The 144,179-nt window shown below is 46.7% G+C and overlaps 1 protein-coding gene and 1 non-coding gene across 2 annotated transcripts; both read right to left on the reverse strand.

Moving 5' to 3' along the window:
* Positions 1-3,244: 3,244 nt before the first annotated feature.
* LOC122431444 (translation initiation factor IF-2-like) lies at positions 3,245-93,657 on the reverse strand. Its single transcript, XM_043452748.1, has 9 exons — positions 93,518-93,657; positions 92,902-93,415; positions 91,752-91,837; positions 91,487-91,566; positions 45,053-45,131; positions 10,087-10,172; positions 8,964-9,091; positions 3,579-3,708; positions 3,245-3,399 (listed from the first exon to the last, which is right to left on the reverse strand). Exons 1-9 carry the CDS (start codon positions 93,655-93,657, stop codon positions 3,245-3,247), a joined length of 1,398 nt encoding a protein of 465 aa, XP_043308683.1.
* On the reverse strand, positions 12,960-13,031 carry TRNAC-GCA. The gene has a single exon. It is a non-coding gene; the product is annotated as a tRNA-Cys (tRNA).
* Positions 93,658-144,179: the final 50,522 nt, after the last annotated feature.

Genomic DNA, 144,179 nt, shown 5'->3' on the forward strand with positions numbered 1-144,179 from the left:
GTTTTGTTGTTGTTTAGTCGCTAAGTCGTGTCTGACTCTTTTGTGACCCCAAGGACTGTAGCCCATCAGGCTCCTCTGTCCACGGGATTTCCCAAGAGAGAATACTGAAGTGAGTTGTCGTTTCCTTCTTTAAGAGATCTTCCCAATCCAGGGATTGAACCCAAGTCTCCTGCATTGGGAGGCAGGTCTAACTGCTGAGCCCCAAAGGCCCTTATAGGAGAATGAAAAAAGTTACCACCAGGAGAAAATATTTGCAAACCTCATATCCAGAGAAGAACTAGCATCTGGAATGTGTACAAATGTCTCAAAACTCAACAGAAAAATAGGTTAAAAAATAAACAATCCAATTAGAATATGAGGAAAAGATATAAAGACACATTCACTGAAGGGAATATACAGGTTGCAAATAAACATATAAAAAGATGTTCAACATGATTGGTCATTAGGGAAATGCAAATTAAAATCACAATAAGATATCACTACAGATCTATCAGAATAGGTAAAGTTTTAAAACAGCGATGACACAAAATGCTGGCAAGAACACACAGAAATTGGATCACATTGCTGGTAGCAATGTAAAGTGGTACTGCAACTCTGGAAAACAGTTTGGCAGCCACCATATGATCCAGCGATTGCACTCCTCGGTGTTTATCCCAGAGAAGGACTTATGTTCACATACAAAAAGCTATACATGAATGTTCATAGCAGCCTTATCCATAACAGCCCCAAACTGGAAACAACACAATGTCCTTCAACACGTGAATAATTTAAAATGTGGAAGTGGTTGCAGGGTACATCTATATCGTGAAATAACCACTCAGCAATTAAAAAATGAGCAAACAATTGATTCAAATACAACCTAGAGGTCACTCCAAAGAATTATGCTGAGCAGAAAAGTTAACCACAAATGGGTACATTTTTGCTATATAAAAAAATAACAAATACATGTGACAAGATCATAGAAATGGAGATCTGGTGAGTGGTTACTGTGGGACAGTGCGGGGAGTGAGGGCAAGAGGGAAGTGGGCGTCGCTAAAAAGGGGAGCAGAGCATCCTCTGGTCTCTGTTCTGTGTCTGGACCATGCCAATGTCGGTATCCCAGCTGAGCTAGGTCCTAGTTCTACGGGTTTGAAGAAGTCAATCCTGGGGAGAATGAGGTAGAGGGAACACAGGATCGCTCTGCATTACCCCTCACAACTGCATTTGAATCTGACATAATCTCAAAATAAAAGGCTTAATTTTTTAAAAGTAGCTATTCTTAGCTCTCCATCTGTTCAAAAACAGGTGGTAGGCTGAAATTGGCCCACAGGCTGTAGTAGTTTATAGAGCTTAATGCAAACAACAAGAAACACTATACGTTCATTCAGTGGAGTCTTAGATGTTAAAACTGTAGAGAGATCTGGCCACAATTAGAGGTCTTAAAATGTGCCTTCATTGCTTTTCTAGATGGCAAGTGTCCATTCCCAAAGCTAACCTGAAGGGGATAGGAGCAGCAGATATGTAACCCCTCTGGTTTTAGAATCTTCAAAATCCTCTTTCTCTTATCATTGTTCTCATATCAGTATCACAAGCTCACTTTCCCCAGGTATATGCTGCCCCCATTTTCCTACCTCCTGGATTTTCACTGCATCATGGACACAAGTGTGTGTTTTATTCAACTCTGGTGTGGGTCATGTAAATATGATCATTCTTTGAACAGGAGTTTTGTTTGAATTGCATAGACTGGTGTTCACTTTCTCAGTCTTTCCATTTCAATCTCAGTTTTGTCCACTATGCAGCACACACACACAATTAACACCATAAAGCATCTGTGAGGGCTTCCCAGGTAGCTCAGTGGTAAAGAATCGGCCTGCCAATGCAGGAGACACAAGTTTGATCCCTGGGTTGGGAAGATCCCCTAGAGGAGGAAATGACAACCCACTCCAGCAGGGTTCCTGGGAAAATTCCATAGAAAGAGGAGCCTGGCAGGCTACAGTCCATGGGGTTCCAAAGAGTCAGATGCCACTGAGCATGCATGCATGCACAAAGTATCTATATTCACATTCATATTAGAAAATCTTTGCTCCAATAATCATTATTCATTCACTGTGGCCTGTTTCCTTTCTATTGCATTGTAATTATTTATGTTGGCCTCTCTTTTAAAAAATTGTATTGTGGGGAATTCCCTGACAGTCCAGTGGTTGGGACTTGGTGCTTTCACCGCAGTGGCCTGGGTTCAATCCCTGGTCAGGGAGTTAAGACTTCCTCAAGTCATGAGGCACAGCTGAAAAAAAAAAAAATGCATTGTGATCCTTAGCTGATTTCATTTAAGGGTAGGGCACTAGAAAGCTGTGTGCTCACCGGCGAGGCTTCATGGAGCTTACCGACCAAGGGCTCTACTGAAGGTTGATCCCAAGTAGATCACTCTTTGACAACATTTGTGTCCTTAGGTCTTTTCTCCTGGGTCTATTAAATTACCTGGAGAAGATGCTTTACTTTCCATCTTAAGGTTATGATCTTCCTTATACATTCTGGGTGCTAGATATGGGGGGTGGGGAAGCTGCTCACTTTGTCTTCATCCTGGGATGAAGTTCTTTTTTTCCTTCACTGTTGTCTTATCATCAGGAAAGAGCATGTATTTGACTCACCATCACTAACTAGAAGTCTTCATTTAAATCATCATAATCTGAGCCAACACATGAGGAATGAAAATGGCAGGAAGGGTTTAACATGACATCTGGGTTTGTCATCATTCTTTGTGTGTGTGGGTGTGTGTTTTAATTTCTGTTTTGGTTTGTCATATTTCTTGGCCCCCAGCCCCATAGTTACGTCAAGCACATGGACTCAAATGATCATTCTGGATATAGCTGAGATTAGTTCTCTTCACTGGAGATGGTTAGGCTAGTAGGCAGGAAGTCAAATCCCAAACCTAACTTGAAGGAGGAAGTATTTGGATGTGGCATCTTCTTCAAAATCCTTTTTCTCCTGCTTTTTGTTTTATCAATATTATACCAGGATTGGGGGCCCATCCTCCCCAGCTGTACGCTCTCCTAATCATAGATAGTTCATCAGAATGGATCAGGGTGTTCCAGGAGGAGGCAGGAGACTGAACCAGTAATTTCTATAGATGGGTCTTTTGGCTCTAAGTTTCTGAAGTTCAAGTAGTGTTTTGTGGGGTGGTCTGGAAATCTAACCATCAAATATGATAAGCTTTGTGAAAATGTGCTCCGAGTTTCATGTAGCAACCTGACTTGTCAGTAACAGGTTAAATGCCAGCTTGGGGACACACTCCCTTGGGGCAGAGCTGCAGACTCGACGTGCTAGGTGACGGCAGCTCAGCAGGGAGTTCCTGGGGGCTCTTCAGAAATGGGTGGTCCCCAGCAGTGGGCCTGGGCTTTCCCCAGCAGGCAAGGAATCCACCTGCAATGCAGGAGACACAGGAGACTCAGGTTCAGTCCCAGGGTCGCGAAGATCCCCTGCAGTGGGAAATGGCAACCTACTCCAGGATCCTTGCCTGGAGAATTCCACGGACAGAGGAGCTGGGCAGGCTGCAGCCCACGGGGTCACAGAGAGCCAGACACGACAGCGGCTGAGCATACGCGTGCAGCTGTGAGCCTCAGGGGACACGCCGTCCTGCCCGGGGCCCCTGATGAAGGAAAGGGCAGTGAGCGCAGGCCCTAAGGCAGCCAGCACGTTTCCACAGGGGCAGGGCTCACCCTGGATGCTTGCCTGAGAGGATCAGGAACGGGGAAGAACTGTCCGTGTTATCTGTTCTGCTTGACATTTCACAGAGTTGAGGCAGTACCTGGGTGTGCGTTTATATATACAAAGCAAGGATTTAGAGCGTGCTATTTTTTGTGTTTTGCCAATTTGACAGGTAAAGCGGTATTCTTTTATTATTTGGACAGGAATACCTCTGTTTATAAAGACGTGCCTCCCCCCTTGTGGCCTTGTTGACCATTTATATCTTTCCCTCTTGTGCTCTCTGTTCAGAACTGTTTGCTGGTCACCGTCTCATCTCAGGGCTCATCATTTAGAGGAAGTAGACAAACACATACATTTTGTATGTGTTTCTGGAATGTTTCTGGAACTTGAAAAGAGAGCCTCTGTTTTTAGACACAGAATTTGATATAAGTCAGATTTATTGATATTTTATTATGTGGTTTGGGTCTTCTAAATCCTTATTTTTTATTTACTTGCCCTGTCATGAGCTGAAAATGGTGAACTAAAGTCTCTACTTATTAATACTAATAGGCTTCTACCACCGTTTGTAGTCCCTGTAATTTTTGATGAGAAAAATGTGATTTTATACATATCTATAATTTTTGCATCTTCATTGTGAATTATATACTTCATCATCATGCGTCCTTTCTCTTAGGTTTTTGCTACCATTCACCTGTAACAGTGAGGTTGTAAACACTGCCTCCCTTGAGTTTCTCTGAAAATGTCATTTTTTCCTGATTACAGATATAAGTATTTAAAGCTGTAAATGTTCCTTTCAGCACTCCTTGAATGGCATTATTTCCACATGTATCACTGACATATCATACTCTTTGCCTATCAGCTGTTCTGAATCACTTCAAGGTGTATCTTTTTCACATAGCGTATACTTGGATTTTCCTTATAATCCAGTTTGAGTCCTTTTCTTTAAGTGTATCTGGACCATTTACATTTACAGACATGACAGGTGTTTGGTCTTGTTTTTTCCCAACATAGTTTACATGACACATGGTCTTTCCACTGATGTTTTAAAATAACTTCCTACATATGACTGTTTCCTTTGTTTCTGCATGTGCTCTGATCATTCAAAAACTTTATACTCTTACCTTTTGATGGTTACCTTATTCACAAGTCTGACTTTAAGATGCCTAAGTGTGGTCTTCTTGAAACTGTTATACATTCTTGAATCTCTGAGTTTATCTTTTTCATCAAATTTGAAAAATTTTAAGCTAATTTTTATTTCTGTCCCATGTGTGAGCTTAAAAACTGTTTGTTCTCTCTTGAATGAAAAAAATCTATATTTATCTATTAGATCAAGTTTGTTAACATTGTAATTCAAATCTGTATCTTTGTTTTTTTCAGCTTTTGATCTACCCACTTAAAATCTCCAACTAAAACTGTTGATCTCTTTCTAGTCGATTGTAGTCACTTGCTTTACATATTTTGATGCTATATTGGCAGCAACATACATATCCATGATCATAACATCATTTGTTACTAATAATATATGACACCCTTTGCCCCTTACGGCATATTCATCTTGTAACTGTTTTGCTAATGTTAAAATTACCGCCATGGCTTTTGTTCAATCTGTTGACATGTATTTTTTCCATCTTTTTACTTGTCAGTCTTTAATATACTTTGGCTTTAAATATGTCTTTTGTGGATATTACTACATCTTTGAAAACCCAGCCTGGCAGGGAATTTCAATGTCTCTGGAGAATCTAGGTGAAGGAACTAGATGGAAAGACTTTCAAGGAAGCTGTAACACAGTTAGAGGCAGAAGTAACTCCAGGTGGAGGGCCTTGCAGAAGGAGTTCATCCTGGACTTCTGAATTTGTTCCAGTCCAAAGAAGGTGATGCCTTGGGAGTTGGGCCTAAACCCAAAAAGCTCACTGTGCTGTCTGCAACAGCGGCTGTGATCCATGTGGCTAGCTGCGCTTTGTTCCAATCAGAAAGGGAACAGTTCCAGGCTGGAGAAGTTTCCTTCCTGGGAGGGTTCAAAGACAGCCTTCTGTACGACGGGGAAGTGAACAAAGGAAGCATAGACCTTAACCACTGCATCATTGAGCACCCAAAGTTCCCTCTGGTCTACCTTCCTGAAGTTATTACTCAACAGCTCAAGAGATTAAAAGCTTTTTGAAAAGACTGGCTCCTTTCCACAGACCTGGCAGGTGGTGAGATAATATGGATGACCCAGCTGGAATACACTGAAGTCAGAAACATTTGCCTTGTAGAATAATGAGCAAATATTCAGAACAACAGAGGACAGCCTGGCTATTGCAAGACACAAAGATGCCTAATAGAGTGGGTGAGGCAGGACACAGGTTCACAACTGTGCTTCCCTGGTCTTTGAAGCACGGGGCAGGTGGGACAGAACTTCAGAGTATGTGCAAGCACCTACACAATCCTAGTACAGATATTCTGGAAGGATCGGGAGGAAGCTACTCATCTATTTCCTTGATCCAAAGATTCTGTATCTCATTTTTAATGTTTAAGCAAGTCTGTGGCAAATACTGTAGAGAACACAGAATTAAACTTGGTTCCAAAAAAAAAAAAAGTATTCAAAGTAAAGCGATAGGCACTTCCCTGGAGGCCCAGAGGTTGTGACTCTGCCTTCCAGTGTGGGGGAGGGTTTGATCCCTGGTCGGGGAGCTGAGACCCCACAGGCCTCACAGCCAAAATGCCAAAAACACAAAAAACAGAAGTAATATTGTAAAAAATTCAATACAGACTTTCAAAATGGTCTGCATCAAGAAAAATCTAAGAAAAAAAAAGAAGCAAAAGAGACATCTTCAGGTGACGGAGCATTGGGGGTATTTTTAATATAGAGCTATAAAAGATAAACATACTCATGTACACACACATACACATACATCCACACACGTGTATGTGATGGCAGACTTCCAAAATGAAATCTAAGAGCCATAATTTCAAGAGATGTCCTTCTTTCTCTGCCTCTAGCAAGTAAATAATGATGTTAAGATCCTTTGCGGGAAAGGAGGACGACAATCATCTCTTTCACAGTCCTAAACAACCCTGAAGCAGGTGTTAAACACCATCTCCATCTTACAGATGAGTCTGGCCTCCTGTTTCCTTCCTGGTGGCTCATGAAGGATGCAGGAGGGAAGACGGCGTGTGATGCTCCATCTTTGAACCAGCTGGGCAGGAATTAAAGGGGCGACTTTAGAACCAGCAGACACACAGACACATCTCGGTACAACTTTCTTAAAACACATCAAGTAACACCTTTCAAACCAACAATGGTTTTTTGGGGTTTATTTTGGCTACACCACACAGCATACGGGATCTTAGTTCCCCGAAAAGGGATCAAATCCACGGCCCCTGCACTGGAAGCAAGGAGTCTTAACCACTGGACCACCAGGAAAGACCCTAATAATGGCCTCTATTCCTGTTTCTAACCTGATTCCTCTTTTGGAATTTGCTCTTCAAGAAACCTTAGACTCAGAAATGAGGATTCCAAAAACCAAGAGCCCCAGATCCTGCTGAAGAACCACAGCACGACTTTCTGTGACACTCCTAATAAACCATTCGGCTTGGCTTTGAAGCTGTTTGAACTGGGCATAATTTAGAAGCTGTGTATCAAATCATGACCCAGTGCCTCCACAGGAGAGTACCGTTTACCCTGAGAACTGTTCAGTTCCACCCAGCAAGTCCCGAGTAAATTGGCATCTCGTTCCTGCCAGGAGGGGGCTCACATCAAAGCTGTGTTCACTTCCAGGAGTCCATTCTCAGCCCGCTTTCACCAAGCCTGCCTGGTAAGTGCCTTCACTGAGAACCCAGGACAAGTCCACCAGGCCTCCGGGCGGACAGTGAAGAGGGAAGCAGTGGGTGAACACAAGAGCCAGAAGCACCTGAGGCTCTGCTGCCAGGGCAACATGTGGTGCCCAGGAGGCCGGCCTCCAGGCATGCCCTGGGGGTTTGAGCACATTGACAAGGAGGAAGGAAAGGGCTGTTTACTGAGCATCTAGCGTCCGAGGCCCAGGGCCAGGCCCCTGTCTGTTCCCATGCATCCCGTCAACATCCTCTGCATCAGTAGTAACATGACCCTGCCTGATGCAGCGGGCAGCTGCAGCTCACGTCGTGGACGACCAAGGTCACCTGGCTCGCAAGGGGGCGGGGGAGGACTCGGTCCTTGCTTCTCAAGCCTCACACTCTTCTCACATTACCCCCACAATGTCCTAAGCATGAGCACTAAGATGCTTTCACGAGGAGCCTGTGGAACAGGCTTTTCTCTTCTATCACCATGAGGGTGAGAGATTGAGCAGGTGTCAGACACTCGGTGGATAAAGCTGAATCACAACAGCCTGCTGGTCCAAAGATGGCGTCTAAGACTGTCCACACATTTTGGGCAAGAAACTTGCTTCAGGCTGGGAGAGTGGAGAGGAGGAAATTAGCTTTCATTAAGAAGTAATAGATCTTCACAGAGCTCCCTAGGTGATGCAGTAGTAAAGAATCCACCTGCCAATGCGAGAGACTCAAGACGTGGGTTCAATCCTTGAATCGGGAAGGTCCCCGGGAGGAGGAAATGGCAACCCACTCCAGTGTTCTTGCCTGGAGAATCCCCATGGACAGAGGAGCTGGTGGGCTGCAGTCCATGGGGTTGCAGAGTTGAACACAACTAAGCGACTAAGCGTGCACACACACAATAGATCTTCACAATGAAGAGGATAGACTTTGGAGCCAGATTGCCTGGACTTTTTCGCTTTTTTTTTTATGTGGACCATTTTTGTCTTCACTGAGTTTGTTACAATATTGATTGTTTTATGTTTTTTTTTTTTTTTTTTGGCCCCAAGGCATATGTGAGCTTAGTTCCCCAACCAGAGATCAAACCAGCACCTCAGTTTCCTCATCTGTAAAATCAATCACTAACAGTACCTACCTACTAGTGCTGTATGAGAAATCAATGAATACATGGAAAGTAACATGTGTACACATATATGACCCATATTACACATACACATGTCAAATGCTATCAATTACTACAAGTAACTACTGGGTCCCAGGCGTTAAGACTTGGTATCATAAATACACTATTTCAACTGATTCCTCCCTCAGCAATCCTATGAGGCTAGATGAGCTCCACTTTTACAGGAGGAAGTGGACTCAGAGCATGCCTTCACAGTCAGGGAGCGAGTCACACAGCCCGTGAGACTAAACAAATGCTCCTCTCCCCACAAACCTCCCCTAGTCAGCAGTGACCAGGGAACAGACACCCTTGGAACAGCTGCCGTGCATCTGACTTTACAAAGGGGCCCGCTGCATCCAGCAGGCAGGACGGCGGACGATGCCCGCGGAATACAATGAAGCAGCCTGTCCAGCACGGCCAGCCTGCGCCCAGAACTCAGCTGGACTGTCCCCAGTGGCCCCTCTGCAGGACCAGAACAAAGCCTGACCTGACCCTCCAAGTCCAGGTCTGTGGTGCTGTTTGCTCACCGGTGTCTAAAGTGCTTGTGGACAACTCTTAGTTTGCTGTAACAGACCGATTAATGCCTCCTCTCTGGCCCTCTCAAGATTCTCTCAATCTTAAAATGAGCCAGTCAAATAGCATGACTTTATTGGAAGTGATTCACAGTAGGGAGTGAAGGGCAAGGTGGACAAAGCCCAGGGGACTGAAGGCCAGAGGGACACTGCCCACCCAGGGGACGACCCCCACAGACAGATACCACCTTCTTGTGGTCCCCGGAGAGCAAAGACCACCTCCTGGCAAAATAAGACAAATGTCCAGTTTAAGGCTATTATCTCCTTTATTCAAAAAATAAATATTTCACTTTTGAGTCGACATATATTTCAAATCACATGAAGCACAGAGAAGAATTACAGTCCCTTCGGAAATCGTGAACACGTGTAGGAAAGAGTCATGTTCAAAGCAACAAGGATGGGCTAAGAAGCACTGATCCCAACTGATCCGTGACCCAGAAATTCCTCCTCTCATCAGGTGAAGCTGTCGACATATCGATTGGAGAGAAACACAGACACACACACACATACACACGCGCACGCGCAGCTTTGAAGTCTGAAAGGCACATGAAGTGGACCATAAGGTGTATGGCACATTCACTGATAAAACGTTCCCTATTCCCTTCCCGAGAAAAGTGGAGAAACTTTAATCAAGTCACAGACCAGAGAAGACAGGGGGCCCTGCTCAGAGCTCAGGAAACCCTGCGCACGGAAGCCACCCATCTGCGCCCTCACTCGGCGCTGGCGGGGCGCGTGGCCACGTACACGAAGACCACGATGAGCAGCACCACCACGGCCAGCGTGGGCAGCACCACCGTGGTGATCTGCCGCCGCGCCTCCTGCATGGCCTGCTTCCGCTCCTTCTTGTCCCGGGACGTCTCCTTCTTGGGCTTCCCCTTGAGCTGCCGCATCTTCCCGGGCTGCTAGGAGGGCGCGTCTGGAGCCGGTTCCGATGGGAGGGCCACGCCCCTCGGGTCAAGGCGCCGGATCTCCTGCGAGAGAACCACGGTCAAGAACCAACGGAGGGAAAGGGAAAATGAACCCAGAGTGAAAGGCAAACGCTAAACCAGGAGGAGGATCTGCGAGTCGAGGCCCAGGGGGGAAGGACAGAAGAGGCCTAGCCATGCCTCCGGGCGGTGGGCAGCGGGGACACTAGGCACTGAGACAGGGCTTCTCAGCCCCACGGTGGCCGACCAGGCCTGGGCACACATGGACACCAGTGCTTTCATGGTATGAAGAGAGCGCCCACTGCCGCCTCCACTCAGCGGCTGGGGCACCCTTCTCCCGCCCAAGGCTCCGCGTACTCACCTCATTCTAAACCCACCATCTCCCCAGCCAGGCCCAGCGCCGGACCGCCCACAGCTCCCCCGACCTGGGGCCTGATCACAGGCCGGGCCGCCTCAGTGGGGCTGCAGAGAGCCCGGGCTCCGCCGCCTCTGCCTCTCGGTGGCTTCCCTCGCCCACCCACCCACACCTCCCGCATGCCAGGCTCTGCTCGCGGGGCTGAGGAAGGCGTGGCACCCGCGGTCTGTGCTCTGGGGGTGCACCCTGGGCTGCAGGTAGAGTGGAGAGCTGGCGCAGGCAGACGATAACGGGGGACTGGCTGAACCCAGGGCCCTGCCGCCCACTCATCCCATGTCTGTAAATATGTGCCCCAGGGAGGCGCTCCAGGGCTGCAGCGGTGCTGCCGGGGGGCCGGGGAAGGAAGGAAACCTGGGGGGTAACTCCGTGAAAGTCCCATACCGAGTTTAAAGCAACAGAAACAGGCCGCGGCCGACTTAAGTTGAGAAGGAGTTTAGGCCCTGGCCTTGGGCACAGCACAGGATCAAGGAAACAATGTGACAAGGGGCTTCCCTGGTGGCTCAGGGGTAAAGAACCCACCCGCAGTGCAGGAGACGCAGGTTCGATCCCTGGGTGGGGACGATTCCCCGGAGGAGGGCAGGGCAACCCACTCCAGTATTCTTGCCTGGGGAATCCCATGGACTGAGAAGCCTGGTGGGCTGCAGAGTCGGACACGACTGAGCACTCCGGAGCCAGCGGCCATCCCCAGAGGTCACTGACACCTCAGGTCTGGAGGCAGCCTCCGGCTGGAGCGCTGCCTGGCCGCTGCCTCTGGGGCCGGGTGGTGGGGGTGGGGGGATGGGGGCGAGGAGGGGTGAGGGACCAGACAGGCCGCTGTCACTGCTCTGGAGGATCCCCCAGGGCCCAGCTTTCCTGCGTCACCACGTGCACACGACCAGACAGGCGGAGGCCCAGCACGCCCGCAGCCCAGCCGTCCAACCTCCACAAGCCAGGCGAGCGTTTTCTGAGCACAGTGAAGGAGCAGAGGGTGAACAACGCCCATCTTAACACATGGAGAAGGAAATGGCACCCCACTCCAGTGTTCTTGCCTGGAGAATCCCAGGGACAGAGGAGCCTGGCGGGCTGCCATCTACGGGGTCACACAGAGCCGGACACGACTGAAGTCGCCCAGCAGCGGCATCGTCACCTGCCGGGCCCTGGTATGAGCCGGGCCCTTCCAGAGGCAGAGGAGCAGCGGGCGCCCGTATTCCTCCAACAGAGACTTTTGCACCACAGTACTGTGCTCTCAGTTTTCGCCCAGGGCAGCCGGGGGCCTGTCCCCATGCTGGTGAGGAAGATGACATCTACACCTAAAGGAACGTGTGAAGTGGCAGGACATGGAATGTGAGTTCCCAGCTGGGAAAGGATGCCTTTCTTTTAAGAAAGGAATAATGGCTATTTTCCAAAGCCTGATGGAAATCATATGTCTGCCTAAATGGGGCTGCCCGGAACATTTACTATTTGCTATTGGCTGGCATCATGTCATCCCGCTGCAGTAACATCAGCCCTCTTGCCCTTCGAGAAACTCTGCCTGACTGTGGATAATACAAAAAAGATACTGGGGTCTGTCTGGGATGAGAGGAATGGTAAGAGACTAGGAGCCCTCTACCACCAACAGGCCACTACTTTTTAGGACCTGACAGGTGTAGGAGCCCCTGGCTTTACAAACCCTCCTTTTACAAACCCTCCTTTTCAAATCTTTCAGAGAACTGGCAGGCCAACCTGGGTTTAAACTCAGGATGGATCACTTGCTGGTTGAAGAGTCTGGGGCTTCACAAAGCCTCAGTGTCAGAAGTTCCCAGAGGCTTAAAAAAGCCTCATTCCTGGGGACAGTGCAGGTCTGGCCAGGACTTAGAGGACAAACACAGGCTCAGTGGTGGCCTCCCTGCTCTCAGCCACCTGTGCTGTGGGCCTGAAACACGGCCCCAAGCGCGTCTTCGGCCAATGAGGGGGTGGTGGGCAGAGGGAAATGCCTCTGAGCTGACAGCCAGGGAGAAGAGAGGGCGAAGCCTGGAGAAGGGCAGCAGACAGAGGGAGTGGACAGAGCCCGAGAGTGGCGGGAGGGGACGTGGAGCTGGCACCGAGGCCAGGCCACCCAGGGGCTGCTGGACCACGGCTAGGGGTCAGGCTGCTCAGAGCAGCGTAAGGGCTGCACACGGGGAGGCGCAAGCTCTAAAAAGCTCTCCAGGCCGGTCCGTGGAGACCTGGGTACGGGGGATGGGAAGGAAGGTGCTCAGAGCTGGCCAGGGAGGGACAAGGGTGGCTCAGACCTGGTGGGGACGACCGGTGGTGATAAACACGAGGGTAAAAGTGAAAGTTGCTCAGAAGTGTCCAGCTCTTTGCAACCCCATGGACTGTAGCCCACCAGGCTCCTCTGTCCATGGAATTCTCCAGGCAAAAATACTGGAGTGGGTTGCCATTCCCGTCTCCAGGGGATCTTCCCAACCCAGGGATCGAACCTGGGTCTCCTGCATTGCAGGCAGGTTCTTTACCATCTGAGCCAGCAGGGAAGCCAGTGGGCTTTAATTCAGGGGGTACAACGAACAAGACCTAATGACAGATTAGACATGGCACGAGAGGGAAAGAAAGTCATGGGGAAGACCTCGGGTTTGGAGCTTGAGCATCTGGGTGGACGGCGATCACGCTCGTGAGGTAAAGGGGAGTCACAGGAAGTGGGGCTGGATTTGAGAAAGGCCATCAGTGCTCTGCGTGCGCCTACCCACACGTGAGGAGGCCTGTCAGACATCAGCATGAAGACACTCAGCAAGTGGGGAGGACATGAGTCCAGAGCTTGGTCTGGGCTGAAGGCCTGCACTGGAAGTCACCGGCGATTGAGGACGTGAGCTCAGCAAGGACAAGGCAGATGCAGAAGAGGGCCCAGCCCAGGCATCCGACAGTTAGCACAGGGAGCATGTGTGTGTGTGTGTCTGTGGGAGCAGGGGGTTTGGGGGGCGGGGGAGCCTATGGAGAAGAGGCGCGTGAAGAAGAGAAAAGACTGTGGAGCCCTGGGGACCAAGAGTCGAGAAGAGCATGCTTCAAATGCCACCGGCACAAAGGGAAGGTGAAGCAGGAGCCTGCGGGCCTGGTGACCGGGCAGCTGCCGTGAGGAGCTTCATTTTGGGGCGGGAGGGGAGCGCCCAAGCTGGGGTTATCACAGGAGAGGCCACACACTGTCCCTGAGCAGACAGAAGCTGTGCCAGACTGTAAATGGCACACTGCCTCCTTCATTGAGAAAGTTCCGCCGTGAAAAAATGTCAGCGGAACTAAAGTGCTTGCAGTGCACAGCTGATCAACATCCCATCACAAACGTCTCAGTCCTGTGATGACTCATGACCAGAGACTCACACCCCAGCACTCTGCCTGGTCCTTGGACAGACAGCTGGTCTGAGGCTCCGCTGGAAGCCCCTGGGGGGCCCAGAGAGAAATGCAAGTACGTATGAGGGTTCCCACAGAAGGGAGAAAACCTCAAGGCTGAAGAAAAGAGGGGGGAAATCTTCAAGAGAAAGCTGGGAGCACAAAAGGACAGCTCTGCCTCTGAGAGAAGCAAAGGCAGGAGTTGGAATCCAGCGGGAGGCAAGACAAAGAAGTTCAGGAGGGGCAGGTCTGAGCGGCCTGGCAGGGATGAGAGGCTTTCCCCTTCTCCGTGAAAGAGCGGAGGGCTTCCGGGCAAACCTAGGGAGCTGGGAGGCAGGCTCGAGGGAAGAGGAGGCAGGAATAACCCTGATGGAGACGGAGAAGTCAAGCCGAGCAGGGAAACACCAGCCCACGTGGCTGACCCCCCTGTGTCCTCTGTGCCCACGGCCCCCCTCTGGCAGGCTGAGGACCGGCTCACCCACTCTGGCCGCAGCCGCCTGGACCGCGTGGCCAGCCAGCCCAGGGATGGGTCCTCCAGGCCTGCCAGGACCTTTGAAATGTGTGGCTTTGCCTGGAAAGGAAATCGGGCCAATCCACCTCTATTTCAGAAATCTAAACCAGGAAACCTGAATGGACACTGAAGCTGGAAAATCCTGCAGAGGCAGGCACCGGGGAAGCAACCTGAGGCCACGTGCAGCAGACGGCAGAGAAGGCCGCGCTGCGGACAGAAGCTGGGGTTCAGGGGCTCCTGAGAGCTGGGGAGCAGTCCGCCCCTGTCTCTCCAGCACAGCCTGCAAGGGCCTGCTCAGTACAGGCTCCTGAGCAGACCTGTGTACACATGCTTCTGAATCTTGGGATATCTCTGAATCTCTTTGAACTGGAGTTATTTCCAGTGGGTCACTGTGGCTTCTAATGAAGGAGCCCTGGCTAAAATGATTGCTCCAGTTTTACAAACAAGGAGACCAAAATGAGGGAGTGGCAGAGTCCTAGGTCAAACCCACAGCAGTCTGACCCTGAAGCCTGACTCCTCACCATCCTTCCCCATGGACCTTCCCAGCCCATTACCCCATTACCCCATTGCGGCCACATCACTGCTCACCAGCCTCCGTTGGAAAGTCGAAGATGAAGCTCACGAGGCGCAGTCTGGCTCTTTCCCAGCAAGCAGCCCAGGCCGGATCAAGGCCACTAGCTGAGTTCTAGCTTTACAGCCCAACTGTGACTGCCCCCTGGCCACCCCACTGTCTTGAGCTCCCCTACCAAGGAAATGGAAGACTTCACAAACACTGCAGTTCCACCAATGACCCTCCCCCGCAACAGGCCCATAGCAACCGGTCAGCACTGGAACATTCCAACTGGTCCCCAGTGCATGGTTAGAAGGGAGGTGGGTAGAGAAGAGGAGGAAACATATCCTTTAGTTTTGACTCATTTTATGGGCTTTTGCTAAGATTTCCAGTCTTTTTGCTATATTTTTGTTCGGTCACTAAGACTGAAGTTGTGTCTAAGCTGTGTCTGACTCTGCAACTCCATGGACTGCAGCACAGTAGGCTTCCCTGTCCTTCACCATCTCCCAGAGTTTGCTCAAACTCATGTCCATTGAGTTGGCAATGCCATCCAACCATCTCACCCCCTTCTCCTCCTGCCCTCAGTCTTTCCCAGCATCAGGGTATTTTCCAATGAGTCAGCTCTTTGAATCAGGTGGCCAAAGTATTGGAGCTTCAGGATCAGTCCTTCCAATGAATATTCAGGGTTGATTTCCTTTATGATTGACTGGTTTGATCTTGTTGTCCAAGGGACTCTCAAGAGTCAAAAGCATCAATTCTTTGGCTTCAACCTCCTTTACAGTCCAATTTTCACATCGGTACATGACTACCAGAAAAACCATAGCCTTTTCTATATATATGTGTGTGTGTGTGTGTATACATGTGTGCATACACATGCTTATTAAAATCTTTATGTATATTCATGAACATGCCTTCCCCATGCACATAAGCACCAGGCTCAGCCTCCTGAGAAGCTCCCACATCGCGACCTTAACTCACAATGGCGAGGACTTCAGACCCCTCACAGCCCAGCCCCAGTGGGTCTCTTCAGCCTCCTCACACCTCATGAGACCCACAGCTACCAACACACCTGAGCGTGCACCCCACACACTCACACCCCACCTCCGTGTTCACATGCACGCCAGAGCTCTGTCACGCGCCCTCCCCCTGTGTAATTCTCACGCCCTTCCCCATGCACTGGCATCCTCTCTGTGCGCTCATCTGTGGTCATGCCCCACGCCCAGCCTTCAGCGCTCCCTCCTCGGCACCAGCGCAGCCCTCAGCTTATGCCTACTGCGGCGCTGACCAGGGGCCACCACTCAGCAGCCGGGCCCCCGATGTTGCCACAGGACCAGGCACCCCCCCCCCAGGCTGGCAGGATGCCTCCCACATAACAGGGGCTCAGACAAGCATCTCCGGATTGAACATCAAAGGTGGAAGAGTTTAATACAAGCAGTCATCTTACGCACTGACCACACAGTTACAGCAGAAAATGGCTCAGTAAAGGAGAAGAAGCTATAGCAGAAAATAACGAAGCAGCTAGCTCCCACTTGGAAATGCTCATCTCATTCTCAACACAGGGTTGGTATCCTCACTCCCACTTTTTATGAAGAAACTGAGATTCAGAAAGTATGATGATTTGCCCACATCAAAGACTAACCAACATGGTCTCAATTCCAGTGTAAATCCCATAATGTGTGTGTGTGTGTGTGTGTGTGTTCAGTCACTAAGTTATGTCTGACTCTTTGCGACCCCATAGACTGCAGCACACGCCAGGCTTTCCTGTCCTTCACCATCCCCAGAGTTTGCCCAAACTCATGTCCATTAAGTCGGTGATGTCATCCAACCATCTCAACCTCTATTTTCCCCTTCTCCTCCTGCCCGCAATGGTTCCCAGCATCAGGGTCTTTTCCAGTAAGTCGGCTCTTTGAATCAGGTGGCTGAAGTAGTGGAGCTTCAGCTTCAGGATCAGTCTTTCCAATCAATATTCAAGGTTGATTTCCTTTAGGGACTGAGCAGTTTGATCTCCTTGAAGTCCAAGGGACTCTCAAGAGTCTTCTCTAGGACCACAACTCGAAAAGCATTATCACTTGTTAAACACTGAATGAATGAATGGACTGAGGATTTGAACTTGGACTTAATTCCAAGTCCATGCATCCTCTCTGCATGACCCCACAATGCCTCTCAGTCACCCCACAATTAAGAACGTCACCTATCACATCCTGAAGACTCACTTCCTGTTGCACTACTGCACTAAATCCCTCTACATGTATGTGTGCTCAGTTGCTAAGTCGTGTCCGACTTTGCGACCCCGTGGACTGCAGCCCGCCAGGCTCCTCTGTCCATGGGATTCTCCAGGCAAGAATACTGGAGCGGGTTGCCATTTCCTTCTCCAGGGGATTTTCCTTACTCAGGGACTGAACCCGGATCTCCTGCACTGCAGGCAGATTCTTTACCACTGAGCCACCTGGGAGGTCCCACTAAACCCCTCTACAAATACACAAACCTATTTCCCACTTTGCAGACAAGGGAACTGCGGCTCAGAGAAGAGCCAGGTCAGAGTGCATCTGGGCTTCTGCCCCAACTCTGTCTGCTCCAGTCCCACAGCTGCCTCCAGGCGGCCAGGCCATCCCTTGGAAGCATGTGGAGTGACGGGGCACAGGGTCAAGGGTCCACACGGGCTCCTGCCTGTCAGCTCCCAAGGGAGGCTGTGCGGGGCGGGCAGGGTGAGCAGGAGCCAGGCCATCCGTGGCCTGCCCCACTTGGCAGCAGGTAAAGCCTGTTCTCGACTCACCCTGAGTCCTGGAAGGTATCCTGCATGCCCACCCCGGCTGGGCCGCTATCCCGGGTTTAAAGACACACTGCTTGCTGCTTGGACTCACCATGGGTTAGGCCACCGGAAAGGCCCCCGGGATGTCCCCGGCCATTCGAGGGGCTTTTCCCGCTAAGAGCAGCGTGTCCCGGTAACCATGTGGAGGGGCTGTGAGCTGTGGGCTACAGCCTCCCAACGCAGGCGACGGGAGGACAGAAACCAGGCCCGGGTGGCAGCCCCGGGGAGACCACTCTGCCGCCCACCTCTGTGCTGTCCACTTGTTCAAAGCCCCCAGACCTCCCGTCTCCAGAAAAGGCAGTGAGCGTGAGGTGCTTGTGAAGAAAACGCTGCAGTCTTCTCCTACTTCTAAATCAGGAAAGCAAACAAACAAACAGCACAGAAGAAGGGTGCGGGATTCCCTGGCGGCTCCGTGGTAAAGAATCCGCCTGCAATGCAGGAGACCCCAGGTCGATCCCTGGGTCAGGAAGGCCCCCTGGAGAAGGAAATGACAGCCCACTTCAGTAACTCTTGCCTGGAGAATCCCATGGACAGAGGAGCCAAGGGTCAGATACAACTGAGCGACTAACCCACCACCACCAAGAAGGGTGTGTGTGCAGGTGGCGCGGGACCTCACCAGCTCTTCTCCTGGCTGCGTCATTGAAACGGTACAGCATCAGAAGGCCGACCTGCTCTGCGCTCCCGGCCACGAGCCCAGGGGAGCCGCCCTGAGTGCAGGGAAACGTACGCGACTCATCAGGGAGCCTGCTTCACTTTCTGTCCTCAGATGTAGCCACAAGGGGCCAGTGATGACCCCACTCCCCTCTGCCAGGGGGCCAGCAGGTCGCCGGGAGAACTGAGCAGGCTAGGAGTCCCGACACTCGCCTGCACGTGCGGCTGACATCAGTGCCTCCCAGGGTGCAGACGCTGGCGCACAGAGACATCTCCCCAGGCTACAGCGCCCCACTGCCCACGGCCTCGGGCTGGGAGCTCGAGGGCCCACGGGAAGAGCAGACAGACAGACGCTGACAGACGCCAACCCGCGCGCATGCTTCTCTCAAGAGGCTGGAAGAAGAAAATAGGTAATTGGGTGGTGGCCGGGTCCGCTACTCCTAAATAAAAATCCGGGAACACTAAAAGAACCTTGGGTGGGCTGCTGAATAACACAGACGTAAAGAGCTGGGGTTATATCGATAAGCGGGATGAGGAGCCTTCCAGCCAAGTGCTTTCTGTACAGAGTCTGTTTCCTCTGCATCTTATCTACTACTGCCCTTTTTAACAAGAAAGAGGAGCGTACAGAGCAACTTCATGTCTGCGCTTTAACTCCCATCCTGGCACTTGTAGGGTCTGGGCAAGGAACCTTTAATCTCTTAGACCTTAAATGACTGTCTCTAAAACAGGGATAAAAATTCCTAGAAATGAATGAAAATGAAAACACAACAACCCAAAACCTATGGGACACTGTAAAAGCAGTGCTAAGGGGAAGGTTCATAGCATTACAGGCCTACCTCAAGAAACAAGAAAAAAGTCAAATTAGATAACCTAACTCTACACCTAAAGCAATTAGAGAAGGAAGAAATGAAGAACCCCAGGGTTAGCAGAAGGAAAGAAATCTTAAAAAATCAGGGCAGAAATAAATGCAAAAGAAACTAAACAGACCATAGCAAAAATCGACAAAGCTAAAAGCTGGTTTTTTGAAAAAATAAACAAAATTGACAAACCATTAGCAAGACTCACTAAGAAACAAAGGGAGAAGAACCAAATTAACAAAATTAGAAACGAAAATGGAGAGATCACAACAGAAAACACTGAAATACAAAGGATCAAAAGAGACTACTACCAGCAGCTCTATGCCAATAAAATGGACAACTTGGAAGAAATGGACAAGTTCTTAGAAAAGTATAACTTTCCAAAACTGAACCAGGAAGAAGTAGAAGATCTTAACAGACCCATCACAAGCACGGAAATCGAAACTGTAATCAGAAATCTTCCAGCAGACAAAAGCCCAGGACCAGATGGCTTGACAGCTGAATTCTACCAAAGATTTAGAGAAGAGCTAACACCTATCTTACTCAAACTCTTCCAGAAAATTGCAGAAGAAGGTAAACTTCCAAACTCATTCTATGAGGCCACCATCACCCTAATTCCAAAACCAGACAAAGATGCCACAAAAAAAAAACAACTACAGGCCAATATCACTGATGAACATAGATGCAAAAATTCTTAACAAAATTCTAGCAAACAGAATCCAACAACATATTAAAAAAATCATACACCATGACCAAGTGGGCTTTATCCCAGGAATGCAAGGATTCTTTAATATCCACAAATCAATCAATGTAATACACCACATTAACAAATTGAAAGATAAAAACCATATGATTATCTCAATAGATGCAGAGAAAGCCTTTGACAAAATCCAACATCCATTTATGATTAAAACTCTTCAAAAAGCAGGAATAGAAGGAACATACCTCAACATAATAAAAGCTATATATGAAAAACCCACAGCAAGCATCACCCTCAATGGTGAAAACTTGAAAGCATTTCCCCTAAAATCAGGAACAAGACAAGGGTGCCCACTCTCACCACTACTATTCAACATAGTTTTGGAAGTGTTGGTGACAGCAACCAGAGCAGAAAAAGAAATAAAAGGAATCCATATAGGAAAAGAAGAAGTGAAACTCTCTGTTTGCAGATGACATGATCCTCTACATAGAAAACCCTAAAGACTCTACCAGAAAATTACTAGAGCTAATCAATGAATATAGTAAAGTTGCAGGATATAAAATTAACACACAGAAATCCCTTGCATTCCTATACACGAACAATGAGAAAACAGAGAAATTAAGAAAACAATACCATTCACCATTGCAACAAAAAGAATAAATACTTAGGAGTATATCTTCCTAAAGAAACAAAAGACCTATACATAGAAAACTATAAAACACTGATGAAAGAAATCAAAGAGGACACAAACAGATGGAGAAATATACCATGTTCATGGATTGGAAGAATCAATATTGTCAAAATGGCTATCCTACCCAAAGCAATTGATACATTCAATGCAATCCCTATCAAGCTACCAACGGTATTCTTCACAGAACTAGACCAAAGAATTTAACAATTTGTATGGAAATACAAAAAACCTCGAATAGCCAAAGTAATCTTGAGAAAGAAGAATGGAACTGGAGGAATCAACCTGCCTGACTTCAGACTCTACTACAAAGCCACAGTCATCAAGACAGTATGGTACTGGCACAAAGACAGAAATAGAGATCAATGGAACAGAATAGAAAGCCCAGAGATGAATCCACAAACCTATGGACACCTTATCTTCGACAAAGGAGGCAAGAATATACAATGGAAAAAAGACAACCTCTTTAACAAGTGGTGCTGGGAAAGCTGGTCAACCACTTGTAAAAGAATGAAACTAGAACACTTTCTAACACCATACACAAAAATAAACTCAAAATGGATAAAAGATCTAAATGTAAGACCAGAAACTATAAAACTCCTAGAGGAGAACATAGGCAAAACACTCTCTGACATAAATCACAGCAGGATCGTCTATGACCCACATCCCAGAATATTAGAAACAAAAGCAAAAATAAACAAATGGGACCTAATGAAACTTAAAAGCTTTTGCAAAACAAAGGAAACTATAAGCAAGGTGAAAAGACAGCCTTCAGATTGGGAGAAAATAATAGCAAACGAAGCAAGAGACAATGGATTAATCTCAAAAATATACAAGCAACTCCTGCACCTCAATTCCAGAAAAATAAATGACCCAATCAAAAAATGGGCCAAAGAACTAAACAGACATTTCTCCAAAGAAGACATACAGATGGCTAACAAACACATGAAAAGATGCTCAGCCTCACTCATTATCAGAGAAATGCAAATCAAAACCACAATGAGGTACCATTACACGCCAGTCAGGATGGTTGCTATCCAAAAGTCTCCAAGCAATAAATGCTGGAGAGGGTGTGGAGAAAAGGGAACCCTCTTACACTGTTGGTAGGAATGCAAACTAGTACAGCTGTTATGGAAAACAGTGTGGAGATTTCTTAAAAAACTGGAAATAGAACTGCCATATGACCCAGCAATCCCACTTCTGGGCATACACACCAAGGAAACCAGATCTGAAAGAGACACGTGCACCCCAATGTTCATTGCAGCACTGTTTATAATAGCCAGGACATGGAAGCAACCTAGATGCCCATCAGCAGATGAATGGATAAGGAAGCTGTGGTACATATATACCATGGAATATTACTCAGCCATTAAAAAGAATTCATTTGAATCAGTTCTAATGAGATGGATGAAACTGGAGCCCATTATACAGAGTGAAGTAAGCCTGAAAGATAAAGACCATTACAGTATACTAACACATATATATGTAATTTAGAAAGATGGTAACAATAACCCTATACGCAAAACAGAAAGAGAGACACAGATGTACAGAACAGACTTTTGGACTCTGTGGGAGAAGGCGAGGGTGGGATGTTTCAAGAGAACAGCATCGAAACATGTATATTATCTAGGGTGAAACAGATCACCAGCCCAGGTGGGATGCATGAGACAAGTGCTCGGGCCTGGTGCACTGGGAAGACCCAGAGGGAGCGGGTAGAGAGGGAGGTGGGAGGGAGGATTGGGATGGGGAATACATGTAAATCCATGGCCGATTTATGTCAATGTATGACAAAAACCACTACAATATAAAAAAAAAAAAAATTCCTAGCATTCAAATATTTTTTGAGCATCTATATCAGGAGACATGGTGGGTAGTTACAGGAACATGGGGGATGGGCAACCCACAAATGAATAGACTATGTGTCAGATGATGCTACATGCTTTAGAGAAAATAAAAATGAGGGAAACAGAGGCTGCAAATTTAGAGAAATCAATCAAAGAAGCTTCCTGAGAAAGTGACACTGGACCAGAGACTCCAGGAGGCGAGAAAGTGACCAAGGCAAGACTGGAGTCCCCGGGGGCTCTGCCTATGTTGAGAAGAGCAATGCTGGACCGCTGGCTGTGGGGGGCCAGGGCCGAGGCCAGGAAAGGGATGCAGATGCCAGTGAATCACTCAGGAGGGACGTGGTGGCTTGGTCCCGTTAGGGGCAGGTGTCGTGAAAAGCAGCCGGGCACTGAGAGCTTTCTGAAGGGAATGCCAACACGACTTACAGCAGACTGGTAATGGAGTGTGAAACAATACAACGACTCAAGGTTCTGTGGCCCAAGCAAGTACAGAATGCAGGCACCACACAGGGGCAGGGGAAAGATGGGGGGTCATGAGGCAGGCAAAGCGACGGATGCCCAGCCGCTGATGGTCTCACCACTGAGCCCCGACGGCCCACTGCCCTCCTTCGAAAACAAGTCAGAGTTAAATTTATAGTGATCGGCAATGTCAAGCACAGCAATTTGTTTTAACTAGTTGACCTAAAGCAAACTCAACCGCGCAAAGGGCAAAGGAGACGACTAAGCAGAAGCAAAGGAATGTGAAAGTCTTGTAAGAGTGTCCAAAACAGTAACTTTTGAAATTGTTAAGATGCCCAGAGAGAAATACAATTAACAGCAGCACACACCACACAAATTAAAACCAAAGTTTTACGGATGATATTGGACACGACTTAGTGACTAAACACCAATGCAAGCTTATTATGGGCAGCATGCTCTGATATTTCATATTTTGTTCCATTAGGGAAAATGCCACTTCAATCCATGGAAAATGACTTGCAGTAAAAAAAAAAAAAAAAAACACTGGATGGAGACCAGGAAGGGCTGGTAAATGTTTCAATCTCATTCCCAGAAGAAGTCACAGAAACAGCCTGACAGCCTTTTCCACCTTGATGAATAACACGCTCTTAGGAGAATGAAATGGAAGAAACACATATGAAGTTACAAGCTCTTCTAGGTATTGTCAATCCTTAAGTGGCAATTCTTGATTCAGACCTGCAGGTTCCCTGAACCTCATCTGCTAGTCAATTAGGTACTTTTAGATAGTAGGTACTGAAAGTAAGCATCACTAATTTATCACTTTGGTAATGAGAGCTCAACTCTGTGACAGGTGAAAACTCAGACAAGGTTGCAGGAAAATTCTGAAGATAATCATACCAGCCAATTACATGCACTGCCCTGGATGTCTATTTTTTTAAGGCAATGTTTCTCTAACTTTTCCATCTCAAACATGGCAGAGAGGAGTGGAGAATCATTCCTGGAGGCAAAGCCAACACAGAACTAAAATTTCTCCTCTTTTGTTTTAAAATGTCAAGCAATCATATATGACATCAGCCACTGCTGTTCACTTGGGACTTGCATGGCACTGTGCTAAAGCGGCTCTCAGTGTCCCAGGCTCTCACCTTACAGGCAAGGAATGTTTTTGTTTCTTTTTTAATTTGGCTGTGCCGGGTCTTAGTTGTGGCATACGGGTTCTTCGATCTTTGATGTGGCATGCAGGATGCTTAGTTGCGGCATGTGAACTTAGCTGTAGCATGTGAACTCTTAGTTGGGATGTGTAGGATCTAATTTCTGGACCAGGGATCAAATCTGGATCATTGGGAACCTGAGCATTGGGAGCTCAGTCATAGCCACTGGACCGCCAGGGATGTCCTGAGAAATGAGGTCTTGAGAGTCAATGTAACTTGCCCAGGACCATGAAGCAAGGAAGTGGTGGGACAGATTCAAATGCACCCAGTCCAGCTTCAGAACCCCACTGTAACCACTAAGCTATTTGAATTCTCCTCCAACAAAGAGCCATATTTGTTTTCAGTTCAGTTCAGTTGCTCAGTCATGCCCAACTCTTTGCAACCCCACAGACTGCAGCAGGCCAAGCTTTCCCGTCCACCACCAACTCCAGGAGCGTGCTCAAACTCATGTCCATTGAATCGGTGATGTCATTCAACCATCTCATCCTCTCGTCCCCTTCTCCTCCCACCTTCAATCTTTCCCAGCATCAGGGTCTTTTCCAAGGAGTCCATTCTTTTCATCAAGTGGCCAAAGTACTGGAGCTTCAGCTTCAGAATCAGTCCCTCCAATGAATATCCAGGACTCGTTTTCTTTAGGATGGACTGATTTGATCTCCTTGCAGTCCAAGGGACTCTCAAGAGTCTTCTCCAACACCACAGTTCAAGAGCATCAATTCTTCAGTGCTCAGCATTTTTGCAGTCCAACTCTCACATCCATACATGACTACTGGAAAAACCAGAGCTTTGACTGGACCAACCTTTGTCTGCAAGGTAATGTCTCTGATTTTTAATATGCTGTCTAGGTTGATCATAGTTTCTCTACCAAGGAGCAAGAATCTTTTAATTTCATGGCTGCAGTCACCATCTGCAGTGATTTTGGAGCCCACAAAAATAAAGTCTGTCACTGGTTCCATTGTTTCCCCATCTATTTGCCATGAAGTGATGGGACCAGATGCCATGATCTTAGTTATCTGAATGTTGAGTTTTAAGCCAACTTTTTCACTCTCCTCTTTCACTTTCATCAAGAGGCTCTTTAGTTCTTCGCTTTCTGCCATAAGGGCAGGGTCATCTGCATATCTGAGGTTATTGATATTTCTCCCAGCAGTCTTGATTCCAGCTTGTGCTTCATCCAGCCAGATATTTCACATGATGTACTCTGCATATAACTTAAATAAGCAGGGTGACAATAAACAGCCTTGACATACTCCTTTACCGATATGGAACCAGTCAATTGTTGCATGTCCAGTTCTAACTGTTGCTTCTTGACCTGCATACAGATTTCTCAGGAGGCAGGTAAGGTGGTCTGGTATTCCCATCACTTCAAGAATTTTCTACAGTTTGTTGTGATCCACATAGTCAAAGACTTTGGCATAGTCAATAAAGCAGATTTTTTTTGGAACTCTCTTGCTTTTTCTATAATCCAATGGATGTTGGCAATTTGAACTCTGATTCCTCTGCTTGACCATCTGGAAATTCATTGTTCACATACTACTGAAGCCTGGCTTAGAGGATTTTGAGCATTACTTTGCTAGCGTGTGAGATGAGTGCAACTGTGTGGTAGTTTGAGCATTCTTTGGCATTGCCATTCTTTGGGATTGGAATGAAAACTGACCTGTAACAGTCCTGTAGCCACTGCTGAGTTTTCCAAATTTGCTGACATGTTGAGTGCAGCACTTTCACAGCATCATCTTTTAGGATTTGAAATAGGTCAACTGGAATTCCACACTGCCACTAGCTTTGTTTGTAGTGATGCTTTCTAAGGCCCACTTGACTTCACATTCCAGGATGTCTGGCTCTAGGTGAGTGATCATACCATCATGATTATTTGGGTCATGAAGATCTTTTTTGGATTGTTCTTTTGTGTATTCTTGCCACCTCTTCTTAATATCTTCTGCTTCTGTTAGGTCCATACCATTTCTGTCCTTTATTGTACCCATCTTTGCATGAAATGTTCCCTTGGTATCACTAATTTTCTTGAAGCAATCTCTAGTCTTTCCCATTCTATTGCTTTCCTCTATTTCTTTGCATTGATCACTGAGGAAGGCTTTCTTATCTCTCCTTGCTATTCTTTCGAACTCTGCATTCAGATGGGTATATCTTTCCTTTTCTCCTTTGCTTTTCTCTTCTCTTCTTTTCACAGCTATTTGTAAGGCCTCCTCAGTCAACCATTTTGCCTTTTTGCATTACTTTCTCTTGGGGATAGTCTTGATCTCTGATTCCTGTACAATGTCACGAACCTCCGTCCATAGTTCTTCAGGCATTCTATCTATCAGATCTAATCCCTTGAATCTGTTTGTCACTTCCACTGTATAATCGTAAGGGATTTGATTTAGGTCATAGCTGAATGGTCTAATGGTTTTCCCTACTTTCTTCAATTTGAGTCTGAATTTGGCAATAAGGAGTTCATGATCTGAGCCACAGTTGGCTCCCAGTCTTGTTTTTGCTGACTGTATAGAGCTTCTCCATCTTTGGCTGCAAAGAATATAATCAATCTGATTTCAATGTTGACCATCTGGTGATGTCCATGTGTAGTCTTCTCTTGTATTGTTGGAAGAGGGTGTTGGCTATGACCAGTATGTTCTTTTGGCAAAACTGTTAGCCTTTGCCCTGCTTCATTTTGTACTCTAAGGCCAAATTTGCTTGTTATTCCAGATATCTGTTGACTTTCTACTTTTGCATTCCAGTCCCCTATAATGAAAAGGACATCTTTTTTGGGTGTGAGTTCTAGAAGGTCTTGTAGGTCTTCATAGAACCGTTCAACTTCAGCTTCTTCATCGTTACTGGTTGGGGCATAGACTTGGATTACTGTAATACTGAATGGTTTGCCTTGGAAATGAACAGAGATCATTCTCTTGTTTTTGAGATTGCATCCAAGTACTGCATTTCGGACTCCTGTTAACTATGAGGGCAACTCCATTTCTTCTAAGGGATTCTTGCCCACAGTAGTAGATATAATGGTCATCTGAGTTAAATTCACCCATTCCAGTCAATTTTAGTTCACTGATTCCTAAAATGTCGATGTTCACTCGTCATCTCCTGTTTGACCACTTCAAATTTACCTTTATTCATGGACCTAACATTCCAGGTTCCTATGCAATATTGCTCTTTACAGCATCAGAATTTACATCCATCACCAGTCACATCAACTGGTTGTTGTTTTTGCTTTGGCTCCATCTCTTCATTCTTTCTGGAGTTATTTCTCCACTGATCTGCAGTAGCATATTGGGCACCTCCTGACCTGGGGAGCTCATCTTTCAGTGTCATATCTTTTTGTCTTTTCATACTGTTCTTGGGGTTCACAAGGCAGGAGTGCTGAAATGGTTTTCCATTCCCTTCTCCAGTGGACCATGTTTTGACAGAACTCTCCACCATGACCTGTCTTGGGTGGCCCTACACAGCATGGCTCATGGTTTCATTGAATTAGACAAGGCTGCAGTCCATGTGATCAGTTTGATTAGTTTTCTGTGATTGTGGTTTTCATTCTGCCTGCCCTCTGATGGATAAGAATAAGAGGCTTATGGAAGCTTCCTGATGGGAGAGACTGACTGGGGAAAACCGGGTCTTGTTCTGATAGGTGGAGCCATGCTCAGTAAATCTTTAATCCAATTTTCTGCTGATGGATGGGGCTGTGTTCCTTCCCTGTTGTTTGACCCGAGGCCAAACTGTGGTGGAGAAAATGAAGATAACGATCTACTTCAAAAGGTCCTGTACATGCACTGCTGCACTCAGCGCCCCCGACCCTGCACCGGGCCACCGCCGGCCCACGCCTCCACCAGAGACTGCTGGACACTCACGGGCAAGTCTGGCTCAGTCTCTCGTGGGGTCACTGCCCCGTTCTCCTGGGTCCTGGTGCGCACAAGGTTCTGTGTGTGCCCGCCACGAGTCTGCTTCCCCAGGCCTGTGTACGTTCAGGCTGCTCTGTGGTGGGGTTAATGGTGACCTCCTCCTGAGGGCTTATGCCACAGGCTGTGTGACCCAGTTCTGCTGCACCCAGAGCCCCCGCGGCAGGCCACTGCTGACCCGCACCTCCACAGGAGACACGCACACACGGTTCTGGCTCAGTCTCTGTGGGTCTCTGGGTCCTGGTGCACAAGGTTCTGTTTGTGCCCGCCACGAGTCTGCTTCCCCAGTCCTGAGCAATATTCTTAAACGTTGTTTCCCCCAAACCTTTGGGTAAAACAGGACCCACACTCAACCCAAGGCTCTGCCCACACGCTGGGAAGCACCTTGGGCGTGTGGAACCCTAAGTCTGCCAGAACTCCTCTGGCTTCCTCACACTCTGTGGCCAGGCGTGGGCTAATAGCCCTTCTCTCCTAGACACGGGACACCATCCTCATGTTCTCTTAGGCATGAACTTCATTAACAACCAATGTATCACAAGCGCTAGTTTTTTGTGGCATCTTTAAAATAAAAAATGCATCTCTATGCTAAATTATGGCAAGTTAATTACAGCACCTGGCTGATGGCAGACATCCTGAGAGAGAGTGAGGCACTGACTGAAACATCAGATGCAAAGAGCAACGGCAACCACATGCACCGAGACTGCAGGCCTGGGCCCTTCTCAAGCGCAGACACTGGGGCTGGCCCCAGAGGGCCAGCCTCACAGAGACGGGCAAGCTCTCTGGACCACTCATCTTTTCAGCAGACACTCGCTGGGCACCTAAGTGCTGGGGACTAGCCAGTGACACACACAGTCACTCACTCACCAGGTCATTCCATCAAGCACTTAGCAGGCACCTACTGCAAGCCAGGCCCTGCTCGTCTGCACATACAGACAGATGAACTGACCGGTCCATCTCGTCAGTCACTGATTCACCTGGATGCGTGAGGCACTGTCCTGGCAGTGGAGATGGAATCACGAACAACACAAAGTTCCAGCTCTGATGGAACACACATTCCAGGAAAGGCAGATGGACAAGAGACAAATCAATACATAGCGTGTCAAGGAGTGAAGTGCTGTGAAGAGAGACAAAGCAGCGTAAGGTGACAGCAGAGGGCACGCTGTAACACCAACAGCCTTACAGGGCCTGAACCTGATTAGACCGCAGAGGGCACACTGTAAAACCAACAGCCTCACAGGGGCCTGCATCTGATTAGACCGCAGAGGGCACGCTGTAAAACCAACAGCCTTACAGGGCCTGCATCTGAGTAGACCGCAGAGGGCACGCTGTAACACCAACAGCCTTACAGGGCCTGAACCTGATTAGACCGCAGAGGGCACGCTGTAACACCAACAGCCTTACACGGCCTGAACCTGATTAGACAGCAGAGGCCTCCAGGAGAGGCGGGAGTGAGGCTTGAGTGGAACCAGGGAAGGAGGGCCTGAACAGACGGCACCTTTGCAGCACCACAGTGAGGGCCCACAGGCGCCTGATGGCCGGTGAGTGAAGGAGGAGCAGAGAAGGCGAGAAGATCACACCAAAGCGGACCCTACAGACCCACAGCGAGGTCTCAAAGCCCGTTGTTTGTGCTTCACCACAAGCCTTGACCGCTGACGAAGTCCAAATATCCTGCAAAAGGCGTCAGCACGCCAGGCTGCTGTGCAGAGCCTCCCCAGTGCAGCACTGCCTGGTCCCCCGTGAGGCATCCAGCAGCCGCACCCCTGGCCCCTGCACGTGGCGACACCAAGAGCCCACATGCCCTCATGCCCACGGCTTCTCACCTCGGCCGGCTTTGCTCACACACAGATGAGAAAGCCTGTCTGAGCCCCTTAGTCAAAATCAGGTGCCCTTTTGCCTACGTCTACACCTTTAAAACAGCCCGTCTTTGCTCCACTCTTCTTTCTTTTTAAAGAGTTCATCATTTTTGTCCACCTCCCCCACCAGAAGAAGTTCAGTAAGCATTTACTGAATGGTCTAAACCTGTTCCTCTTACTAATGTCACCCAAGGCAGAAGTTTGGGGGTTTTTTGGATGCCTCCCCTTCCCCCAATTCCTTGTATCAAATTATCCCCCAAGACCTGTGTTAAGGAAATTAAAATAGAGGAAGTCTTGTTCAGGCTTCAAAGCAGGAGAGCAGGCCTCTGACCTGCCTGGACACTGCCCAGATTCCCTGCCTGCCTGTAAACACAGCAAGTCAGGCAACACTTCAGATAAGAAAGGGAGTGGGTCTTGGAATTTTTGAGTCCCTGGAGGTCTGGCCAGTCCCCCCAGGGTCTAACGAAATCCTATGACTCACAAACTGAAATGAACATCGTAAAATGGTTACAGTGTAAAACCAGACCTGCATTTTTGCATGCAAACTGATGACAATACCAGTTTGCGGCCTGGAATTACAAGCAGGAGCCCACAAAACTACAATTTGAAACATCACCCATGGATGACACACCACCTGGGAACCCTGTCCCAGTTGGGACCCCAGATTGCTGTTAATGAGGGCTTTCCAGCACTGCTGAAGTCTGGATGTAGGTGGGCCCAATTTGGTGATGTTTACACTGCTATTTCTATTGTTTCTATTTCTTTTCTTTTAATGAATGCATATTGGAATTAAGTCAAATAATCTTCTACAAAAAACGGAAATTGTTTATATATTTAACAAGTGGTTTCTTTTGTTAATGAATCCTTTGAACCCAAAAGGAAAGTAAAACTTTTGGCAAAACAGACCTACTAACCCCTTTTCCTAAACATCTCTCAATACATTCTCCTGCTCCATTCCTTGTCTGGTTCATGCAGATTTTTGCAACAGCCTAACCTGTGTTTCCCTGCCTTGCCTTGCTGCTTTCTCAAGCCCTAAGTAGTACATTACTAAATCTCTCTAAAATCACTGCCCATGGATGGGTGTGGACCCACTCCACACACTTTCCCCTTCTGAGCAAAACATATGCAGTAGTAGTTGTGAAGAATCACTGTAGAAGCAAATGCAGGAGATGTACACATTTAAGGTATGGATGACTCATTCCCTGGTGGCTCAGACAGTAAAGAATCTGCCTGCAAGGCACATGACCCAGTTTGATCCCTTGGTTGGGAAGATCTCCTGGAGAAGGGAATGGCTATCCACTCCAGTATTCTTGCCTTGAGAATTCCATAGACAGAGGAGCCCGGCAGGCTACAGGGCATGGAATCGCAAAAAGTTGGACAGGGCTGAGCAACTAACACTTTCAGTTTTTCACATGGATGACTCGTTTAAGTTGCATACATGTTTTAAAGTCTATGGCATCACTGACTCAACGGGCATGAGTTTGTGTAAACTCCAGGAGTTGGTGATGGACAGGGAGGCCTGGCGTGCTACAGTCCATGGGGTCGCAAAGAGTCAGACACGATTGAGCAACTGAACTGAACTGAACTGTTGGAAAGTCATAAGCCAAAACACATTCCTGGTGTAAATGGGCACCACTTCACACTTTAAGGTAAACAATCAACCAACTAATAATGAGAAAGCCAAGCTATCAGGGATTGATAATTAAACAAGTAGATTCCTAGCAATTAAAAACTGTCACAGATTCAAGATGCTGGTAATAGTATATTCTATTACAGTGCTGTAACATCTACAGGAAATTCTATGGCCTGTGTAAGTCCATGCTCTATGGGAACCTGAAACCCATGACTGCTCACATGGTGAGGAACTAGACTCCAACTGAAGGACAAGACAGACTCATCTAGAAACTCCAGCAGGCAGGACAGTCATCCCTCAGGATCTGCAGGGGGTTGGTTCCAGGACCCCCGTCTTCAACGTGCACCCAAGTCCCTGATGTAAGATGGCACAGTATTTGCATGTAAACTATGGCACAGCCTCCCATATACTTTAAATCATCTCCAGATTCCTTGTAATACCTAACATAATGTAAATGATATGTAATTAGTTGCTATATATGGCAACTTCAACTTTTGCTTTTTGGAACTTTCTGGAATTTTTCTTTTTCTCAAATATTTTCCATCCAAGGCTGATTAGAGCCACCAATGGGGAACTCAAGGACACGGAGGTCAGACCACAACTTAACATCAATCACGTTTTGGCAGCTTTTAATGACATCCTTGTGATCACAAGTAGATAGCCTGCAGTCACACCTTCAACTTGAACGTCCGTGGAATTTTGAGACCCACACACTTAGGAACCGCTGAAAGAAACTGCGTGTCTGAATCAGATCACTGCCATCCAGGAGAAGCCTTGTAAGTAGAGACCCAGACTATAGAATCCCTACTGTAAAATCAAACCTCCAGGATCTCCCTTGTGTAAAGTCCCATGGGGGCATTCTACAGAATGACCTAACCCCTGCCCAGTCCATGCCTCTAACTACAGTGGCTATGCAGCCTCCTTGAGCCCTCTGGGTGTGCCACCCCCTTCTGACCTCCCAGGCCTCCACTTATGCAGTTATCTGAAATGCCCTCATACACCTCTTTTCTCCCAGCCACCCTTCCACTTGGCAAATTCCTCCTTCAATACCCATCTCAAGGGTCACACACTCCTGAAAGCATTTCACGACTTCCTGGTCCCTGACGAGAGTGAGGGGCTCATCTGTGTGCACAACACATCTGTGCATCTCTCCCACAACATCTGGGGACAAACTGCACCCCAGCACTCACCACACTGCACAGAGAGCCCTCGTCTGCTATTCCCATTATGTTATAATATTTGCTTGCAGGTCATCACAGCGATTCATCCAACTGGTACTAGAAAAAATTCCAAACTCAAGGCCACAGAAAAGTTGCCTTAACTTGAAGCCAAAGTGCACCAAAAATAAAGCTGGAATTTCAGTATTCCCATTACCTTGATTGAAAGGCTCGAGGAGAATGGAGAGTGTCACTGGACTCAGACAGAACCCACTTTTCACGGGCTGTTTGTGTGTGCATGGCTACACACACACACACACACACACACACACACAAGCAAAGTTCAAGGTAAAAGGGAAAAAAGCAGGAAGGCATCATAATAGGAGAAATGTGTATAAAAAGAAAAGCTGTGTACTGGTATTTTGTCTGTCTCTTTTTTCCCTTATAAAATGTCAGTCTTTTCTTCTACTGGCCTGGAACCAAGTTTCATTCATGATTTCCTAAGCTAAAACGTTGTGCACATTTTTATGTCAAAATACTTAGGGGAGGGGCACTTAGAGACTAGCAGTATTAGGTTTTAGAATTTTTGTTAACTACATATTGATTATTTACTCATCAAGGCTTCAGATGAAACGGTGGCCCACCTCTGTGTTCTAAGCATTGGTGGGTTGATACTCTGGGTCGTGAGGAACAAAGCGGCCCACCTCTGTTCTAAGCATCGATAGGTTGGTACTCTGGAGTTTGAGGAACAAAGTAGTCCCTGCACCATTTCCCAGAGCCCTGTACCCACCCTAAGTGTATCTTTTATTGCATTAGGAAAATCAGAGTCGCCGCGATCTGCCCAGGAAGTCAAAAGTGAAACGGCAAAGCATCTCACGACCTACTTCAATGAGAGGGCAACAATGCTGTGGGATCTCTAGCTGGGCCCGGGGCCCAGACTTCACAGTCCCCTCCATGGGCCCTGCTGGGTGCATGGGTTCCATCCCAGTGCAGGAGGAGGTCACAGAAGCTTTCAGAAAGAAGTGAATGATGAGACAAGCATTGCTAAAGATCCCCTGCCTCCAACATGGTGAGCAAAATGGAGGAAAAGCAGAAGCAGTGCAACCAGTTCAAGGGACTTTGTAGTGACCCAGGCAAACAACGTCACCAGACCTGGGAGACACATGAGGAAAGGTGGCAGAAGCACCACTAGGACTTGACAATTTGGAGGAAGAGAAAGGTAAGGGATAACAGATGACTCCCCAGTTTCTGGGCAGAAAAAGTGAACTAACAGTTGTGTTCCTTAATGAGATGGGGGGAAGGGAAGGCTAGAACGGGGCTGTGGTAGAAGGAGACCAAGAGTTAAAATTGGGACCCATTAAGCTTGAGGGCCCCATGAGACAGCCCAGTTCACTAACTCCTATCAAAGATATAAACAGAGGCGAGAACAAGACAGTGGAGGAGTAGGTGACGTGGAGTACATCTCTCTCCATGGATACATCAGGAACACACCTTCAGACACAGAAGTGCATGCAGAACACCAGCTGAGACAGGCAGGAGGACGTGACCAGTGGAAAAGACTGTATAGAACCACACAAAACTCTGGGGACGAAGGAACTAGGGGGAGAAACCAGGAGTGTTAGTAGGACTGGACCTGCCCTCAGTGGGTGAGGGAACTGAAGCCAGGGTCCTATCCCCACAGCGGGGCGATTGTCTGAGTCAGAGGAGAAACATGTTAGGCCAAGAGTGAAACAGCTGATCTGTGGCAGCATAAATGGAATCAGAATCAGACAGTCCTTGCCGCAGCCATGCATACCCCAGACAGGGACTCTGGTCTCCTGGAAGGCACAGTGGCTGGGAGCTGGAGTTTAGGGACTGTGAAGCAACCCCAGGGCCAGGGCGGCTGTTGACTGTGGAGAGATGGATCCAGGGGATGTGAGGGAGGAGATCATGGTGGGAAATGCCTGTGGAGGAAAGCCAGGCACCGTGGAAGCAAGGTGATACTGCTGAGTCCCGTGTAGGGGGTGGAGCATCACCATGGCCTCTCTCCCCACAGCCAGCATCTGCAGGGGAACAATAGAGAGGCTGGCCCATCAAACGCCTGATGCGCCCATCTACAGAGTAGGACCCCGCCCCGGGGGCCCCTTTATGTGCCTGATGCACCAAACAGCTGAGAAAGACCCCAGGCAAGGGAGCCCTCTAAGTGCCTGAACGGGCAGAGCTACAGAGAAAGACTGGCCAAAGAGGCCTTCTGATTGCCAGCTACGAAAGGCTGGAAAAAAGACTCTGATAGAGCCATAACTCCTGCAGCGGAGGCAATCCGTGTCCCTGCACACTTGGCGTCGCCAGGGTCCCCGCAAGCCAAGCAGCTGCACCACCTTCATGCTCAATCCTCACAGGGGCAGAGCTGCCACAGGCAAAAGAAGTCTTTTGTGCATGCATGCAGGGTCGCATCAGTCCTGTCCAATGCTTCACAGCCCTGTGGGCTGTGGCCTGCCAGGCTTCTCTGTCAGGGGGCTCTCCAGGCAAGAACACTGGAGCGTACTGTCCAATACTGGCTGCCATACCCTCTGGAGCACTCTATTTCCTGCTGCCCTCACTGCCACCAACCCCCTGAGTACCGGGTGCTGCCAGAACCCCTCTCTGTGTCGATGGAACATATAAAGGCCACTGACAGCTCCCACAAAAGTAAATGCACTAGCTCTGATAGCTGTGGACACTGGAGGCAAGAACACACAGGAGAAGGACCCGATTAGACTCTGAGCTGCCCCCACAGCAGGTCCAGAGACCAGCACAGTGTTGGAGGGCGTCCTAGGGAGGTGAGGTGGACTGTGACTCCCAGCGAGGGAAAGGACTCTGACAGCCGTAACTCAGAAAAGCATTTATTATTCTTATGTTTTGACATGTTCTATAGATTCTTTTGGATTTTTTTTTTCTCTTTTTTCCCTCCTCTGTTGTAGTTGTCAATTTTATTGGCACTGTGAAATCTAATTAAGCTTTTGAGCTTTTTTTTCTAAGTCATATTTTTTATTGTTGGTATAAACCTCTGCCTCTACATTGGGCTTTTACAGTTCTGTGGATTTATCCTTTTTTTTTTTTTCAATCTTCTTCCTTTTTTTCCCCTTTTTTTAATTTTAATTTTTTAAACCTATTTTATTTTTTCTACATTTATTCCTTTGTTTGCTTTTCCTACTGTTCTTTACCCCTTGGAGTTAATCTTTAATGTATATAAGTCTTATTTATCTACCTCTGTTTAACTTTGCATATCTATTCTTTTTTTCTTTTCTTTCTTTCCTTTCCTCTCAACAAATTTGTTAGTTTTGTTTTTATCACTTTATTTCCCACATGGCACCTTGCTTCAGTTTTGTTTTCCAGTTTGTGCTTTAGTTAGTTTTTTTCTTAACTGGTAAATATAATTTTTGATTTCCTTTGTTCACCAAGTCAATCTATTGTACTTTACTTTTGTTAGACTGTTTTGATTTGTTGATAGGTTTATATGTATATGCATATATTCCATTATTTTAATTATTGTTCCCTGATTTTGTAACTGCCATTTGCCTGGGGTTCACCTTTAGTTTCTTGTTTTAGGTTATTTGTTTTACTCTCACTTAATGCCATAACAAACCACTTGTGGAATCTTGTTCCTGACCAGAGATCAAGCCCTGAGCCCTTGGAGTGGGAGCACTGACTCCAAGATCCTAAACTACCAGAGAACTAACCCCAGGGAGTATCAAATAGTGAGAACCCACACAAAGGAAACCACTTGAATACAAGACCGGGCATCACCCAACCACCAGTAGCACCCTATGCAGGACGCCTCATCTAAACAACAAACAAAACAAAAATACAAACCCAATCATCAGCAGACAGGAGTACCACCTCACTCAGCCTTGCCAATCAGAGGAAAAACAAACAAAACCTCAGCACAAATCTCACCCTATACGGAGCTTACACAAACCACCGGACCAACCTTAGGAGGGCAGAAACCAAAAGGAAGAAAGAATTCAACCTTGAAGCCTGGGAAAAGGAGACCTCAAACACAGTAAGTTAAAAAAAAAAGAGATGAATAAACAATTAAAAGGCAAAGAAATACTACACAGATGAAGGAACAAACTGGAAACACAGACGTCCAAACAAATGAAGAGGAAACAGGCAAGCTACCCGAAAAAGAATCCAGAGTGATGATAGCAAAGATGATCAAAAACCTGGAAAACAAAATGGAGAAAATGCAACAACCAATTAACAAAGACACAGAAGAATTACAGAATAAGCATACAGAGACAAACAACACAATTACTGACATTAAAAATACTCTAGAAGGACTCAACAGCAGAATATCTGAAGCAGAAGAATGAATCAGTGAGCTGGAAGATAAAATGGTGGAAATAACTTCTGAAGAGCAGAATAAAGTAAAAAGAATGAAAAGAACTGAGGATAGTCTCTGAGACCCCTGAGACAATATCAAACAAACCAACATTCAAATTATAGGAGTCCCAGAAGAAGAAGAGAAAAAGAAAGGGTATGAGAAAATTTTTGAAGCGATTATAGTTGAAAATTTCCCCAACATGGAAAAGGAAATAGTCAATCAAGTCCAAGAGGCGCAGAGTCCCATACAGGATAAACCCAAGGAGAAACATGCCAAGACACATACTAATCAAACTAACAGACTAAACACAAAGGAAGAATACTAAAAGCAGCAAGGAAGAAGCAACAAGTAACATACAAGGGAAACCCCATACAATTAACAGCTGATCTTTCAGCAGAAACTCTGCAGGCCAGAAGGGAATGGTAGTATATATTTAAAGTGATGAAAGGGGAAAATCTACAACCAAGATTACTGTACCCAGCAAGGATCTCATTCAAAATTGAGGGAGAAATAGAAAGCTTTTCAGACAAGCAGAAGTTAAGAGAATTCAGTACCACCAAACCAGCTTTACAACAAATGTTAAAGAGACTTATATAGTCAAGAAACACAAGAGAAGAAAGAAGATCTACAAAATCAATGCCAAACAATTAAGAAAATGGCAAGAGGAAAAAAAAATTATATGTATGTATATATCAATAATTACTTTAAATGTAAATGGATTCAATTCTCCAACCAAAAGACACAGACTGGCTGAAGGGATACAAAAACAAGACCCATATATATGCTGTCTACAAGAAACCCACTTCAGACCTCAAGACACATATAGACTGTAAGTGAGAGGATGGAAAAATATATTCCATGCAAATAGGAAGTAAAAGAAAGCTTGAGTAGCAATCCTCATATCAGAAAAAATAGACCTTAAAATAAAGAATATTACAAGAAATAAGGAAGGACACTCATAACGATCAAGGGATCAATCCAAGAGGAACACAAAACACTTGTAAATATCTATGCACACAACATAGGAGCACCTCAATACATAAGACAAATACTAACAGACATAAAAGGAGAAATTGACAGTAACAAAAAAAAAGTAGGAGACTTTGGTAGGAGACACCATGAGACACCACTCACACCAATGGACAGATCATCAAAACAGAAAATTAATAAGGAAACACAAGTCTTAAATGATACATTAGATGAGGTGGATCTCACTGATATCTTTAGGACATTCCATCAAAATGCAGAATACACCTTCTCAAGTGCACATGGAACATTCTTCAGGATAGACCACATTTTGGATCACAAATCAAACCTCAGTAAGCTGAAGAAAACTGAAATTGCATCAGGCATCTCTCCAACCACACTGAGACTAGACATCAACTACAAGAAAAAACTGTGAGAAACAGAAACACGTGGAGTTTAAACAGCACATTTCTCAATAACCAACAACAGGTTACTGAAGAAATCAAAAGGGAAATAAAAAAACTTCTAGAAACAAATGACAATGAAAGCATGGCAACTCAAAACCTATAGGATGCAGCAAAAGCTGTTCTAAGAGGGAAGTTTATAGCAATACAGTCCTACCTCAAGAAACAAGAAAAACATGGAACAGAAAACCTAACTTTATACCTAAAACAACTGGAAAAAGAAGAAGAAAAGCCCCCAAAATTAGTAGAAGGAAAGAAATCATAAAGATCCAAGCAGAAAGAAATGAAAAAGAAATGAAAGGAACAATACTAAAGATTAATAAATAAACAAAATTGACAAGCCTTTAGTCAGACTCATCAAGAAAAAGAGAAGAACCAATTCAACAAAATTAGAAACGGAGAGGTTACAACAGACAATGCCAAAATAAAAAGATAATAGACTATTATGAATCACTATATGGAAATAAAATGGATAACCTGGAAGAAATGGACAGATTCTTAGAAAAGTTCAATCTTCCAAGACTGAACCAGGAAGAAATAGAAATTATGAAAAACCCAATTATAAGCACTGAAATTAAAGCTGTGATCAAAAATCTCCCAAAAAACAAAAGCCCAGGACCAAATAGCTTCACAGGACAATTCTATCAAACACTTAGAGAAGAGCTAATGCCTATCCTTCTAAAACTCTTTCAAAAAATTGCAGGTAAAGGAACTTCCAAACTCATTCTATGAGGCCACATCACCCTGATACCAAAACCATACAGAAACAACACAAAAAAAGAAAATTACAGGCCAATATCACTGATGAACATAGATGCAAAAATCCTCAAGAAAATTTTAGCAAACAGAATTCAGCAACACATCAAAAAGCTGATACACCATGATCAAGTTGGGTTTATTCCAGGCATGCAAGGATTCTTCAATAAATGGAAATCAATCAATTTGATATACCATATTAACAAACTGAAAGATAAAAACCATATGATCATCTCAATAGATGCAAAAAAGCCTCTGACAAAATTCAGCACCCATTTATGATTAAAACTCTTCAAAAAATGGGCATAGAAGGAAACTACCTCAACATAGTAAAGGTCATATATAATAAGCCTACAGCAAAGATTATTCTCAATGGTGAAAAACTGAAAGCATTCCCCCTAAGATCAGGAACAAGACAAGGGTGTCCACTTTCACCACTATTATTCAACATAGTTCTGGAATTCCTAGCTAAAGCAATCAGAGAAGAAAAAGATAGAAAAGGAATCCAGATCAGAAAAGAACTAAAGCTCTCACTGTTTGCAGATGACATGATACTGTACATAGAAAACCCTAAAGATACTATCAGAAAATTACTAGAACTAATCAGTGAATTTAGCAAAGTTGCAGGATACAAAATCAATACACAGAAATCACTTGCATTTCTGTATACTAACAATGAAAAATCAGAAAGAGAAATTAAGTAATCAATCCCATTCACCATTGCAACAAAAATAATTAAATATCTAGGAATAAACTTACCTAAGGAGACAAAAGAACTGTACCCAAAAAATTATAAGATACTAATGAAAGAAATCAAAGATGACATAAACAAATGGAGAGATATTCCATGTTCCTGGGTAGGAAGAAACAATATTGTGAAAATGATTATACTACCAAATGCAATCTACAGATTCAGTGTGATCCCTATGAAATTACCAATGGCATTTTTCACAGAATTAGAACAAACAATTTCACAATTCATATGGAAACACAAAAGACCCTGAATAGCCAAAGCCATCTTGAGAAAGAAGAATGGAGTTGGAGGAATCAACCTTCCTGACTTCAGATTATACTACAAAGCTACAGTCATCAAGACAGTATAGTACTGGCACAAAAACAGAAATACAGACCAACGGAGCAAGATAGAAAGCTCAGAAATAAACCCATGCACCTCTGGGTACCTTATTTTTGACAAAGGAGGCAAGAATATACAATGGGGCAAAGATAGCCTCTTCAAGAAATGGTGCTGGGAAAACTGGACAGCTACATGTAAAAGAATGAAATTAGAACACTTCCTAACACCATACACAAAGATAAACTCAAAATGGATTAAAGATCTAAATGTAAGACCAGAAACTATAAAACTCTTAGAAGAAAACATAGGCAGAACACTTGATGAGATAAATCAAAGCAAGATCCTCTATGACCCACCTCCTAGAGTAACAGAAATAAAAACAAAAGTAAACAAGTGGGAACTGATTAAACCTAAAAGCTTTTGCACAGCAAAGGACACTATAGGCAAGGGGAAAAGACAACCCTCAGAATGGGAGAAAATAATAGCAAATGAAGCAACTGACAAAGGATTAATTTTCAAAATACACAAGCAGCTCATACACCTCCATACCAGAAAAACAAACAACCCAATCAAAAAATGGGTAAAAAAACCTAAACAGACATTTCTTCAAAGATGACATACAGATGACTAACAAACACATGAAAAGATGCTCAATATCACTCATTATTAGAGAAATGCAAATCAAAACTACAATGAGATATCACCTCACACCACACAAAAAACGTACATCTGGTCAAAGCTATGATTTTTCCAGTAGTCATGTATGGATATGAGAGCTGGACTATAAAGAAAGCTGAGCACCAAAGAATTGATGCTTTTGAACTGTGGTGTTGGAGAAGACTCTTGAGAGTCCCTTGGACTGCAAGGCAATCAAACCAGTCAATAGTAAAGGAAATCAGAACTGCATATTCATTGGAAGGACTGATCCTGAAGCTGAAACTCCAATACTTTGGCCACCTGATGTATAGAACTAACTCATTTGAAAAGACCCTGATGCTGGGTCTTTTCCCAGCATTGATTGAAGTCAGAAGGTAAAGGGGAAGACTGGGGATGAGATGGTTGGATGGCATCACCGACATGATGGACATGAGTTTGAGTAAATTCCGAGGGTTGGTGATGGACAAGGAGGCCTGGCGTGCTGCAGTCCATGGGGTGACAAAGAGTCAGACACGACTGAGCGACTGAACTGAACTGATCACCTGACACTGGTCAGAATGGCCTTCATCAAAAAGTCTACAAACAACAAATGCTGGAGAGGGTGTGGAGGAAAGGGAATGCTACTGCACTGTTGGTGGGAATGTCAATTGATACAGCCACTATGGAAGACAGTATGGAGATTCCTTAAAAAAACTAGGAATAACACCATCATATGACCCAGCAATCCCACTCCTAGCCATATACCCTGAGGAAACCAAAATTGAAAAAGAAACATGTATCCTATTGTTCATTGCAGCACTGTTTACAATAGCTAGAACATGGAAGCAACCTAGATGTCCATCGACAGATGAATGGATAAAGAAGTGTGGTACACATACACAATGGAACATTACTCAGCCATAAAAAGGAACGCATTTGAGTCTGTTCTGGTGAGGTGGATGAACCTAGAACTGATTATACAGAGTGAAATGAGTCAGAAAGAAAAGAAAGAAATATCGTATTGTAACGCATATATATGGAATCTAGAAAAATGGTACTGAAGAATTTATTTGCAGGGTAGGAAAGGAGAAACAGACATAGAGAATAGAATTATGGACATGGCTCCCAGGGGAGGAGAGGGTGAGATGTATGGAAAGAGTAACATGGAAACTTACATTACCATATGTAAAATAGATAGCCAACGGGAATTTGCTGTGTATCTCAGGAAACTCAAACAGGGGCTCTGTATCAGCCTAGAGGGGTGGGATGGGGAGGGATATGGGAGGGGGGTTCAAAAGGGAGGGGATATATGTATACCTGTGGCTGATTCATGTTGAGGTTTGACAGAAAACAGCAAAATTCTGTAAAGCAATTATTCTTCAATTAAAAAATAAACAAAAATTTTAAAAAAAGATACAAAAAGAGCCGTGAAGCACACAGGATGGAGTAATGGAAGCCTGGGGCAGATCTCACAAATGATCATTCCCGCCCTTCTCTCCGGGTGCTCATATGTCCACCTCTGTGCCAGCTCAAGGTGTGATGCACCTCACGGGGAGCTCATGTGGCCAAACTCAGCCAGGACATGTGCAAGCTGCTTCTAAGATGACCTTAAGTAAAGCAGACACCAGCTTTGGGGCTAAGAAAACAGTTCTGTTAACAATTAAATGCAATTTGCATCATAGCGCAATGAGAAGTAAAACATGTGTGTGTGCTAAGTCACTTCAGTCATGTCCAACTCTTTGTGACTCTATGAACTGTAGCTCGCCAGATTCTTCTGTCCATGGGATTCTCCAAGCAAGAATACTGGAGTGGGTTGCCATGCCCTCTTCCAGGGGATTTTCCTGACACAGGGATCAAACCCAGGTCTCTCACATTGCAGGCAAACTCTTCACCATCTGACCCTCCAGGGAAGCCCAAAATGAAGTATACAGCCTGGTATTTTTTTCAATTACAATTATTGTAACAGGTGTGCTGATTTCCTGACACTGATGTTTTCAAGGAATCCAGGCAGAAGGGTCTCAGTATCTCGCCCTGTGTCCTGACAGTTACATTGCTGGGGGTACTGCCCTGTTTGGGGGATCCCAAATAGAACCTCCCCAGGGAAACGTCAATCTAGGTGGTACAGACGCAGAAGAAGGTCTCACAAGAAAAAGCCCAGAGTAGATGGCCTGTTTTTGGGAGACAATGACTCTGAATTTGGCCTGTCTTAAGGAAACAATGACTCTGAGCTTGCATCCTGCTCTGAAGTTAATATGTCTTCTTCGGGACCAGCACCTGGTTTCCTATCAGGATGGATCTATTCTTCCAGTTTTGCCACCAAGGGACAAATCAAAATGCCATTCGACATTCTGCTTTCCAATTAAAAGTTGAGCCATTTCTTTAAAAAAAAAAACACACATTTAACTAAATAATCGCACACGGCAATAAAGCACTGTGCTCTCCCACCTTGATGCACAGTCCCATTTGCAGTTATTTAGAGTGGAGGCAGGAAGATTGTTACAGACAGCCAGATTAAGCTGCCCCAATCCCTGCTAGCGTCTTTCTGTGCTCCGAGAGTAAGACAGTGCAGCATTCATGTAAACTAACTCAGTATCCTGTGTTTAAATAAGCCCAAACAAAAAATAAAACTCACAAGACTGGAAGCTCTCGGGAAGAAGAGATCTACTTTTTTAAGAAAGTGGCCTGGCTGGGGGTAGAGGAAACACCAGACACATCTCTGGTCAACAGGTCAAGGCTCCCACCCGAGAGGACACTGGAGTGAGTGAAAAGGGCCCCCAGCTTTGTGACAGAAGCGGCTTCCAAGGAGAACGAGCAAGATGGTGCCAGGGAGAGAAAAACCAGACGCTGTTCACACTGGCAATGGGCCTCACATGGAATATCTAGTACTCTGAGTCTCCAGGAATGGGAAGTTACTATTTGCCCCTGCCTATTTCCTAGGATTGGTGGGAGAAGGAACTCTGGTGGTGAGTATAGAAGCACTTTCTGAAAGGGGAAGAACTCATCAAATGTAGCAGAAAACTGCTGGTTACTGGCAGGTGACTGGAATGAGTCCTCTTAAGAGGATGGTGACCACCAAAACAGATAAAATAAGTAAGGAACATATTTGGGATATTCAGCAGGTTCAGTAAAAGCAGGTGAGAAAAGGAATCTACTGACAATAATTTAAAGCAAAAAAAAAAAAAAAGGTTTGGAGCAGGGAGGTGGGCTCAGATGCAACTCTCTGTTGATTGAGGCAGTCTGGAGGATCATATGGATGAATAGATGGGTGGGTGGGTGGAGGAGGGGTCTGCCATCCAGCAGACAAGAGGGCCACAGACAGAGCATGACCAAACCCCACCTCGTGCAATCCCATTCAACACCACCTACAGAGAGGCGGATTCGGGTGGGGAGCCATGCTTCCAAGGTCACTGGTTCCCGGACCTGCCTGTCACCTCGCTTCCCCTCAAGCTTCTGGATCACAGCTCTTAATGTGGAACCAAACTGCCCATGAAAAATAAAAACTAGATATGAAAGCTTTGCTTCATTTCCCCAACAGCCAAAACACAAAAAGCAACTAGAGATTAAAAATCTCTGATGAGTGCTCAAAGAATAAAATCAATTTGAGAAGGATTTGTAGTAGAGGCCCTATAAGGGTGGAACGGTGGAGGTATTAGTGAGTCTACACATGAGGTGAGCACTGCTCATTCGATAAATGTTCATGGAGGCAGCTTCTATGTCTGAGGCTCAGTTCAGATACATCGTAAGGAAGTGACTGGGGGAAACACGCAAACAGGTAACTATAATCAGCATGGAAGTGCTACGACGGGGTGAGGGTCACAGAAAGCAGCCCCCACATTCCACACGGCTGCGGGAGGACAGAGAGGAGGGCCACAGAGTGGCCCCCGGGATACAGGTCAGTAAGGAGAACGTGGTACAGTGGGGGTTCAAAGGCAGGAGAAACCACACCAGCCAGAGAGGAAAGCCCTCGTTTCCGAGGCAGGAGCCACTGGTGAAGGCAAACTAGGGCGTGGCCAGGCAGAGGAAGGTAAAATATTACACATAGAGCTGGGTATGTCTAAGAAGCAACAGGGACCCTCCAAACATGGGTTTCCCTCTTAAGAGGACTTTAGCAGACACAAATTTGCTTCTATTTACCTTTTCTTCAACTTCCAAGAACTGCTGCTTTCAGTAGTTTCAGCAAACTGACTTCCCGGAAAGGTGCCTTGGATTATTCCTGTTGAGAAATCAGAAGAGGTGTAATAGGTTTGGTGGGATTGCTTTCTGCAGACCTCCTGTGACTCCTCCACCAAGTCCCTGCTGAGAGGGCGGTCAGGTGGCTCCCCTCCCCCTGCTGCTCCTCACCAGCCCTCACCCGGCCCACCCCTCCCTCCAGCACACCAGGCAGGATCCCAGGCCCCAGCCGGAGGAGCCTGCCTCCCCAGCCCCCAGCACGGTGGTCAGGCTGTTCCCTGCATTCCTGAGGTTCCTGCAACAGACCCTCTGCTGACTTAAGCTGGAAGGAGAGCATTTCTTTTCCTTGCAACCAAAAGTTACTTATTTAAAACAATGAGATCCAGGGTTGGGACTAAAAAAAAGAACACAAGTAGAGGGTGATGAGATAGACTTCTGAAACAAAGCCTCAGGAAAAATAAAAGATAGAGACAGTGACCTGGGCCTCTCAACTACTGTCCCATAATATCTAAGAGGAGAGGAAGACAGAGAGGTGTGAAACCCAGAGAGGAGACCCAGCAAATAAGTCATAAAATCTCGGCGGTATTCAATACTAAGACGGAGACCCAGACACTGGGGAAAGAGGGCTCCTGATATGGGTATTACCCATAACAAAACAAAAAAGAATTTCAGTAAAAATACAAAGGTGAGAGATTCTGAAAGTGTCTACAGCACATGAAGAATAATTGAGTAACCATACAATGCCTATCAATGCTACAATGAGAAGTGAAATAATTTAAAGATAAGTTTTGATGTACTGTGCTGTCCTATTTTGGTCTTAATAAACATTTTATTTACTCATGGTTGGTGGGTCAACAATTAGTGCTGGGCTCAGTGGGGTGGTTTTTCTTCTGGTCTTGCCTTGTTTACCCATGTGGCTGCAGGCATCTGTGGCTCAGCTGAGCCAGATGGTAGACCAGCTGACTCAGTTCACATACTAGTGACTGGTACTAGTTATTCATGCTGTCTTTAGAGTCTATTTTAGTAAATGCAAACATTTTTCTCCCCTAAGATCTTGAAAGATTTATGCCGACCATCCCCTTGACCTGATTTTCCAATGGTTTCTCAGTGGGTCAACCATGAAATCACCTACTGTAGGGCTTCAGGACTCTAATCCCTTCTAATCCCTCTTCTAGGGAGTAAGATTTCCATGAAATTTAAAGATAAGGGCTATGAAAGGGAGGGCTGGGAGGCAGGACTAGAAAGTAGATGGTTTTTCAGGGGGTCTGAACGCCAAGTTAAATTGCATGCATGCTCACTCAGTCATGTCTGACTCTTTGCAACCCCATGAACTGTAACCCACCAAGCTCATCTGTCCATGGGATTTCCCAGGCAAGAACACTGGAGTGGGTTGCCAATTCTTACTCCAGGGGATCTGCCTAACCCAAGGATTGAACCAGCATCTCCTGCAGTGGCAGGCACATTCTTTACCACAGTACCACTTGGGAAGCCCCAAGTTAAGTTGGATGGACTTTATTCAAGCAGCTTAAGAGTTAAGATGACTGTAGGCTGATCCAATATTGTCTGAGAGATAATTACCACTCTGAAAATGTAGAATGTTAAAATTGGGCTACGGAGGGAAAATACGACCCAAAGCACAAAGACGAAAGCAGTCAGCTGGAAATTAAGTCAACAGTAGCCATGATCTTTACCCTTGACTGGGTACTTTGCCTGCTGTTGTTGGCTCATTAGCTGCAGCAAGGGCTTCATGAGCATCTCCTGGCTTCGGGCCTTCTAGGCAGCTTGGTGCTCCAGGGGTTCACTGGAGCATCAGCATTCACCCTGTGGGGTACAGAACAGCAACAGGGACACCAGCTGGCCTGCAAAGCAGGCTGAAGGGCAGCGATCCTGTCTGCTCACCCCAGACCTGGCCCCCAGGAAGCCAGCATCCATCCCCATCTGTCCGTTCCAAGCAGCAGAGGCACCTGCTCTAATCTCAGCCCTACCTTCTCGTCTCTAGGCTTGTTTCCTTATCCACAAAACCGGAGAGGGAGACAGGACTCATGACCCTCAGAGGGCGGTCTGCAGACCAGACCTCTCTGCTGCTGGTTCACAACAAGCCAAGTACAGAAATTAAGAGCAGTTCAAAAGCTTTTAGTGCTTATGACACTGCTACACAGCCAAGCACATGATCAGGGAGACTGTCTTGCTGAACAGAGCACAGACTTTTGTATGAGTTTCCTGCAAATGCCATAAAAAAAAATCACCACAAACTGAGCAGCATAGCACAACAGAAATTTATCCTCTCACAGTTCTGGGGGCCAGAAGCTGAAATCAAGGTGTTGGCGAGGCCACATGCCCTCTAGACTCTAGGGGAGAGCCCGTTCCTGGCCTCTTTCAGCTGCTGGTGACTGCTGGCATTCCTTGGCTTGTGGCCGCACCAGTCTTTTCTTTCAGTGCCTTCTCATGTGTACACGTGTGTGTGTGTGCGTCTGTGTGCACGTGTGTAAAATCACTCTCTTCCTTTCTAAGGACACTTGTGGTCACATTTAGGACCCACCTAGATATAACCCAATATTCCCAGGTGTTGCAGTGGTAAAGAATCCATCTGCCAAAGCAGGAGACACAAGAGACACAGGTTTAATTCCTAGGTCAGGAAGATCCTCTAGAAAAGGAAATGGCAACCCACTCCAGTACTCTTGCCTGGAAAATTCCACCAACAGAGGAAGCCTGGTGGGCTACAGTTCATGGGGTCGCAAAGAATCAGACATGACTGAGCACACAGTCACACACCCAGATAACCCAAGATGTGTGTGTGTGTGTGTGTGTGTGTATTAGTTGCTCAGTTATGTCTAACTCTGCAACCCCATGAACTGCAGTCCACCAGCCTCCTCTGTCCACGGAATTCTCCAGGCAACAAGACTGGAGTGGGTTGCCATTCCCTTCTCCAGGGGATCTTCCCGACCCAGGGATCAAACCTGGGTCTCCTGCACTGGCAGGCAGATTCTTTACCATCTGAGCCACCAGGAAAGCCTCAACCCAAGATGACCTCATCTCCAATCCTTATCTGAATTACATCTACAAAGATTTTTTTTCCAAATAAGGTCAGATGACCCAGACACATCTTTGGGGCCACCACACAGCCCACGCACCTCAATTGGTTCAGATACTGTGGAATTCGTGTGTGACCAGTTGTTACATGGTGTGCACTGTACACTCATACTAGTTCACAACTGGAAGAGAAAACCACTGCCCTGACTTTTGCTCTGCTGGGACCCTGGCTCCTCCGCTACAGCCCAGGAGCCCGGGTGAGATCAGCCTGGAACCACCAGGAAAGGAAAGGAGGCTGACAGGAGGTCGGGGCGTGGGGGCAGGCCCCCTCACCAGCAGGCAGTGCAGGGGCCACTCTTCTCTACCCCCCTCCTGTCCTCAAACGGCTTTAGCCGTGAAGGGATTAAATTCATCATCTGTTGCTGTTGCTGTTGTTCAAGGGTGCCTCCCTCATCCCATCCATGCTCAGAATTTTCAATGTCCGAGTTTGAGAACAGAAACAAAACTGTTTGATTAGAATCCTTGTGTCCATAGCACTGTCCTACTAGTAACATTTGCTCCCCAGCAACATCCTGCCCTATAACTTTAAAAACACTCAGATCCAGGCTTCATAACAGGATGGAAGAGGCACCTGGAAATCTGACAAAGCAAGGATTTCATTTCTCATTAGAAGCTTGCTTGCCTTGCAGGAGCATTCCTTGTCAAAGAAACTACAGTTCTGAGTCCTTTTCCATGTCACATTTCAGCCTTAAAGGGCAGACCATGTCAAAACACGTGAGGATGTTTAAATAACAACACTCAATCCAGGTATGGCCATAGCAAAGTGGCTACTCTCATCATTCAACTAGGAGTATGAGAGGCAAAATCTTTCTGGAAGTAATTTGGCAAATTCTTATTAAATGGTTTAAAACTGTATACACCCTCTGATATTATAAATCCATTTTCAGAACTCTAGCCTAGGAAATGAATCTGAAATGGGGACAAAACTTAATGCTCAAGGGTATCCACAGCAATGTTTTACATGAGATTAAAAAAACTGGAAATAAAGTTAATAGTCAACGAAAGAAAATGACTAGACAAATTATGGTAGATTTGTCAATAAAGTCTTATGCCATGAAAAGGACATTTTACAAAGAATTTCTAATAAAAATACCAACTACAATAGCAACAGCTAATCCTTATATGGGTCAAACACTGTCCTAAGTTTATCAGGTGCTTTACAAACATTAACCCTCTTAATCCTCAGCTTGCTAATGTTATTATTCCTGGTTTACAGATCAGAAAATGGAGGTACCAATAGTTAAGACACTTGCTCAAGATCACCCTGCTAGTAAGAGACCACACCCACCCAGTCTGGCTCAAAAGTCTATGCTCTTGAATCCTCTGACAGTCTGAACAATGGTCCCCAAAGGTAACAGGTCCTAACTCTGGAACCTGTAAATGCTACCTTGAGTAGATATGGCACCTCTGCCAGTGAAGAATCTTAAGATAGAGAGACATCCTTGATCATCAGGTGGGCCCTAGATGCCCTCCCAAATGCTCTCACAAGAGGCAGAGGGAGATTTCACACACACTCACACACACAGACACACACAGAGACACACACACATAGACACACACAGACACACACACTCACACACACAGACACAGACACACACAGAGATAGACACACACACTCACACAGACACAGACACACACACTGAGACACACACACACACACACACACACAGACACACAGACACACACACACACAGACACACACACACAGGAAAGGCAGATGCAAACAGAGGCAGGCTTTGGAGAGATGGGGCCACCCGCCAGGATCGCCCACAGGCACCAGAAACCAAGGGTCGAGGGGTGCACTCCCCCCACGAGCCTCCAGGGGGCGCACCCTCCCCAGGCCCGGCTCAGACTTCTCGCCTCCAGAACTGACGGAATCCATTTCCATGGTCTTAAGACATCCAGTTTGTGGAAATCTGCAGCCAGAGGAAACTAATATAAGTTCCCATGCTGTAGTGCTCTCAATGCAAGATAAAATATGCTAAATGGAAAAAGGAGAAATCAAAATTTATACACAATGATCTTAATTATGCACATAAAATGCATGCAAATACAACAAAACGTTTTGTAGTGATTATCTTTGAATACTAGAAATTATGGGTAATTTTCAGAATTATGCCTTTTGATATTTTTCCAAATTTCTACAATTAATGTGATTCTTTTACAAAGAAATGGAAAAAAAAAACATTTTTTTAATTAGCAACTCATGATACTTCTGCAACTCTAACTCAATCACAAAAATGAAAAATCAAGAAAACTCCCTGAGGATTTTCCTAATTCGGTCTCAGAGCAACATCTAAAGAAACCAACCACCTGGGTGCATTTCATCTTCTAAAAGACTTTAGCCAAACTTCAGCCTCTCTAAAACCTACCAGTTTTCAGAGTCTGGCAGGACCATGATGTGGCTGAAGAAGTTTCAGGCTTGGAAAGAAGAGGATAGTCTGAGTGGGTGCATGTTTTCCTATCTACCCATCCACACGAGGTGGTGGGGAGAGGGGAGCACTGGGAGAAGTCTGCATGTTCCCAGAGCCCATCCAGCCCAAACTGGCATGGGCCACATGCCAAGAACCAAAAGGACTGGTTACTAAAAATGGAATGTTTGCCTTCTCTGTGGGTGACTTCACAGAGCAAAACATCACACTAAACATGGGCTTAATCTTAACTGAAGTCCGGACTCTGAGCCCATTCTGTTGCAAAACCCTCCTGCTATCATCTGTCCAGGAAGTCAGAGGACCAAAGGCCAATTTCACTGTATCAACATCATATCCTTTGATTAAATACTTTCATATCAAGAGTGTATTAAGATCTTCTCCCAATGTATGGACAGAACTGGATCAGTGTAGAAAAGAGGGCGTGCTTCACATTTTGTTTTGCATGGCAGAGAAGGTTGAAGAGTCACTGGTTCCCTACAACACAGGCCAGGTCAGAGCCGAGGGTGTGAAACACAAGTACAGGGCTTTAATCAGCCCACCCTGTACAGCGGAGCAAGCTCAGGCACTGGGTTGATGGGGTCACAGTGTGCTTTATCCTTTAGTCTCTGAGCACATGTATTCACTCACTGTTCAGCCAATCCACATACACGAACCTACTACATGCCAGGCTCTAAGAGGAAGTTGGCTCACATGTCTAAAGGCCCAGTCTCCAACATGCCATCCCCTCTGATGACACGGTCAGGTGAGGCCCCATCATTACTGAGCCTCTCCATCATCCTTCTGGATCCCAACAATGCCAGCAGCAGCAGAATGCAGACAGGGACGCCTGAACAGGCCTAGGGGAGGTTTAGGAAGGAGAAAAACAAAACGCAAACGCTGTAGCGCTATGGACCATCCACCCTCTGTTCCACATATATGCTGTATGCTATATATGCTATATATGCTGTCTGCAAGAGACCCACCTCAAAACAAGGGACACATACAGACTGAAAGTGAAGGGCTGGAAAAAAATATTTCACGCAAACGGAGACCAAAGGAAAGCAGGAGTCGCAATACTCATATCAGATAAAATAGACTTTAAAATAAAGGCTGTGAAAAGAGACAAAGAAGGACACTACATAATGATCAAAGGATCAATCCAAGAAGAAGATATAACAATTATAAATATATATGTACCCAACATAGGAGCACCGCAATATGTAAGGCAAATGCTAACGAGTATGAAAGAGGAAATTAATAGTAACACAGTAATAGTGGGAGACTTTAATACCCCACTCACAACTATGGATAGATCAACTAAACAGAAAATTAACAGGGAAATACAAACTTTAAATGACACAATGGACCAGCTAGACCTAGTTGATATCTATAGGACATTTCACCCCAAAACAATCAATTTCACCTTTTTCTCAAGTGCACACGGAACATTCTCCAGAATAGATCACATCCTGGGCCATAAATCTAGGCTTGGTAAATTCAAAAAATTGAAATCAGTCCAGTCATCTTTTCTGACCACAGTGCAGTAAGATTAGATCTCAATTACAGGAAAAAAACTATTAAAAATTCAAAACATGTGGAGGCTAAATAACACACTTCTGAATAACCAATAAATCATAGAAGAAACTTAACAAGAAATCAAAATATGCATAGAAATGAATGAAAATGAAAACACAACAACCCAAAACCTATGGGACACTGTAAAAGCAGTGCTAAGGGGAAGGTTCATAGCAATACAGGCTTACCTCAAGAAACAAGAAAAAAGTCAAATAAATAACCTAACTCTACACTAGAGAAGGAAGAAATGAAGAACCCCAGGGTTAGTAGAAGGAAAGAAATCTTAAAAATTAGGGCAGAAATAAATGCAAAAGAAACAAAAGAGACCATAGCAAAAATCGACAAAGCTAAAAGCTGGTTTTTTGAAAAGGTAAATAAAATTGACAAACCGTTAGCCAGACTCATCAAGAAACAAAGGGAGAAGAACCAAATCAACAAAATTAGAAATGAAAATGGAGAGATCACAACAGACAACACTGAAATACAAAGGATCATAAGAGGCTACCACCAGCAGCTCTATGCCAATAAAATGGACAACTTGGAAGAAATGGACAAATTCTTAGAAAAGTATAACTTTCCAAAACTGAACCAGGAAGAAATAGAAGATCTTAACAGACCCATCACAGGCAAGGAAATCGAAACTGTAATCAAAAATCTTCCAGCAAACAAAAGCCCAGGACCAGATGGCTTCACAGCTGAATTCTACCAAAGATTTAGAGAAGAGCTAACACCTATCTTACTCAAACTCTTCCAGAAAATTGCAGAAGAAGGTAAACTTCCAAACTCATTCTATGAGGCCACCATCACCCTAATTCCAAAACCAGACAAAGATGCCACAAAAACAGAAAACTACAGGCCAATATCACTGATGAACATAGATGCAAAAATCCTTAACAAAATTCTAGCAAACAGAATCCAACAACATATTAAAAAGATCATACATCATGACCAAGTGGGCTTTATCCCAGGAATGCAAGGATTCTTTCATATCTGCAAATCAATCAATGTAATACACCACATTAACACACTGAAAGATAAAAACCATATGATTATCTCAAATGATGCAGAAAAAGCCTTTGACAAAATTCAACATCCATTTACAATAAAAACTCTCCAGAAAGCAGGAATAGATGGGACATACCTCAACAAATAAAAGCTATATATGACAAACCCACAGCAAACATTATCCTCAATGGTGAAAAACTGAAAGCATTTCCCCTGAAATCAGGAACAAGACAAGGGTGTCCACTCTCACCACTACAATTCAACATAGTTTTGGAAGTGTTGGCCACAGCAATCAGAGCAGAAAAAGAAATAAAAGGAATCAAGAAAGGAAAAGAAGAAGTACAACTCTCACTGTTTGCAGACAACATGATCCTTTACATAGAAAACCCTAAAGACTCTACCAGAAAATTACTAGAGCTAATCAATGAATATAGTAAAGTTGCAGGATATAAAATTAACACACAGAAATCCCTTGCATTCCTATACACGAACAATGAGAAAAAAGAAAGAGAAATTAAGGAAACAATACCATTCAACATTGCAACAAAAAGAATAAAATGCTTAGGAGTATATCTACCTAAAGAAACAAAAGACCTATATATAGAAAACTATAAAACACTGATGAAAGAAATCAAAGAGGACACAAACAGATGGAGAAACATACCGTGTTCATGGATTAGAAGAATCAATATTGTCAAAATGGCTATTCTACCCAAAGCAATCAATACATTCAATGCAATCCCTATCAAGCTACCAATGGTATTTTTCACAGAATTAGAACAAATAATTTCACAATTTTTCACAAATTTCAACAAATTTGTATGGAAATACAAAAAAAACTCAAATAGCCAAAGCAATCTTGAGAAAGAAGAATGGAACTGAAGGAATCAACCTGCCTGACTTCAGGCTCTACTACAAAGCCACAGTCATCAAGACAGTATGGTACTGGCACAAAGACAGAAATATAGATCAGTGGAAGAGAATAGAAAGCCCAGAGATAAATCCACGTACCTATGGACACCTTATCTTCGACAAAGGAGGCAAGGATATACGATGGAAAAAAGACAACCTCTTTAACAAGTGGTGCTGGGAAAACTGGTCAACCATTTGTAAAATAATGAAACTAGAACACTTTCTAACACCATACACAAAAATAAACTCAAAATGGATTAAAGATCTAAATGTAAGACCAGAAGATATAAACTCCTAGAGGAGAACATAAGCAAAACACTCTCAGACATAAATCACAGCAAGATCCTCTATGACCCACCTCCCAGAATATTGGAAATAAAAGCAAAAATAAACAAATGGGACCTAATGAAACTTAAAAACTTTTCACAACAAAGGAAACTATAAGCAAGGTGAAAAGACAGCCCTCAGATTGGGAGAAAATAATAGCAAATGAAGAAACAAAGGATTAATCTCAAAAATATACAAGCAACTCCTGCACCTCAATTCCAGAAAAATAAATGACCCAATCAAAAAATGGGCCAAAGAACTAAACAGACATTTCTCCAAAGAAGACATACAGATGGCTAACAAACACATGAAAAGATGCTCAACATCACTCATCATCAGAGATATGCAAATCAAAACCAAAATGAGGTACCATTACACGCCAGTCAGGATGGCTGCTATCCAAAAGTCTACAAGCAATAAATGCTGGAGAGGGTGTGGAGAAAAGGGAACCCTCTTACACTGTTGGTGGGAATGCAAACTAGTACAGCTGCTATGGAGAACAGTGTGGAGATTTCTTAAAAAACTGGAAATAGAACTGCCATATGACCCAGCAATCCTACTCCTGGGCATACATACCGAGGAAACCAGATCTGAAAGAGACACGTGCACCCAATGTTCATTGCAGCACTGTTTACAATTGCCAGGACATGGAAGCAACCTAGATGGCCATCAGCAGATGAATGGATAAGAAAGCTATCGTACATATACACAATGGAATATTACTCAGCCATTAAAAAGAATACATTTAAATCAGTTCTAATGAGATGAATGAACTGGAGCCCATTATACAGAGTGAAGTAAGCCAGAAAGATAAAGACCAATACAGTATACCAACGCATATATATGGTATTTTAAAAGATGGTAATAATAACCCTATATGCAAGACAGAAAAAGAGACACAGATGTATAGAACAGACTTTTGGACTCTGTGGGAGAAGGTGAGGGTGAGATTATCTGAGAGAATAGCATTGAAACAAGTATATTATCAAGTGTGAAACAGATCACCAGCCCAGGTTGGATGCATGAGACAAGTGCTCAGGGCTGGTGCACTGGGAAGACCCAGAGGGATGGGATGGGGAGGGAGGTGGGAGGCAGGGATCAGGATGGGGAACACATGTAAATCCATGGCTGATTCATGTCAATGTATGGCAAAAACCACTACAATATTGTAAAGTAATTAGCCTCCAACTAATAAAAATAAATGAAAAAATAATAATAAAATAAAAAAAGAAATTTCCAAAATGTCCCAAAAAGCAAAACAAATGTGCCACACACTGGCAACTATTTACATAGCATTTACATTATGTTTATGACTATTTGGGCTTCCCTGATGGCTCAGATGGTAAAGAATCCTCCTGCAGTGCAGGAGACCTGGGTTCGATCCCTGGGTTGGGAAGATCCCCTGGAAGAGAGCATAGCAACCCACCCAGTACTCTTGCCTGGAAAATTCCATGGACAGAAGAGCCTGGCGGGCCACAGTCCATCAGGTCGCAAAGAGTTGGACATGACTGAGCGACCAAGCACACATATGACTATTTACACAGGATCTGCAGATGATTTAGAGTATATGGGAAGGTACTATACATAATCTATAGATTTAAAGTATATGGGAAGACGTGCACAGGTTTTATGCAAATAGTAAATCATTTTATGCAAGAAACTTGAGCATCTTAGGATTCTGGTATCTGCAGGAGTCCTGGGACCAATCTCCCAGGGGTACCATGAGATAATTGTACCTTCCAACATACCATCAACATAACACTTGTAATTTGCAGGGATCAGTTGATGATAGTTCAATCTCCCACTTGACCATCTACTCCACACAAGTAGTGTATTAATATTTTCTCAAAGTATTTTTTCTTTTTGCTAGCCATTGAATGCCTAAATCTACCAGTGTCTAGCCTTAAGAAGTACTAACTAAATACAAGGTATAAATTAATGCATGAATAAACACACATAATCAATTTACTAATCTGTAAAAACTGGAAAAGGCAGTTTATACAATTATTTCCTAAAGAAAATTCCAAGGAACCTAATCCTGTGAGACATGCCAAGAAAAGAAGGTTCATGTGTTATTCAACTGGTGAGAAATAGTACGTTTTGTAGCCTCCCATCCCGCTTAAAAATTCACAGTGCACATCATACAATGAAGAATACAGGAAAGCCTTCAATTAAACACTTTGTGAACTTCCCAAATCAACTTAACCACAGACGCCCTTTCATGCTTAACACTTGCTGATATAAGAGAACCAACATTCTAAGAAAACCCTGGGAAAATACTAACCCAATTCTTTGTTTGTTCAAAACACATTTATTAAACCCTGGAAACAATAATAATATAAGGGTGATGAAGACAGGCAACATTAAACAAGTTAATATTTAATAGGCATGGTACTTGGTGCTCTCACCGCCTAAGATAAATGTGAAACCTGGTTCACGGTCTACTGTATACTGGAAGAGAACCATGAACACGTGATGAGGAGAACCAGTTTTAACTGAAGTGACAGAGACATGCACATATATGCACATATAGCTACATACATGTATATATGTATGAGTGTGTGTATTTGCACACACACATAGGAAGGGAGAGGGTTTTCTAGACAGATGAGAAGCAAGAGAGTCCAATGTGTGCAGAGGTTTTATGCACACATTGTTCTTATCCAGTGGTTTCCAAAATATGGTCCAAGACCCTCTCTGGGGGTGCTGCCAGGTCAAAACTATCTTCAGTTGTGTGACATTTGCACTGATGGTGCAAAAACAATGGTGGGGAAAATGGCTGGAGCCTTAGCCAGTAATAAGGCAGTGGCATCTGACTGTGATAGCCGTCACTGTAGTCTCCACCACCACACTCTCACAGTTTAAAAAAGAAAAAGAGGTCAATTTCATCTAAGAATATACTAATGGAAGCAGTAAAAGTTATTAATTCCATTAAATATTAACCTTGAGTACACATCTTTTTACTATCCCGTGACAGAATGAGAAGCACACACACAGCACTTCTGCTACAAGCCCAAGTGTGGTGGTTCTTGGCAGGAAAAAGCACTCATACAACCGAGTGGCGAGCTGAACTGGCCACTCTTTCCCACTGAACACCATTTTAACTTGAAAGAATGACTGACAGAAAAGCTACAGTGACTCAGATCTGAGTGTTTTTAGAATGAATAAAGGGAGCTTGTTAGTTCAAGGAAAACTGACAGTATTTGTTAGTAAAGAAAAATTTGAGCTTTCAAGCAAAAATTAAAATTTGGAAAAACTCTATTGGCCACTATGAGCTTTACAGTCTTTCAATACTTTAAGGCTTTTCAGAGGAGAGCAGTAGTGACAGTAACTAATGTGATGTTATTCAAATGACTCAAGCATGATGTTACAAAATGCATAAAAGATCCTTTCAAAGTGCAAGACAGACCAAAAGATTTTAATGTAACAGAATATGAGAGACTCTTTGATATAAGAGTTCAGATTCTATGCCACAACAAACCTTGAAGAAACTACCACTTGTGAAGCTCTGATGTAGTTTCAAAGACTATCCACAATTAACTGAACAGGTTGTTAAAACATTCCTCCCTTTTCCAACTATATCCAGGTAAGGCTGTATTTTCTTCATACATAAAACACAACAGGGCATCCGCGGTGGCTTAGTGGAGAGGAATCCACCTGCCAATGCAGCAGACAGGGGTTGGATCCCTGATCCGGGAAGATCCCATGTGCTGCAGAGCAACAAAGCCTGTGTGCCACAGCAACCGAGCCTGCGCCCCAGAGGGCCGGAACCGCAGCCACTGGGCCACGCGCTCCGGAGCCTGTGCTCGGCAACAGGCGAGACCACTGCAGTGAGAAGCCTGTGCACTGCAACGAAGTGAGGCCCCCGCAACTAGAGAAAAGCCACAGAGCAATGAAGACCCAGCACTGCCAAAAGTAAATTAACTTAACTTTTTTTAATTCTTAAAAAAATATTGCAACAGAATGAAGGCAAAACCACTGATGAGAAGCCAGCTGTCTTCCATTAAGGCAGGCAATAAAGTTATCTGGAAAGTAGCGAAACAATGTCACCCTTCATTTTCTGCTTTGGAAATAGTTATTTTTTCATTAAAAGTTTTATCTGGATTATGTAATAGGTTTATTACTGCTATATTTAAACTAATGTAATAAACACTTTAAAATCTTTTCAACTTCAATTTCTAATATTTTAAGTACTGCTAGATATAATCCACATAAATGAAAGCTCTCTGGGGATCTCACTAGCTTTTAAGAATTTTAAAAGGGGTCCTGAAATGAAAAGTTAGAGAGCTGCTGTGGGGGAAGGAGAGGGGAGGGTGAAGAGGCAGCCGGAGGGCCAGCAGTGGCCCCCACTGTGGTGAGAGGCCAGGGCTGATCCGACAAGAGTCAGCAAAGGGGTGGGGAGCACCAAGAGGATGCAACAGACATGCCTGCCAGACAAAGAGCAAGGACACCGTAAAGCTGACCCCTACTCAATGCACATACGATTCCAAACGCCAGTCAGTCTGATGGGAAGTCAGACTGCAGGACACTGAAGGTCCATCACTACAATCTAAAAAAAACGAAATACAAATTCCTATAAAAGAGGAGGAACAGAAAAGTATTAAAACTTAACGACACAAGGGAAAGAAGCAGGGTCTCACAAAATAGGCTTGCAACCAACTAGAATTCTGCAAAATGAAGGAAATCATCAGTAACAGAGTACAGGGCTTTAAAGATCTAAAGACAGCAAAATCAAGGTGCATTTTGAGCACATCGGAAAAGTGAAAATAAAGGAGCCAGTAAAGAGCAGTAAACTGCAGCAGTAAAGAGGGGAAATGAATGCAGCCCAGAGAAGACAGACAGATGTCTTCACAAGTAAAAAGTTGGGAGGAAATCAGCTCCTATTTCCAGAGCATGGGCTCCATCCACTCCAGGGTGGGGCGGGGGCCAAGGAGCTGCCGGGGGACGGGGCGCAAAGCACCTGCCGAGGAAGGAGACCCCTGCAGAGTCCAGCACAGGCAGAGGCCCAGGAATCCTCACCTGGACGACCAGATTCTCGCCCAGGAAAAGATGGATCACGCTCATCAGAAACCCAGACCGCCGAGAACAGACTCAACAACTATTAGAATTTGCTCTCAAGGAGCTTCTAATCATTTTTTCAAACCAAAAACAAAAACCAAGGGCCTTCCCAGGCTGTCCAGGGAAGTCCACGGATTAAGACTCTAGGGGCACCAAGCTTGGTTCCTGGTTGGGGAAGTCCCTCATGCCTTGCAGTGCTGCAAACAAAAAAGACAAGAACAATAAGAAACCAAAACCCACAAAAATCCATAGGCTAGTTGTAGCGAAAATGAGAATGGTGTGCTCTGAAGAACAGAAGGGCTTGGCAAGTTTCCCAAACTCTCTGGGCCTCGGTTTCCTCGTCTGCAAGGCGGGGAGTCCACCACTGACTGCCCAAAGCTGGGGACAGGGAGCGGAGCGGGCAGCGGCACGTGGCGGATGCTCGACGGACACAAGCCGTACTCACACCCCTGGAGTCACGGCTTCAGGGCCGACGCGGAACAGAACTGTCACAGCATTACTCTAAGCCAGAAAGTTCCCAACGTCAAGGATCACGGTTGGAAAAATCACCAATGCGTAAGCTTAAAACAGGAATTCGAATGGCTTTGGCCCAGAGCTACATGCACTCCAGAGAACTGCCCTTGACCTGTGGGCTGTTACCATGGAGCCCAACGGGCCTCTCCAATCACAAAGGGACACGTCAACGACAAGGAGACTCAAGCAAGAAGGGAGAAAACCTCAAAGCACCACCTTCCGGAACAGCCAAGCCCACGGTCATCTAACTTCCACGCACAATGTATCTCCTTTGATGTCACCAGCCAGGATGCGGGTGGGTGCACTGCCATCACCCACTTTACGTCTCGTGGCTGAGCTGCCAAGAAGCGGTGCAGCCAAAGACCTCGTCGCTTGCCTGAGGCCAGGACTCCTGCACCCGACCACCCTGCCTGCCCACACAGGGCCCTGAAAGCCCACCCAACAGATGCGGGCTGAGAGCCCCTCGTCCAAGCCAAGCTGGAGACCTACCCTCCTTCACCACGCACAGCTAACGCAACACCCAGGACGTATTCACTGACTGACGCGCCAAACACTGTCCTCTGGGCGGGGGCTGCATGTCCGTCTCCGAGCCCCTGGCCCCCAGACGGACGCCAGGCGAACAAGGAGCTGCTTCTCTATAGATGGAGCAGATGCTGGGACGGCTCCGCAGGTGGCGCAGCAGTGAAGACTCTGCCTGCCAATGCAAGAGAGGTGGGCTCCATCCCTGAGTCAGGAAGATCCCCTGGAGAAGGGAATGGCAACCCACTCCAGTATTCTTGCTGGAAATCCCACAGACAGAGGAGCCTGGCGGGCTACCGTCCATGCAGCCACACAGAATCGGACATGACTTAGCGACTAAACAACAGTGACATGTGCTGGGAACCTGCGGTCCAGGGGGCCTCGGGGCAGGCCGTGGAGGCCTGAGTCTGCGTGGTCTCAGGAGCACAGGCAGGTGCTCCAGGGGCCCTCAAAGCCTCCGAGCCGAGGAGGTCAGCAGGACCAGGCTTCACAGGCCCTGTGACCACACAGACTGCACACCCTCCCAACATGGCCGGACCCTGCGACAGAGAACAGGAGCACCCAGGCTGCACGGATGCAGCTCGGAGGGGGAGAGGACACGGGAACAGGTCCAGACGTCTGTCAAACAGAAACTGTCCAACTTCTGTTTTCACCACAACCTGCAGAGTGAGAAAGACACTTTACTCGGCACCCAGTACGCATGCACACACCCACGCGCGCACGCACACACACGCATGTGTGCACGCAGCATCTCTGAGACGCAGGCTTCCGGCCTGACCCTGGCCAGTTTCTCCACTTCCGGAAGTCCAGTTCCTCCCCTGTGAGCCAAGGACAGGAACCACGACACCACGACTTCAGTTGTTGTGGAGAAGTCAGTCAACGTGTGTAAAGCCCTTCACAGCGTCAGCCTTTGTCTGTAAGAGTCTTACTGTACACAGCACAACTTTCACAAAACTCAACCTGACTAAGTGTATTCCACTCACATGCCTTCCTCCCATTCTATGTCTTCTTTTTTAATACTGGCAGAGACCCTCTGCATTAACTTTGGAACCCCGTTACTGCGGCCCTGACCTCCAGCGGGACACAAGGGCTTGGACCTGGGTGATGGCAATGGAGGGGACAGAGCTGACAGTTTTGGGGTGACTGGTTACAGGGGAGGGGGTGTCAGGTGACTCAGTCCTCTGGGATGATGACATTGTTGGGAGAACAACCAATAGAGACCACCCACCCTGGCCAGGCACCATAGTGGCCACTTGCAGGAGTTATCTTAAACAGGAGGTCCTAGTAAGGAACAAGGAACTAACAAGCTACCACCAAACAAAAGACTCTGAGGAAGTCAAAAGGAGAGGCGAGACACCAGTCTCCAACCTGCCAGAATCCCCCTCGCTGGTGGCCACCTTGGCTCAACACTGCGTGCGGCAGGAGGAAGCACCCTGAATCAGAAGGGCTGGCCAGAGACAGGCGGAAACTCACCAGCACCATCAAGCCCGGGACTGCGCGCCACGCGGCAGAGCAGTCCTCCTGTCTCCCCGGGCGACCCTTCCCAATGAAGCCTCTTGCCTTGTCGACACCTGTGTCTCCTGGGGAAATTCATTTCCAAGTGTTAGACGAGAGCCCACTCTCAGCCCCAGAGGGATCCCCGTTCCTACCACGATGTTGCCATTTGAGATGGGGAGCCCCAGGGCAGGGAGCAGCTGTGGGTCTGTGGGAGGGGAGGGAGAGAGGAGACTCTGGGTCTAAACCTCTGCCAGGACAGGGTGAGGGGACAAAGGGGCCTTCACAGTCCACCAAGCAGGGAACCAGGCGGAGAGATCTCACACCAAAACCACAGCTACGCATGCAGAATGCGTTTTTCCAGACTGTGCTGGGGAGGTGGACAGCCTCTGTGAACTCGCCCACAAAGAGTGAGTGACGGAGGACCTGGCGACCCAGGGCCCCAGCCAAACGTCTCTCCTGGTCCGCCCAGCAGCAAGCACTAATCACATTCAATTAGAGTCCCTCTGCCCACCTGTTTCCTCCACTAAGCGAGCTGCTTCGGGGTAGGGACCACCCTGAGTCATGCATCTTTCTACTTCCCAGGCCTCCCCAGCATGCAGCCCTGCCCACTGCCTCTGGGAGGTGCTCAATTCAGTGATTCAATGTGATAAAAAACCCCAAAAAGGCCACTTACAGTTCAGGACGCTAATATAAGGTACAGCAGGTGGGACAGGCAAGGAGAAACTGCCAGGAGAATTTGTGGTCACTTGAGGATGTGGGCCAACAAATTCACAGACAAAAGGAAGCTGCAAAACAATGCAAAAACTCCGCAACACGAGACGGGTGTGGATCTTCATCATAATGATGGGAAGTATTAAGCAGGTCCAGGAGGGAATCAGGAAGACAAAGGAAAAATAAAACTGGAAAGATGGGGGTAACATGTGTATGTAATTTGACCTCTTCCAAAGTCACCCTGGATGTTGGATTCTTCTCATCACTCCCCTTGCTATATTTTTCCATCAGCTCAAGGCCTTCTCAGGCATGCCTCTGATTCCAATCCTCTGCCATCCTCCAAAGCCCAGCTCCTTGGAGGTTACCCACTTTTCCTACATGTATGTGACTCGTCCCCCCAACCAACTGGAATGGTAATACACACCTTCTTATGGAAACACCCCCATCCTTTGCATAAACAAGGCACTCAATAGCCGTTGATTGACTGGTTTTTATACTGATCATGTTTGCATTAAATACCAAATTCAGGTTCAGATTTTCTAGTCTTACCCCCTTTAGTTGCAACTGTTACTAAAGCTGTCATTTTTAATAGTAACAGCTATATTTATTAAGCACCTACACATACAATGCACAACTAAAGACCTTAAATACAGCATCTCCTACAATCCTCAATCTGCAGGGTAGGGATTATTATTTCCATTTTACAGATGACAAGATTGAGGCTCAAAGAGACAACACAGTTGAGTAAGTGGCAACACTGGAATTCAGACCTAAGGCTACTTAACTCCAAAGACAAATAAACCAATCACTCTGAAGTTTCTGCCCTCTTTTCCCCTGGCACAGAGGCCAGAGAACAGCCCATCTGATATGGAGTCCACAGTCAATACTCACCAAAGACCTAAGCAGGGCTCAGCTCACAGAAAGCTTCTTTAAGCTTGAGAAAGCCACAGTTTATCAAGACTCATTCATTCATCTCCTACGAGCACATAGGTCAAGTCAAGCTTATTTTAACTCCACGACTTAAAAAAAATGGAATGTGCTAATGGCATCACTTGTTTCTGAAAGAACGTTTAGGGAATTCCCTGAGGGTCATGGTTAGGACTCCATGCTTACACTGAACGGGGCCTAGGTTTCATCCCTGATTGGGGAACTAGGATCCCACAAGCCTCACATCGGGGTTAAAAAATATATTTTTTTAATTAAAAAAAAATTTTTTTAAAGAATGTTTAATTAAACTAAGAAACTAACTACGCTCAGACTAAGCAAATTATTAGTGTCAGGTCATTAGTAAAATAGTCACAAAACGCGTAACAGCTTCCATATCTGCTGTGTTTCAGTCTCCCCAACTCCCACACATACATGGCTTCATCTGAGCATCTCAGTAACTGTGGGGTAAGACCAAAACAAGACTAAGAGACGCTCAGTGAGTCCCCAACGGTCACAGCTCCTGTAACTCAGGACCTGGTTATAAGCTACAGAAGAAAGCGCTCTGAGCAGCAGGGTCACAGGAGAAAGAAGGAGGGCCTCGGGCAGCGGGGCTCCCGGTGCCCCCCCCTGCCTGCAGCATCCTCCCGCCCCGAACGGCCCAGACCTCCCCTGCAGACAGGAAACCGGCACTGCGGAGCCCGCGTCCCTGCCCACAGAAAGGCTCTGGGGCCTGGAGTTCAGGACTCTGGGGGTGAGTCTGAAATGCCTCCCTGCTCCCCAGCCCTGTGCTGGGTGGGGGATGGGGGATGGATGGCCCCCAGAGACGTCCCGTCATCACATCCTCTCCACGTCTGAAGCCCTCCCCTTAATCTCTCTGACATGGCCGAGGGGTCCAAAAGTGGCAAAACCAGCATTATGCTTTCCCCTTGTAATTTCCACACAGCAGGCTGCCTCAAGCTTGCAATGGTACAGGACAGAGCTGCACTGGCAGCTCCGGATAAACAGAGGCAGGAAAAGAAAACCATTTTAACATCCTACTGTTAGTGTGTTAGTCACTCAGTCACATCCAGCCCTTTGTGATCCCATGGACTGTAGCCCACCAGGCTCCTCTGTCCATGGGATTCTCCAGACAAGAATACTGGACGGGGTTGCCATGCTCTCCTCCAGGGGATCCTCCTGACCCAGGGATCGAACCCAGGTCTCCCATATTGCAGGCAGATTCTTTACCATCTGAGCTACCAGGGAAGCCCACATGACTGCAATTACTGCCTTGGAGTGAGACACCTGGGGCTTCATAATAAATTCTTCCCTTTTACTAAAAAAAAAGAAATGAAAAAAAAAGATTCAAAGTGGAGCCCTGCCTGGCCCAAGTAGGTCAAGGGTCTTCTTACAGCACAGGGACCAATCAAGAACCGCTCCTGGCAGGTCCCAAGTTCAGACAGAGGAAAGGTGCTTCCCCAGAAAAACAGGAAGGGTGCACCAGTCTCCAGCAAAGGAAGAAGGCTTATTTAAGGCAGAGAAAATAATACCACACACCTAAGTATTCAGAAACCCTGCACACAAAACTGCTAAGCCACTGCTCTTTGGATCCCAAGCCCAGTAATCTCACTCATTCTACACCACAGCTGACATTATTTGAACACTAAATTGTAAAGCAATTGTGCAGTAAAGATGCATACTGCAAACAGAATTCAGAGAAATCAATGCACCCATTTACATCCACGGAATACTCTAAAACTAGAGACCTCCAAAGAATTGACACTTTTGAACTGTGGTGTTGGAGAAGACTTTTTAGAGTCCCTTGGACTGCGAGGAGATCCAACTAGTCCATCCTAAGGGAAATCAGTCCTGGGTGTTCACTGGAAGGACTGATGTTGAAGCTGATACTCCAATAGTTTGGCCACTCCAATAGTCTGGCCACCTGATGTGAAGAACTGAAACTCATTTGAAAAAACCCTGATGCTGGGAAAGATTGAAGGTGAGAAGAGAAGGGAACGACAGAGGATGAGATGGCTGGATGGCATCACTGACTCAGTGGACATGGGTTTGGGTGGACTCCGGGAGTTGGTGATGGACAGGGAGGCCTGGCGTGCTGCGGTTCATGGGGTCACAGAGAGTCGGACACGACTGAGCAACTGAACTGAACTGAGAGATCTCCACAGTTCAGTTTTGTGCTAGAATGAAACAGAAACCATGTTTCTTCATCAACGAGAGCCAGGCCTGCCTCCCAGCTCCCTTCTGACTCCCTACAGCTGAGTGAGAGGTCTCTCCTTGGGTCCACGTCTTTTTACTGATCTCTGCCCAAGTGACAACTAAAGGCCCTGCTTCTCAGGAAGGAAGCAGAAATCAGAAACACAAACCCAAGTCAACCAAGATGAATGCCAGGGCCCAACTCTCTGAAGAGACTAAAGGGCCAACACAGGAAGCAGGCCCACGGGAGGAAGGAAGTGGGGGAGGCGAGCAGCCTGCGGCCCACCGGGGCTTCCTTCTCCTTCATTAGACACAGCTCTCGACCTCACTGCTGCTTCACAAACACTCTCTGCAGTCACCGTTCCCACTGCTGCGCGTGGCTATGATGACTTCTAAAAGCAATCCAAGAAGTGGGAGCTTTTGACCCTTTTCTCAATGGTCTAGCCTAAACCTGGATCACTGGAATCACCTCCATTTCTCTGCTTCCAGCATCTTGCTTCTCTTCCTGAGCTGCGGCCACTTCATTGTCTCCGTCCACAGACCAGAGACAAACACTGGTATTTACTGGGCATTTCCCTGGTGGCTCAGATGAGAAGGAATCCGCCTGCAATGCAGGCAATTCGGGTTTGAGCCCTGAGTCAGGAAGATCCCCTGGAGAAGGAAATGGAAACCCAATCCAGTACTCTTGCCTGGAGAATCCCATGGACAGAGGAGCTTGGCAGGCTACAGTCCATGGGGTCACAAAAGAGTCAGACACAACTTTGTAACTAAACAACAAACAACATGGTAACGCTATGTTTAACTTTTAAGGAACCCTTAAACATGTCTTGAAAATAGGAAATGCTACAAAGAAAAGCCAGAAGGACACTGAAAGCAAAATGCAAAACCTCAGTGAGATCAAAGAAGTTAAAAAAAAAAAAAATTTTCTAGTCTCACCCCTTCTTTCAATAAGCTCAAGTCTCGGCAGAAGGAACCCAAACAGTATACTTCTTTTTAAAAGGCCAAGAACACTAGCAGGAGAAAGCTAAGACATGTAATTCTTGTTGTTCAGTCACTAAGTCGTATCCGACTCTTTGCGACCCCATGGACCGCACATCAGGCCTCCCTGTCCATCACCACCTCCCAGAGTTTACTCAAACTCATGCCCATTCAGTCGGTGATGCCATCCAATCATCTCATCCTCTGTCGTCCCCTTCTCTTCCCGCCTTCAATCTTTCCCAGCATCAGGGTCTTTTCCAATGAGTTGGTTCATTGCATCAGGTGGCCAAAGTATTAGAGCTTCAGCTTCAGCATCAGTCCTTCTAATGGATATTCAGGACTGATTTCTTTAGGGCTGACTGGTTTGATTTTCTTGAAGTCCAAGGGACTCTCACACAACTCTACCAAATAATTAACAAGGGTTGCTGCATTTCCACAATATTTTTAACAACAAAATCACTCCTAAGCCAGGAGTCCACTCAAAACCATGAGGTGGGCTCTGAGACTTCTGAACCAAAGAAAACATCTGGGAGGGCCCAGCACAGGCCCTAAGTGGGGTGGGCTTGCTGGAAGACTGGATTCTCTGCTCTGGCTCTCATTTTTAGTGAAACCATTTTTCTCTTTGGAAAGACAGAAGTCCCTAGTGTAAAAGAAAAGAAAAAAAAAAAAAAAACAGAACTGCTTAAAAGATAATCTTCTCACATCATTTGTCATCAGGAAAGTGCAAATTAAGACAAGACTGAGATTCCACTACACACCTATTAAAATGGCCAAAATCCAGATACTAACACCAAATGCTAGTGAAGATGTAGAGCAAAGAACTCTCATTCACTGTTGGTGGGAACATAAAACAGGCACTGGAAGACTGAAGACATCTTAGCAGCTTCTACAAAACTAAAGATACTCCTATCATCAATCCAGAAATCACACCCCTTGGGGTTCACCCAAAAGACCTGAACTTGGATGTTTTTAAACAGCTGTTTTCATGACTGCCAAAACTTGGAGTCAACCAAGGTAGCCTTCGTATCCAACCAAGGTAGGTGAGTGGATAAACTGTAGTGCATTCCTAAGTGAAAGAGACCAGTCTGAGAGGGCTCCACTCCATGCATTCCAATCATAGGTCGTGGTGCAAAAGGTAAACCGGGGGGACCGTAAACAGAGGAAGGAGGACGGGGCAGAGCGCAGTGGGACCCTGTGTGACACCACGATGCCGGATATGCGCCACCACGCATGTGTCCAAACCTGGACACCGGACAGCCCCAAGAATAAACCCCAAGGTAAACGATGGACTCCGGGCCATCAGGATGTGTCTATGCAGGTCTGTCCATTTCAACAACTGCAGCTCCGGTGGGGAGGCTGATGACGGGGTGGTTCTGTACACAGTGGGGGCAAGCAGGAGGAATGTGGGAAATCTCTACCTTCCACTCAAGACTGCTGTGAACTAGAGTTAGAGTGAAAGTGAAAGTCGCTCAGTCGTGTTCAACTCTGTGCAACCCCATGGACTATATAGTCCATGGAATTCTCCAGGTCAGATTACTAGAGTGGGTAGCCTTTCCCTTCTCCAGGGGATCTTCACAACCCAGGGATCGAACCCAGGTCTCCCACATTGCAGGTGGATTCTTCACCAGCTGAGCCACAAGGGAAGCCCAAGAATACTGGAGTGGGTAGCCTATCCCTTCTCCAGTGGATCTTCCCACCTAGGAATTGAACCGGGGTCTCCTGCACTGCAGTCAGATTCTTTACCAACTGAGCTATCAGAGAAGCCCCAGAAGCTGCTCTAAAATGTATAAAGTCTTAATTAAAAAAAAAAAAAAAGTATGTCCCATCCCTTAAAATAGTATTTCGAATTGGCTCTAAGCCAGGAGCAGCACTTGAAGAAGGACTCGCTGAAACTCTGTCTGGGCCGAGGAGGGATAAGCAAGCCGAGAGCGACCCAGGGCACAGACGCAGCCTCTCTGCACCTGCCTCACCGGCTTCCTGCGGCTGATCGCCGCCGACACTTTAGCAGGACGGCCAGTGGCAAGACAGAAACATGGAGGGACTGCACCAGGAGAGGCCACAGCGACACCTTTAAATTAAGTGAAGAAGAAAATAGCTCACTGAAGGCAGAGTGAGCTAACCACAAATGACAAAACCGACTCTTCTGACACAAGCAAGACACCGGCGGGACGGGGTCAGCGGCAAGCCAGGAGACAGGCAGGAACGCCAGCGGCACTCGGGGGGCAGGGAGCCCATCAGACAGCAACTCATCAGCTGACTGTGCATGGCTCCCCACAAAGACACACCTGAAACACCAGCGGTGGCCTGAGATTAACTCCATAGCCCCGCTTTTGGCCAAAGCAGAGTCTAGCAAAGATGCATGTGCAAAAGGCCTTTTTGCCAATTTTGCCAGATTAGCTCTAGCAAGCCCTTTAAAGTTCAAACTAAAACCAAGGCCAGGAAGGAAACAAAGCGAAAGGTAGCTTATTAAGAATCAAAAAAAGTCATTCCATTCTCGCGAGTGGCTCTGCCTGGTCGCTTCAGATACAGGCAGACCCGATGCGTGGACTGGGGAACGTGATCAAGACAAACATGGACATGATTTAAAACCCAACAGCAAAGTGGGCTTCCCAGGGGGCGCTAGTGGTAAAGAATCCACCCGCCGATGCAGGAGAAGCAAGAGACTTCTTGCAAGTTTGCATTTTTGCCTTTTGCATTTTGCAAGTTTGCAATCTTGCAAGTTTGATTCTTGCCTGGAAAGTTCCAGCGACAGAGGAGCCTTGTGGCTACAGTTCTTAGGGCGCACACACACACACACTCACACCCTTGCTTCTAACATCCCTTATGTGTGAACTTCTGGAAAGTCGAGACTTAATTCCCGCCTACCAGGTAGACCTATGGTCTGAATACATGGGAAAGAGTATAGAAAAGCACAAGGACTCATTTGACAGAGGCAAGGGAAAGAGACATACCCTGAGAATAATATAAAATCTAGGTGGAAAAAAAAAAAAAGGTTATCAGGACAGAGAGCTATAGGTACTTGATAAAGTGGGATTCTCCTGGCACCCAGCATCACATCACTCAGGCCCGAGAAAAAACGGAATACCTGGCTGCAAAGTGGAGTATTAGAGCAAGAAGGAGTGTGTGACATCCGTGCCCCTCCTTTGTTTTAGAGAAAATAATACTGAGGTTAAGAGAGATTCAGCAACATATCCAGGACCGACTGTTAACAATGGCAAGGCCAGGTCTAAAACCCTGGTCTCCTCGAAGGCCTTCCACCAAACAGTATTGATGGTGGCGGTGCTGGTGCTGGTGCTGGTGACAGACAGCACCCTTGTGCTGAAGGATTTACAAGCAAACATTACAATGAGGACCTTACATGTATTATCCCATTCAACCCTCAACAAACTGTAAGGCAGTAAGTAATAAGTACTATTATTGGGCTTCCCAGGTGGTGCTAGTGGCAAAGAACATGCCTCCCAAGGCAGGAGACATAAGAGACCCCGGTGCAATCCCTGGGTGGGGAAGATCCCCTGGAGGAGGAAATGGCAACCCACTCCAGTATTCTTGCCTGGAGAATCCCATGGAGAGAGGAGCCTGGGGGGCTAAGGTCCATAGGGCCGCAAAGAGTTGGACAGGACTGAAGTGACTTAGCACACATGCAGTACTATTATTAGCCCATTTCACAGATGAGGTGCAGAGAGGTTAAGCTACTGGGCCAAAGTCACACAGCTTGGTAGAAGCACAGGGAGATGTGCAATGGTATGGATGAACCTGAAAAGCATTATGCTAAGTGAAAGAAACCTGACACAGAAAAACAGATAAAACACGGCATGATCTCACTGATACGTGGAATCTAAAAAAGTCACAACCCATAGAGAAGCACAGAGCAGAATGGTGGTAGCTGGGGTGGGGGGCGGGGAGACGATGGTCAGAGAGCACAGACTCAGTTATGAGATGAATACGTTCTAGGGTGTGACGTGCAACACGGAGACTCCAGTTAATAACCCGAGTGCCTAATTTGCTACGAGCGTAGATCCTCAGTGTTCTCACCACACGCAGCAGAAGTGGTGACTATGTGAGATGACGCATGTGTTCGTTTACCTGATTGCGATAATCACTTCACAAAGTGTATGTACATCAAATCATCTTGTGGTACTCCTTAAAAATATACTTTTTATTTGCTAATTATGCCTCAGTACAGCTAGGAAAAATAAATAAGAGGGGAAAAAAAGCAGCATATGAAGGATGGAAACCTAGGTCTAGCTGAAATCTGTGCTCTTGACCCTTATATTAATACTTGACTGCCTCCAAACAAGGGAGGAAGTCACATTTTTAAGTAAAATGTACACCAAAAACTTCTTATCACTGGATAGTTTTTATTCTCTATCACCTTCCAAATTAAAAAAAAAAAATCAACACTAAGGGATATAAAGAACAAAAATATTTTAACTTTGGTGAGAAAGAAGGCTTAAGACTCTCCAGCCCAGACAACAGAATTGATTAGACTCAGACCTGAAAAATTAGAGGCTGGAACCAAAACACGTCCCTTTGGGATTTGTGTCTGGCATCTCGCACTCTCAACAAGTTCCATATTTATTTTCACATAGTTAATTCTGACTGGATAGTGGTGCTGCCAGGCCCAGTTGGTGATTTCAGAAATCAGTGTTTACCAGATCTTGGCACTTCCACTAAAAACATCACAGAATCACCAGTTTAATCATAAGCGTGGCTACCTTCAGTTTCAGAAAAGAGTTATTTTTGGAAATTGTCAAAATGTAAAAAATGACATTAAATTGAAACTGATGCTTTTTGATTAAATAAAAAGCATCTGACTTTTCTAAGAAATGCATTTATCTTCTCAGATAGCACAGTGAGAGTGCCATCTCATCCTACACGGAGGATGCTTCATTCTCTAAGCTGCAGAACCACGCGTCTCCCTGCAGACACCTGCCCCAGCGCAACATCATGGCCTTCCCTGCACAAGCAAACCAAGGGCTCGGGCTTCTGGTCGGGTCACGACGTACACCCTTCACAGAACTGCAGCTCCACCAGGGCCACCTGCCGCAGGCCACCCGTGAGTCACAATCCTCAATATGAATCACAAAGACGAGGGCAGCAAGAAGGCTTCCTGCACACGATTGAGGCCCAGCGGAGGCCAGTGCTGCAAGAAGGCCCAGCGCTCCAGCTCTCTCTTCTCACGCCCCCCACATAGAGGTGTGGCCCCTCTTGCCGCCAGCTTTAAAGGCAGAGACAGTGAAGCTCAGCAGGACTAAGGGAGATACCCAGGGCCGCACACCCGGAGGCTGCACACCCACACACCCGGGTCACACAGACGTGAGCGCCCATCCCCCCTCGCCCCGCGGGGCTCCTCACTCCCCTCAGAGGTGAGCGCCCAGCCCTCGGCCCCTCGCCCCCGTGGGGCTCTCCCTCCCCTCAGACGTGAGTGCCCAGCCCTTGATCCCCTTGCCCCGCGGGGCTCCCCGCTCCCCTCAGACGTGAGCGCCCAGCCCCCGTCTCCCCGCGGGGCTCTGCCTCCCCTCAGACGTGAGCACCCAGCACCCCTCGCCCCGCGGGGCTCCTCACTCCCCTCAGAGGTGAGCGCCCAGCCCTCGGCCGCCTCTCCCCGCGGGGCTCTCCCTCCCCTCAGCCTCCCCTCAGGCACAAAGCCCAGGAAGGCCCCCCTGCCTTTTCCTCCGTCAGGGCAGGTTCTCACTTCCAGTCTGAAGGGAAAACGCTAGGGGTTCTCCCAGACAAACCAGCTGGATGAAGGAAGCATCAAAGGAACAGAAAACATCTCTGCCCCTAAGAACTCGACCCTCTAAGCTAGATGGCTTTAAACAAATCCCAGTATCTCTAGGGCATTTCCGGCCCTGAAATGTATTTCCATCGTGATCTGGGACACATGCGTGTGTGACGCGCTGACACTTTCTAACCCTCTTTCCTTTTTTAATTCAAGTATAGTCGGTTTACAATGTTACAGTAGTTTCAGGTGTACAACATAATGATTCAATACTTATATAAATTATATTCCATTGAAAATTATTATAAAATATTGGGTATATTTTCTGTGCTGTACAATATATGCTTGTGTGCTCAGTCGCTCAGCTGTGTGCGGCTCTCTGCAATCCTATGGATTGTTGCCTGCCAGGCTCCTCTATCCACGGAATTCTCCAGGCAAGAATACTGGAGTGGGTTGCCATGCCCTCCTCCAGGGGGTCTTCCCTACTGAAGGATCCAACCCCAGTCACTGCAGGTGATTCTTTACTGCTGAGCCATCAGGGAAACTCCACAATATACCCTTGTTGCTTATTAATTTTATACATAGTAGTGTGTATCTCTTAATCCCATACTCTTAGGTCCCTTTCCTTTTATTTATTTTTATTTATTTTTTTTGCTGCACCACCCACAGGGTTTATGCAGGATCTTAGTTCTGTTACCAGGGATTGAACCTGTTAGGGAAGGTTCATTGGTAGTGCAGAGTCTTAACCGCTATACTGCCAGGGAAGCCCTTTTCTTTTTCTTCAATGTGTCAACCTACTAAATTGACTCTGTGACTGTGGATTCTGGATGATAGCTTGAAAAGCTCTGTTCCAGAATGCCCTGTTTTAGCTCTAATTTTAAAAAAAAATAAATAAAACGGCAAAAAAAAAACCAATCAGGAAGCTGGCCCTGACATCTAGCTTGTTTCTTAGGCTGCCAGGTCACTTCAATGCGCACGGCTGCACACGTCCTGAGGCGGACACAGCAGTGACCAGGGTGGCCCAGGGCCTGCACCTGGAATCCGCTGACCCACACCCAAGCGCTGCCCAAGCCCTCCGGATTCTGGCCTGTAAACTGCGAGCCAACGCCACTCACCCTCAAGCTTGTCGCAGGCCACCTGCCCCGGAGCTGGTCCCCGCTGCTCAGAGGCCTAGGACGCAGGCGGGAGGGAGCCAAGCCTCGCTGCCGGACAGGCGCGGATGTCCGACTCCGGCCTCCGCCCCGCAGCGCCTGACGCCCCCCGGTGGTCGCAGGCAGCTCTGCGGCTGCGGACCGGCCCCTGCACCGCGCGGAGGGCCGCCTTCAGACCTCTCAGGCGGGAAAGGTCTGTTTTCTACACGAAGCAAAACCAGTGAGGTGGTAGCAAGCCTAAGCTACGACAGGGCCTCGGCCAGGCGCCCGTCCTCGGATCGCGCCCTCAAGCTGGGCAGATGGACAGGTAAACAGGTGACCGTATAACTCACTGTGCCAAACGGTGTAACGGAAACCCAGGAGTCCAGGGAGAGAGCAGCTCATGCTGGAAGGCCCACTCCTTAATCCTAGCTGAATTTTTTTAGTAGGAAAAAAACCACAAATTGCTAATGTATTAAGAATCAAAAACTGCCACCACCAAGCCAAGTCTCAAGCCCGGAAGAAAAGCATCCTTGTCTGCTCTTGTTGTTTAGTCACCAAGTTGTGTGCGACTCTTTGCGACCCCATGGACTGTAGCCCACCAGGTTCCTTTGTCCATGGAATTTCCCAGGCAAGAATTCTGGAATAGGTAACCATTTCCTGTTCCAGGGGATCTTCCCAACCCAGGGATCAAACTCGCATCTCCAGCATTGCAGGCAGATTCTTTACCAAGCCACCAGGGAAGCCCATCCTTGGATGTACCCACAGCAACAGCAGGACTGTCACGACTCCAGCGCTACCTCCCTGATGGGACTGTAAGCTCCCTGAGGCTGGAAGTAAGGTCACCTGTCCAAAATCACATTACAAGTATCACAAGACTGGAATCTCGAAAGATGGAAAATCCTTTCCGGTTCCTCTGGAACTTGCTCTATATTTGTCCAGAATCAAAATTACAAGAGGAAGGAAGAGTGGGTAGGATGAAAAGCCTCCCATGAGGCAGTCAAAAATAAGACTGAATCTGCTGGATGCTTAAGTAGGTCTTCTGAAAGATGAGGCCAGGCCCTCAAAGTTAGACTTTAAAAGTCATCTTAAGATTATAAGGTCACTGTATATGTGTGTACTAAAAGTATTCATATGTCCAATGTGTATATTTGAAATACCTGCTTCTCAGTATGAAGATTCGTTAAAAATCTAAAAAGAGGATTATCACATGGCCCAGCAATCCCACTGCTGGGAATATATCCAGAAAAGATGGAAACTGTAACTCGTCTACGATACACGCACCCCACTATTCATAGTGGCACTGTTTACAATAGCCAAGACATGGAAGCAACATGACAGATGAAGGGATAAGAAGATGTGGTATATATACACAATGGAATATTACTCAGTCATAAAAAAGAATGAAGTAATGTCATTTGCAGCAACATGGATGAACCTAGAGATTACCCTAAGTGAAGTAAGTCATACAAAGAAGGACAAATACCACATGATAGCACTTACATGCAGAATCTAAAAAATCACACAAATAAATTTATTTACAAAACAGAAACAGACACTGAAGATAAAACTTATGGTTACCAAAGAGGAAAGGGGAGGAGGATGAGATAAATTAGGAATTTGTGATGAACACATATAGACTACTATACATAAAATAGATTACCAACAAGGACTCTGTATCACAAGGAACTACATTCAGTATCTTAAGCTATATATATATATGTATGTATGTAACTGAATCACTTGGCTGCCCTCCTGAAACTAACACAACATTGTAAATATACCATGTGTGTGTGATGTGCTTAGATGCTTAGTTGTGTCTGACTCTGCAACCCCATGGACGGTAGCCGCCAGGCTCCTCTGTCCATAGGGATTCTCCAGGCAAGAATACTGGAGTGGGTTGCCATGCCCTTCTCTAGGAGAGCTTCCCGACCCAGGGATCGAAACCAGGTCTCCCACACTGCAGGCAGATTCTTTACCGTTTGAGCCACCAGGGAAGCCCAAAATATCATACTTCAATTAAAAAAAAAAATCTGTTTCTAACATCCTATTTTGGCATTTCTTCATTTTTTAAATTACTGGGCCTGGGCACTTGAGAATGGCCATGTGGTTAACAAGGACACCCTTAGAGCTCTGGTCCCAGCAAATGAAGCAAATGTCAGCTACCCAACTCCCAAACCAAAAATCTCAGAAAACACCTGGCTAAAGCAGGACTCTTTATGCTCCGTCCTCTCTCTCTCACTTTGGAGGAGGGAGTGCACCAGGGAGGTCAGTCACTAAGGCTCTCGGGGCGGTGGGAGTGGCTCAGGCCTCTGCACCCGATTTAAAGGTCTGTGGTCTCTCCAAGTCATGCTGGCTTAAAATAAAGACAGAAAGCAGTAACCTGTTCATTGAGTTCCGGGCGATCTCACGTACACTGTCTCGTTTACATCTACTCAGCTCCTTCAGCTACTATTATGATGCCTGGCTTAGGGCACACAGATGCAGAAGTTGAGTAAACAGCCGGGAGGTGACTGGGAGGGACACCCAGATGGGCCCAGACGCGGCCCCCAGGCCCCACGGCATCCGTGCCAGCAGGGGCAGCACGTGAAGCGGGCACACGTTCACTCTCAGAAGACAACTGAGTTTCAGTTAATACCCACTCTGATGTCTGAATGCAGTATGCTACCCTAAAGTCTCAGGTTTGTGATGTCCCTTGAGAACCCATCTGGGGATGTCCCTGGTGATCCAGTGGTTAAGAATCCACCTGCCAATACAGGAGACACGGGTTCGATCCCTGGTCTGGGAAGATTCTTCATGCTGCGGAGCAACTAAGGCGTGTGCGTCAACTACTGAGCTCTCTGCAACCAGAGAGCAGCCCAGAGCTCTGCAGCTCGAGGAAGGCCACACACAGAAACAGAGGCCTGGTGCAGTCAGTAAATAAACAAAATTTGTAAAAAAAAAAAAAAAAGAAAAGAAAAAGAACCGGTCTGTGAGCTGGGAGTGACGGCGGCTCCCTGGGAGGCAAGCCTGCGCACAGCGCCCGAGAAGAGTAACACGCCCGCGACAGAGACACCAGGAGCAGCAGGCTGACTGCCGGGGCCCTGCAAGAGGCTCGGGGGGAGGAGCTGCAGACAGAGACGGGCAAACACACACCCAAAAGCGTGTGTCTACTCCCCAGAAATGCAGGGAAAGCAGAGTCCTGAGGACAGAGGGATGTCCAGGCGGACAGGCCCTGCGTCCCGAGGAGTGGGTGGAGGTGACTCCATCACCACCTGCGTCTCTTCACGGACCTCACCGCCCCACTGCACTCACCCAAGGCCTTAGGCAAGAACACCTAGAAAAAAAAAAGGGAAGTGGGAGAAAACTCCAAAAAAGAGCAAAATTCCGACGATTCTGTGGTCCATCAGATCAGAGAGCTGGTCTGAAACGTGGCCCCATTTGCGCACAGAATCTCTGAGTCGGGAGGCCAGCACCCCAGCACCCACACCTGTTCCCCTCCGGAGGGAGGTCACTCCTGCCTCCGAACAGGCCCAGGAGCCACTACCTGACTCACTGCTCCAGATGGGCTCCCAAGAGCACGCGGAGTGAAGCAAGAGGCCACACTGAGCAGACAGACCTGGGTTCCTCTGCTCAACGTTATGCGGCAGCGGGAACAGGAGGGAGCCCCGGGGGAGAACAGATACAGGCACAACACTGGCTGGCCCGCAGTGCGCCTGAAACCATCACAGTCTGCTAGTCAGCCATGCTCCAGTACAAAATTAGAGGTTTTAACGAAATTAAAGCAGAAAGACCTGGGTTCAAATCTCTAGTCCTGCAACTTACACACTGGGTCTGCTGGCATCCCCTGATGCTGTTTCTTGGCTTAGAAAACAGGGACAGTGATTCCCCATTTCCTAAGTTGTGAGGAGTAAATGAAACAACACACCTAAAAGACTGCATCAGCAACCAGCCGCTCCTAGTAGCATAAACAGAAACCACCCAGCCCTGGGTAATAACTAGATCTCATTCTTGAAAAGAAAAAGACTTCAGAAAGTTAATGAGGACTGACCATTTTCAGAAAAATCAAGGCCGCGGGGTGGGGAAAACTACACTCCCCCGCCTTCTGGAAGGATTCTGAAACCTCTCCACCACTGGCGCCCCTACCAGACGGAGAAGTGGCTGGCAGGTCTCTCCTTACCTCCAGACTCTTCACACTTTATAAATATACCACACGACCCACCAGAGAGTGCTCGCTGCCAACCTCCTGGGCAAACAAGCCCAACAATATTTGATCCGGAAATTAGACGTCCAGGCAGCCCGGCCACACTCAGTTCAAAATAGATCTCTGTGACCTACTTAGTCTTCCAGTACCATTCCCAACACCAGACCCAAGGGGGCGGGCGGGTCCGCTGACTTCCGCAGGGCCCTGCACGGCACCCCAGCTTTCCTGTCATTCAAAACGTGCACTGAAACAGTGACGGCTCGAGAAATTATCTTGGGAGGGGCCAGACAGAAACCTTAGCTTAAAAACAGCTGACTCAAACAGTTGTTAAAAAGCAGAGTCTCAAAGTCATGATGACATTACACCCCTCTGACCAGCTCCCATGATTTATTTTCATTCATTTAAACAAAAGGCTGCCACCTCTCTTGACAGTCCATTTTCAAGCTACCTATATCCCTCACCCTCACAGTTGTTTCTGGAGTATCTATACCTTCGCCAGGACACAGTGGGCTCCTTGAGACCTTGTCTTCTTAATCGTGATATTTCACAGCATCTTGGTGCAGCAAGAAGCAAGCACTGTGTTCACCAGCACTGCCTCACCAGCAAGTCTTCCAGGTCCCACCCACTCCCATGCTTGGTTTCTCAAGATTAGGGAATAGGAAGAGACAGACTTTGCTGGCTACAAAGATGAGAAAGGCACAGAAGACCAGGGAAAGCTGCTACATAGTTTCAACCACCAGGTAGCTACAAAACAGACCTCCTCTATCATAATTCATTTCACTAGGATGGTGTGAGCCTTGGGGCAGGAGACGGGGGAACCAGGGAAGTGAATCCAAGGGCCTTGGCAGAGTCAAAGCCAGTAAAATCCCAGAGCATTCCAACATACAGTACAAGGCAGACAATGGAACATTGTCTTTCACCAACTAAGCAACCGTGGAGGAAGCAAGCTGACGGCCAAAACCAAAGAGAACAAGTTGAAGCAAAGCTGCTAGTCTTCACATCCAAATCCACCCTCCCAGGTCTCCAGCATCAGCAGCATAGGCTCCTCTCCCAGACTGAGCTCTCAAATACCCATCCCAGAAATTTACTCGGTAGGCCTGTAGTTTATTTAGAGCACTTTCACCCCATCATGACATTTAATCCTCTGCAATCACGAGGCAAGCAGAATAAGCTCGCTTTCATCGCCCACTTAGAAGTGAGGAAATTGAGGCCACAGCATGTCTAGAAAGAAAGAAAGTGAAAGTGAAGTCGCTCAGTCGTGTCCAACTCTTTGCGACCCCGTGGACTGTAGACTGCCAGGCTCCTCCGTCCCCAGGATTCTCCAGGCAAGAGTACTAGAGTGGGTTGCCATTTCCTTCTCCAGGGGATCTTCCCGACCCAGGGATCAAACCCAGGTCTCCCGCATTGCAGGCAGACGCTTTAACCTCTGAGCCACCAGGTCTACCCCATGGTAAAAATCAGGTCTACTGCACAGACCTTCTAACTTCAAGTTCAATGCCTTTTCTCTAAAATCACCTGCACAGTGCGCCCAGGCCTGGGAAAGCCAGGTATCTGAGCTCTAGCCCACTGGTCTTCCCACTGGCTCCTACGGCTGAGCACCTTCTGGAGACAGAACTCGAACACACAGGCCACACACACACACACACACACACACACACTCTTCCACCTGCTTAACAAACAGGTGCAGAAACCGTGGTGTCACTTACGTCAGCCACTCGTGCCCCAAGCCAGGTGACCACCCACCTCCCTGTAAACACACTAAACACAACTCCAGAGCTTTCAAAGGAGAGATACACACACTGCTTTCTGCAATCACGTGGTGATCGTAGGGCAGGGTAGGTAATCACAGACCCCAGCAGCCACAAATCAGAGATTCTAGACCTCTGAGTACCAGCACCCTGGGTCTACATCCTGTTTCCGGGACTCCTTACTCTCTGTGACCTTAAGCATCTTTGTTTCTCTCAATCTCAGCTACCTCATTTCTAAAAGAAGGAGTTTAAAAAAAGGATCTCACTGTGAATGTATTTCATGCCACAGAACTTAAAAATGGTTAAAAAGGTAAGTTTTCTATATTTCACCACAATAAAATACAATGGGCTAGCATTTATATTGTTAGAGAACCTCACAGGTTCATAACAAGGATTAAATAAGAGTTTAATGGCAATTTGTGTGTGTGCAGCACATACTAAAGTGTAATAAATAGCTATTTATTATTTATAGAAATTTTAATATTAATAGCCTTTATTATCTAGGCAATACGTGCTCAACATGGAATGCTGAAAAACAAAAAGATAAAAAGAATCTCCTTTAATACTAAAATCCAGAGGCAACCACTGAAATAAAATTCTTTATGGTATTTTTCCAAAGCATAGATATTTCATAAATTTGGAATATAATATATAGTCAACTTTGTCGTCATGATCCATTCTTTTTTGCAAAACTGCAGAAACAACTCTCTCTACAACATCCAGAAATAAAGGGACTTTGTTTAAGGCAAGGATCAAAAGTTGCATGAAACTTGAGGCAGGAACACAGAGCTCACACTGAACAGCTGGGGACACCTGCCCCCAAAGCCAGGAGGGAGGTGTCCATCAAACCCCGGCCACCTGTTCCTCCCTCCCCATCAACGCTCACCCAGAGAGCAAGACCCCGGGGTCTGGCCAAGGAGGACACGGGCCACGGGGAAGCCAGTGGGACCTCTGCACACCAGGTCCCCGCCCTCGGGAGCTCCTGAAGTGACAGGGGAGCCGCTGCAGGCAAATCACCCCGGGGCCTGCGCTGCGGGGCACAGGAAGGAGACACGCATGACAGCCGTCCCATCCAGCCCCCGGGAAGGAGGAGGTCACCAGGCCCAGGAGACAACTGACAGCCCCAAGGCTGCAAGGATGAAACCAGTCCCGACTTCGGGCCAGAAGGCTGAGCTCAGGGTCCTGAGGTAGCTCACAGATGCCCAGTTTAAAAATTAAAACACACAATAAACAAAAAGAAATCATCAAGGCCGATATCCAGTATGTATGTATAATCCTTATTTACTATGTGCTTAGGGCACGTCCCCAGTGGTTCAGCGTTCAAGAATCCTCCTGCCAATGCAGGAGCCGCAGAAGACGCAGGTTCGATCCCTGGGTCGGGAAGATCCCCTAGAGAAGGAAATGGCAACCCACTCCAGTGTTCTTGCCTGGAGAATCCCATGGACAGAGGAGCCTGGCAAGCTACAGTCCATGGGGTCACAAAGAGCCGAACACAACCAGGTGCACACGCTGGGAGCGCGTCAGCACAGAGACAGTGGCGCCTGGGCAAGGACAAGGAGCCTGTTCTAACGGGACCCTGGGGCTCTGCCTGGCTCCCGCCCTCGGGCAAGGCCTCTCTGCCTCTCATGCGGAAATGAGGCCAGATTCCACCGACTTCTGGGGACGCCACATGAGCCAAAACTTCCCGGAGCACCCGGCAAAGAAGGAAGCTCTTCTGCTGGGCCGGGGAAGCAGCCCCAGGACCAACTCCGGAGAAAGAACCACGATCCCACAAAACGCACTTTAAGGTTCTGTCCCCAGCGAGGCATGGGCTTCCCCCACTTTCATTTCAGGCGGGAGAGTATTCTGTAGGGAAGCAGGGGCAGGGAGCGAGGGGCACCCTCAAGGCAATTCCTGAAATCCGACAGAGGAGCAGCTGCTCCGGGCCTTGGGGAGTTCTATTTCCATCTCTGCTTACACATAATTATCTCCTAAAGCAGCGCTCCCCGGAGGGCTGACAGCGCCAGTGGCCCCAGGTCACCTCCTGGACCGGCTGCTCCTGCACCAGTGTCGCAGAGGGAGGCCTGGAAGACAGCCCAAAGCAGGGCCACCCGCAGCCCACTCCTCCCAGGCCCAGATCGCAGCCGTGCCAGGCCCTTTCCTCTGGAGACGCCGAGACGAAATCAAACGGGAACCAGATAAGGAGCTCCGACGCCGAGCAATCCGCAGTTATGAGTCCCTGGGGACCATGCGGGCCAAACCAGCCCAGGCCCGGGCCATCAGGCTAGCCATGCCCGGGGAGCCTTCATTCCATCGACGACGGGGCTTGGACACGGGCCTGAGTGTTTTCACAGCAAATAAGAATGACAGCGCACAGCTCTGCGGGGCCGGCGATGAGCTGGGGGCAGGGAGGGTCTGCGTGCCGTGGCCGCCCGCGCGCCAGCCCCTATGCCGCGCCCTTCCTGGCCCTGCGCTCTGCTGGCCAAGGGAGGCGGCCCGAGGCGCTGACTCCGCTCTTCTCACGGTGACGGGATCCACGGAAGGATGCGGGCTCTGAGCGCCCTGGGCGCACAGGCCTCAGTCGGCAGTTTCTACGCCTGCCAGGGCGCGGCACCATCCCTGGCACCACCCGCGCCAGGCTGGCAGCAAGATGCGCCCTGGCCTCCTCTGCTCTCTCTTCTTGCCTGTGATTTCTGCGTGGGGAGCGGGTGGTGCACAGGCATCTGTGAGGAGGCAGGACAAACAGGAGAGGGCGGTGGGTCGAGGATCAATAGAGCAGAGAGAGACAACCGCCGCAAAATACCCAGGCGCCGGAATACGGCGCTGCAGCGCCATCTAAACCCGGAAAAGCCTCCTCCGGCTGCCCACCTGCCAGTAATGCTCACTGCTTGCGGCTCGACACTGGCTCCCATCCCACGGGGGCAAAAGGCCCCCCCCCAAACACACATGCGTGCGCGCGCACACACACGCACACACACGACTTCCACCTTCGCGCCCCCACACCAGCCCGACAGGTGCACGCGTCCACCTTGAGGCCTCCATGGCCGGACCGTGTCCCCTTCACACTACAACTCCCCTCAGACACGACTGCTCAGCAAGGCCTGCCTGGACCCGCTTTCAGCGCCTCACCACCCCGTGCCCAGGCGCTCCCCTGACGTCTCAGCGACCATCCCCACCTCACACACTATTCTGGGTCCACCAGTGTCCCCACAAACCCACAGCCACCTGCAAGCTGAGAGCGTGACCCCTTCTGGAGAGGGGGCCTTCAGATGTACACGGTCAGGGCAAGGCCACGTGGAGGAGGGGCCGCACACAGAGAGGGGCCACAGACACAGGGAAGATACCTGCGGTGATGGAGGCAGGGAGCAGAGGACGCAGGCACCCCCAGGAACGGGGCGATCAAGGGACAGGTCCTCCCTCGGAGCCCCAGGACAGTGAGAGAACAAGGTCCTGGTGCTTAAGCCATCTGGCTGGTCCTTTGTTGCAGCACACTAGGAAACTGGGACGTGTACCATGAATTGTGATCAGCTATTTATGGTCTGTTGCCCCTCACAAGAAACTAAGCCCCACGAGAAAAGGATTTTGCTGTCTTTTGCTCAATGCAAAATGCCCAACGCATGGAATAGTGTCCGCCTGAAAACATGTATTTGCTGGACAGAGTCTGAGTGAATGAAGACAAGCCTACAAGTGAGGTGGGGGGCTGCGCCCACCCTACAGAGGGCATAGCTGAGGGGCCCGTGTCCCAGCTCCACTCAGAGACAGCAGAGCCAGGACCGGAACTGAATCGAGACCTGTTGGTTCCTTAGAGAAGCAATCTTGAGCTCCTCTGGGCGCTGAGCGGGCCACGGCCACGCGAGCCCTCGGGGAGCACGCGCGTGGAGTGGGGTGCAAAAGTGCAGGCGCCCCCTGGGCAGGGCCGCGACCCGACCCAGGCCACCCCAGGGCCATGTCCTCGCCTGCAGAGTGAGGGCAGCCAGCCGGCCTGCTGGTGAACACGCAAGCGAGGCCCATCTTCCTGGGCTGCTTCCGCGAGGCCCTCTCAGGCCCGGGAGCCGGGGGACAGCCGTCCAGCAGCTGACGCAGGGCAGCGCCTCTGGTGCTCTTTGAGCGCTGCTCTGAAGTCTGGCTCGCGCTGCAGGGCACTTGTGCTTGCACGCCCCACAGTCACACCCTGGCACACACACACGCCTGGCCTCACAGCACCCAGAGCTCTGCAAGCCCTGCGGTCTGCGGGCTCGCCTGTGTCCCCACCGGGCGGGCGGCTCTGTTCCTCCCCCGCACACATGGGGCTCCCCCAGCACCAAGGTTCCCTTCTGCCCCCGGACCCGGGCAGCCAGGGTCCTCTGGAACCCTGGGCACAGCCTTGCCCACACTCAGCCGGCAGGCCTCTCCCATTTGTGGGAACCATCAGAAAACAGCAGGGACTTCAGAAGAGCGTGCCACTGCACCCGCATGCATTGCACACACACGCGCGGTCAGGGCAGGAGACCGCAGTAACAGCACCCCAGGGCTGGTGCTGTTGGGAGCGCAACCAGGCAGGGGGCGAAGCGAGAGCCCCCCACTGTGGGCTGCACTTGCTGGCCCTCCCTGCAGCGATCTCAGCTCACAGGGGCCCGGAGCAGCAGACGACAGACTCTGCAGGGCACCCCGAACACTGCGTGGTCCTCTTTTCCTGCAGCTAGAAGAGGCAGCACGTGGCCCATTTACCCGGCGTGGAGAACAGGGTAAACAGACCCAAGCCTCAAGCCCAGAGCCCTGTCCCAACTCCACGCTGAGCCACCAGGTTCACGGCTGGACAGCCCCTCTCACGGCCCGGCTCGGCCTCAGAAACAAAGCGGAGAGGCTGTAAGAGGATCCGCAGGACCCAGTCACCCTAAGCAGGGGGGCCTCTGCTCTGACAGCCCACAGCAGGGCTGGCACAGGAAGAGAATCCCGAACCCTCCACCCCGCAGCGTTCCCACAGCCCCGCCTGACCCGGCTCTGCCTGTATCCTCCTCGACGTTACCAGACGATGTGCACTACCACATTTACCGACGGCAACACTCATTCGTGCATTTAGAAACACAAGGAAAGGGGCTTCCCAGACGTAAAGAATCCGCCTGCAGTACAGGAGACCTGGGTTCAACCTCTGGGTGAGGAAGATCCCCTGGAGAAGGAAATGGCAACCCACTCCAGTATTCTGGCCTGGAGAATCCCACGGACAGAGAAGGCTGGTGGGCTACAGTTCATGGGGTTGCAGAGTCGGACATGACCTAGTGATTAAACCACCATTAAGGAAAGGAGAATATAAACAAAAGTAGTAGTTGCTTACTACTGCTGAGTGCGTGCCGGCAGTGTGCTGATCCTTACAAACGTGACTCTCGGAATCCCCGCAACAGCCCTGTGGGGTGGGTCCTGATATTAATCCTGGTTTACAGATGAGGAAACCGAGGCTGGGAGAAAAGACAACTTCACTTACGTCACACAGCCACGAACGACAGAACGAGAGCAGGAAGTGGAGCCTCCTCCCACCCCAGCTGCGCCTCCATCACTCCTGCCTCCTGGCCTTCCTTGACCGGCAGGTGCAGGGCACTGTCATTAAGTCCGAGCCTCCCAAAGTCCACTGTGCGGCTCAGTCCGCAGGGAAAGGCCCGGTGAGGCCTCCAGATGTTCCCTCTGCCTGCCCAGGCCGCTCAGGGACTGCCCGTCACGATCTTCCCAAGCGAGCCAGGAGGGGGCGGAGGGGCACCGCCTGCTGCAGGGACAGCCCGGCCGCAGGGTGCTGCTTCACACGGGGAACAGAGGTTGTGCCAAACAAAGCCAGAGTGTCTGACTTTCTGGCATGCGTTCCCCTAGCTCAGCTCCCTGGCCTGGCACCTCTGCCTCGTCTACGCAGAACAGAACTGCTATCAATGCGCTGCTTACAAGCACTTGCCTCCTTGGGGAGAGGCTCGCAGAAAGACTCTGGCAGGTCACGCCAGAATTAAAACAATCCATTACAGTGCCCAGCCTCTGGGAAAAGTGGAGAGAACGTGAAACCAGGAGCACTTGCTTCCACTGCCACGTTCCCACCCCTGTCTGCAGGACACCCTGAGCAGAGCCGTGGTCCTGGGGGCTCAGCGTCCCCATTCTCCAGGGCCGTGACGCCTCCCCCACAAGAAAGATCCGAAAGTCAAGTGAGTCTCATAGCCACACCAGCGATGGTGAAACGCCTACTAAGCACTATCCATTTCTATCGTCTGGCAGAACGGCAGCCCACGGGGAAAGGGCGGCCTCATTATCTATTGGTGCTTTAAACCCGCCCAGCCCTCAACAGCACAGCATGGGGATTCGCTCTACCAGTTCAAACATGTGGAACCTGTGGCATACTGACTCCACTCCTAGAGAATGTGTGCCTAACAGTATGTGTGTGTAACAGTATGCATGTATGAAGATATAATAGCAAAACTAACAAGTTAGATTATGTCTATCAATGGAGGACTGACTCATAAATTATGATACATCAATACTATAAAATATTTTGTAGACAAAGTAAAAGAAAGAAGAATGCATGAAAAGATCTATGAGATCCATTATATGAAAAGATCCATATATATGAAACAATATATATGATGCAATCCAACTTATGCTTACAGAAGAAACAAGACTGTATGTTTCTGGATCTGGACAGGCTGATTGAAGTTCCAATCGGTCATGGCTGAGGAGTCAGCAGGGAGGGGCCCTTTGAGGGAGGGGTCCCAGGGGAAGGAGAACTCTGTATCTGCTGCTGGACTTCACTAAGTGATGGGAGGGTGGGTGCAAGAGTGTAACAAATTCATGTATGGCTTAGAAAAAGGCCAACAAACTGATCATGATGGGAGGGTGGGGTGCAAGAGGGTAACAAGTTTGTGTATCCCTTAGAAAAATGGCAACAAACTGATTGAAAAATACCACCACCACCAAAACAGGATTTGTCTGTGTTCTGGCCAGAAGCTGCCACAGCAATTTGAAGGAGTTTGGGGCCACACTCCAAGGTCTTCACAAGAATGGATAAGGAAGTTCAAGTGCAATCTCTAAGCCACAGACACACGGGATCAGGGTCGACGGGGAGGAAGGGCAAGGCAGATGGCGCAGAGAGCTCTGGGCAGCGCTGTGGGGGCAGCAGCTGCCCCCCGAAGCCGCTGGGCTCCAGGAGCCACTGTTCCAAGACTCGCCTCCCTCTCACCCCACGGGATGAGAAGAAAGAGAGAACCAGGGTGAAGGGGGATTCCCTTTCCCACAGCAGAGGGGAGGTCACCCTGTCACCAGCAGAGCCACTCCCAAGTGAAGCTGGAGAAAAAGGGAAAGCAGGGAACGTATCAGTCGTTGAGTTGCGTCACACTCTGCAGTCCCACAGACTGTAGCCCGCCAGGCTCCTGTCCATGGGATTCTCCAGGCCAGAACACTGGAGTGGGTTGCCATTCCTTTCCCAGGGGGTCTTCCCAGCCCAGAGATCAAACCCACTCGTGTACTGCAGGTGGATTCTTTACCATCTGAGCCACTTTCCTGAGGCTCCAAGGACAGCCGGGCTGGCAGCCCAGCATCCACCCATCAACTCCCTCTAAACAACCAGTCAAGCCTCCCTTCACATTCAACACTGAAGCTTAACCAGTACACACATCAGAGGGTTCTGCCAACAGAACAAGAACCACATGGAACAAGGAGAGATCAATCAGTGATCTCTTGGGTAAACACAATTACTCTTTCTGCTTGCCCATAGTAACATGTCTGTAAATTTAAAGATTTGATAAAGACCTTGTTTGCTTCCTAATAATAACTAAAACAAACACACAAATACACAGCTAAACACACAGCAAAAAGAAAAAGAGGGGCTTTGCTTAGGACACGATGTTCAGGAGGCAGGCTGACAGCTGACATCCCCAGGTCAGGTGCTTTCCTCCCACTGGAACAGGAACCCGTCAGTGCAGCAGACATGCGGGGCACTGGAACAGCCCACAGCAAGGCGACCACCCTCAGGACAAGGGACAGAAGCCCCGTCTTGGGGGGAAGGGGTGTCCCCCGCACGGCGGGGCAGCGGAGTCGCTGTGCGTGACTCACCGAGGCGAGGCCTTGCCTGCAGAAGCCGGGAGCAGGCAGGCCCAGCAGGGACCCTCAGCCCCCTCGCAGTGAGGATGCGGCCCAAGAAAAGCCAGGACCTAACTAACGGGCCAGAGCTCAGCAGGAGCTACCTAAAGAGTCCGAGTGTTTACGCGAAGAAAACGGGAAGCCTGGGCAACGGACGCCGGCACTGGCGAGGAGAGAGGGCCCGGGAACAGCGCACTCCTGACGTGGTGGTGGGCCCTGCACAATGAGGACACGCAGGCCCCACGAGCGCCCCTGGGCTTTGACGCTGCTTCCCTGCTCCCCACCACACTGCACCCCTCGGGGGGTGGGCTCACCTCCCGGCAGGGCCGGCCACCCCGAAAACTTGCCCAACAACCAGCCCCGGATGCGTGGTGACTACCCACCACCCCCATCCAGAGCCGAGGCCCATGGCCAGCAGGGCCCGCTGGGTCCCCCGGGAGCAGGAGGGTGCGGACTCCACCCAGGGAGGCAGCCTCCACAGGGCTTTTCTCCTGTGATCGTTTCGCCTGAAGTGTGAACATTCAAGCCTGCCGTCCTTCACGGACTGGGGTCTGAGAACCTGAATTCCATCCCGAGCTGCTCCAAGAAAGGTGGCAACGAAGGCCAGGTGGGCGGGCGAAGACAGGGCAGGGCTTGGGGCTTATCCTGGCACCTTCCTCCTTGAGAGCCCACAGGAGGCTGCCGTAGTTTCTAGAGAGGCTCTCAGTCTGCGCATGGCATCAATACCCGCCTGCGGCACAAGACTGGCCGTGAGGGTAAGTGGGGGAGCGGAGACCTGGCCCCTCATCTCTCAAGCTCAGGTCTAAGGACGGAACACCGTCCACGGCCAGCACCCCCCGTGCCCCACCACCTGCCAGCCTCAACGGCGTGAGTCCAACCCTCATGCTCTCTCGGGCCAGTTACCCTGACGGCCTCAGTCCTCTGCTGCCCCTTGGGGACTCCACACAGCCCCCGGGGCCACCTCTAACCATAGCCCCGACCCAGCCCGTCTCCGGGACGGAGTCCAGCGCCAGCAGGGCGGCCTGGCCCCTGCCTCCCTGGCTCTGGACTCACAGACATCAGGGCTGCCACGTGGGTGAACATCCCACCCCAGCTCTGGGGATGCAGGCGCTTCTGAGCTGTCTCCTCATCTGAGCAGGGGAATAACACGACTGACCTCCGGAGCCCCTGTGAGCCCAGCAGAGGACACCCCGGCTATCCAAGAAGGACCACGACTCTGCCTGTCCCCAGGCTGGCCCCAGAGTCTCCGCTCTCCACAACCTTGCTGTGTTACTTCCTCACAGTGAAAGAACACGGGCAAGCTCAGAACAAAGGCACGTTCGAGATCTAAAGATGAAGGGTCATAAACATACAAATTAGGCTCCCAAGATGTGAAAGACACCAAAATTAACTCATTATCACAGTAATATGAGAGAAGGGAAGAGACGGGAAGAGAAGAAAAAATCACTTCGGAGGACCTGCTTTTAAAATATATGGCCTTGCGACTTTTTCTTAGACTTCATTTTTTCCAAAGATTTAGGAAGATTACATTTCAAAAGCTCACAAAGGAGACATTTCTGGGTTTTTTTTTAAATTGTTTCTTAATTAATATCTTCAGAGAACTAAGAGGTACTTTTATAGACTGACTGAATCTTAATAAAATTCTCAGAGAAATTCTGGCATCAGTCACAACAAACACCCTCTTGGAATTTAATTTCATTTTCCGCAGACAACTTACTATGGAAACTCATTTATGATGATACCACCACCAGTCAAAATCTGCCTGGAGCACAAAAACTTCAAAGTGCCACAAGAGATCCCATAGGACTTGATGGAAATTGGTCCCACATTTAGCCAAATCCTCATCTAACAGAATTCCCCCATGACAAACTGTCCAGATTTTACTGTCAAAATCACCTCCTCCATCCTCTTCGCAGCCCATAGCTTCCCTACCCTCCCACCATATACTACAGCTCAAACAACGCCTCCTTCCAGCCAGAAGTCCCCAAATTCAGTCTCTTTCCCTTTTTGCACAGAACGGGCAAAAGGTAACTAGCCACATCCATCTTTAGCCCCTACCAAAGACCTGTTCCCTCTGGCTCCTAGTTTGCTTCAAGCCCCGCCTTTCTTTTAATTCTCACTTGAAGTATAGTTGATTCACAAGGCTGAGCCAGTCCCAGCAATCCCCTCCTTTCGGATGATGCTAAGACCCAGAATATTCACTGTGTTGAGGGTGCAGTGGGAAACCAAAAGCTAAAAGAATTATTTATAAGTACAAAAACGTACTTTAAAGCCTATTTCCCTGGAGGACAATTCCTACTGGAAGACTTAATCAATCCCATTATTCCAAGCACCCGTGGGCAAGGGGAGAGGAAGGGGTGAATGCTAACCATCACTGAGTACCTGCTGCAACTCACAAGTGCATCTCATTTAATGCAAGAAAGATACTATCAGCCTAATTTTACATACACAGAAAACAGGCTCAGATGGATTAGGCGACGGGCTCAGCATGTACACCAGGCCCACCAGACACTGGGCTCCTGAGTCATGGACTCATAAGCTTCCAGAGTCCTCGGGTGCTTAGGGTAAAACCTGCCCGGGTTGGAGGGCACTTTACAGTTTACACATTGCTTTTCACATATAAGATCGCATTTAATATCTCAATCCTGTAAGAAACAGTTAAGAATTAAGTTTCCGTGGGGGAGGAGCTTGGGGGAGAAGGGGTACATGCATATGCATGGCTGAGTGCCTATGCCGTTCACCTGACACTATACAACATTGTTAATTAGCTACATCCCAAAACAAAATAAAAAGTTAAAAAAAAAAAAGAATTACTCTTCCACTATCACAAAACATTACATGCATGCATGCTGTCGTGTCCGACTCTTCGTGACCCCATGGATGGTAGCCTGACAGGCCCCTCTGTCCGTGGATTCTCCAGGCAGGAACACTGGAGTGGGTGCCATTCCCTCCTCCGGGGGATCTTCCCCACCAGGGATCGAACCCACGACCCCTGCTGCATCTCCTGCATCACAGGCAGATTCTTTACTGCTGAGCCACTGTATCTTATCCTGCCTGATACATGGTAGGGGCTCAAACGACAACTATTATTAGCACCAGAATTTTTATTAATTTAATAGCTCTCAGTTAAAGTAAAATTTTATACAAGAAACTGACAGAAAAGGATTACTGAAAATGATGTGGTGAGACCCAATATGGATTTGAAAGCTACTAATGGAAGAGAACATTCAGTTATGATAAAATACACACACACACACAGAACCCTCCCCGTGCACCAGCACCATGGCTTGACCGTGAATGTGCCATGTGACCCAGCCATGGCATTTCAACTTCTCAGCACCCAAAACAAGATGGCCAGGAAGTGCCTCTCAACTTCTACTGAGAGGTTGTCCAGAGGGTCTAAGGAATAGGGGTGGAGCAGACACATTATTACCTTGAGCTATTTTTAATGTGCTGTATCTAATGCACTATTTGCCTATTAACTTCATTCACTTGAAACCTGGGAGGTTCAGAAATGCCACATGCAACAGGAATCAGCTCCCCACTTCTCAAGTCAGAATGGAAAAGATGACAGAAGTGTGGTGGTACACAGACGGCAGCATCAGTCAGACAGAAGGAAACCTATGATCCTGTGGCAACAAGAGGGGCTTCCAGGTGGCTCAGCGGTAAAGCATCATCCTGCAGTGCATGAGGCCCAGGTTCAATCCCTGGGTCAGGAAGATCCCCTGGAGGAGGGTATGGCAATCCACTCCAGTATTCTTGCCAGAAAATCCTATGGACAGAGTAGGCTGGTGGGCTACAGTCCATGGGGTCACAGAGTCGGGCATGACTGAGCACTCACCCACAGCAAGGGGAGATCCTGGGGGTATTATTCTTCGAGTAAGGCTGCTCCAAGTGGATCCACTGCACATCCACTCCAGGCTTGAAGGTTCAAACAAAAGAAAAAATTCAGGTCCACAGATGAGACGTACATAATTTTTTAAAGCACAGTTAACAACTTTATGGTAATGATAGCTGAACAGGCAATACGCTAACTGTCCACATAAGAACAGTACCCAGACTGAAAATCCAGTACCAATTATTGTTAGTTTTCAGTTCTGTTTTACCTTATGCAGCCTCTCTTGCTTCTGAGCTTTGTTAAGTCCACCCTAATTTCTTTATAATAGGCTGAGGTGGACTTTGTGTGGCTGATCTAGATTCACAAGGAAAAAGATGTCAGGTTCCCTTAAACAGCTACTCCTGGCACCTAAGACTGCCTAGCTCATTCTGTATACCGCATTTCGCAGATAAAGAAACTGAGTTCCAAAGAGGGGAAGTGATGCACTGGAGGCCATCAGTTCAGTCGTTCAGTCGTGTCCGACTCTTTGCACCCCATGGACTGCAGCACACCAGGCTTCCCTGTCCATCACCAACTCCCGGAGCTTACTCAAACTCATGTCCATCAAGTCGATGATGCCATTATTGGAGGCCATAATCCTTGCTAATACATCTAGGACTAGCACAAGGTCTCAAGGCCTGCAGTGTGGGTCTCCAGCTCTATGACTGTTGCAAATGACCTGGCAAGCTTGTGTCTTGAATACAAAGTTTATTTGAAGGGAAAAAAAAAAGCTAACATGAGTCATCTCCACTGTCAAGGGGCACCACACAGATTATTCCAATAAAGCATCTGCAGAACCACTTGTTTCTGAAATAGCCAGCCTCAGCCCGAGAATCAAAGGCCATGTCTTACGCCCCTTCAGGACGACCACGACTCTGCGAACAGAGGGGCTGCTAGGCTTTGCGGATCCGTAGCCGAACCCAGGAAATACCGACGTGGCTGGTGCTGAAGAGGGGAATGGGGGTGGGTGCGTGAGGCTCAGAGGGGGTCAGAGCTGCGTTTTCTCCTGGCAACGGTTATGACTGCATGCAGCCCAATCCTACTGCCCGCGGGACCCCTAAATATCCCATCCACTCAGGGGTTCCTCATCAACTTCCCAGACAGCAGCGCCGCAGTCGGGGAGGCGAGTCTGGCAGACGGGGAGGGGAGGTACTTGGCCCAGGCGATAGAGGAAGCGCGGCTCGGCCGCCTCCTCCAGCAGTTCCAGGAACTCCCCACCGGGTCTCCAGGCGCCCAGAGGCGTCCCCAACTCTGAGCCCGAACCTCCCCCCACCCCACCCGCGTCCGCCCCGGCAGGGGGGAGGGGGCAAGCCCACCGCCAGTCCACTCCGCCCCCGGCCCCCCGGCGCCCCCCGCGGGCCTGCCTTCCCCCTGCTCACCGCGGGCCCCGCCGGGCACCTGCGGGCTCCAGCCGGGGACCCCGAGCGCGCCCCTTCCTCTCCACGCGCCGAGCACCCGCGCCCGCCGCCTCCGGCGACCCCCGTGCCCCCGTCCCCCGGGACCGCCGCGCGCCCGCACTTCCCGCCCGGCCCGCGGGGCTCGCGGTCCGCCCCAACTTTCCCGGGCGCGGCCCCGGCCCGCAGAGCGGGGACCCCGGCCCCGCGCAGAGACGCGCGGCCCCGCGGCCCCCGCCCGCGGCCGGCACGAGTTGCGCTTGGGACGCGCTCGGGGCCCGGGCCTCGGCGGCCGCCCGGCTCTGCACAGGGCCGGCGCGGCGGGAACCGCGGGGCCGCCGCCCCCCGCCCAGCCCGGCCCGGCTCACGCCGCCGCTCACCTCGGCCCGCGCCGCCGCCGCCACTGCCGGGAAGACGTGGCGGTGGCCGCCGCTCGCGCTCCCCGCCTCGCCTCCCGGCGCCCGGGCGCGCGGCCCCGGCCGGCAGCGCCAGGCGCCCTCTGCCGCCGGGAAGCCAAATCCTCCCGCCCTAACCCTAACGCGCCCGCCCGGCCCGGCCGCCCGCCCTTGAGACGCGCGCGGCCCCTCGCCCCTCTCTCCACCGCCGCTGCTCCGAGACGCTCCGCCGGAGGCCGCGGGCCCGCCTCGGGGACCCGCCTCGGGGAGCCCGCCCCGGCCAGCCGCCACTCGCCGCCCCCCCGCGCCCCGCCGCCGGTGCGGGTCGCGCCCCAAGAGGCTCCATACCGTTTCTGCTTCCCTGAACCCTAACCCTTGCCCCGGAGAAAGTCAGGTCTGGCTGGGGAGCAGCCGGCTTGCCGTCCCCTCCCCTAGCTTAGCGCCCCGCCCGGAATACCCAAGTGCGCCACAAACACTTCTTACGGGATCTAAGGAGCGAATGAATGAGGACAGACTTTGGCAGCTCTCCACCACGCAGGCTTCTAAACTTCCAGAGAACAGATACCCCGACCTGGATTTGTTTTTTCGTTTGTGAATTACACACACACACAGACACGTGTTCAGCGTTGCATAAATAAATAAGATTCACAGTTTCAGACCTCAGACCAGCAAGGAGTGGCACAGGGCCCACCGCCCAGCTACTCGGGGCTTTTAGTCGAACAGACTTAGGATTTAGATCTTCCACTTAAAAGCTGGAAGCTCTTGGGAAAGCTAATCTCTCTGAGCGGTTACCTCGTCTATACACTGAGAATAGTAAAACCTACTTCCCAGGGCTGTTATTCGCATTGAGACCTTGCATTGTATGTGAAGTGCCTTGCTCGCCCCCTCCACCCACGTATGCTGCAGAACTAAGTGGTAGAAGCCGATATTATGATCACTAATGGGTAGCTATTGTTACTATTATTACTGACCTAGTAGGCAATAAAAACTATAAGCAAAATGTAAACTAATGGCCACCTTTTCGTCTGAGGACACCCCTTGTGAGTGTGGAATTGTCACCTACCCAACAGGGCCTCTCCAGTCTCTCCTCTTCCCCACCCGCAAGAATTAACTAATTGGTAGTGGGTTTTTTAAGAGCTGTAAAACCGGCTCTCCTACTGGTTTTCCACCTGGGTTTTGATGGCCAGTCTCTTAATGAACAGTGTTTGTTTTCTTGTAAAGGCAGTGAATGCTTAAAGGCTTCTGCAATCTACAGCCTCGACTGTCTCCTCATTGCCCCTCTCTGAACACCTGGAGGCCATCTTTTCACTTTTGACAGTCTCCTTTCTGCTTTGCATGAAAAACAGCAGGGGGTCCAATGAAGTTGCATCAGGCAGGACTGGGCTGGAATCCCAGCCTGTCCACCTTGGGCTTTCTGTAACTCAGTCCCCTGAGTTGTAAACTGTGGCGAATGACACATCTGTGGCATTGAGATTGGTGATCCAATCTGTGAGTGAAGTGCCTGGAACATAAAGGTGTTTTACTAAAAGGCAACTGTCGATTTGTTTATTTAACCGGCATTTAGGGAGCATCCTAGGTGGTTAGTGGTAAAGAATCCACCTGCCAATGCAGGAGACGCAGGTTCAATCCCTGGGTCAGGATGATCCCCTGGAGGAGGAAATGGCAACCCACTCCAGTATTCTTACCTGGAGAATCCCATGGACAGAGGAGCCTGGCGGGCTACAGTCCATGGGGTTGCAGAGAGTTGGACACGACTCAGCATCTGAGCCTAGCATAGCACAGCTCAGGGAGCATCCACTGAGTGTCATACATGCTGGGAGAGTGAGGGAAAGAAACATGGGTGAGGTAGGATTCCTCTCCCCAGAAGAGATTGAGGTCTGCTTGACAAGAAGGGCACCCACATCCTTGGGCAGAGGGGTTGGGAGGACATAGATGCTGCTAATATGAAATTAGAAAGACTTAGTTCCAAACTGAGGCAGTGGTACTGCAGTAAAGATTGCTTTAATTCATTATAATTGTAAATGGTATTTTCCTCTAAATATGTACATAACTTTCCAAGGCCACTGCAAAAATTAATGAATAATTTTATGAGGCAAGCAGAACCACTTGATGTAGGATTCAGTCCCTTAATAAGGTGACTCCAAATGCTTCCTTATACTAGTAATAACATGAACATTGTGTCTTTGTGAAAGCACCATATAGGTTAAAGTTGCACGTCTTGCAATGCATATCTAAGAGGGACAGTTCATGCAGTCACCCTAATGGCCTCTGATGACTCTCACCTCCTATGCATGTCCTTGGTGTCGAGCCTCCTCTGTTAAGCCTGGGCTTAGCCGCTGGGACATCCACAAACACAGCAAACAAGGGCTGTTTGACGAGCACTTGCACCTTGCTCCTTGCCTTCTTGAAATGCTGTGAAGAACGTGAAAAAAAACCTGGTCCAACCTCCTCAAAAATGAAAGCCTGAGGCAGAGAGAGGCTTGTCATCCCAGCTGTAGCAGTTCCCCAGCCAACCCACCAGCTGAATGCCGCCATATGACTGAGCCCAGGCAAGTCTAGCCAAAATGACCCAGCCGTCCCAAGAGTTGTGAGAAATAAAATGGTGGCTGCTTTAAGCCACTGAGTGTTGGCAGCAATAGATAAACTGATAGACATGGGGGAAAGACTGCGGGCGGGAGGAGAAGGGGGCGGCAGAGGATGAGATGGTCGGATGGCATCACTGACAGTGGACGTGAGTTTGAGCAAGCTCCGGGAGTTGGTGAAATCAGGGAAGCCTGGCGTGCTACAGTCCATGGGGTCGCAGAGTTGGATGTGACTTAGTTACCGAGCAGCAGCAGACATATCACACGTAGCCATTTCCACAGTTACAAGGTCTTGATGAAATTCAGCCAAGAGTCAATACACTCATTCATGTTTTCTGTCATGGAGCACTCAGTTGAAGTTAATATGTCTCAGCTTAACAGAGTATCACACTTCAAGTAATGCCTTCTCTCAAAGTTCTGCATTGAATGACTACTGAACCTGGTTAAAATCCTTTTGTAGCCAATAAGACAATGAGCTGGCAAAACCAGCTTAAAAACCACTTTAAACATAGCTCCTTGGAACACAGCAGGGGTTATAGAGGTTGGGTGTTCCTATCTCCCATTTGATTATAAACTTCTTGATGATGAGCACTTCGTTCTATTTGACAGGATTTCTCTATAGATCATGAAACATCCGAGAAGGAAGGGAAATTAAAGATCAGCTAATCTCCTACCTCATTTTGCAGATGAAGGCACTGGGGCTCAGAGAATTTAGAGATTAGAAGAGCCTGACAAATTCTCAGGGTCCTGGAGCTAGCTTAGGGCAGAACTGAGAAGACCAAAGATCTTCACACTGTTCATTGGACTGGATTGTTTGTTGGGTTGCTTTTCCTCTGTGACACTGGTTTGCTCACAAGAATATCCTCCCTGTGCTCAAAATAGCTTTACAAGTTTCCTTTGCATTTAGGATAAAATCCAAAGCCTTCGTCTGGCCCCATGAAGCCTGGTGCAGCCAGCCCTTGGGAGCATCGTTTCGGCTCCTGCTGTCACTGGTCACGCCCTGCCCTCTCCGGTTGTCTTCCGTCCTGTGTCACTCCACTCAGAGTCCAAGCCCTGAATGAAAGCCGGCTTGACCTGGCTTGGTCACGTGGCCTAGCTTGATCACAGCACCAACCCAAGAAGAATAGGCCTCCCCTAAAGAAAGCCCCCAAAGACAATCATCAAAAGAAGAGAAAGTGAACCAAAGGTGACCAAAACTGATGGGCATCTACTACATTATCTCAGGTCTCAGCTCAGCTGCTGCTTTCTCAGGAAAGCTTCTCTTACCTTCTGCATCTCTTATACTCTGTCATGACAGTCCTGACATTTCACTGTGCTCATCACATTTTATAATTACATATTTGTTTGTTTGTTTGTCATGGTCTCCTCCCATGAGAGAAGGGACTGTGCTGTTTGCCCACTGCTGTATCCCTGTAACCTGATGTAGAGTCTGCTGCATAATCGGCTCTCAAAATTTATTAAATGAATTAATCAATGAATGAATAATCTAGGCCTTTGACTCTTCTGACTCATTCCATATGACATTAGCTTTATAGGAATGGTGGAAAAAACAAAGAGAATGTGGTGTGTATAGATTTTTGGAAGACACACCATGCTGGGTCCGTCCGTGATACTGTGAGGAGGACACGTATTCACATTCAGGGTGAAGGAGGAAACGATACCTTGCACATCTGAGATGGGCCGTGTTGTGCTGGACTATGCCGTCTTTATTTTCTTAGTTGTATGTCTTTATTTTTGGCCGTGCTGAGTCTTGGTTGCTGTGGATGGATTTCTCTAGTTGCATCAAGCAGGTGTCCCTCTGTTGCGATGTGTGGGCTCCTCAGCAGGGGGGCTTCTCTTATTTTGGGGTGTGGGCCCTGGGTGTGCGGGCCTCAGGAGGTGGGGCTCACAGCAGAGCTCTCCTCGGCATGTGGGATCTTCCCAGACCAGGGATTGAATCCATGTCCCGTGAACTGGCCAGCAAACTCCTAACCCCTGGTCCACCAGGGCAGTCCTGTGCCAGTCTTGGGGAATGAGTTCTAAAAGCCACAAAGTAAGAAAGGGGAGGTCTGGGGTGGGGAAGGCGGCAGGCCTGCATGTTCGCAGACAGGAGTCCTCAAAACTGAAGCTGGGCGCGTGGCCTGGCTGCAGCCGCCCCAAGCACCGCTCAGCATCTGTGGTCACAAAACTGCTCCCTTGGGCCTGGCCCTGTATCGTCTCTACAGCAGGGTCCCAGGCTCATTGTTGATGGCTGCAGACCCATGGAGAGGTTTTTGCTACTCAGAAGCAAAATGAGATCTTGTTAGAGCAATGTAAAGCTAAATGCATTCCATTTTTATACCAGTGAATATTATACTCGTGATGGCTTAGGGTTTTGTTTTCAGCAAAATAGAACGTTGACAGTCTCAGTTTTCCCCTTAAATGTTTTGGTAATGTTACAGGGCCATGCCCTCTGAAAGCCTTGGATGTGACTGCCTTACAATCTCAGAGATCTGGGTGACCCCTGCAAAGGTTCAGCCTTTGAACCATGCCTCTGCTTCCCTTTGTCTCACCTACGTGGCAGACACATTAGCAGGTTAGAATATGGAGCCTAAAGAGGCATCACTCCAGGGACTGCGTCTGTGGCTGTGGGTCAGGAAGAAACTGGGGGTAACTCAGGATTGAAACTTTGGGCTTGGGGTTTAGTCAGTGACAGAGTATGTGTGTGTACGTGTGTGTGCACACGCATATGCGTGCATGCTCACAGGTGTGTGCTTGTGGCAGGGGGAGTCCTTAGGTCACCAACACTGTTCACCAGAGGGAGGCTACTTGACCCTAAGAGGAGATGTTGTATCAGAGGAGCTAAGATGGTGGAGGAATAGGACAGGGAGACCACTTTCTCCCCTACAAATGCATCGAAAGAACATTTGAACACTGAGCAAACTCCACAAAACAACTTCTGATCACTAGCAGAGGACATCAGGTGCCCAGAAAAGCAGCCCATTGTCTTCAGAAGGAGGTAGGACAAAATATAAAAGATAAAAAGAGAGACAGAAGAGTTAGGGACAGAGACTCGTCCCGGGAAGGGAGTCTTAACAGAGGAAGTTTCCAACACCAGGAAATCCTCTCACTGGCAGGTCTGGGGGAAGTTTTTGAATCTCAGAGGGCAACCTAACTGGGAGGAAAAATAAATAAAACCCACAGATTACATGCCTAAAAGCAACTCCTAGCAGAAAAGTACCCCAGATGCTCGCATCCACCACCAGCAAGTGGGGGTGGAGTGGAGAGGAGCGGGTGGCATTGCTCAGGGTAAGGACCTGGCCTGAATGCCCTGAGGGCAATCAGAGGGAGCTAACATGAGACAGCAACTTAGAGAAAATTAACCGGCCAGAACACACTGCCGGCCGTTCGCAGAACAAAGGAAGGACTGAGCAATTCCAGAGAAGATCTAGCCGGCTGCAGACTGGCCCAACCCCCGCCAGAGGCAGGAGGCAGGGGGGAGGGGAAAGGGGTACACTCGGCCCCAGAGACAGCATCCCCTACCAAACTGCAAACAGGCTTCCAGTCTCTAACCAAAGACTTACTGAGATTCTGGATGGTTGACATCCACTGGGAGGGTCGCAGCTAGAGACCGGCTCCCCAGAAGACACACAAGGTGCACCAAACCTGCACGCGTGGAAACTGAGGCTGGGACCGTGGAGTGGAGAAGGCGCACAGCTCCCAGGGAGAGTGCGCTCGTCAAGCTCCTGGCTGCCTGAGCTGCTCGGATGGGGAAGGCACAAAACGCAGGCCCAACCTAGTGTGCGCCTTTGTGGAGTACCCGAGAACCTGAACCTGAGTGGCTTAGGCCTGGGAAGTGCACGCAACTCAGAGCCCGCTTCCTCTAGAGCAGCCTGGAGCCTGAGCAGTGTAGACGGGGAAAGCACACACGCCGCGAGCAGGGACAAACCCAGTGTGGCCAGAACACTGCAGGTCCTCCCCACACACGCCAGTGACATTTGTCTGCAGCGCCCCTCCCTCCCCACAGCACGACTGAACAAGCGAACCTAAACAAGAGACCACCTCCGCCCGCCTGTGTCAGGGCGGGAATTAGACACTGAAGAGACCGGCAAACAGAAGCCAAATAAATGAAGGGAACCGCTTCAGAAGTGACAGGGGCAACAGATTAAAATCCCATAGTTAACACTGACTACACTGGAAGGGGCCTATAGATATTGAGAAGTGTAAGCTGGAACAAGGAGTTATCTGAAACTGAACCAAACCCACACTGCCCGCAACAGCTCCAGAGAAATTCCTAGATATATTTTTACTATTTTTTTAATTAAAAAAATTTTTTTCTTTTTTATTTTCTTCTTTTATTTTTGTAAAGTCCTCTATTACTTCTTAATTTTCATTTTCATAACCCACTAGAACCTTGCAACAACAACAAAAAAGACCCTATTTTTATTTTTTTTCCATTTATTTGTATGAGTTGGAGGCTAATTACTTTACAATATTGTAGTGGTTTTTATCATACATTGACATGAATCAGCCATGGATTTACATGTATTCCCCATCCCGATCCCCCCTCCCCCCTCTCTCTCCACCTGATTCCTCTGGAAAGACCCTATTTTTAAAGCAAACTTCATATATATTTCTTAAATTTTTTGTGTTTCTGTTTTTGCTTTTAATATTGTATTTTTAAGAGTCTAACCTCTACTCTAGATTTTCAATTTTTGTTTTTCAGTATTTGATATCAATTTTGGACATTTAAGAATCCAATCTTCAGTACTCATTTTTACTCAGGAATATGATTACTGGTTTGATCACTCTCTCCCCCTTTTGACTCTCCTTTTTCTCCCCCAGATCACCCCTATTTCCTCCCTCCCCCTTCTCTTCTCAATCCAATTCTGTGAATCTCTGTGGGTGTTCTGGGCTGCGGAGAACAGTTAAGGAACAGAGAACTGTGTAGATCTGTCTCTCTCCTCTTGAGTGCCCCCTTTTCTCCTCCTGCTCATCTCTATCTCCTTCCTCCCTCTCCTCTTCTTCATGTAACTCTGTGAACCTCTCTGGGTGTCCCTCACTGTGGAGAATCTTTTCACCATTAACCTAGAAGTTTTATTATCAGAGCTGTATAGTTGGAGAAGTCCTGAGGCTACTGGAAGAATAAGACTGAAATCCAGAGGCAGGAGACTTAAGCCCAAAACCTGAGAACACCAGAGAACTCCTGACTACAGGGAACATTAAGTAATAAGAGATCATCCAAAAGCCTCCATACCTACACTGAAACCAGCCACCACCCAAGAGCCAATAAGTTACAGAGCAAGACATGCCACGCAAATTCTCCAGCAACACAGAAACATAGCCCTGAGCATCAACATACAGGCTGCCCAAAGTCACACAGACCCATCTCAAAACTCACTACTGGACACTCCATTGCACTCCAGAGAGAAGAAATCCAGTTCCAAGCACCAGAACACTGACGCAAGCTTCCCTAACCAGGAAACCTTGACAAGCCAATGATCCAACCCCACCCACTGGGAGAAACCTCCACAATAAAAAGGAACCACAGACCTACAGAATACAGAAAGCCCACTCCAGACACAGCAGTCTAAACAAGATGAAAAGGCAGAGAAATACCCAGCAGGTAAAGGAACATGAAAAATGCCCACCAAGCCCAACAAAAGAGGAGAAGACAGGGAATCTACCTGAAAAAGAATTTAGAATAATGATAATAACAATGATCCAAAATCTTGAAAACAAAATGGAGTTACAGGTAAATAGCCTGGAGACAAGGATTGAGAAGATGCAAGAAATGTTTAACAAGGACCTAGAAGAAATAAAAAAGAGTCAATTAAAAATGAATAATGCAATAAATGAGATCAAAAACACTCTGGAGGGAACCAAGAGTAGAATAACGGAGGCAGAAGATAGGATAAGTGAGGTAGAAGATAAAATGGTGGAAATAAATGAAGCAGAGAGGAAAAAAGAAAAAAGAATCAAAAGAAATGAGGACAACACCAGGGACCTCTGGGACAATGTGAAACGCCCCAACATTTGAATCATAGGAGTCCCAGAAGAAGAAAACATAAAGAAAGGCCATGAGAAAATACTCGAGGACATAATAGCTGAAAACTTCCCTGAAATGGGAAAGGAAATAGCCACCCAAGTCCAAGAAACCCAGAGAGTCCCAAACAGGATAAACCCAAGGTGAAACACCCCACATATTAATCAAATTAACAAAGATCAAACACAAAGAACAAACATTAAAAGCAGCAAGGGAGAAACAACAAATAACACACAAAGGGATTCCCATAAGGATAACAGCTGATCTATCAATAAAAACTCTTCAGGCCAGAAGAATGGCAGGACATACTTAAAGTAATGAAAGAGAATAACCTACAACCCAGATTACTGTACCCAGCAAGGATCTCATTCAGATATGAAAGACAATTCAAAAGCTTTACATATAAGCAAGAGCTGAGAGAATTCAGCACCACCAAACCAGCTCTTCAGCAAATACTAAAGGATCTTCTCTAGACAGGAAACACAGAAAGGTTGTATGAACGTGAAACCAAAACAACAAAGTAAATGGCAACGGGACCATACCTATCAATAATTAACTTATATGTAAATGGGTTGAATGCCCCAACCAAAAGACAAAGACTGGCTGAATGGATACAAAAACAAGACCCCTATATATGCTGTCTGCAAGAGACCCACCTCAAAACAAGGGACACATACAGACTAAAAGTGAAGGGCTGGAAAAAAATATTTCACGCAAATGGAGAACAAAAGAAAGCAGGAGTTGCAATACTCATATCAGATAATATAGACTTTCAAATAAAGGCTGTGAAAAGAGACAAAGGACACTACATAATGATCAAAGGTTCAATCCAAGAAGAAGATATAACAATTATAAATATATATGCACCCAACATAGGAACACTGCAATATGTAAGGCAAATGCTAACAAGAATGAAAGGGAAAATTAACAATAACACAATAATAGTGGGAGACTTTAATACCACACTCACACCTATGGATAGATCAACTAAACAGAAAATTAACAAGGAAATACAAACTTTAAATGACACAATGGACCAGCTAGACCTAGTTGATATCTATAGGACACTTCACCCCAAAACAATCAATTTCACCTTTTTCTCAAGTGCACACAGAACCTTCTCCAGAATAGATCATATCTTGGGACATAAATCTAGCCTTGGGAAATTCAAAAAAATTGAAATCATTCCAGTCATCTTTTCTGACCACAAGGCAGTAAGATTAGATCTCAATTACAGAAAGAAAAAAAAAACTATTAAAAATTCAAACATATGGAGGCTAAATAACACACTTCTGAATAACCAACAAATCATAGAAGAAATCTAAAAAGAAATAAAAATATGCATTGAAACGAATGAAAATGAAAATACAACAACCTAAAACCTATGGGACACTGTAAAAGCAGTGCTAAGGGAAAAGTCCATTAGCAATACACGCTTACCTCAAGAAACAAGAAAAAAGTCAAACAAATAACCTAAGTCTACGCCTAAAGCAACTAGAGAAGGGTTAGTAGAATGAAAGAAATTTTAAAAATTAGGGCAGAAATAAATGCAAAAGAAACTAAAGAGATCATAGCAAAAACAAAAGACCTAAATATAGAAAGCTATAAAACACTGATGAAAGAAATCTAAGAGGACCCAAACAGATGGAGAAATATATCGTGTTCATGGATTGGAAGAATCAATATTGTGAAAATGAGTATACTACCCAAAGCAATTGATACATTCAATGCAATCCCTATCAAGCTAACAATGGTATTTTTCACAGAATTAGAACAAATAATTTCACAATTTGTATGGAAATACAAAAAAACTCAAACAGCCAATGCAATCTTGAGAAAGAAGAATGGAACTGGAGGAATCAACCTGCCTGACTTCAGGCTCTACTACAAAGCCACAGTCATCAAGACAGTATGGTACTGGCACAAAGACAGAAATAGAGATCAATGGAAGAGAACAGAAAGCCCAGAAATAAATCCACGTACCTATAGACACCTTATCTTCGACAAAGGAGGCAAGGATATATGATGGAAAAAAGACAACCTCTTTAACAAGTGGTGCTGGGAAAATTGGTCAACCATTTGTAAAAGAATGACACTAGAACACTTTCTAACACCATACACAAAAATAAACTCAAAATGGATTAAAGATCTAAATGTAAGACCAGAAACTATAAAACTCCTAGAGGAGGCATAGGCAAAACACTCTCTGACATAAATCACAGAAAGATCCTCTATGACCCACCTCCCAGAATATTGGAAATAAAAGCAAAAATAAACAAATGGGACCTAATGAAACTTAAAAGCTCTTGCACAACAAAGGAAACTATAAGCAAGGTGAAAAGACAGCCTTCAGATTGGGAGAAAATAATAGCAAATGAAGCAACAGACAAAGGATTAATCTCAAAAATATACAAGCAACTCCTGCACCTCAATTCCAGAAAAATAAATGACCCAATCAAAAAATGGGCCAAAGAACAACAGACATTTCTCCAAAGAAGACATACAGATGGCTAACAAACACATGAAAAGATGCTCAGCATCACTCATCATCAGAGAAATGCAAATCAAAACCACAATGAGGTACCATTACACGCCAGTCAGGATGGTTGCTATCCAAAAGTCTACAAGCAATAAATGCTGGAGAGGGTGTGGAGAAAAGGGAACCCTCTTACACTGTTGGTGGGAATGCAAACTAGTACAGCCACGATGGAGCACAGTGTGGAGATTCCTTAAAAAACTGGAAATAGAACTGCCATATGACCCAGCAATCCCACTCCTGGGCATACACTCCAAGGAAACCAGATCTGAAAGAGACACGTGTATCCCAATGTTCATTGCAGCACTGTTTACAATAGCCAGGACATGGAAGCAACCTAGATGCCCATCAGCAGACGAATGGACAAGAAAGCTATGGTACATATACACAATGGAATATTACTCAGCCATTAAAAAGAATACATTTAAATCAGTTCTAATGAGATGGATGAAACTGGAGCCCATTATACAGAGTGAAGTAAGCCAGAAAGATAAAGACCAATATAGTATACTAACGCATATATATGGAATTTAAAAAGATGGTAATAATAACCCTATATGCAAGACAGAAAAAGAGACACAGATGTACAGAACAGACTTTGGGACTCTGTGGGAGAAGGCGAGGGTGGGATGATCTGAGACAACAGCATCAAAACATGTATATTATCAAGTGTGAAACAGATCACCATTCCAGGTTGGATGCATGAGACAAGTGCTTGGGGCTGGTGCACCGTGATGACCCAGAGGGATGGGGTGGGAAGGGAGGTGGGAGGGGGGTTCAGGATGGGGAACACATGTAAATCCATGGCTGATTCATGTCAACGTATGGCAAAAACCACTACAATATTGTAAAGTAATTAGCCTCCAACTAATAAAAATAAATGAAAAAAAAAAAAAAGAAGAGATGTTGTTTTAATCTTACAAAGGGGGGACTCCCAGGCAGCTCAGCAGTAAAGAATCCACCTGCAATGCAGAAGCCACAAGAGAAGCAGGTTCGATCCCTGGGTTGAGAAGATCCCTTGGAGGAAGACATAGCAACTCAATCCAGTATTCTTGCCAGGATAATCCCATGGACAGAGGAGCCTGGTAGGTTACAGTCCATGGGGTCACAAAGAGTTGGACATGACTGAAGAGACTTAAAACCCACACATACAAAGGGGAAAACTGAGACCTAGTACATTTGAGACCAAAGCCCAGCTGAATACAGAGGTCAAACACATAACACCTTCAACAATGCTTCCTTCTGCAGGTACTCAACTGGTTTAAAATTAAATCTGATATGAATTCCCAGAAGCTGACATTCCAGAAAGACTCTTCTAGAACTAAAAAAGGGGTGAAATTTATCTTCCCTAAGCTGCGAGAGGAAAATATCCAACTTTTTGTGTTTTCAGGGGTAGCATAAAGTCCCATAAATTCACATTCCCACCAGAAGCAAGCCTGCCCATGTCATACACTTAGCTGGTATTTGAATCCCTCAGAGAAGACTGCTGCATAAGTTACAAGTATTACAATAAAAACGTCTTTTTTTCTCACTGATAGTAATATCAGACATACATAGTTTTTCAAAATTTTAAAAAAAAGACTTTGAGCCAAATTATATCTACTCAATTCTACAGTAATGGGAGCCTTGCTCGTTTTTATAAAGCCATAAAATCCCATGTAAGGAAACTTCCAGGATCTCTGCTTTCATTTGTACAAAGACCCTGGGCCTCCCTGGCGGCTCAGACAGTGAAGAATCTGCCTGCAGTGCAGGAGACCCAGCTGGCTCGGGAAGGTCCCCTGGAAGAGGAAATGGCAGCCCATTCCAGTATCCTTGCCTGGAGGGTCCCCATGGACAGAGGAGCCTGGCAGGCTACAGTCCATGGGGTCGCAAAGAGTCAGACATGAGTGACTAACACACACACTGGAGCAGTAATGAAAAGTTCAGCCAAGACCTTTATGCTCACTGCCTCTGATTTTTGAAGTTTAAGTCTTCAGCTAAAAAATGGAAAGGAATCCCTGCTCCACCCCACTGCCAACAACCAAAGCAAATTCTCAAGCCAGGAACACCAGTGGATTCTTTCAACTTCATTTCTTCACAACTTTCTCCCTGCTGGCAAATGTTAAGTTTCTGTTTGAAGAGAAATAAGAGTTTCATTAACTTGCCTGTCTTTGTAGTCATCTAATTCCTTTCAGGGTTTCATGGCTTTTTTTTTTTTTTTTTTTTTTTTTTTTTTTTTTTTTTTTTTTTTTTTTTTTTTTTGCTTGGGAAAATAAGACCACAGTAACACACAACTCCCCAGAGTCCCATTAAAGGCAGAACAGTTGAAACAATTGGCATGGATGCAACAGAGCAGAAGACTCTCTGCTTTATTCCATAGGTTGTACTTCACTACAGGTTTTCAATTCCAAACCAGAAAGCAGTGTTTCTTAATTACCTTAACTCTCAGATTCATAACCCTTAAGATCTGCATCAATGACACATATACCAGCTGTCCCTTTGGTCTGGCACAATTTTAACATCAAACGGTGTTCCCTGTCAATGGTGTCCTTGTCCTCAACTGAACCTCATCATTATCAGAAAACACTGACATGGTTTCTGAAGTGTAAGTCACTCAGTCATGTCCAATTCTTTGTGACCTTGTGGATTGTAGCCTTCTGTGTCCATGGAATTCTCCAGGCAAGAATACTGGAGGAGGTTGCCATTCCCTTCTCTGGGGGATCTTTCTGACCAAGGGGTTGAACGTGGGTCTCCTGCATTGCAGGTGGATTCTTTACTGCCTGAGCCACCAGGGAAGCCTGTAGCCTATACTTAAATCTCTAATGGCTCTGCACGTATTTCCTGAGCACTTCACAGGTGTAGACACTGCACTGAGTTTTGTGAATGCAGAGACAAGTGAAAAAGACACAGTCATTTGCCTACCTAGAAAACCTCACAGAGCAGTGGAAAGAAAAATAAACATGCAATTACAAATGATCTTAAGTGTTTTGAAGAAAAAGAACAAGGTATTATAAGAAAGTTTCATAATAGGATTTAGTTCTAAATTGAGAGGTTGGAGAGGAACTTTCTGGAAGTGCCTTAAAGCAGAGACCTGGGCGGTGAATGGGGGTTGGCCCTGTGGGGGGCCCAGGGCTCACATGGTCCTCCTCACTCAGAGATTCTGTGTTTCTTGGATCATGACCAAGACAAGGCGTGCGACTTCTCAAAGGCTTGTTGCTTTCAGAAAGAAGTCCAGAGAGCCCCGTGTCCACACAGGCACAGACCCAGGACAGGATGCCCAGGGTCTTGCTTTGCTACTCAACCCATACCCTGCTCTCTCGACTCCTGACTCTCAGCGGCAGCTCGTAAAGGCTCACCTAACCATAAAGAAGGCTGAGCGCCAAAGAATAGACACTTTCAAACTGTGGTTCTGGAAAAGACTCTTGAGAGTCCCTTGGACTGCTAGGTGATCAAACCAGTCCATCCTAAAGGAAATCAACCCTGAACATTCATTGGAAGGACTGACACCCAAGCTGTAGCTCCAATACTTTGGCCACCTGATGCGAAGAACTGACTCACTGGAAAAGACCCTGATACTGGGAAAGACTGAAGGCAGGAGGAGAAGCGGACGACAGAGGATGAGATGGGTGGATGGCATCACAGACTCAATGGACCTGAATTTGAGTAAGCTCCAAGAGATGGTGAAGGACAGGGGAGCCTGGTGTGCTGCAGTCCACAGGGCTGCAAAGTGACGTGGGGACACAACTGAGCGACTGAACACCGAAGTGTGCATCACTTAGGCTGGCAGTCCAGATGAGTGCTGTACCTGGCTCCTATGTGTGTGCAGCCTCTACACCTACACTGGAAGCTCTTGGAGAGCAGGTGACTGCCTTTTTCTCCCTGTATGATGCTCACAATGCCCAGAAAAGAGCTGGACTCGTAGCTGCTCTTCAGAGGACACCTGCTTAATTGAATCTGGCTTCATCTCGGCATTTATTCATATAGTAAACATCTGATATGAAAAAGGAGCCAAATTAGACAAATAAAGTATGTTTTAGAAGAGCTGAGATTAAAAGAAAATAGCATGAAGAGCATAGGAATGGAAGCACTTGCTGAAGCTTCCAGAAATGTGGCTTGTACTGTGAGGCCACAGTTCTAAGACTCAGCTGTAAGACACAATACTGATTTGATATAACAGCAGTTTATGTGTCTGGGTGTGGGGAGGAGAGCTGGGCTGCTTTCAATGTGTGTTTATATTGAGAGTTATATCCTGATTGTAGAAATATTAAAATGTTCCCAGAAAGTATCTTATAATAATAATAAAACAGTACCTGTCTATGGTTTTCATGGAACTTAAAAAAATTATTTTCTCTTTTTTCTGCCTCATATCCACAGCAATTTTTTTCTGTTCTTTTTTTTTTTTTAGCTGTACCTCAAGTTCCTTCTGAGAAATACTTCATCCTCAACAGAGACAGCCTGCTGAGGTATTTAATCAAGGTGCCCAGTTCTCCTCTAGTGCAGGAATGGGCTCCTGACCCAGCCAAGGACACTCAGACATTGGAATGATGATTGTGGGTCAAAAGCCTGGCCCCAGATGGAACCTCCTTATTCTAGATGTGGAATGCAGATAAGACTGTCTAGAAGCTTCTGATACAGCCATCCTCTAGAACTGCCTGGCTCCAGGCAGTTTCTATTATCTACAGCCAAGAAATGCTGTCATACAGTGCCCTTGACTGTTGGTGCATGTGAAACTGGAGATCTTAACCTGGGGTCCATGGGCTTGGAAATGGTCCATGGGAGGGTGTCAGGAGGTCCATAGACATGATGTAATTTTTGTACTTCTAGATAAATACATTTGCAGGATGGTGAGATGGCCTATGGATAGCATTTGCTACATTCTCAAAGACATCCATGGCTGAAAATAGATTAGAAACCACTGACTCCAGAATAAGGATTCTTAAGCAACATCTGTGGATGAACTTGGTTAGGGAAAAATGATAACTTTGTTTCCCCTAGCTTCCATGAATGTTCCTTTCCATTATGACTATAAGTGACAAATCACAGTAATATTAGCAATATCTATGACTTCGCCACCAATAGAAGACAGATATTTTCATAGCACTTTATAGTGTTACAGATATCTCCAAATATAATTTACACCTCTCCCTACTTTAAGATTACAGTATTATTAGACCCACATTATTAGACCCATTATTAGACCTAGTCTCCTTATTCAATAGGTTAATAAAGAAGTATTAAATAAAACACAATCACCAAATACTTTAATATTTTAGAACTGAATCTCAATATAATTAGCTTCCTTTGTAATCCTGTATGCTCTATTTTATCCAACTCACCATCTTGAGAGGAAATCCAAGAGCTTCATTAGACTGCCAAGGGTCTAGTCATACTAAAAGGTTAATAGCCTCGCTTGGGAAAAACTTGGTAGGACTGTCTCCCGCCTTACCTGTACTGGCTTCTATAGCATTACCTGTGCAGCATCCTCCCAGCAGTCCCTCTCCTTTCAACAACTTGACGTCTTGGCTCCCATTTTGCAATCTCTGAATCCCTCCAAAACAGCAGGCATTATTGCCTGTGGTCCAGAGAAACACACAAACACTTCTATGAATCATCAGACAGAAACAAAAGCTAAAAATTAACAAGAAATTCTAAAAATAGAAGGGTCTGGAATAGGTAAATCCATGGAGACAGAAAGCAGATGAGTGGTTGGTTGCCAGGGGCTGAAGGGAGGAGGAAAGGAGGGGTGACTGCTTAATGGATGCAGGGCTTCCTTCTGGGTGATGAAAACATTACGGAGCTAGAGACAGATGATGGCTGGAGCGCACAGCTCTGCACGTGCACTAAATGCCATTGTATTACCCACTGTAAAAGGGCTAATTTTATGTTACATGCATTCACTGTCAATGAAACATAAAATAAAATAATCAACAAGTACAAGGAAACTCCATTATAAAGTCACCTGGGAATTCAAGGCCCTACATAGGGGGATAAAGAAAAAGGTCCCAAAGTTGTATGCTCTTTTGCTGCCTCTCCTCCGCCGCCCACCTCTCGAGCGGCCCATGGACACTGCGATTGTAGATCACTCGTGAAATTGCTAATGTGTACCTTAGGCTACACATGAAATTCTGGTCTGCACTTATGCACATTGAAACACACCACTAAATACTCATCTGACAAGCTATATTTTAAACTTCAAACAAGGTTTTATTGTGCCTGGATGCATTTTAATATACCTACTAAATTTTCACCGGAGTGAAAAACGGCTGACAGTGATGACTGAGAAGGGAGGAGACAGTCTCTGCCATCCTACCCACACATTCTGCTTTTGCTTGGAGGGACTAGGGACTGGCAGCCCCTACCTCCTGAGAGCTCCAGAGAGTTTTCAGGGAAGATTTCCAATGTGACCCAATAGCCTCCAGCAGGGTCTGAGAGGTCGCTGGAAGGCTTCCCGTCCTTCCAGGGTAACTTTAGGACCTCAGCGTCTCCCATCAGGGTTCTCAGTCCTTGCTGGCCTCCGTCAGAGAAGACGAGGATTAACCTTCCACAAGCCCCCCTCACATCCTTCAAAATTCCCTTCCTGCCTGGGCTTTGAAATCCTTTTCCTGTTCACCAGCTCTTGTGACTCCACACAGCCTGTGGAATAATGCCCAAGTATCTCAGGTTGAAACCGTTTACCTCAGATTGGGACTCGGACTCACAAGACCAAGACACGAACCCAGTCCAAACCTATGGTCTTCCAACTGAGATCACAGACCTGCTTTCAGGACCCAGTGAAGCTCAGGTTCTTACTGTCTCGTGGCAGAAAGAATTCGGTGAGAGACAAAGTGATAGGTAAGAAGTGGTTTTATTCAGAGAGAAACACACTCCACAGGGTGTGGGCTGTCGCAGAGGGCGAGTGCAGCCTCAGAGCGTGGTGTGGTCAGTTTTCATGCTATTGTTGTTGTTTAGTCGTTAAGTCTTGTCCGGCTCATGTGCAACCCCATGGACTGTAGTCCACAGGCTCCTCTGTCCACGGGATTTCCCAGGCAAGAGTACTGGAGTGGGCTGCCATTTCCTCCTCCAGGGGACCTTCCTGGGCCAAGGATTGAACTCACTCCTCCTGGGTCTGCTGCGTTGCAGGTGGATTCTTTACCACTCTGCCATATGGGCTGGGTAGTTTCATGGGTTCACAAGTGGGAGAGTTATTCCAACCATTGTGGGGGAGGGATGGATATGGCCAGGAACTGGGCCACTGCCCACTTTTTGGTCTTCGAACTGTCATGGTGCCTCTGGTGTCAAGACATTTAACTTGCCGACGTGTTACAATGAGTGTATACTGAGCGTCGAGGCCTAGTTGTGACTTGTCTCCCATTCTGGACCCATTTGATTCTAACTAGTGTACGTGGTGTCCTCAGCCTTCCAAGGCTGTGCCCTGTCTCCTCTCCTCCTGGTTCGAGCCCAGAACTGTCATTTCAGGAGGGCCCAGACAGTGCTGGTTGCTGGGTTAGGTTTCCAATCCAGTGTCTTCAGCGATGCTTGTGAACATCACAGTTTTCTCATGACCGTTCAGAGATGCAGAGACTAGGCTGGGGTCGCACTCATCAAGCCCTCCCCGCGTTCCACCACCTCCCTTCCATCCTCCCACTGCTGTTCCTGTGCTCAGCTTCAGCTGGGCTTCCCCTCCCTGTCCCCTGACTGTGTCACAGGGGCCTCACCCAGAAGGCCTCTCCCCTCCCCATCCCGAACCCCCTCATCCCTCAGGGTGTGGCTCCCCCTCTCCAGGAAGCTTTCTCAGCCCCTGGGGCGCCAGCCTCCTCTGAATCTGCTTCTTACACCAGCACACACCCAGCATAGCAGGGGTCACCCGCAGCCACCCTGGGTCTTGCCTCCCCGCCCTGCCCCACTCCATGCCCAGAGCAAAATCCTCACTCAGGATAGGACCTGTGTCTTTTTCCTCTGTCTTTACCGCAGTACCTGATAGGATTGAGAGATGGAAACCGCTTGCTTCTCTCCATCAGCAGGAGATGGATTTTTTTTTGTTTTGTTTTTTGGAGGCTGAAGCTTTGTGCCTGTTTCGCAGGCTCCTTTCCTCCCCCAGGAAGACTGACAGGCTTCCAAGTCGGTTTATGCCGCCGCCGCCCCGCAGAGGGGAGCCTGGCCGCACTCGGGGCTTTGTCCCTGCTGCACCACCTCTTCCAGACTCAGCCTCTTCCCTTTGCAGCTGGATGATGGAAAAGGGCTCATTCTCCTGTTACGTGTTTAACGACATCGTCCTTCTCCTGCGGGGACGCTGGGAGATTCTCGGAAGTGAAGCACGGCTGCTTATTCGGGGAAGGAGCAGGTTGGGCCCTGTGTACCTGCCAAGGGGGTGGGATGTGTGAGGCAGGAGATAGAGGGCCTCCGGGTTGAGCAGCTGGAGTTTGTCGTTCTCATTCTTGAGGTCAAGGATATCATCCCAACTACACATGCACAGAAAAACTCCTTGGAGGTCAAAAGGTGAGTGATGCCAAACCCATTAGCCTCTTCGCTGGAATCCACCTTGGCTAAGAGATTCGAACGCACACATAAGAGGATCCTGAGATCAATCAAGTACAGACTTGGAACCAGACAAGGGAAGACGGAAGAACCACCCCATATAAGTGATTTAAACTTCCACGAGGGCGCGACGCTCTCTCTGAGTCTGCCTGTGTGTCTATAGACACATACTGTACTCTTTTTCTTCGTAACAAACACTTTTACATGTCTCACCACTTCCGGTCTTTGTGGGAGTTCATTTCTGCAGGGCTGCAGGGCCAGAGCCTGTCGCTGGGCACCCATCCCTGGTGTGGTCCCGCAGTTAGGATTCAGCATTCTGACTCCCATAGCCTTACTTCAGTCTCTGGGCAAGAACCAAAATCCTTCTTCAAGCCACTTGAGGCCACCCAAGATCATGTGGATCGCGCCGGCAAGAAGAAAGGGTTCAGTGGCGTTAGGCACCCACAGGAGGGGACGGGCCTTGTGTGGGGGCTGCTGCCCCGCGCGATTTCGTGAGGCTGGAGACCCTGCGGGGCTCCTACCACGTTCCTCGACCCTGTGACGGTTTCTTCTTCTTTCCTTCTGGGCTCAAGTTTCCTACCATGTTCAGTTTTTATCTATTTTATATCATGTGGCTTCTTCCCTCCTACACTGTCTTGCCTTAGACGTGCATGTCGGGAAAGGTAGTTAGGGGCGGGGTGGGAATGATGACACGTGTTTTCTGAGAAGATGGGTCCGGCTGGGAAAGGGCAAGAAAGCCCAGAATGAGCAGGCTTCACCCAGCTTCCACACAGGACTGGTCGTCACACTGAGGTCACTGTGACAGTCAGAGGAGCAGAACTGGCCGTCAGGGGTACGGTAGGAGGGGAAGGCAGCGTCCGTGGGGGAAAGGGCGTGAGATGAGGGACAGGGAGACAGAGGAAGCATCTGACTCGGGTCAGCGTCAGCAGCTCCCTGGGACAGGCAGCACCCGCCACGGAAACTCTGCCGTGCAAGGACAGGCTGAAGATGAGCGCTTAGAAGGGGAGCAGGTTTTGGGCGGGATCCCGACGGAGGAGCAGCCGGCTCCAGTAGGCAGGAAGTCGGAATGAGTGACGTCATGCGCCCACCCACCCCCGCCCCTGTTGGAGGACAAGGAGGGGCGAGGCCTGGAGAGGCGAGGCCTGGGGGGCTGGCATTAAAAAGTACAACCCATGCTGCAGGGGGACTGGAAGGCTGAGCAGCTTTTCCACAGAGAAATCGCTGTGAATCAGGGGCACAGCAGAAGCACAGTTGTATGAGAGAAACAAGGTGTGCAGGTTTTTTTAATTATGGTAGGATACAAGTACAGTAAGATTTATCAGTCTAACTGATTTAAAGTGTACAATTCAATAGTATTCATTACATTAACAGTGCCACGCAACCATCACTACTGTCTAGCTGCAGAACATTTTCATCACCCTGAGCAGAAACCCCAGGCTTCCCATGTGGGGCTAGAGGTAAAGAACCTACCTGCCAATGCAGAGAGATGTAAGACACGTGAGTTCGATCCCTGGGTTGGGAAGATCCCCTGGAGTAGGAAATGGCAACCCACTTCAGTGTTCTTGCCTGGAGAATCCCATGGACAGAGGAGCCTGGCAGGCTGTGACCATGGGGTCACAGAGGCAGACAGGACTGAAGTGACTTAGCTCGAAGCAGAAGCCCCATACCCACGAATCAGTCACTGGCTTTCCACCTCCCCACCAGTTCCTGGGCTGCCACTGATCCGCTTTTTGTTTCTCTGGATTTGCCTGCTCTGGACATTTCATTTAAGTGGAATCACACAACAGGTACCCTTTTGTGTCTGGCTTCTTTCACTTAGCATAATGGTTTCAAGGTTCATCCATGGAGTAGTCCGTGATGGTTAATTTCGTGTGTCAACTAGACTGGACCATGAGAGGCCCAGATATTTGGTTAAACATTATTTCTGGGTGTGTCTGTGAAAGTGTTTCTGGATGAGATGAACATTTGAATTGCTGGACTGAGTCATGCCCATTTCCCTGCAGAGTGTTGGTGGGCCTCATCCAATCCACTGAAGGGCTGAATAGAACAAAAAGGCTGAGCAAGGGAAAATTCGCCCTCTATCTCTTTCTCTGCCTGACTGTTTTCAAGCAGGCATGCTGGTCTTTGAACTTGGACTTAGACTGGAACTTACACCATTGATTGTCCTAGTTCTCGTGCCTTTGGACTTGGACTTAAAACCATACCATTTTAGTTCCACTGAGTATCGACTTGCAGGTTGCAGATCTTGGGTCTTGTTAACCTCCATCACCGTGTGAGTTATTTCCCCATTTTCATAGTATATTCATACTATTCATAACATAGTATGAATATATAATATATTAATATATTTTATATATTTATATATTTTCCCCAAACTTTTTATTTTGGATTGGGGTATAGCCAACTAATAATGTTGTGGTAGTTTCAGATGAACAGCAAAGGGACTTAGCCATCCATACACATGTATCTATTCACTCCCAAACCCACCTTCCATCCAGCCTGGCATATAATATTGACGAGAGTTCCATGTGCTATACCATAGATCCTTGTTGGCTATTCATTTTAAATACAGCAGTGTGTACTTGACCTTTCCAAAGTCACTACCTGTCCCTTCCCCGTGGCAACCATAAGCTCATTCTCTAAGTCTGTGAGTCTGTTTCTGTTTTGTAAGTAAGTTCATTTCTATCACTTCTTTTTAGATTCCACATATAAGGGATGACATACAATATTTCTCCTCTGTCTGACCTAAGTATATATTGATTTATTAATATATTTTATATATCTCCTAGTGGTAGATGACATGTAGGTATACCAATCGTAACATATTTAATTATGTAATGTATATTTTGTACATATCCTGTTGGTTCCGCTTCTTTGGAGAACCCTGACTGATACATAACATGGATCAGTACTTCATTTATTTAAATGACTGAATACCATCACATTGCATGGATGTACCTTGTTTTGTTTATCCATTCACCAGGGGATGGGTATTTGGGTTGTTTCCACCATGAACCAGGATTTGAATCCTGGTTAAGTCGAGTCACTTAATCACTCTAGGCACCTGTTTCATCACACATGACTTTTTCTATAAAGAGTAAACTGGATAAAGCATGTAGAAGCCTGACATAGATAGGGCAATCAGCAAGTTGATTTCCTTACCTGGAATCAGATCCCAGATCAGAGTGAGTCCAACAGCAGAGCTAACTTGCAATGGACCTGGGTTCCTTAACTTCCCCCTCAAATCAGAACTGGGCCCAAGCCAGGGCAGGGTGGACACCTCCAGGTGGAGGACAAGCGGTCTTAGCTGTGAGTGTAAGAAGTCGAACCCTTCCTTGACCTCCTTCCTGCTCCCAGCAGCATCCTTGAGGAGTGACGGTTCTAAATCAGGGCTCCAGATATGAGTATGGCTCTGTTTCACAGCATCTCAGGCCAATAAACACTGTGAGGAAATATCTCACACTTGCACTGTTAGAAATACCACACATTTTGCCAGCTTCTGAAAGATAAGGTACACACTGCCATCACACCTTATCCTAGAAATAAGTACTCTTCAGGCTTATTTCAACTTTTGTTCAGATTATTCCAGAGCATGCATTCACATTACATAAAACCTGAGAAAAAATAACACCTATCATTCCCTAAATCACAGTAATTTCAGAAGTTTACACTTACATTCACTTTTTTTATGTGTTCTGTAACTGCAAATGTTGCTCTGTAGGTATCATAAAAGGCAATCTGAAAAGTGAGTTTAAATGCACTGAGCCTTCTTTGCTCCAGGTACACGGATAGAAGAGCTTACTGCCTACTTCACATGCATGAGTGACCAGGTCAATACCAGACTAAAAGCTCTCAAGGCCCGTGTGACGCTCCGGGGGCCGTGCACGTGTGCCCTAACGGTGCAGAGCCTGCTTCCTCACCTGGGCAGGCTATTCACTCAGCATCACTCGCCGAGGATCACAGGGAGCCACCCACTAGGCCAGGCTCTGGGTTACAGAAAAAAGGAAGGTCTACACCTCCTGCTTTCACATACCCAGTCAAGCAGGGATTTAGCTAGCACACTCAAGGTCTTACCATGTGCCAGGGGTTGTTCTTGCATTTCATACATATTAACTCATAAGATCCTTCCCACATCCCTACAAGTGGATAACATTATTCATACTATTATTACCCTCATTTCCCAAATGAGGAATCTAAAGCACACGGTGGTTCAGTAACTTACGTGGCTAGTCAGAGACCACTATGCAGGCACTATGGAAAACAGCATAGAGGTTCCTTAAGAAGTGAAAAACAGAACTGCCACAGGATCCGGCGATTTCACTCCTGGGTATAGATCCAGAAAAAATTAAAACAACTCAGGAAGATTCATGCAGTATTATTCACAATAGTCAAGATGTGGAAGCAACCCAAGAACCCATCAACAGATGACTGGGTTAAGAAAACCCAGTCATATCTGGGTGGTATATCTATTGTTGTTGTTATTCAGTCGCTAAGTCGTGTCTGACTCTTTGCAACCCCATGCACTGCAGCAAACCAGGCCTCCCTGTCCCTCACCATCTCCTGGAGTTCACCCAAATTCATGTTCATTGAATCGGTGATGCCATCCAACCATTTCATCCTCTTTTGCCCTCTTCTCCTTTTGCCTTCAACCTTTCCCAGCATCAGGATCTTTTCCAATGAGTCGGCTCTCCACATCAGGTATTGAAGATTGAAGATTCAGCTTCAGCATCAGTCTTTCCAATGAGTATTCAGGGTTTATTTCCCTTAGGATTGACAACATACATATGTGTGTATATGTATACACACATACATACATATGTATATATATATACACTTTGTAAACAAAGGGTGTGTGTGTGTATATATATATAAATATATAGTAGAATATTACTCAGCCATATAAAAGAATGATATAATGCCATTTGCAGCAATGTGGATGGACCTAGAGAATATTATCCTTAGTGAAATAAGTCAGAGAAAGACAAATATTGTAGGTATCATTTGTATGTAAAATCTAAAAAATAATACAAAGGAATGTATATGCAAAACAGACTCACAAATATAGAAAGCAAATTTCTGGTTACCAAAGGGGAAAGGGAAAGGTGGGGGCAAATTAGCGGCATGGGAGCAATAGATACAAACTGTTATGTATAAAATAGGTAGGCAATAACCATTTATTGTGTAGCACAAGGAATTATACCCCTTATCTTATAATAATGTATAATGAAATATAATCCGCAAAAATACTGAATCACTATGCTGTGCATCTAAAAGTAATACAAAATTGTAAGAAATCGACTAAACTTCAATTTTAAAGAAGAGTCCACCCTGTTACTCACCACAGATAGCGACCCAGTGAGTATTCACATACTAGACCTCAGTGCAAATGACACAGAAACGAAGAGCTGAGCTATTGATTTTACCTGAACGAAGGTAAGGAAGGCATCAGACGTGACTCTGTATCTTGGCCAAAAAAATGAGTAGGGTCTCAGCCAGACGGGACAGGGGAAAGAAAGCATCAAGAGCAAAACTCTGGAGGTGGTGCACATGTGACATAGTCAGGGAATGTTAAGAAAGCCCTGCTGAAAGCAGTGAGGCCACACAGGTGAAAATGAGGAATGGGACACAGGCCGACTCTGAAGACCCTTCTGGTTCTCAATCCTGTGCCTTACTTACAAATTGTGTCTATGATCCTTCATTCAAGGACACGCAATGCTTGTCTATCACGCTGGACTTAAGGAAATACATACCTCTCTGTCCCAGCACCCAGATTTCCTTTCACCAGTTCACATGATGTGTTGTGTATGTCATCATGCATATTTTTAACATCTGCTGTTTCCTGAGCAAACAGGTTGAGCATGAACTCAGCGTGCAGACCCTCTCCATTCCTACCACACCATGGGCTTCACGTCTCGCCCGCAGGCTCTGCTCCCTCTGGTCCATGTCCTCTCTCCTACACGGCGTGAATCTGACCATTCTCATTTCCTAAGCTCTTCCCACTTCCACAGCTGACCACAGCTGCCAGTGCGAAGCCCCTCCTCTTCAGCATGGTACTTAGCACTTCTCTCCACCGTCTGAGGTCTGACCTGTAACCCATCTTCTGCCTCTCCTCACCCCTCCATCCCCACTCCATCTTCCCCAAGGCCCCCCCCCTCAGTGCACAGCACGGCCCGCCTGGCCACCCAGTTACCCTGAAACACTGAGGTGTGTTTCCCCAAGGCTCTCCTGACCTAATTTCTGCATGGTTACTCAGGCAACAAATGCATGCCCACGAGCGACCATACTAAAACAAGTCATGCTAATTTATGAATATTAACATGGTTAGGTGGTCACTACTTACAGAGAAATGTTCAGGGTATTTTTAGAATGTGTTACTTAATATTCTTAAGACACCATTTACCAAATACATTTTGAGCTTACCAGAGGGGAAGAGAAAAGAGATAAATGGGAGATCCAGACTGACATATACACGCTACTAAATATAAGATAAAATAGCTAATAAGGACCTACTGTAAAGCACAGGGAACTCTACCCAGTTCAGTTCAGTTCAGTTGCTCAGCCGTGTCTGACTTTGTGACCCCATGAACCACAGCACGCCAGGCCTCCCTGTCCATCACCAATTCCTGGAGTCTACCCAAACCCATGTCCGTTGTGTCGGTGATGCCATCCAACCATCTCATACTCTAATGTCCCATTCTCTCCTGCCCTCAATCTTTCCCAGCATCAGGGGCTTTTCAAATAAGTCAGCTCTTTGCATGAGGTGGCCAAAGTACTGGAGTTTCAGCCTCAACATCAGTCCTTCCAATAGACACCCAGGACTTATCTCCTTTAGGATGGACTGGTTGGATCTCCTTGCAGTCCAAGGGACTCTCAAGAATCTTCTCCAACACCACAGTTCAAAAGCATCAGTTCTTTGGTGCTCAGCTTTCTTCACAGTCCAACTCTCACATCCATACATGACCACTGGAAAAACCATAGCCTTGACTAGACGGACCTTTGTTGGCAAAGTAATGTCTCTGCTTTTTAATATGCTGTCTAGGTTGGTCATAACTTTCCTTCCAAGGAGCAAGCGTCTTTTAATCCCATGGCTGCAATCACCATCTGCAGTGATTTTGGAACCCAGAAAAATAAAGTCTGACACTGTTTCCACTGTTCTTCCATCTATTTGCCATGAAGTGATGGGACCACATGCCATGATCTTGTTTTTCTGAATGTTGAGCTTTAAGCCAACTTTTTCACTCTCCTCTTTCACTTTCATCAAGAGGCTCTTTAGTTCTTCTTCACTTTCTTCCATAAGGGTGGTGTCATCTGCATATGTGAGGTTATTGATATTTCTCCCAGCAATCTTGATTCCAGCTTGTGCTTCTTCCAGCCCAGCGTTTCTCATGATGTACTCTGCATATAAGTTAAATAAGCAGGGTGACAATATACAGCCCTGACATACTCCTTTTCCTATTTGGAACCAGTCTGTTGTTCCATGTCCTGTTCTAACTGTTGCTTCCTGATCTGCATACAGGTTTTTCAAGAGGCAGGTCAAGTGCTCTGGTATTCCCATCTCTTTCAGAATTTTCCACAGTTTATTGTGATCCACACAAAGGCTTTGGCATAGTCAATAAAGCAGAAATAGATGTTTTTCTGGAACTCTCTTACTTTTTCAATGATCCAGTGGATGTTGGCAATTTGATCTATGGTTTCTCTGCCTTTGCTAAAAGCAGCTTGAACAACTGGAAGTTCACGGTTCACATATTGCTGAAGCCTGGCTTGGAGAATTTTGAACATTACTTTACTAGCGTGTGAGATGAGTGCAATTGTGTGGTAGTTTGAGCATTCTTTGGCATTGCCTTTCTTTGGGATTGGTATGAAAACTGACCTTTTCCAGTCCTGTGGCCACTGCTGAGTTTTCCAAATTTGCTGCCTTATTGAGTGCAGCACTTTCACAGCATCATCTTTTAGGATTTGAAACACTTCAACTGGAATTCCATCACCTCCACTAGCTTTGTTTGTAGTGATGCTTCCTAAGATCCACTTCCAGGATGTCCGACTCTAGGTGAGTGTGAGTGATATACCTTCATGATTATCTGGGTCATAAAGATCTTTTTTTGTACAGTTCTTCTGTGTATTCTTGCCACCTCTTCTTAATATCTTCTGCTTCTGTTAGGTCCATACCATTTCTGTCCTTTATCGAGCCCATCTTTGCATGAAATGTTCCCTTTGTATCTCTAATTTTCTTGAAGAGATCTCTAGTCTTTCCCATTCTATTGTTTTCCTCTATTTCTTTGCACTGATCACTGAGGAAGGCTTTCTTATCTCTCCTTGCTATTCTTTGGAACTCTGCATTCAAATGGGTATATCTTTTCTTTTCTCCTTTGTGTTTCTCTTCTTTTCTTTTCACAGCTATTTGTAAGGCCTCCTCAGACAGTCATTTTGCTTTTTTGCATTTCTTTTTCTTGGGGATAGATAGTCTTGATCAATGCCTCCTGTAGAATGTCATGAATCTCCATACACAATTCTTCAGGCACTCTATCAGATCTAAACCCTTGAATCTATTTGTCACTTCCACTGTATAATCGTAAAGGATTTGCTTTAGGTCGTAGCTGAATTGTCTAGTGGTTTTCCCTACTTTCTTCAATTTGAGTCTGAATTTGGCAATAAGGAGTTCATGATCTGAGCCACAGTCATCTCCCAGTCTTGTTTTGGCTTACTGTATACAGCTTCTCCATCTTTGTCTGCAAAGAATATAATCAATCTGATTTCGGTGTTGGCCATCTGGTGATGTCCATGTGTAAAGTCTTCTCTTGTGTTGTTGGAAGAAGGTGTTTGCTATGACCAGTGTGTTCTCTTGGCAAAACTCTGTTAGCCTTTGCCCTGCTTCATTCTGTACTCCAAGGTCAAAGTTGCTAGTTACTCCAGGTGTTTCTTGACTTCCTACTTTTGCATTCCAGGCCCCTATAATGAAAAGGACATCTTTTGGGGTGTTAGTTCTAGAAGGTCTTGTAGGTCTTCATAGAACCGTTCAACTTCAGCTTCTTCAGCGTTACTGGTTGGGGCATAGACTTGGATTACCATGATACTGAATGGTTTGCCTTGGCAACAAACAGAGATCATTCTGTCATTTTTGAGACTGCATCCAAGTACTGCATTTCGGATTCTTTTGTTGACTGTGATGGCTACTCCATTTCTTCTAAGGGATTCCTACCCACAGTAGTAGATATAATGGTCATCTGAGTTAAATTCACCCATTCCAGTCCAGTTCGCTGATTTCTAGAATGTCGACATTCACTCTTGTCATCTCCTGTTTGACCACTTCCAATTTGCCTTGATTCATGGACCTAACATTCCAGGTTTCTATGCAATATTGCTCTTTACAGCATCGAATCTTGCTTCTATCACCAGTCCCATCCATAACTGGGTTTGGTTTTTGCTTTGGCTCCGTCCCTTCATTCTTTCTAGAGTTATTTCTCCACTGATCTCCAGTAGCATATTGGACACCTACCGACCTGGGGAGTTCATCTTTCAATGTCCTATCTTTTTGCTTTTTCATACTGTTCATGGGGTTCTCCAGGCATGAATACTGAAGTGATTTGCCATTCCCTTCTCCAGTGGATCACATTCTGTCAGACCTCTCTACCATGACCCGTCTGTCTTGGGTGGCCCCACATGGCATGACTTAGTTTCATTGAGTTAGACAAGGCTGTGGTCCATGTGATCAGATTGGCTAGTTTTCTGTGATTATGGTTTCAGTCTGTCTGCCCTCTGATGCCCTCTCGCAACACCTACCGTCTTACTTGGGTTTCTTTTACCTTGGACGTGGGGTATCTCTTCACGGCAGCTCCAGCAAAGTGCAGCCACTCCTCCTTACCTCGGGCATGGGGTAGCTCCTCTCAGCCACGCTCGTGCGCCGTGGCAACCGCCGTGCTTATATAGTCTATATGGGAATAGAATCTAAAAATGAGTGGATGTCTGTCTAACTGATTCACTTGCTGGCAGCAGAAAGTAACAACGCTGTAAATCAACAATGAGTTCAGTTCAGTCACTCAGTCGTGTCTGACTCTTTGCAACCCCATGAATTGCAGCACACCAGGCCTCCCTGTCCATCACCAACTCCAGGAGTTTACTCAAGCTCATGTCCATTGAGTCAGTGATGCCATCCAACCATCTCATCCTCTGTCATCCCCTTCTCCTCCCACCTTCAATCTTTCCCAGCATCTGGATCTTTTCCAGTGAGTCAGTTCTTCACATCAGGTGGCCAAAGAATTGGAGTTTCAGGTTCAGCATCAGTCTTTCCAATGAATATCAGGACTGATTTCCTTTAGGATGGACTGGGTGGATCTCCTTGCTGTCCAAGGGACTCTCAAGAGTTTTCTCCAACACCATAGTTCAAAAGCATCAATTCTTTGGTGCTCAGCTTTCTTTATAGTCCAACTCTCACATCCATACGTGACTACTAGAAAAACCATAGCCTTGACTAGATGGACCTTTGTTGGCAAAGTAATGTCTCTGCTTTTTAATATGCTGTCTAGGTTGGTCATAGTTTTTCTTCGAAAGAGCAAACATTTTTAATTTCATGGCTGCAGTCACCATCTGCAGTGATTTTGGAGCCCCCCAAAAATAAAGTCTCTCACTGTTTCCATTGTTTCCCCATCTATTTGCCATGAAGTGATGGGACCAGATGCCATGATCTTAGTTTTCTGAATGTTGAGTTTTAAGCCAACTTTTTCACTCTTGTCTTATTTTCATCAAGAGGCTCTTTAGTTCTTCTTCACTTTCTGCCATAAGGGTGGTGTCATCTGCATATCTGAGGTTATTGATATTTTCCCCAGCAATCTTGATTCCAGCTTGTCCTACATCCAGCCCAGATTTCTCATGATGTACTCTGCATATAAGTTAAATAAGCAGAGTGACAATATACAGTCTTGATGTACTCCTTTCCTGAACTGGAACTAGTCTGTTGCTCCATGTCCAGTTCTGACTGTTTCTTCCTGACCTGCATACAGATTTCTCAAGAGGCTGGTCAGGTGGTCTGATATTCCCATCTCTTGAAGGATTTTCCACAGTTTGTTGTGATCCACACAGTTAAAAGCTTTAGCATAGTCAATAAAGCAGAAGTAGATGATTTTCTGGAACTCTTTTGCTTTTTTGATGATCCAATGGATGTTGGCAATTTGATCTCTGGTTCCTCTGGCTTTTTGAAATCCAGCTTGAACATATGGAAGTTCACAGTTCATGTACTGTTGAAGCCTGGCTTGGAGAATTTTGAGCATTACTTTGCTAGCATGTGAGATGAGTGCAATGGTGCGGTAGTTTGAGCATTCTTTGGCATTGCTTTTCTTTGGGATTGGAATGAAAACTGTACTTTTCTATAGCCACTGCTGAGTTTTCCAAATTTCCTGGCATATTGAGTGCAGCACTTTCACAGCATCATCTTTTAGGATTTGAAATAGTTCAACTGGAATTCTGTCACCTCAACTAGCTTTGTTCATAGTGATGTTTCCTAAGGCCCACTTGACTTCAAATTCCAGGATGTCTGTCTCTAGATGAGTAATCACACCATCGTAATTATCTGGGTCGTGAAGATCTTTTTTGTATAATTCTTCTGTGTATTCTTGCCACCTCTTCTTAATCAACTATACTCCAATAAAAATTTTTAAAGTTACATATCGAGCATCTCCTCTGTTTCTTGAGCATATTAGGTGCTGGTGGTAGTGTAGTGGGCACAACTAGTGAGGAAACCACCATGAAGAGCTTACAGACGCTCTAGGTGGGAGAGCAGATGAACACAGGAAAAGAAATAAATATGACCATGGCAGGCCCTAATAAGTCTTCATCAGCAAGAAGCAACAGAAGGAGCTGCTTACACCGTCAAACAGCCTCTAAGAAGAGGTGACATTTGCGCAGACTCCTGACTGGGTGCACAGGAGCCATGCATGAGAACTGGAGCGAGAGCATCCAGGGTCCAGGGCACAGCAAATGCCAAGGTCCAGATTGGGAAAGCGTTCTCTGGGCATTTAGAATAAAAAGGAGCAGAGTGCATGTATGAATTCGAGGGCAGGAGAGCTAGAGAAACAGCTAGGAGAGCTGTTGAAATGATTCAGTGAAAGAAAGCGTGTAGAGTGCATCATGGATACTCAAAAAGTGCTATCCGTCTATCAATTGTCACCATCATACGAGTTTGTAGAGTTAGGAAATAGATCATGCAGGTCACTGCAGCCCATAGGAAATCTGAGTTTTGATCTAAAAACAACTGCAAGTCATTGATGAGGAGTTTGTAGGTAAGTGACATGGTCTGATTTATTGTTTTAAAAAGATCCAGGGCTGCTCAGTGCACAGAGATTAGAGCAGAACAAGAGTGGAAGCAGGGAGAGGAGTTAGGAGGCCTTTATAAGAATCTGGATGCAAGGTTACACAACACAAAATGTCTGAACACCCATCTCTTATTTTGATCTTTATACAATTCATAAAAATCAAATTGTATGTGCTTCTGAGTTGGCTGCCCACTTTTGACAGAAATGTTTGTATTTTCTGACATTCATCACGTTTAAAGATGGACAACTTTACATTGTTCTCTCAAGAAGGCCACCAGGGTGTTTTCCAACACTAATGACCCATTCCAATTCTCCAGGCACCGGCTGGGGAAACTACAGGTCAATTCTGACGCTACCAGCCTGGAGTTAGCATCTGATCCCTGTGGCTCAGTTGGTAAAGAATCTGCCTACCACACAGAAGACCCAGGTTAGATCCCTGGAGAAGGAAATGGCAACGCACTCCAGTATTCTCACCTGGGCAATCCCATGTGCAGAGGAGCCTGGCAGGCTATCATCCACAGGGTCGCAAGAGTCAGACGTGACTTAGCAACTAAACCATCACCACTCACAATGCAGCGAGCTCAGCTCCCCAAGGCTGCCTCACTTCAGATGTATCACAAGTCCTGGGGCATCTTCTGAGTGACGGGCTTTAAGGTGGGAGTTCCCACCACCCCCTAATCGGTTTGATAGTTTGCTGAAGTGGCTCGTGGAACACCTAAGACACTTCACTTATGATTATCAATTTAATATAAAGGCTAGAGCTCAGGAAGAGTCCAACAGACGGAACACAGGAGGCCGGCCAGCTCAGGGCAGGGCGTGAAGCTTTCAAGTCCTCTCCGCAATGCCTCCCTGTAGCTCGAGGTGTTTGCTCACTAAACCAGAAGCTTTCCAAACCCTGTTGTTTAGTGCTTTTTTCTTCCAGAGTTTTCATCATGTAGGTCTGATGGGTTAATAACTCAATCTCTAGCCCCTCTCCCTCCCCAGAGGTTGGGGAATGAGGCTGAAATTTCTAGACTTCTAATCAAGATTCGGTCTTTCTGGCAACACGTCCCCGTCCTGAAGCTATCCAGGGGCCCACCAAGAGTACTTCATTAAAACACAGAACATTCTTTGCATCCTTATCACTCAGGAAATTCCAAAAGATTTAGGAGCTCTGTGTCCAGAACTGGAAATAAAGGCCACATAGATATTTCTGATTATGCTACACCCATCATTGGACTAATTTAAGTATTTTATGTGAGAATAAAACTCTTGCTTATTGTATCTAAGATAAAATATCTTAACAGTCTGTAAATACCTGCTCAGATCTGCTAGCATGGCATGTGTCATGCCAGGCAAGCTTGGTTATTCTGTAAGGTCATCAACGTCCCTAGATGTTACCCTCATAGGACTGTTGCCGCTCCCAAAGAACAGACCTGGTGATCTTTTTGTCTTTCTCTTGGCAAATACTTAGCACAGTTCCTAGTACATAATAGTGTAGTAGCTCAGTCGTGACAGACTCTTTGCGACCCCATGGAGTGTAGCTTACCAGCCTCCTCCGTCCATGGGATTTTCCAGGCAAGACTACTGGAGTGGGTTGCCATTTCCTTCTCCAGGGGATCTTCCCAACCCAGGGATCGAACTTGAGTCTCCCGCATTTCAAGCAGATGCTTTACCATCTGAGCCACCAGGGAAGCCCACATAATAGGTTCTCAATAAATGTTTCCCAAATGCACCAATGAATATTATGTATTATGGACTGAATGCCTGAGTCCCCTTCCCAATTTGTATGAAATGAACTTACCTACAACATAGAAAGAGATTCACAGACTTAGAGGATGAACTTATGGTTGCCAGGGGAAGGGATAGTTATGGAGTTTGGGATGGACATGTACACACTTCTGTATTTAAAATGAATAACCAATAAGGACCTACTGTATAGCACAGGAAACTCTACTCAAAGTACTGTGGCAGCCTGGATGGGAGCAGGGTCTGGGGGAGAATGGATACATGTCTCTGTATGGCTGACTTCCTTTGCTTTTCCCTTGAAACTATCACAACATTGTTACAGTTATACCCCAATCCAAAATAAAAAGTGTTAAAATAAAGAACTCCTAACCCTCTGGGTGATAAGATGAGGAGGTAGGGTCCTTGGGAGACGATGAAGTCATGATCAGGTCTCACCTCTCATGGATGGGATCCATGCCCCTATAAGAAGGGAGAAAGGTCTCTCTCTGCCTGCACCCACCAAGGAAGAGGGCCCTCAATAAGGATCTGACTAGGCTGGCACCCTGATCTCCAGCCTCCAACCTGAGAAATAAATGCCTACTATTTAAAACACCCAGCCTGTGGTATTTGTTACAGAAATCCAAGATGAAAGAGACATTATGGGAGCACCTTGGTAAGAAATAGTCCCTTCCCTCAAGGAGCTTGTAATACATTCAAGAAAAAAGGAGACCTGAACCCTTGTATAGTAATTCTTTTTGTGATCCTCACTCGAGAGAGATGCTGGTGTGTGGGCAAAGCTCTCAGACTCTGGAACTGACGCGGGCGCTGTACACTTATGCACCCCGTATCAGCTACTGCACCTCTCTGCTCTCCTGTCACTTTCTGCAAAGGGTAGCTGGGAGAAGTAGATAATCCACAGAAAGTGCTTAGATCAGTGCCTGGAACAGAAAATTCTATCAACTTAAACCCCAAAGAGGGGATAATTTTTGTGCTGAGTAGCACAGATGTCAAGGCTAAAGTGTTCGTTTGGGTTAATAAGAAACAAGGTTGATAATGAGATGATGGAAATCATGTTTGACTCGGCATCCTGTGAACCCCACAGGCGTAACCCCAACCCCCACAGAGGTCTCTGGTCATCAAAAGAGCAACTGGCGTTGGCAGCCCCTCCAGGTGGCCAGGACCTTGGCTGGGCCCTCCTCGGGTCCCTGCTGTGGAGCGTCCGCTGGGGAACAATCCAGGCACAGCTGTGACTGAACCGTCTCCAAGAAGTCAGTCACTCTGCTTTTGGCTGGAGGGAGGTTTGGGTGGCCACGACTGCCAAGTTTAGCTGGACGCTGGCCACATGCTGTCAGTGAGGCTGTGGGAAAATGTGACCTATTGCTTCATTCTGTTCTGCATGGGCGCGTCTCCAGAGCTCACTTTCTCTCTGGCATGGAGCTGGTGCAGAGCGATGGAGCGGTGACTGCTCCTCAGGAAAACTGACTCACCAGCCTGGGCTCCACGTGGGTGACCGGTGACAAGGAGGCGCCTCCTGCCCATCTGATCGCTCTTCCAGACCCTAGCTGGAACATGCTGCCCTCCCGCAACTACCCCCCAGCTGTCATGGCAATACAGAGAACTGAAAACACCCCAGCAAGGCTCAGAGCCAAACAGACAGGCTCCTCCCTCACTCTCACCCCAGCCCCTTCCACCTGTCGCCATCAGAGGTATGTCACACTTCTGGAAACATGTGTGGAGAAGCCCCGCAGAAAACAAAGGAGATGCGCCAAAACACTCAACCTATCAAATTCTTCAACTGCCCTGAAAATGGGACCTGACACATTTCCAGAGCAGGACATTTTTACATAAAACTGGGTACAATTACAGGGCAACATGCCCATCTTCTAAAGCTTTTCTTCCTGCCCAAAATCTAATTCAATGACACAGTCTGCTACTCTTCCGTTGAATTGTCTTTCACTTCTTTTCTTTACTTTTATATCATTTAAATTGAAATTTATCCTATATCTTATGCTTATTATGTGCTAAGTCACTTCAGTCATGCCCAGCTCTTTGCAATCCTATGGACTGAAGCCCACCAGGCTCCTCTGTCCATGGATTCTCCAGGCAAGAATACTGGAGTGGGTGGTCATTCCCATCACCAGGGGATCTTCCCAGCCCAGGGAGCAAATCCATGTCTCTTCCATTTCCTGCTTTGGCAGGTAGGTTCTTTACCCCTAGTGCCACCTGGGAAGCCCCTATGTTTATTAGAGGGAGGTGAAAGATCATGGTGATGGAGTCTGTTTGGGTTGAAATCTCAGCCTCACCATTTACTAAACAGTGACTGGATCAAGTGCCCTAACCTCTCTGCTGCCTTGTTTGTAAAAATGGGGCTTTTATGAGGCACAAATGAGATCATGCATTTAAATTCCTTAAGAGGAGCACCTAACATAGAAAGCCCTCAATGAGTATTTATCAATAATACTCTTCTTCCTAAAGCTTTTGGTCAGTGATTCATATCATCCCCTCTTTTCCTTCTTTAGCTCCACTGACTACTAGCATAACAGGTATTTAGTTCATTCATTTATCATGCTTTTTAATGGATGAGTTATGTACTTGATTTATGGTGATAATATTAAATAGCAGCAGTTAAATTTATTTAGTGTTTCCCATGTGCTGGGCTTTATGCTCAGCTATTTACACGTATCATCTCATTTAATCCTCATAATGAATGGCTTCCAAAGGCTGGACCTGGACTAGTGCTGGCACGAGACTAAAATTGTCATCAGTCTAAAAATAAGGCCATTGAAAAACACTATTCTTTAAAGCTATGTTCATTTAAAGAAATTAACTTTTCCTACTCTTTTGGTGTTAAAATACTCTTATGGTGAGGATAGATGATAGTTTATTTTTTGAAATATTCTTTTTTTGTTGTTTTTTTGTTTTTTGAAATAGTCTTATCTGAAAAAAATAAAAGATTGGCAAACCATGCATGAGTCACTAACTAGACTGTTTTCAGCCCATTGAAACCAATAGTCTGAAACCTGTTCCTCACAACTCTAATGGGTAGATATTACTCCTATTTTACAAAGCAGAAGCCAAGGCTCAGAGAGGTTATGGGACTGCCCAAGGTCACACGGCTAGCAAAGGGCAGAGCCCAGCATCCTAGCTCTTAAGTCCTTAATAATAACAACTTATAGAGTACCTACAGCATGCAGGACACACACCTCATTTTATTCTTATAGCCACTTCCTCATTTTACAGAATAATGGAATTTGGGGAGTTTAAGAATTTGCCAAGGTCGTAGAGTCTGAAAATATGAGAAAAGGGTTGGAGCACAGAATTCTGTGATTCCAGTTCCTGTTCTCTTGGCACCTACAATGTGGCAGACACCCTGAAGCGAGGCTTGTCACAAAGAACTGAAAGACGCGCTCCAGTCCCAGGGGCTCACAGTCTCCACAAGGACACACTCCACAGCCATCATGGTGCCCTGAGAAGCTCTGGGAGTTCTGCCTGTGATACTTAGAGAGCACGAAGAGGGGGAACTTATTCTGAGGCCTCTGGAAACATTTCTGACAATATTGGGGCATCTTACTATATTGTATTTTAAATAACAGTTGACAGCATTTTTTTTTCATTACAAGCATCTTTCTTGTACTATTGGATTGGCCAATAAGTAAGGAAAACCCCAAATGAAATTTGTGGCCAACCCAATATAATATGCTGCTCTGATTAGTCATTTGGTGTGAATTTTCTGGGATCCCATAGGCTAATCCATTTTATTTTGAGGGGTAGAAAAGATTTGCTCTAATAATTAAAAAAGCCATCAAACACTTTAGATCCTGCAGCCTCTGTCATATCCTAAAATGACAAAACATTTCTCCTGTACTTTTAACAGTGCCAGTTTGGAACTTTGGGAAAAGACTGGAAAGAACTTGATTCTGCTCCCCTCTGCCAGTCCCAGAGCCACATTCAGAGTTTTATTTAATAGTTTGTAAATAATGAAATAGGAAATACAAACAGTAACTGAAGGTTAAATTATACCAGGCCAAAACAGAAGTATAGAAGCTAAATTTCACTCTAAACCCCAAAGAGGTATCAGGTGAAACATCTTCAGGCCAAATCCTTTGCTCCAAACTGCACTGCAGAGGCTGAGTCAGTTGCTCTGGGCCCAGGGAACTCCCGTCGACGTCACCGCATACTTGGCGACAGGCTCTTAAAGCTACAGGCTGGCAGATGGCCAGCCCTGATGGCAAAGCCGTGCCCTTGGACTTTGCCATTGAGGGTTAATGAATCACCATGTTTTCAAAAATGTGGGCAGCCAGCTGGCTTCTGACAGGGTTTCGGGAATTGCTAAATCCCAACCTTTGAAGAGAAATATATTTTCTGACCTAACAGGGTAGATGCCTCCACAACGTACAGTGTCCTTGAATCTTGTTCTTTCAAAGTTAAAGATTCTTTGACCCAAGACTTAGAAGCTAGGCTTGCATCATCCTATTTTACTTTATTTTATCCATTTCCAGGAATCTGGAATGGATAATGCTCTTTAACAAATATTTGTTGAAGGACTTGCTATGATACATGGAAAAGTCAACAGAGACAAGCATGTCTAAGCTGCATGAAGCTGAGAGTCTTGTTAAAAGCCAGACATGAAATCAATCAAGTCAGTCACACTAGTGAACGTGTGCTACTGAATCCACAGACTCAGGAGTGAAATGACATTTTTAAGAGGGAGCAATCAGAGGACCTGGCCTAGAATGCGGAGTTTGGAGTGGAGAGGGTAAGGAAGAGGTTTCCAAGCAAAGGCCAGGGAGCAGGGGGCCTGAGAGACCGAAGGGCAGGCAGCTGATGGGAGGGGAGCTGAGAGTCAGGCAGGGTCAGGCCAAGCGGGGCCATCAGGGCTCTGTGGTTCATCTGAGCCTTGTCCTAAGGTCAGGTTCATATCTGATCAGAGAGGCCTTTTGGCAAGATACCCTGGCAGCTGTGCAGAGAAGTGGAGGAGGGAGGTGGTCAGATCGTGATGTAGGAAGACCAGTTAAGAGACCCTAGTGGTGGTCCAGCCAAGGCCTGAAGATGCCTTGGCCAGGAAGATGGTAAAGAGGCTGGAGAGAAGAAAGAGGTCTTTAAGTTAAATGTGACAGGGCTGAAGATGGTTGGATACAAGCCTGAGGGAGAAGGAGTCTTAAGGATGCCGCCTGGGCGTCTAGTTCTTGGAACTGGGTAGATGCTGGTGCCATTTAGTGAGATGGGAACCCTGTAGAAGGGCCAGGTGCTTCGGTGGAAGGTCATTCCATCTCAGCCACAGGGGGTCTGCAGTGTCTTAAGACAGCCTGGTAAGGATGGCTGTCTGAGCGCGGGACTGGAGACAGGCAGGCCAGAGCTGGAGGTGGAAACTTGGGTGTCACCAGGCAGTCGTGGATGGTAAGATATGAACGGAATCCTCAGAGCCAGGAGAGAAAAGGGCTTGGGCGTGTCTTCAGGGATTTGACATGCAGCTTGGAAGAAGCAGACGAGTGTAAAAAGGCCTGAGGTGGTTTTGCCGGGAAATAATTCTCCCACTGGTATGAGCCCCATCCGAGGCCTTTTATTCATAATTTCGTATTCTTTTATAGAAAGACCCCTAAATTGAAACTGTTTCTGTCTCCACAAAATCTGGTTGCACCTCTGGCATTCTTAGAGGTAGGAGGAAGTTCCGGAAAACAAACGATATGCAAAACCAGCAGAAGATAGTGTCTTGTGCAGGTGACTGCTTCCAAGCATGCGAGGCTGCTGAGAGATAAAGCAAGGTGATGGCCACACAGGGAGGAGGCCGGCCGCGAGGCAGGGGAGAGGACCCTGGGCAGGCTTCCGGCTTTGGGACCGGGTGGGTGGTGTGCACAGGTAGGAATTCAGGAAAAGGAGCAGGACTGGTTCAGCCCTCTCTCTCGAGGCTACAGAGAACCTCCTTTCCATCATGGAAAATCAAACGTCAAGATCCCTGTGGGCCTCAACCTCTTTTCTTGAAAGCAACACTTTTCCTTCAAATATCCTCATTACTTTCTTCCGAACAAGCTCCACATCCAGAAACTGAAGCCTGCCTCCCTGTGTGGTCCAAGCAGCCCCAAGAAGCATACTCCATTACCAAGGCTCCTCATTCCATACTTCATCTCAGTGATTCCCAGCTGGGGCTTCGTTTCACAGCCTTGCTTGCTTGTCAACTAAAAAACATCCCATTTTCTGCTCATGTTTTGCTTCTAAGCCAAATCACCCCGTTATGTGTATGCCATTGGATTTCTTTTACCCCAATGCAGCATCTTCCATTTGTCTTCATTAAATTTCAAATCTGTAGATTTAGTCCATCTCCATAGTTTATGAAAGATGCTTTCCAGTCCTAATTCTTAATGTAATGTGTCTGCAGAGATATCTGTACTGTACTGTGACATGGTCTCCTATACAGCAGACTACAGTAGGCAAGCTAATGACGTCTCATATTGTTGCAGGCAAATTAAGAGAATCATGACCTCACAGCATCAATCTGTTCTCTGCTTACAATGGGTTACACCTCATTGAACATTTATGCAGGCATATATATTTTACCTCACTTAAATTAGAGTTGCACGTAGCAACATGGATAAATTAAAATATCATGTTGAGACAAAACAAAAGAACAACTTAGAGAATAACATCTGCAATATTATATTATTTGTATAAAGTTGTAAATATGTAAAAACACCATGCACTGTTTGTGAATTCACTCATACATGATATAAAAATATACAAATAAACAATAAATACCAAATTTAAGAGAGTGAGTACCTTTGAGAGGGAGGAAAGGGAAAGGCATTGGGAAGGGGTCCTATGAGACTTCAACTGTATCTGTAAAAGTTATGTTTAATATTTTAAAACCTCTGAAGCAAATAGAGCAAAAATGCTATGATTTGACAAGAATGGGAGTTTATTATTCACTATACACTTTGTAAGGTGCTTAGAATATTTCAAAACTTAAAAAAATTCACAATCAAGTGGAGAAATGAAAAGCAATATAAAAGAGGCATTGACAAAAGATTATAGGAGGACAGGAGAAGAAAAAATTAATTCTAACAAGAGTATTTATGATGCTAACTTCATCATCAAAAAACATATGGCCAATGTATGTGTCTGGTTCTTCTAATTCAAACAATATTTATTAAGCACCATCACGTTAGTTGTTAGAGGCACAGATATGGCTATGGCATCAAATCATACAGTCTAAAAAGGGAACAGTCTCCATAGACCATGAAATGATAGCCGGGAGATGTTACATTAGGGGTAAGCAAAAGATCTTGAGACACACATATCTGCCTGTAGATGGAGGAAAGCTTCACAGAGTGTGAATCTCTAAGGAATAGAAATCAATAAGAAGAGAGAGTGCATGCATACTCAGTTGTGACTGATTATTTGCAACCCCAAGGGCCTTGGCCTGCCAGGCTCCTCTGTCCATGGAATTTTCTAGGCAAGAACACTGGAGTGGGTTGTCATTTCCCACTCCAGGGGATCTTCCCAACCCAAGAATCGAACCTGAGACTCTTGTGTCTCCTCACCGGCAGGTGGACCCTTTACCGCTGAGCCACCTAGGAAGCCCAAGAAGAGAGAGAAGGAAGGGCAAACAGGTGATGGGTGTAGAAGGTATAAAGAAATGGAGTTGTGAAAGCTCCAAGGGACTATCAATGAGCCTGGAGGGAGACCAGTGTGTGAGAGGCCCTGCAGGGCGTGCTGAGTGCCTACGTCTAGCCAGTGAGCATCTGTGAGGGGAAGAGGGGAGGAAGGAAAGCGGAAATGTTGTCCCAACCTGTCAACAGAGTGTAGCCAACGGAAGCGATTTCCTCAGGGAGTGACAGCACGGGAATAGGAACGGAGAGAAGGAAAACACTGGCTGGAGTTGAGGGGAGAGGAGGTGAGGAAAGACTGGAGGCTCTCACCTCAGCACAGGGAGAGACTCTGAGGACCTGAACTAAGACCCAGGGACAGAGGGTGAGAGGAGAGACTCGTTTGAAGTCAAAGCAGGAGACCTGAATAACTGATTAGTTGGCGGAGATGAAAAGGAATAGAAGGAAGGGGTTGAACACTCCTTGAAAAGTTCTTATTGGCTGGTTAAATTAACTCTACAAAGTTATGCTTTACATAAAGTTAAAATGTGTCAATTTTGATATATGATTTTGATAAGTTTTGACAAATATATACATACATGTAACCACAGCCAAGACATGAAATATTTTCACCATCCCAAAGGTTCTCTTATGTTCTCAGCCAGCAAACAGTTCCCCTGCCTTGCCCAGACAGCCACTGATACACTTAGTTTCTGTCCTTGTAAATTAGCTTTTCTTTTCTAGAATATTCCATGTAGGTAGACTATTACAGCGTGCACTCTATTTTTGTGTGTGCCTTCTCTCACTCAGCATGATAGTTTTGAAGTTCATGTAGGATATTCTCTGTATCAGTAGTTTGTGCCTTCATCTCGCTGGATATTATTCTGTTGTCTCATGTACCCGTTTTATTTGTTCAGGCATTCACTGATGGATGTTTGTGTTGGTTTCAATTTGAAGCTGTTACAAACAAAGCTGTTTCTTTGTGTGAAATATGTTTTTAATTTCTTATCAAGGAAATAGCTTGGAGTGAATTGCCAGAGTACAGAGTAAATGTAACTTTATAAAAAACTGTCAAATAGTTCTCCAAAGTGGTTGCACCATTTTGCATTTCCACCAGCAATAGATGCTGCTCCATGTCCTTGCCAACACTTATGTTGTTGGTCCTTTTAATTTTAGACATTCTTGTGCACAGAGTCTGATATGACTGAAGTGACTTAGCAAGTACCCATGTGGGTATATAATGGTATTTTATGGTGGTTTTAATTTTCATTTATTTGATGACTGATGATGTTGAGCAATGTTTTCATGTGCTTGTCCATTTGTATGTATCCTTTTTAAAGCATCTGTTCTGGGGGCTTTCCTGGTGGTCCAGCGGTTAAGAATCCTCCTTGTAGTGTGAGGGACGCTGGTTTGATCCCTGGCCCAGGAAGATTTCATACGTCGTGGAGCAACTAAGCCTGCGGCTGCAACTATTGAGCCTGTGCCCCGGAGCCGGCGAGCCGCCGCTGCTGAGCCCCTGCCCGGCAGCTACTGAGGCCTGTGTGCCTCCAGCCCGCGCTCCCCAGCGAGAGCAGCCACACAGCTAGAGAAAGCCCATGTCAGGCAACAAAGACCCGCAACAGACAGAAAATAAAGTGAATAAATCAATAAACTCGTTTAAGTTAAAAAATATAAAGCACTTGCTCTGTCTTTTGGTTATGAGTTAGTTATACACCTTGAGAGACTGGGGAAGTAGAGAAGGCATCAAATAAGATAAGGGAGCAGTGCAGAAAGAGCTGGAAATAGCATTCTCAAGCCTGCGAGAGAGCGATCCCAAAACAGGGGGAATTTCATTAAATATCACCCAGAGTTCAAGTGAAAAAAGACTGAAAAATGAATGGTTGGTTTTCAGCCGTCGTTTTGAAACTGTGGATGACAACCTGTCAAAAGTCAGTTTAGTGGAGCTGCACCAGTATTTCTTTTAATGAAATAGATTAGAAAAGTACATTGCAGGTACTGAGCTTAAGCACGGTTTCATGAAACTTATTTCATTATATATGTGATTAGGTAATGGGTAACAGTGTAAGATATAATTTTTGCTTTGGATTATGATGGAAAAAAATCTTGAAAGAGGGAGACCACAGAAGTTCTTCCCAATGTTATCCTTGTACATGGTACAAGGCTGAGGATATAAACTCATCTGTGTCTGGGTTTAAGCCCTGGTGTCTTCCTCTTTGTTAGATATTTGTATAATCTTTATTACGGAGACTCTCAAATTTTCCCTTTCCTTAAGTGTAGATTGGAGAAGGAAATGGCGGCCCACTCCAGTATTCTTGCTTCGGAAATCCCATGGACAGAGGAGCCTGTTGGCTACAGTCCATGGGGTCAAAAAGAGTCAGACCCAACTGAACAACTAACACAACACACTTTAGGTATAGTTTGAGAATAAGGATAGTTAGAAAAAAGAAAGTTAAGTTGCTCAGTTGTGTCCGACTCTTTTTGACCCCGTGGACTGTAGCCTGCCAGGCTCCTCAGTCTATGGAATTTTCCAGGCAAGGGTATTGGAGCGGGTTTCCATTTCCTTCTCCAGGAATAAAGACAATATTTACCCAAAGTGCTGGTGACAGAGTTGCCTCTGTGCACACTGGGCAGACCAGGGCCTCTCCCTCAGGGCAGACACAGCCAACGGAACCTGGGCTGGTTTTCAGTTCCCAGCCCCTCTGCGGGGCTGTCTGTTGTAAGGCAAACCTTCACAAGCTTTTGCCCCATGAGGATTAGGTGGGGTTATACCCATACACTGCTGTGCACAATACCCAGAGCAGGGCAAGCTCTCCATCACCATTGGCTGTAGTCAATACTAGCTGTTATTCTGGGTAAGGCCAAGCCAGATCCCACTAGGTTAAGGAAGTGGAGATAATACATAGGAGCTAGCCTTAAAAGATTTGGTTGGTGAACAGGGAATATAGCAATATTTTATAAATGGAAAGTAAACTTTAAAAACTGTATAAAAATTTTAAATTTTTAAAAAGAAAAAAAAAAGTTGGTTGATGGGAACAACCCAGTGTTCATCAACTAAAGAACAGTGTGATGCAGTGGAATACTATTCAGTCATAAAAAAGAGAGAGGTATTAACACATGCCACAAAGTGGATGCGCCTAGCTAAGTGAAGGCAGCTCTTTAAAAAAGGTCACAGACTGAATAATAAATATTCAGAACAGGCAAACCCATAGTGATAACAAGCAGGTTAGTGGTTTCCAGGGGGCAGTGGGAAGAGGGAATGGGGACAGACTACTTAAAGGTGGGGGGGGGGTTCCTTTTGGGGAGATGAAAGTCTCCTGGACCTGGGTAGTGGTGCTGTTTGCCCAGTACTGTGGATGAAGTAAGTGCCATTAAACTGTACACTTTTAAATGGTCAAAATGTTACATTTCATATGTATTTTACCATAATTTTTTAAAGCATTATTCAACTTAAGGATGCTTCTTGGCTCTTTCATAACATATCCCCAAGCTATTTGGGAAAAAAATCAGTTTGATTGGGAGCACCACGAGAAAGATTAGCTCAAGAAGGAAATTTCTGTGCAGCTCTAAAAGCTTCTTATGGAGCTATTTTACCTGCTGAGTGGTCCTTGGTGCCAACCCAGGACAGTCTCCCTGTGGAAAGGACCCTCAAACAGTGAGGGAGGCACGGATGGCGCCTTCCTGACCTCATTAAATGTGGAGCGTACACTGTGGCTCTTCCTCAGGGAGAGGGCGGAATTAGGAGACAATTAGCTGGGATCCCCCATGACTGCCTCTCTGGCAGGTGCTTGGCTGTGGCCTTGGGAACTTAGACGCTAAACAACTCTTTATTATAAACTGATTTCTCAGTGAATGAGGCTATTGGTATTAATAATTAGAGCTAATTTACCATTATGTACATTATCGAGTGGCGCAATACTGTGTATAATTTGGAGCACATGATGATTTTTTTAATGCTTTGCAGTGTGTTCCAGGTATGTAGGGACTTCCTTTGTGGCTCAGCTGGTAAAGGATCCGCCGCAATGCGGGAGACCTGGGTTTGATCCCTGGGTTGGGAAGATCCCCTGGAGAAGGGAAAGGCTACCCACTCCAGTATTCTGGCCTGGAGAATTCCATGGACTGTATAGTCCGTGGGGTCACAAAGAGTCGGACACAACTGAGCGCCTTTCACTTTCACTTCACTTCACTTCCAGATGTTTTACTCCCCTCTAAGACATTTACTTCTTTTAAAGTTAATTTATTTACTTTTGGCTGCACTGAGTCTCTGCTGCTGTGCTCAGGCTTTCTCCCGCTGTGGTGAGCAGGGGCTGCTCACAAGCAGCAGTGCGTGGGCCCCTCACCGTGGGGCCTTCTGTTGTTGCAGAGCGTGGGCTCTAGGGCGCGCAGGCTTCAGCAGTTGCAGCCCCCAGGCTCTAGAGCATGGGCCTCGGAGTTGTGGTGCTCAGTCTTAGTTGCCCTGCGTCATGTGGGGTCTTCCCAGGCCGGGGACTGAACCCACGTCCCCTGCACTGCAGGCAGATTCTTAACCACTGGACTGCCAAAGAAGTCCCAATACATTTCCTTTTCTGATTCTGTCTGATGTGGGATAATTTGAAAATCACTTTACATTCCCAGAGGTGGGCCATGCATACATCTTTCTTCTGGCTTCTTTCCTCCCCCAAACATGCATGGTATGGCCCATTCTAAGAAATTTTAGCCTTTGGCTAAAACCAGTGGGATTTTTTTTTAAATTCTGTAAATAAAATTATTGAGAGTGGGATATATTGGAATGATTATGACAGTAATTAGTATGTCTCTGACTAATCTGCCATAAAACATTTTGGCAGTATCTACTAGTCAATATTTAAATCTCCTTGTTAAGTTATTCATTCAATATTTGAGGCCAAGTAGCAACCCATTCCAGTGTTCTTGCCTGGAGAATCCCAGGGACGGTGAAGCCTGGTGGGCTGCTGTCTATGGGGTCGCACAGAGTTGGACACGACTGAAGTGACTTAGCAGCAGCAGCAGCAGCAGGTACAGGAGATGCAGAAATAAATAAGATGTGATTCTTGTTCTCCAGGAACCACTGGTATTGAAGAGGAAACAGGCATAGAAAGAAATATATACTCACAAGTTTAGTAAGTATAAGGAAAAAGCAATCAACTCAACCTGGGGTGAGGCCTTCGGTGAAAATACACATGAGCACTATCCAAAAATATTGCCTCTCTGTAGCCCAAAGATATGATCCCACTTTCATTTATGTAGATCCAACCCAATCTGAGATTAAAATTCACCTGTCTTCAGGGAGCTGAGACTGTCTTCTTTAAACTATTGCTGATACATTTGTTTTTTCATTTATTATTAGTCTTATTGCATTAATAGTGTTGCTTTTGTTGACACAGTCCAGCATCTCTCCATCAGTCTAAAAGAATGACAGGCAATAAAAAGCTTAACTGTTTTCCTGGCAAATGTCTCAGGCCTGATGTTTATAAAAAAGAGCTTTTGGCCAGCTGCAGGAAGACGGATGGTCACATCCAGACGCCAGTTGTGGGCCATGTGTGTTACTACCCCCAGGCTCTTAAAAATTCTTTAATCAATAGATGTTAATGAGGCCTTCCTGGGGTCGGGCTACAGCACAAGGGGATGAAAACGAGAAGCAGGTGTTCTTGTTCTCTATCCAGCTGGGGCCAGAGGTGAGCTGGTTCCTTTTTATTTTTAACTTTTTATTTTGTATTGGAGTATAGCTGATTAACAATGTTGCGATAGACCACAAAGGGCCTCCACCATACACACGCTTGTATCCATTCTCCCCCAAACTCCCCTCCCAACTAGGCTACCACATAACATGGAGCAGAGTTCCTTGTGCTATACGGTAGGATACCTTGTGATTATCCATTTTATTTTATTTATTTATTTTTTTAAATGTAGAAGAGTTACATCCCAAACTTCCTGTCTCATCCCCCTATTCTCCCCGCCAAGGCCCCAAGCAACCATAAGTTCCTTCTCCAAGTCTGTGAGTCTCTTTCTGTTTGTAAATAAGTTATCATGTCTTTTTAGATTCCGCATGTAAAGGGTGTCATATAACGTTTCTCCTCTCTCTGACTTACTTCTCTCAGCATGACAGTCTCTAGGTCCCGCTGTCTCTTTAACTGGGGTGAGGACAGGGGTGGGTCGGTGGGTGGGGCAAGAGGTGCAGCTTAGGGGGTCTGCCCCCGCCCCGGTAGTGTGTGTGCAGGGAGCATGCGCAGTGCCCGCTTTTGCTGCCGGCACCTCAGGAACGGCCATTGGTTTGTGGCCTTCGGTGTCCTGTCTCTCCTAACTGCCCCAGCTGTGCAGGCATGCAGTTATTTTTAGGACCTTACAGTTTCTCTGTGTGTGGTTGCTGGAGGAGACTTTGTCCAGGTGCAAGCCCTCTTACTTTGGCAGCAGTCCCAGGTCCCAGCCTGTGTCACCCGCAGACTCCAGATCCACACGGGGCTTTTGACGAGGTGGGTGGTGGGTGATGCTTGCTCTTGGCTGACAAGCTGCCCCCCTCCGTCCCTGACCTGTCTCAGGGGGACAATAGGTTCAGGGCACTGTTAACACTTTGGTGACTAAGACATTAGTAGGATGATAAGTGAGCATAAATTTCACCTCTCCCAGGCCTCCGTGAAGATATCATGGTGGATAGCATTCCACAGATTTTATTGCCTCTGGCTCGGGCGAAGTCTCTTCAACGTTGTCCAAGTGAAAGGATAAAGAAGACAAGGCGATTCTGTGGTTGGACTGGACCTTAAGGTCTTCTCAACTCAGCTCAATTGTTCAATCATTGATTCATGCATCAGTATTTAATGAGTGCCTACTGTATGCTAGGCACTGTGTGTGGTGCTAGGCTGATCTATGGAATTTACAGTCTAGCAGGGGAGAAAGACAGGAAATGAGGAAGCAGATAAATAAATCAATACCAGACCTCAAGTCAGTGTAGGAGGGCGGGGTGGCAGGTACCTTAAATAGGGTGGTAGCAGCAGTTAGGGCCAGGAGATTAAGGCCAGATGTCACCAAAGTAGGATTGGAAACTCTGGCTGGAGAAGTGGAGAGACTGTAAATATACGTTTCGCTATTCCACCATAGTGCTACAAGAAGTCTCAAAAAGGAAGCTGAGGGACTTACCTGCTAGTCCCTTTCCAGGCAGTCCAGTGGCTACTTTTCTGCAGTCCCAATGCAGGGACCCAGGTTCAATCCCTGGTCAGGGAACTAGATCCCCATACCGAAGTTAAAGATCCCATGTGCCAAAACCAAGACTCAGTGCAACCAAATAAACAAATAATAAATATTTTTTAAATAAAGAAGTTGAGCCTGGAGAGAGGTATGACCTTGCTTTCATCAGTCAGAATTTTAGAGATTATCTAGCTGTTAGGGGCCAAAATTTTTTCCCCTACCCAAATTCATATGTTGAGCCCCTAGACACCAGAAAAAAGACCTTGTGAACAAATAGCAAGAAGCTGCCATTTGCAAGCCAAGGGAGGAGGTTTCTGGAGAAGCCAAGCCTGTCAATCACTTAGCTTTGACTGCTACCTAGCAGAACTGCAAAAAAACTAATTTCTGTTGCTTAAGCCACCTAGTCTGTGGTATTTTGTTATGGCAGCCCTCCCAAGCTAATAGACTAGCCCAAGGGTTATTCATATCAGGTGTTTATTAATAAACATAACTTTGGGTCCTGTGCTCCACTCCATGTAAAAATAAAAAATAAAATTTTATGTGGGGAATCGGATGTATGTGTGTGCTCAGTCATGTCCAACTCTTTCTCTGACCCCATGGACTGTAGCCCACCAGGCTCCTCTGTCCATGGGATTCTCCAGGCAAGAATACTGGAGTGGGTTGCCATTTCCTCCTCCAGGGGATCTTCTCGACCCAGGGATCAAAGCCAATCTTATGCATTGGCAGGTGGATTGTTTACCACTGCACCACCTGGAAAGTCAGGGAAGGGGCTCGAAAGCTGGAATTTAAGCAAGCACCCTCTCAAAAATAAATAAATAATCCAATAATTGTCAAAATTTTCATCTGCACTGAAATTTGAAACCGCTACAATAAAGATAATCCTGCTCATTTGACTGATCCCAGGAGGCAGATTGAGGAGCAGGACCCTCCAGCCAGGTATCCCGATGCTGAGCTCGCTGCCCTGCGCTCTGCCCCAGCCAGGCCTGGGAGGCGCACTGCTGAGAGGGAAATTCCAGCCTCAGCAGAGGCCGCTGGCAGGGCTCACCAGGCAGTTGGCAGGAGTGGCTCCAACTATCTGTCCCCCTGGAGCTGACACTGAGGGTGCGTGGGTGCGGTGGGTAATGAGATCAACAGAAAGCAGCGTGAGCGGGTCCTTACCTCAGAGTCACGCCCTGTGCTAACCCTGCAGTCACATGGACGCTTAGTAATTCTGGAATGGGGTTCCATTATAGCCTCTCCACATTTCTGGCTATAGCTAAAACCTACTCCTTTTTTCCTCTTGGCAAAGAAAAATACTGACCACTATTGTTTATAATAACCTGCCCTAAAACGAAAGGCACTGACTGGTAAATTCCCATTTTTTTCCCCTGAGCAAATAGCCATCTTTAATCTTTCAGCAGAGCTCACTTTTTATAAGAATCTTTTATCAATTCGTTTGTTTTTATAGTCTTTCAAATGCTTCTTATACTTGGGGACCCCAAACTAGCCAAAATAAAAATGGAATCCATGACGACTGAATAATTAAGTCAATAATGAAGAAATGATTCTCCTTTTTATTCCTCCTTTCTTCTAGGCCATGTTTGTGGCTTAAAAAAAAAAAATCTATAAGAACAAAAAAGAACCCATGCATTTACTCACAGAAGATTCATCATGCAAAATGTTAACTTGTGAGAAATAAATGCTTCAGTCTTAACACATAATTACCAGCTTGCACTGACCTGGTCTCTCACGGCTTTATGCAGTTCTTTAGATGCCATGTTCATTTCCTACCTTCTGATCACCTTGTCTTTTACCTCAAACTTGTTTTGAGCACCTTTCATTATAAAGCACTTTTTCTTTCTTTTAAATAATGAGAAAGTTGTTGTCATGGGAAACCAGAGTTCTGCTATTTACTTAGCCGGAGCAGGGGCTCCCAGGCAGGGAGGGAGGGGATCTTTGGGGACAGGAGTAGATCCCAGGCACTTTAAAGCAGCTATGCAAACAAGCAAGGGCCTGAATGCAATCAGACTGACCTATAGTTAAGAATTTACCAAAACACGATTAGCTCCTGTCACTCTCCTGCTCCAACAGGTGTGTATGTAGGTATGTGCATGTATTACACATACATTAGTGGAGTTTAACATGGATCTTGGTATAGATAAATGTTAAATACATGGTAGTAATTAATTATGAGCAGAGAAAGAGGAGGAGGAAGAGGAGAGGGAAAGGACAACATTTTCCAGGCAGGCAGAGTATACTTTCGAAGATACTGGAAAATTTTGTTAGTGGACATGTCTGTAAGGGAGAAAATGACACTGAGTTGAGTGAGACTTGAGGGGTACATCCATCTAAATGCCTGACCCCTAGCATCAGGAAAACTGAGAGTTAATATAATCAGGCAGTCCCTCAAGCATCAATTCTAGTCACAAAGAGCTGGCTGGCTGGATCTGTTATTAGCATCACCGTGACAGGATCCGGGTCATAGACTCTCAGAGTTAAAAAGGACTTTAGA

This window comes from Cervus canadensis, chromosome 29, assembly GCF_019320065.1.
Source record: "Cervus canadensis isolate Bull #8, Minnesota chromosome 29, ASM1932006v1, whole genome shotgun sequence".
In the NCBI taxonomy this organism is placed as follows: domain Eukaryota; kingdom Metazoa; phylum Chordata; class Mammalia; order Artiodactyla; family Cervidae; genus Cervus; species Cervus canadensis.

Bases quoted from the DNA above. Each gene is read 5' to 3' on its own strand.
- LOC122431444 (XM_043452748.1), bottom strand. From the start codon at position 93,657: ATGGAGCCTCTTGGGGCGCGACCCGCACCGGCGGCGGGGCGCGGGGGG. The intron at 93,416-93,517 runs GTGGAGAGAGGG...TCCCGGCGGCAG, and splicing joins AGCGTCTCGGAGCAGCGGCG to AGGGCGCCTGGCGCTGCCGG. The intron at 3,709-8,963 runs GTCAGATGCACG...TGATCCTCTCAG, and splicing joins GCAGCGGGCCCCTTTGTAAA to GCAAGCATCCAGGGTGAGCC.